This window comes from Lepidochelys kempii, chromosome 11, assembly GCF_965140285.1.
Source record: "Lepidochelys kempii isolate rLepKem1 chromosome 11, rLepKem1.hap1, whole genome shotgun sequence".
Taxonomy (NCBI): domain Eukaryota; kingdom Metazoa; phylum Chordata; order Testudines; family Cheloniidae; genus Lepidochelys; species Lepidochelys kempii.
Window position 1 is genome coordinate 13,378,012 of NC_136390.1, and position 108,159 is coordinate 13,486,170.

Sequence of the window (108,159 nt, forward strand, 5' to 3'; positions counted from 1 at the left end):
CTAGATTAAATTTACCAGTCACTGAGTGAATTCAGCTGCCTCAGTCACGACCCCCTCCTTCCTTCCTAAAAGCTTTTCATGCCTTGCTGCCCTCCTACACACTTTTGCAGAGTGGTTCCTATGGCAATGTTGGTATCTATTGTGACGGGGCAAGGCCAGATGGCTATAGAAAAGTAGTGGGAGATAGATATATTAGCTCCAGGCTAAACAAATCCCTGGTACCAGGATAAGTGAAATGGCAGCTGCTCCAGGTCAATTAAGACACCTGGGGCCAATTAAGAACTTTCCAGAAGGCAGGGAGAAGGCTAGGTTGATTGGGACACCTGAAGCCAATCAGGGGGCTGGCTGAAACTAGTTAAAAGTCTCCCAGTCAGTCAGGTGGGTGTGCATGTCAGGAGCTGTGGGAGGAAGTTGCACTGTTGGAGAGGCTGAGTAGTACACACTATATCAGGCACAAGGGAGGAGGCCCTGAGGTAAGGGTGAAGAGGAGCTTGAGGAAGTGAGGGCTGCTGTGGGGGAAGTAGCCCAGGGAATTGTACATGTAATGTTTCTAAAAGGTCAGCTACCATAGCTGATACTATTAGGGTCCCTGGGCTGGAGCCCGGAGTAGAGGGTGGGCCCGGGCTCCCCCCCACCTTTGCCCCCTGATTAATCACTGAGACTGGGAGACAACAGAGACTGTGCAAGGAAGGATAACTTCTCCTCACCTCCCTCGCTGGCTTATAATGAAAATGGCTCAGTAGACTGTGACCCTTGTCCCTAGAGAGAGAAGGGTTACGTGCAGGGTCACAGTGAGCCTCTGAGGCTAGCGAAATCCACCAGGAAACGTGGGATCCATGGAGGCAAGGACAGAGCTTTGTCACACTATCCATTTGCTGTACATCTCCCATTATCACGTTTACCTCCATGTAATCTGTGTTCAAGTGCAGTTTCTAGGTACATCACAACAACCAGGTCAGTTTGGAAAATCAGCCAAAACCCATTCGTACTTTTGGTAGGCAAACCTATGTTTCATGCTTGTTTGTGCTCGACTGATCTGTTGTTGTATCAGCCCCGTTTAAGGGAGCTTGCTGTTATGCTCTTTCTGTTGCCAGCTGCCTTATTTCTTCTCCTTACCCTGCTCAGCTGAAGTTGTACCTGCATCATAACTTCAAATAACTCCTCAGTCTCAACAGGACTGGTGCTGCCTACAAGCTGTTTGCGCTCAGATTCTGGGGAGTCTTTGCAGGTCTATTCTGATCAGATCAAATGTTTCTTCATCTTTTCATTCACAAGTGCTGAATGCCTTGCCCTCAGACGGGCCATTTTCCTTGAAACACCAAAATACTCCTTTTTCATTTGTTCAGAATTCTGTTTTGAATAGAGAGTTATCTTTGGTTACTTTCCCATCCTCAAGTCTGCTTTGGCTATTTTCTAAATATTTGTCTAGTTCTGCAACAGTGCAGTAATATTGACCAGGAACTTTACTTGCCCTGAAAATGTTCTCTGTTGCGTTAGAGCAAGTGCCAACCTTGCAAGTGGAACTCCAGTGTCCATTCTACTCTCATTTTTTGGATTGCAGACAATTTCAGAAATTTTCCATGCTTGGTCTTCTCTACAGATACATTTTTGGGGAACCCTGAGGAAAATCAGATAAACAGGTTTTGAACCATTCTGGTGTGAAAAACACTTTCTCCATATGTTTCAATCAGAAATCGAGCACCCAACTGACTAAAATGAGTGAAGCTAAAACCCTCAGACTTGGTTTTTTTTTAATAGATCCCCTTAGTCATTACTCCCATAACCGCCTTGGTCATTGGGGCACCATCACTGATGAGCAATTAACCAATTGTCTCCACTCCTGATGATTTTATGTCAGTGCTTGAGTCTCTGCAAAGTCCATTCCTGTCCACTCTTTTATGTTGTCAATCCATCTCTTCTTCTGTCTACCTCTTCTTCTCTTCCCCTGTACTGTCCCTTGGAGAATGATCTTGGATAGGCCAGATGATCTTGTTACATGGCCATACCACTTCAGCTTGCACTTCTTCACAGTCGTCAGGAGGTCTTCATATGACCCAGGGCATTGGGTAATGATGTTGCAGACCTCTTCATTAGTGATGTGGTCGAAGCAGGCGATGCCCCGGATTTTGCAGAAGTATCTCATCTCTACTACCTGTATTTTCTGTTCAAGTTCTGCTGTAAGGGTCCATGTCTTGCATGCATACAGAAAAATGGAGATGACCAATGCGTGCAGCAGTTTCAGTTTGGATTCCAGGGAGATGTTCTTATTCCTCCAAATTGCCGCCGCTGCTGTTGTTTGCTCAGTTCTTGCCCGAATTTCTGCCTTGGATCCTTCATCATTGATGATTGCCCCCAAATACCTGAACTGTTTCACTGTCTCTAGCTCTTGTCCACGGACAGTGATATGTGAGCTGATTCCATCATGTTTGTTTGTCATCAGCTTGGTTTACTCTGCACTGATTTCCATGCCATATTTTGCGGCAGTTTCATCCAATCAAATCGATCCCCTTAGTATGTGACAAAAATCAGTTCAGTAGTTTTAAAGTTACAAACATTTTAGATTGTAAGTTCCTTGGGAACAGGAGCTATCATTTACTCTATATTTGCAGTGTGCCAATCACAAAGGGGCCTCTAACTGACTGCAGCCTTTAGACACTACCACAATATAAATGTTTAATAATAATTTTAAATCAGGTCTAACTGTTAGAGCAGAATCAAGTTGTAGATCCTTCATGTACCTTCACCCTCTCCTATGGGAGCCTCTGGAGGAAGTGTGCATTTCAATTTTATTTAAAAGCACATTTCAAGTAGAGCTGGTCAAAATTTTTAGTGCAGACATTTACCTACCCAAAACATGATTTAATTAAAACTGAAAAATTTCTAGGGGAAATGTCAATTCTGATGGACAATTGTCAATCCCCCCACCCCCATGGAAGTATCGAAATGAAAATGTTCATTTTTAATGTAATTTGTTGTGGTTTCTTGATTTTAAAAAAAACCTATTGAAAATGCCAATTCAAAACAGTTTTTAATTTAAAATTTCTTGCAGGAAAAAAATTGGCTTTCTAACCAGCTCTAATTTCAAGTACACATTTGTTGAGGCTGTTACATTGTTGCTGAAGCAATCAGACTTGTAAGGTCTTAGGCTGAATAGGTCTCTATTCATCAAGGAACTTACTTAAGGTCAGTTAAGGATGCCTCCATGTGATCTGCTGCAGCTGGGAGCCTATAATTCTTATAAACTCAGAAGGAGAGAGAACCCCCAAGTAGAGAACTTTCAGCAAAAGCCTGCTTGTTAAAAGAACTTGAAAGCTCTGCAAAAGGAAAGCAGTAGGTCCTGATCAAGCAATTGACAAACATGGCTGATAAAGCCAGAGTAAGCTACCCAAGCCAAATAACTCTAGATTTCTCTTTCTCTCATTAGAATACACTTTAAAAAAAGAAAACAAAAATAAACTTTCTTCAATACAAAGTTTAGGTTGAAATTTGAGCACTCAGTCAGGACATTCCAAAAGTGAACCCCTTGCTCTAGCCTTATCACTGCATTAACACTGTTTGTTTAAAATTTGCATTTACCCCAGGTCCACACTGAACCAGTGTTTACTGTCTCATGTTTGCTGATATATTCCATTGAGTTTTAACCGCTTATGTTAAGTAAAGTGCATCCATCTGCTGATGACATCTTTGGGGCAAAATCCTGGTTTTACTAGTGTGGGGCATGTGCTGGGGGTGGAGTTGAGTGGTATTGCAGAGGGTCCCTGCTACATGTCTGTCCAGGGCTGGATGTCTCAAGGGGGCATGCTCTATAGCCAGCTGGTCCCCCCGCCCATATATGCTTACTGTTTCTCCAAAGAAGTATGTACTCATGCGGGGGCAGAGGGGCCATGTTCTGTAGCCAGCTGGTCCCCCCACCCTCATTCCAGGGAGAGCTAAATTCATATTCTACAATCTACATGACTGTACTGGCTGAATGGAAGAGGCTCCCTGTGCCTTCTTCCCCCACAGTGCACCAGTGCAAAACAAGGCAGAACTGTACCCTTAGCTGCAGTTATAACTCCATACAATGTGACATGTCATACCGATATTGTGGGATTCTCAGCTGGTGTAAATAAGTATCTCCCCACTAATTTCTATGGGATTACAATGATTTACACCAGCTGAGGGTCTGCTCTGTTTTAATCCATGTTGTTATTGTTCGGCCATCACCAGTAAGGGCAGGTCTACCCTACAGTGGGGATTGACGCTTTCAGATCGATCCACCGGTGGTCGATTTAGCGGGTCTAGTAAAGATCTGCCAGATCGACTGCAGATCGCTCTCCAGTCGACCCCTGCACTCTAGCCCCGACGAGAAAAGTAAGGTAAGTCAATGGGAGATTTTCTCCCATCGACCCCCCGTGGCATAGACCACGCAGTAATTTGACCTAAGGTATGTTGACTCCAGCCACATTATTCATGTAACTGGAGTTGCGTAGCGTAGGTCGACTTACCGCGGTACTGTAGACATAGCCTAAGTGGCAGCAGAGTCTAGCAACACATGACTCTTGCTATGCAGCTGTTTCTTCTCCTCCTACCCTTGCGGGAGTTTTCATCTAGTCTCCAGGTTGTATTAAGCATCTGTGAGCGTCAATGCTAACCTGCAGCCATCAATGTGGGCCAGTGGCAGCACAAAGGTTTCTCCTTAAACTGAGGGAAATTAAAATACATGTTGCACTTTTATCCCTCTATTTCCACTGGACATTCTGACCCAAATCATGACTGATGAGAGTAGTTCCTTTGAAGGCACCACAATTGTTTGGGTGAATCAGGAAAGTAGGGTCTAGCCTTCTGTATTCTTTGCCAATGTAATTGTCTTCTATCTGTTTTATCAGTAACCGATACTTACCGCAGTAGTGGTAGTGGGGCAAGGGGTAGAGAAAGATGATTTCCTTTCACTGAAGCACAGCACTGCATTCCTGTGCTTGAGGCACCAGAGAGTTCTGGGTGGCACATTTCAGGAAAGATGTGGACAAACTGAAGAAAGTCCAGAGAAGAGCAACAAAAACGATTAAATGTCTAGAAAACATGACCTGCGAGGGAAGATTGAAAAAATTGGGTTTGTTTAGTCTGGAAAAGAGAAGACTGAGGGGGGAACATGATAACAGTTTTCAAGTAGATAAAAAATTGTTACAAGGAGGAGGGAGAAGAATTGTTCTTCTTAAACTCTGATGATAGGACACGAAGCAACGGGCTTAAATTGCAGCAAGGGAGGGTTAGGTTGGACATTAGGGAAAACTTCCTAACTGCCAGAGTGGTTAAGCACTGGAATAAATTGCCTAGGGGGGTTGTGGAATCTCCATCACTGGAGATTTTTAAGAGCAGGTTAGACAAACACCTGTCAAGGATGATCTGGATAATACTTAGTCCTGCCATGAGTCAGGGGACTGGACTAGATGACCTCTCGAGGTCCCTTCCAGTCCTATGATCGTAGGATTGGAGGGGAATGAATATAGCAACACAGCTTTACTTTGAACTTACCTACACTATGTGACCTTGTCTGCCCTGGCATTTTTCTAAAAATCTCTCACTACTGCAGCTCTTCCTGCATCAGTGGCTGGAGCACTGATATAGAGAAGACACAGATATGGAGGTATTTCACGACTGCATTGTTTAACCCTGTTCAGAGTAGTGCTAAAGAGACCACAGAATAGTCTACACTAGCAGGGCTGTTTCCACTGATTCACAGATTTTAAGGTCAGAAGGGACCATTGTGATCATCCAGTCTGACCTCTTGCATAACATAGGCCATAGAACCTCACCCAATGATTCCTACATCAAGCCCATATCTTCTGGCTGAGCTAGAGCGTATCTTTTAGTATCAGAGGGGTAGCCATGTTAGTCTGTATCCACAAAAACAATGAGGAGTCCGGTGGCACCTTAAAGACAAATAAATCTGATAGTCTTTAAGGTGCCACCGGACTCCTCATATCTTGTAGAAACCACTGGTGGGGCTACACTGATGGTAGCATGACAGTGAGAGAATGTAGGAAAAGGCCTATGCTAGCTTCAGGGAGTCTCATCTGGGAGGTTTCAGAGTAACAGCCATGTTAGTCTGTATTTGCAAAAAGAAAAGCCACAAGTACTCCTTTTCTTTTCTCATCTGGGAGATTCCCCTTACCTCTCCAACTTCTCCTAGACATGTATCATGACAATTAAATAGGACCTGTTACTTTTGTAGCAGCTGTTAAGACCTCAGCTCCATATAAGATGCTGTTGCCTTTGTAAAGTATGGCTGTTTAGAAGATGCACAATTGATTTCCAGTGGGACTGGGTCTGATTGGAAGAGGTGCGGCAGAGGAGGCCTTGGGAGTTTAGTCTCTGTCTTCACTTTGTTAAACAGACTGAGCTTTTATCTACGTAATGGCCCAGTGACTTATGTTTGCGGTGTGTGCGCTTGTGTTAAAATAGCCTTTCTGGATTTGATATAATTCCATTCAATAAAAGAGCCTTCATCTTTCCTCATAAAATAACAACTACTATCTCTGTGGTCTGCAATTCCATGACTGTAGAATTTTCTACAGCACCCACCTCTTGCTGCAGTCTGGAATCTAAGCCTTCCATTAAGATAATCTTTCAAATGTGAACAAGGTGTAAACTGATGCAGTGCTGTCTGCAGACAGTCTGAAACAATAGTTCTGAACTGTAAATGGTCCTGATCACCTCGGTGGATTGGTGACATCACAGTCAAAAGATGACAATTCAAATGTCAAGACAGTGAAGTATTTCACAAGCTGATAACTTCAGCAGTAGCATGCAACTAATGTGCTTACCCCCCAATCCCAGACTGCCACCCCATGTCTTCCCAGGTGCTGGAGGATCCAGTTGTCCCCTATCTAGCCGCCAAAACCTCCAGGTTCCTCCCTGACAGTTCCCATGAATCTGCTGAATCCACAGCCTATTGCAAACTGAAATGTATGGCAGCATAAACATAGGGGTTACTGGACTGATTGAATTATTCATTTTTATAGTTAATTCAAAGCTGTTACCTTTTTAATTTAAATGAAGCTGTCACGGAATTTCCAGTTTGCTGCACCAGAGTGCCACATAAACTAGGGAATTTGTTATGTTGCAGGTTCAGATTTAATAAGTCATGATGTCAAATAAATAAAACTTCAACTGAGTTAGTTAAGACAGACCATCAATCAATACTTAATGCAGTACTATACAGAATATAGCAAAGGAAACATACATACTAAATCTAAGAGTAGAGAAGTGAGGCAGCCTACCTGAGTTCCCTTCAGACAAGCTCCCTGAAACTCACCTCTTGTAGACTGTTCAGAACAAAGAAAAGTCCTCTCATGTTTGATCTTATTTTGAATCAATAAGCCAATGATATTTGTAATTAATTTATCACTGCTAGGACCATGGTTAGCTCTTAATGCTTAGACATTAACCCATACCTTAATGTTTTGCTGAGACATTGATTATAGAACACATCTCCTAGCCTAGTTTGTCAATTACAAGTTTATCAATTACAGAGCACTTATGAGCATCCCTTTTCAATTACACCATTTTGTCCATTACAGCATACATCTAGAATAGCCATCTCTTTATATACTATGTATGTTCACAGAAAAGAGACCAAGAACATGAACTATTGACTGAGGACTTCTTTTCATGGTATCTGTTTTACATACTTGATAAGCTAAAGACATCAGTTCAACCAGCCACTATTTTATCAATTGCAAAAATATCTATAACCAAGTCACTAGGACAGAAACAATCGGGTAGAGTAGTTACTGATAAGCTAAAAGCATCCTTCAATAGATTATTATCTTACTGGTTACAGAAAGCACCTGCCCCATATCAGTTATAAGTAGTTCCTTTCTGGATATCTGGACATTTCCCCAAGAGTCAAGAGTTTACAGTACAAAAGACATGCAATCTATTATTTAATAACATACTATAGTCCAGCTAAAGTTATGCATATTCATAACACACTAGGGTTAGCTAAAGTTCAGAGTACAGAGTGGATAATAACAGACAGGCTTACTATGACAAAGACATTCATGTATCCAAAAGAAAACCCTCTTCAGAGTTTAGCCAGAACCTTTGGCTGACAGAAACGATTCTGGGGTTTTTGGTCAAGTAATCATGAGAGTTTCATATAAAAAGAATAATGAAAGATTAATGTTTGCTAACAGTTGCACACTTTAGATCCAGCTTGTTACAGAGAATGCTATTTTTTTTATCATCTTAGTGCCTGGGAAGCTCCCGAAATCAGGGCCCCGTTGTGCTAGCAACTTTACAAACACAGAGCAGTAGACAGTACCTGCCCTGAAGGCCTTTGAGTCTAATAGACATGATGGACACAGGGTGGGGAAAGGGATCACACAAGCAGAGTGAACAACGTGATGGCAGCAAATATTTAGGTCCACGGTGTATTGGGGTATGTGGGTTAGTTAGGAGGGGATAAACTAAATGGAAAGACAAGGGAAGGGAGAAGGATGAAGGGGACAGGGCAAGTGAGAAGAGGGAGGGGAGAATGATCTGAGCTGCAGGCATGGAGTAAAGCTGAAGTGAAGAGACGGAAAGGCAGGGAGCAGGAGGGAGTTGGAGCAAACACCCAGGGTATGTCTACACGCTAGTAGTGGAAGGGAGGTAGAATTCCTAGCGTGGGTAGCCATACGCACCCGACCTCTGCTCAAGCTAGTGCCTAAACATAGCCGTGTGGCTGGGACAGCGCAGGGAACAGCTTGGACCAGCTACCCAAGTACAATCCCACCCCACCTCCTGGGCACGCACTTGGGCGGCTGGGCTACTGTTAGGTGCTAGCTCACGCAGAGCTGGTGCAGGCATGGCTGCCTGCACTGGGAATTACACCTCCCAGGTGCTGCGTAGGTGTATTCCCAGTCAGCCCGGAACGGAGAACGTGCATGGGGCCTCGACAATACAGCAATAATAGTGTTACACACCTGTGTACAAGAAAGGGTGGCCAGGTGTCAGGGACACCTCCCTGGTCAGTTTTGCAAAGTCTAGAGTTTGTCCTGGTTTGTAACCCCAAACAGACGCAGGTCACCTGAAGGAGGCCACCAGCCATTTGAACTGGTGACACTGACAGGTGGGCTGGCTGAGCACATGGGTACCTCACAGACCACCCACAGGCCTGTCAGGTGTTGGCAGCCTGTCTTCCCTCTGTGAGTCATTGTGGCAGCCCTCCTCAGCACACAGAGCCAGAAATTCTCTGACTCAGGATCCTGCTGCAAAGGCAGCATATGCTGTCACACCGTGAGCAAGCCCGCAGTCCCCTGCACGACGGGGAAGCACAGGACTGTGGCAGAACACTGGGAAATATGAAAAGTCATGGAGATGACAGAGAGGGAGAGAGAGAGAGAGAGACAGGATGAAGCAGAGAGCTTGCAGGAGTTAGCGAATGACAAAGCACGTGAGGGAGAGACAGGTGGGTGCAGGAGGTTCGAGAGGTAACTGTGTGGCAATTTTAGGCAAGGTCACAGGTGGTCATGACATAAAGGCACTATTGGGTAGACTAGGGGACTTGTTCTGGATGCCTGGGCTCTGCCACTGCCTCCGCATGCCCAACCTTCAACAAGTCACCGAATCGTTCGGTGCCTCAGTTTCCCTACCTAGAAAATGAAGATGACGCTGACCCACTGTATAATGGGGGTTACAAGACTAAGGCGTTGTTTACATGGGAAAGTTTTCTGGCATAATTTAAGGTATGAATTTAAACAGCTATACCAGTGGGTGGTCTTAGTCTAATATAACAGTGGCTTTTCTTGGTTTCGCTTACCTTGCTTGGGAAAGGTTTTATGCTAACAGTAAAAAAGCCACTCTTATCCAGGAGTATGTCCCCACGGCGGGTTATAGGGATACAGCTCTCCATGTATAACTATAGTGGTAGACCCTTCCTGTTTAGACAAGGCCTGTCTTAAGGGATGGCTCTTCTAGAGGGCTTTGTGCCCCCTGCCTAAGAGAGGCTGTGGGCATGCAAAGAAAGGGTGTTATAAATACTTTGCAGCGGGGTTGCAGCCCCGTCGGTCCCAGGCTATCATAACACTATCTTCTGCCCTTCGCCTGGGCTTTACAGCGCCTCTTGTCCTGTCTCTGCCATTTCGGGTGATCGCTCCGGCGCCTGCCCATAACGGGGCTCGGGGAGGCGGAGTTAGGCGTGGACTTTAATCCTGGATTTTGCTGAACGTAACCCCGTGAGACCCGTGCTGTGGTGGCGCACTGTGGATGGGGTAGCGAAGATGTTCAGCCATGAAAGGGTTAAGCAGGGAGGGTCCCGTCCCCCCCGGGTGGGCGGCACACGGCACCTGCTTTGCACGGTGGCGTTTCGAACTTGTGACCTTTGCCTTCCTCCAGCCCCTGCCTTTCCCTCCCTTCCCGCCCAGCCCCGGGGACAAAGGTAGGCGCCGCCTCGGCAGCACGCCGCCCGGTCGCTCACTGGCCCCTGCTCTCTCCCATTGGTCTCCAGGGGCAGCATCCTTCGGCGGACACCTGGGGGAGCAGCCGGCGAGCGGGAGCTGAGGGCGCGGGCGGGACTTGCACGCTGGGAAGTGTTCAAAGCTCCCTCCCCCGGCCACACACACTGACAGGCGGAAGATTGGCCAACTTGGAGGCACCAAGCTGCTGCTGCGCAACTGGTTTTCTGGTCGGTGACATCGGAGACAAGCAGCAGCCCCTGCCCCAGGGCGCGTGAGCCACCATGCCTCCTCTGAAAGTCTGCATCGTGGGGTCTGGGAACTGGTGAGTGCCGCCTGGAGCCCGGGACCTGTGGTGGGGCCGCGCGGGGCTCTAGCTTTGCACCGGGATCTCGGTGCTGTCCGTAGCGCTCAGCTGGGCTCTGTCTCTTGGGGCTGGAAGGGAGAGGGGATTGCAGCGCAGGGGTAGCTGAGAGCGCCTCTCTCTTCCTTGGAGGGCGCGGGCCGAGGAGCAGAGACTTCAGTGCTTTGAGACTCTTTCAGCTGCAAGAGAGATTGTGTCTATTGGCTGGGGCCTGGTGGGGGGGGGGGGGCAGGGAGCTCAGTCCGTTACAGCCAGGCTGCAGCGAACTCAGCCCCTTCTCCCAGGCAATCCGCAGCCAGCTCCTGCCTCCCACTTCCGACTCCCCTTCTCAGGCAGCAGAAGCGAATGATTGTGTTTTTACACAAAACCGAGGAATTTTAGTCACCGCAAAAAAGTGGCACCCGAGATGGTTTTATTGGGGTGTAGGTACCGGCCGGCAGCATATTTAAGCAATTTCTACCTTTGCAAAACCACATACTGCCCCATGCTAATGTGAGTCCGGATTAACTCCACTGAAGTCAGTGCAGCTAGTCCTGAAGCAGAAGCCTGTAGCAGAGCAAAAATTTGGATGTATTTAAAAGTCTGTCACATGGCAGACAGGTGGCTGCTCCTGTAAAATGCATACTGAAACCTAAAGGTAGAAAGTGACTACTCTGACCCTTTGGTGGAGAGGCAAGAGGAGGAGGATTCCATGGAGGTCCAGGAGAGTCTGTAGTGTCTTACATGTGCCCCAGTCCCCAGACTGACTGTGAAATAACCTCATGCTCACCCATCTTCACATGTACTCTTCTTTTTGTAACTTTCAGGTAATGAACTGCCACTGAATGCAGATTAAATTTCTCCCGCTTTGATAGTTAGTATTGTTACCTCTGCCTGGAAATGGCAAGTACATGCAATTTGCTAGAGGGATAGCCAGCTTCTCTACTCTCCCTTTGGCTTTGGTAAACAGTTCTTTCTCTCCTCAGTTGAAGGATCGGTGTTTTTTTGGTTTTTTGGGCTATATTCCTCAGTAAACTATTGCAGGGATCCAGCTATATTCCTCAGTAAATTATTGCAGGGATCCTTATGTCTCCTACTGAAAGAGAACATGAGGGTCCTGATTCTACAGCTATTATACAACACAATACTTCCATTGACTTCAGAATCTGGATCAGCATATGTGCAGAATTGGGCCTCTGTAAGGAATTATTTTGCCTTCTGTTCCCAGTGAGGGAGTTCAGTCTCTCAAAATATGTGCTCAAAATAATGAACTGGTTCTTTACACAGATTTCAAGAAGTTCTACACTAAAAAGGGACATAAATTTGAGAGCACGGTTCACAGTGGGGAAAAATGGGGATACACTACTAAGACTCCAGAAATCCCAGAATTCCAAGCTGTTCCTGCTAAAAAGATCACAGAGAAATAATGTTTAAAATTTAAATTTAAATCATTAGGTTTCAGAGTAAACATCCTGAGATGAATGGAATTTCAGGGTAGTCCTTCAGAGTTGAGTATTATTATCTGCAGACTTAGTAAGACAGCATTGGATGAGAATTCTGGTCATTATCTTCACAACCATCTTTAAACTGAAAGCTTAAATTCTGCAAAAGCTGATGGTGTCCCCAGAGAAGAGTTGAAAGATGTAGCACCCTGTACTGGCACAGTTCAAACCCTGATGGCCAGGTCTGAAATCTGATACCTCTCACTAGCATGTACACTCGTTTTAAAATATTTCTCTGCCATCCCCACACCCTGCTGCTAGAGAACACAGAGTTTCTTCCATAAGGTCTTGTTTACACTGGGATTTGAAACCATGTTTTCTGAAGAACAGTGCATGTATATTCAAATGCAGATCTCTGAACTATTATCTTAATAGTTTATATTAGATAGTATCTAATATCCAGTTTGGGCATTAGGGAAAGGAATGTCTCTCCAAGATACACATTATGTAACATCTCTATTTTAAAGGAACTCTGTCTCACCCTAGAGATGACAAGTCAGATTTTGAAAAGCGCCTGAGTAACTGAGAAGCTCAAATCCCATTTTCAGTCGATAGGATTTGGGCTCCTAAACACCTAATTCACCTTTGAAAAGGGAACAAGGTGATTTTGAAAATTTAACCCCCTGCAGCAAAACAAATTACATTGTGCATTTTAATATCGATATACGTCCCTATCCTTGTACCCCAAGGGAATAACATTGTTGCAGCTCTAACTATTGAGGGCTGCCCAGTGTTAAATTTCCAGCTCCTGGCCTAAGCAACCCAAACCACTATCTGGACACTGAGTTTGCTGCAATTGCATACAATAGGTTTATGTGTGTCACCCTGCCCCTTTATTCACTCTAAATTCTTGTTAACTGTGGTCTATTGCACCAGACCAGACTGGAAGGCAGGAGGCCTCCGTTGCACTCACAGCACTGCCAGGAATTTAGTGGCTTGAGGCAAATCACTTTGTCACTCTGTGCCTCCAATTCTCCACCTTGGGGTTATTGATATTTACTCACCTTTGTAGCACGCTCGAATATTTATAGAGGAAAATCCCAACGTGCTAAGTATTATCAAAGCATTTTAGGGCTTGGTCCTCAGAGAAGCTGAGCACCACTTGCCTTCAATGGGAGCTGAAGGTTCTCAGCAACTTGCACGATCAGGCCATCTCATTTCATCCCCCGTCTGGTTCAGAAGGAGAGCAAAAGGTCAGTACGCCTTGTATGTGCTCCTTACATGAAGGGGCTAGGACTAACACCAGGGCAGCCTTCGTTTAACACCATACCCACACAGAGATTTAATACAGTATTTGCATTTTCCTTTGAAGTATTTTAGCACCTTTCCCAGGAATCCACTGTTCTCCAGAAAGGTGCTGATACGGTTTCATATTTCTGTGAGAATTCAGCCTTAAATGGGTCCTGGGTTTGCTACCATCATATGAGTGAATATTGTGCTACCATTCTGCTCTCCCCATTGTTGTGAATCAGGAGGATGTTGAAATGGGCAAGAACATTGCTCTGGAAAGCAGTGTGGGTGTTTCTACTTAGAGGAGTAGATTTCAGTAGGTCTCTTTCCTCTAAGTTCAGTGAACTTTGGAGTTTGCTTTCCTTCTGGACTATAAGAGCAGAGTATGACTGAACAGCATGGCATGCACACTTCTGTGTGTGTGCGATACAGATCTCCCAGTGGTTCTTTGGATTGTTTAAGCCAGGAGCTGGGTGGCTTAGGGAAGTTGCAGCTGGTGGAAACACATTTTAAAGTAGAAAAAAATCATTTTTATTTGGGGGAAAGGGTTATTTTTGAGCTTGTCAAAGTTGGAACAGTGTTTCTTTAAAAAGCAGACATAACAGTGGAATGTTTACTTCTAGCTGACTCATCTTTCCTTCAGTTGCCCTCAAACTAGATATTTAGGTAACAGTTCAGGGATCATTTCTGAGTCTCAGCAAGACAGTTGACACATGACACAAATGTTTCAACGGCTTCTCCCAGCTGCCCAGTGAGTCACAGTGATCCTTATTATGCCAACAGTATCGGAAGCCTTACAGCTGATTTGATTATATAAATTACGTGCCAAACCAGAGGAGCAATAGGTTTTGTTAGTTAGTAATGGTTCTGCTATTTGTTTAAAAAATATAGATTAATTTCTAAATTACAGTATCTGGGGGCCTGATCCTCCAAGATGCTGAATGCCTTCCACTCCCATTGACTTCAGTAGGAGTTGGGGGTGCTCACTATTTTACAAGACTGAGCATTTATTATTAGAGGAGCAAGTGTCTATTTAATGTAGAGGGGACACACACTGTCTCTCTCTGTGCATGTGTGTGTGTGAAATGTTACTTGTCTCTCCTGTAGAAAACCTGGGTAGATTGTTCCAGTTATACCAGTATAATTAAACCTCTATAATTCCACCAGTACAACCCCATATCTGGACACATTTATTCTGGAATGAGAGTGTTTTCTTCAAGTTTAGCATAAACCACTTTCAGAGTGACATAGGCTAAACTTGAAAAAAAACACTCTTATTCCAGAACAAGTGTGTCCACCCCCATGGGGCGTTATACCCATATACCTATAAATTATAGTAGTTCAAAGCCTAGCTCCAACTGGTATAACTTCCCCAGGTAGCCAAACCCTATAGATTATAAATTGCTCAGGGCAGGGGCTGTCTTTTTGTTCTGTGTTTATACAAAGCCTCACACAATGGGGCTTTCATACATGACTCGAATTCCTGGATCCTACTGCAATACAAATTAAAGAGAAAGACACTACTCTAATATTAATGAGTCATCTGGCTCCTCTGGGGATTGACCCTGCTTCTATTGAAGTTACTGGTAGAGTTGTCACTGACTTCAGCCAGAACACTGCCACCAAAAGTTCTATGGTCCATTAATACTGAGAGCCAGCACTTGAAGCATATTACTACTATTATTCATCTATCCTGGAGGAAATTGTTTTAAGAATTAGCAGGAAAAACTATTTGTTGTTGTTGTTTTTTTTATAAATTGGGTTTCTGTCGACGCTTTAATCGGTATCTAATTAAAAAGGACAGCCTTCTATTATCCTTAATAAATTGACCTTTGGAGAATAAATGAGGTAAAATGTTGTTTATGGGGGAGTGTCCCTTGGCTTTGTTTGCATATGTGAACCTTCCCTGCCATGCTCCTATAGTCTACTAAACACTGGCTTCACAGATAAAGCAATTCTTTCCAAAGGCTGGTTAGTGCTGAACTATGAATTTCAAATAGGTTAGGTAACATAGAGCACCAGTTTTTGAACTCTTTGTTCATGTGCGAGTCTCCCATTAATTCATAGTGAGAATCTTTTCCTGCTGACTGCTGAACACTGCCTCAGATTTTTCTAAAATTGCTTAGTTAGTAACCTAGATTCCTTTGTGTTCCAGTCTTGTCAGTTTCAAAACTGTGTCCCAGCAGCACCTGGGCACATGAGCTATGAAGGCTCTGCTGGAAAAGCAGTCTGGTTCTCTGAGAGCTGCCAGTCCATCGTAAGCTATTAAACATTTTAAAGGGAGGTTATAGTGTGTGGGTGCCTATCTTTCAATTTTAAAAAATGAGCTTGGATTGCTTAAAGGCCAGAACAAGCAGTTTCTCTTAACATTTGGCACTCCTTAGCTGGTAGCCGAAATAATCAGCATCATGTTTTTATACTTCAGTAATTTTAGATTTGCATTTGTTGGCCTGATTTGCAAAGATGCCAACCATCTCTAGTTCCCATTGAAATCAACAGAAGCTGTGGATGCTCAGTAGCTTTGAAAATCAGGCCAACTTTTTATGTTACAGTAGCACCCAGAGAGGCTCCAGATGAGATCTGGGCCTCTGTATTGTACTTGATACTGAGTACGCATTTGGTAAGAGACAGTCCAGCTCCCAAGGGTTTATAAGACCGAGGAAGGATGGGAGGGAGGGGAAGAACGTTGTTATCCTCATTTTAGAGATTGGGAACAGAGAGATTAAATCATTGATCCAGGGTCCCAGAGAAAGTGCGTGGCAGAACCAGGAACCCCTGATCTCCAGAGTCCCAGGCCAGTGCCTTTACCACAAAAGCAACCTTTCTCCCCAATGCATAGTCACTGTGTTCTTCCACAAACCATCGCCCTCCTTCGTATCCCATTCTAATGGGAGGAGCCAAGAACTGAACTATAAATTAGGTATAAATGTAGTATTAAATATGGTAGGCCCCATCTCTTTCACAAAGAGAATTCTTATGCCCCTTTAATGAAGATTTCCCCCTGAAATTTTTACCTATATACTTTACATTTGTGAATGGCTTACAAAAATAAACAATTGCCTTCATTATACAAGGCCTCACAACACCCCCATGGTCTTTGGGTAGCCTGGTACCACTGCGTACCTTGGCACCTGCCCTGCGCCCAGGACTCAGGCAAAATGCCCATTGACTTCAGTGGGACTTTTGAATGAATAAAGACAGTAAGATAGGGGCCCCTATTCTGTTGTTGCTTATTGAGCAAGCTGATTTAAGTCACTACTGTATTTGAGTGAAGGGAGGCAGTTACAACATGGTTTCCCTTTGTCCCAGTTGCAAAGCAGTTATGACTTGTTGTTTGGACACCATCTAATTGGACTTAACCGTGGATAAACCCAAGGTTTTATCAGTTACAGATAACTGTCTAACACACAAATTATGGTCTGTTCATGCTTCTAATTGTAGCTGTGTTGTAACTGGGTCAGGGGACAAGAGTATTGTAACCAGATCCTCTGACTCAAAAGTTGTATTTGTAGTGTGGACAGGTCCTTAAAAGTCAAAGTAGCCTCAAAATTTTAAGTTCTTTCTTAAAATTTAAAGACCACTAACCAGTATTTTCATGGTTGTCTTCTACAGTTAAATCAAGTTTTTTGTTTAATTTAAATATTTTTCCTGCGGTGTTCATAACTCAGACATGGCAGTATTGTGCTGGTGCATGAGAAAATGAAATCAGGGAAAATGACTAGTCTAATTTCACTGTCTCTGCCAGTGGTTCTGAACCTATTTACCATTGTGGGCCACATATGTGTTATGTGGGACGCATCCACACTGTCTGTATGGCCACGAGGAGGTCACATGGGCTGCAGCTGTGTGCTGATTGGGCTGCTAGCGGGCCTACTGGCTGCAGGTTGACAACCAATGGTCTAAGCTGACAGAAAAGCAAGTAAATGCACAGCATGAATGATGCAAAGTAAACTAGATGACTTCAGTTGTTTCAGGTTTTAACCATTTAAGGTCTTGTTTGTCACACTGTTAGACTTTAAGAGTGATTTTTAACCTAATAATGTCCATTGAGCTAAGTTAGACCATCACTCAGGCAGGCCCCTCCTGGAATGCAGCTATTGATAGGAAAGCTTGATACATTTCAGGTAAGATGCACAGACTTCAGTGCATCCAGATTGCTCAGCAGCATCTTCTCGCTTGAGTTACTCTACTTTTTTTTTTTTTTAAAGAAGTTAAGAAAAGTATCTGAGAAACAAAAAATATTATTCGAAGTTCTAAATTAAAAACAAGATGTAACATGCTACATCATGCTTATATTTACCCTGGATTTCTGGCCACAACTGTATTTTACTTGGTATCCATTTTCTGTATATCTCTAGTGAGTATTTTCTTGACGGAGGGAAGAGCCTTGTGTTGGGCTCAGTGAGCATATAAACATGGCCATAGTTTCTGTAATGCAGGCCTTTCAATGAGGTAGGAGTATTTTGCTCAGTGCAGTTTGTGCTTCCAGTTGGAACTAAGGTTACTCAACTTTCCTAAGGAGATTGTTTCAAAATGAAAATACAGAATCCTGTCTCTAAGTATTTTACTTTGTTATACAGGGGATCTGCTATTGCAAAAATTATTGGCAAAAATATCCAGAAATCTAACAGGTTTGATCCTGTTATGAAGATGTGGGTGTTTGAAGAAATCATAAATGGGAGGAAACTCACAGAGATCATAAACAAAGATCATGAAAATGTGAAGTATCTTCCAGGACATACATTACCTAAAAATGTGGTAAGTTGGCTAAACAACGGAAATGTTCTTTCAAAGCTTTAGGATTGATGGTGGGCCAGACTGAGAATTTCACAATCCCTGGTTTGCTTTTAAAAAATACCTTAAAGTGGATTTAACACTAGAAAGAGGTAATAGGTTGACTCAGGGGAAGCTAAAGTTATTTGTTTAGACCTTAATTCTTCAAATGGAATCCCTGTTGTTTGGATCATTTACAGTTAGTCATTAAAGTATGAATTAGAGGGACTTTAATCCTGCTTTAACTGCAGACCTTATCTGTGGATTTATTATCTCATCCTACATACACATGCCAAGTATTAAGATTACTTACATCTCTTTTCTGCCCAACTTACTCTAACATTTGCATTACTTCTGAATTTGACCCACTGTTTGCATTGCTTACAAACGTTTTATCTAAAGGACAAACAACTTCAAAACAAACCAGCTATATTTGTGTTTTTGCAAAAAGAAAAGGAGTACTTGTGGCACCTTAGAGACTAACCAATTTATTTGAGCATAAGCTTTCGTGAGCTACAGCTCACTTGCATCCGATGAAGTGAGCTGTAGCTCACGAAAGCTTATGCTCAAATAAATTGGTTAGTCTCTAAGGTGCCACAAGTACTCCTTTTCTTTTTGCGAATACAGACTAACATAGCTGTTACTCTGAAATTTGTGTTTTTGTACACAAAGCCCCAGATCCTGCCCAGCTGTAAGTCAGCATATCTCCATAGCATTTATAGAGAGATGCTGATTTACACCAGCAGAGTATGTGGCCCATAGCGTCCACCCTAAACAAAATTAAGGTTGTTTTAACTCCCCCTCCCTTTCTAACTAAAAGTTCAATAGAAAAACTAACAGCTCTGGAATATAACAGCATGAATAGCATTGCTGTGATTACGTGTGTGATTTCAGAATAGAAAAACTGAGGCACTTTAATTGGTAAGGCAATAAAACCTACCAAAAGCAAAAAACTATAACTTTTACAGCCATTCAAAATGTGTGATCATACTAGATAATTTATAGCTTCATAAACTTAAAGAAACATGATCATTCTATTTATAGCTACTTAATTTAAAGCAAGGAGGGTGACATTTTGTTTGTTCAGGAGCTTGCCATATGGTCCTGTTTTGGAAAGTAAAGAAACTAGCATAGCCTTTATAGAGTAGCTTTTAATTTGTGCAAACAGAAATTAACACGCTGCAGATGAGTGGCCTCCTTGCTTAGAGTAGTTAATTTTTCTAAATTTTGTATTGTAATAGCATGTTTGCACTCCCATGACTTGAAATTGACATAGGTGGATTTGATCTCCTTGGTCCAACACCAAGCAAGACATGAACAATCTTGCTTATTTTTACAACAATGTAACAGGAGAAAAAGCCAGTTTTTTATTCCTATGCCTGTAGCAGACTCACCTTAAAACCTGACCTACACTAGAAAGTTGCACCAGCTAAACCAGCCTTTTTCCAGCACAGCTTGGCAGGTGTCCATGCTTAATTTAGTCTTTTATTGACAAAACTTTCCACTTTTTCCAGCATAGTTATTCTCCTTTTTGGAGGAACATAAGCCCTTGCTGGTATAGTTCTATCAGCACAGTGGCAGTGTTGATGCACAACCTGTACCGTATAAGCAGTCCTCCGCTTGCATTCCCATAATGCAACATACATTCCCTTCATACACACAACATACATTCTCCGGCAACACTTTTGAACTCCACTGCCCAGGGGTCACAGTGACTGGAAGTCACCCTTGCTTCTAAATGCCTTGGACTGCCTTCGCAGCCACATCTCTTCCTGTTATCTGCTAACTTTTTGCTGAAATCACAGCTCCTTGCTTTTGGTCTCATGCTGCCTGCCGGTCCAGGCTGGAGGTGCTAGATTTCCTTGCCCTGTGGGGAGAGGAGTGTGTGCAGGCTACTTTGCTCCTGCAGGAAGAATAGTTACAGTGATGTGGTGAAGCTCAGATATTTACCCCAAAGAAGAGTCCCAGAGCTGCACAAAGTGTAAGGCGCAGAGGTAATTATACCAGAAGGTGAAGAACACCACTAGGAGTTCTGGACCCACCTGCGTATCTTGTGCCTTTTATAACATGCTGGATGCTATAATCAGCAGGGACCCTGTCACCTCCACTGGAGACTCTTCACATGCTGGGGTTTGTATCACACTCATCACTGTAGAATTTAAACAATGAGTAGCTCTTCACTGCTTGGATCATAAGTATCCCAGTTCATCCTAGCTGGATAATGCTGTTGGAGAAGTGTGCATGAACAATTTGCTAGAAGGGTGTGTTTTAATTAGTTAAAAATCAGTCCTGTTTTTGATGGCTCACTTCACTCCAATATGCTCGATGACAGAGTGGAATTCCCCATTCACATTGGTCTAACTGAGTTAGGCCAGTTATTTTAAAAGAATGTGACACCTTGGCTTTGAAGGAGCTGATGTGGAGAGCTGCAGTTTGTTTAGCTATGGACCTGAAAGTGCTGTTTGATTTATGCTCAGCTTATACTATGGCACAGATGAAGGGCCCCCATCTTAGGGGAATATGTTCTCTTATTATTATCATCAATAAAGCTACTGGCAGCTGTGGCAGACTGAAATTCAGCTGCTAGCTTCCTTATAAGCCCTGGTTTTGTTGTTAATTCCAACTGGAATGGTTTACGCTTGGGACAGGGTAGGGCTTGCCAGCTCCTTGGAGTGTTTGTGTTAATTTTTTGCAAATACTAGGCCAAAATCATTATCTCCTCCAGTAAATCCTGCTTGGGCAGGATAACTATAAGAATCCCCTGGCAAAGTTTCTCCTTGATCATTCCATCAAGATGAGAGGAGTAACCCAAACATGGTAAGCCATGGGGTCTGCCCACAAACCCTGCAGATCCCCATAGATCTTGAGGCATTCACAGGTGACCAGAGTCATCTGCGGAGAGACCCTATGCCTCCACACCCTGGCAGCATGGCTCCCATGTAACTGTATTACCAGGGTTACTTGGCTGCCTTTAAGAACCACATTAAAAGGCGTGAAGGGCCTTCCCTGCTCTGAGAAGGTAATGCAGCTGTAGGGTATATTATACTTCCCCGCTCATCTCCACAGGGCTAGTATAGGACACTGGTTTAAGAAGTTAGGATATGCTGCCTTCATGGACATTTTGATCTGGAATACAATAACTGATTGCATTAAAGGTGAACGCTTTGTCATAGTATTAATTAGTTTAAGGATTCCTTTATTTTTAGTTTATGGATTCCTATTTTAATGTCGTTCTGTGACAGATTAGGTGTACAATTATTTTGTAAGTATGTTAACTCATGGTACGAGGGATGGTTAATTTTTTTCCTCACTTTCATCTTTAGGTGGCTGTAGCAGATGTCGTTGAAGCATCGGCTGGGGCAGATATTTTCATCTTTGTTATACCCCATCAATTCATTACACAAATTTGTGACCAGATTGTTGGTCACATAAAACCTGGAGCATTTGGCATTTCACTGATCAAGGTAATTTGTGATCTCCACAATCAATCTGTATGCAGTGAAGGAATAAGTATGCATTAAGGAAAACTTGGGGCTAGAAAGGCCAAAGAGCTACAGCTTTAAAGCCTTAATGCTCTATTCCATGTACTCTCCCCTTCCAGGGCTGATTCTGAAAACACAAAAACATGGACAACAACATTTATAGCTGGTTTTACAGAGAGTTAAAATGATTTGCAATTGGAATCAGGGCGGCTAAAAAGCTAAAGAAGCTGGAGACATTGTAATCTGAAAAGGAAAAAAAAAAAAATTAGGAGGTTTTTAAAACTTGCAGTTTGCCTCCAGCTTTGATTCTACTGCTTTTTCTTTCCAATTGTTATAGAAAATGTCTCATTTAAAACATGAATTGAAGGAAATACAATTAAAATTTCAGACCTACAATTCTACAGCTGTTGCCTTTTCCCTCCCTTTTAAGATTCTCTTGCAAACAGCAACATAAGAGGAGGGAAAGCATAATGCACCTTGCCTTATTTCCTTATATGAAACAGAACCGGGGCTGGGCTGTTTCCGCTTTCCTAGAATAGGTGTTACGTTTAAATCTTGCCTAGGACATTTAAAAACATATTATATGAAAACTTAATGATTTTACAACTATGGGAAATTTAACATGTAAAGAAAAAGCAGCTTCACCATAAAGTAAAACCTTGTGACGCACTGTGGCACTGGGTCTAAGGCCTTTCATTGAAAGGTTTCCCACTAACATCGTAGGGAGAACTGCCTGCAGAGGGCTTACTGCATGAGGCCTATGTTTCACACACTGATGCTCTGTCACCCTCATTTCTTTTCTAATTACTTGACTTTGAACGTTATCGTTTAACCAGGGGGTTGACGAGGGTGCTGAAGGCTTGAAGCTCATATCAGACATCATTCGAGAGAAACTGAAGATAGAAGTCAGTGTGCTCATGGGGGCCAATATAGCCAGTGAAGTGGCTGATGAGAAGTTCTGTGAAACCACCATTGGTAATTATCATTCAGGGAGAGTTACAGTCAAGAGCTCTGATTGGTTCTACCACAAATATTCATTTCTACTTTTAGCAATCCCTAGCATAGGAATAGGACAGCATCTAAAGATAACAACGGAGTATAATGTGTAACTGAAACATGGAAGCCTTTGAAGGGTTTCTGAACAGTTTTATATATACACCACATGTTAAGCTCTGAACCCCCTTCCCTTAAAGGAATGGCCACATTTCCAACAATTCCAATGGAAACAGGATCAAACTCAAACTACTGCACGTGCTAGTAGATGCAGCTATTAGCTAATCTCGTCCATTAAAAAATTAGACTCAATTCTCCTCCTCCAAGAGTTAATGGGAGACTCCTAGTAATGTCAAAGAGATTATGTCAAGTCCTTCAGCAGCTGACATATTGCTAGGAAAGTGCAACCAGCCCCACAAACCCTCCCTCACCCCTAGTTTAAATTTCTTAACCCTCCCACCTCTTTGTAACTGAAATTGTATCACTTATTCTCTCTCTCTCACACACACTCACGCTTCTTACCGAAGCACAAACTGTTTCAGTGGCCTCCCTAACCTTTACCTTTTTACTCTAGCTTAAAATCTATTGTGAAAATTAAAAATGCAACTTTAATTTATTGCAGCTTGATTGGCTGTTTCAGATTGTATGTGCAAATTTCAAACTGCCCATTCCTGTGTAATGTTAATAGTGAAAACTATACCATGTTGGCAACTTTTAGACATCAGTATGAACATTAGCTGAACAGTAGTGTTGCAGTAGATCTTTCTGAAGGCTTGGAGGTGAGTTCAGCACCTTTGCTTAAGTTTTAATGATGGTTTTGAGGTTCAGAGGAGTTTGCCTCTTCGTTCTCATGCCCTTCCTCAAAGTGTTTCTGCCACTTCTGTTTGGGAGAGAACATCTAGAAGAGCTACCTTTGCTGCTAGACAGGCCAGAGAGCGGCACTTCAGAGAAACAACGTATTTCCACATGCCAACTTGCCAAGAGAGTGAGGGATCCAAATCAGGCTTTAGAGCTAGTGCTGAGCTAGAGCACTAATACCAGGGCTGCAGGATGGAAGCAGCTCAGGCTTGCTCTGATATTTAACAGCATAGGGCCTAATTGTCAGAGGGGCCGAGCACCCAGAAGTCCCGAGCACCCAGAAGTCCTACGGGAATGGGAACTGCTGTTGCTCAGCCCACTGAATATCAGGGCCACATCGCTCTTATGAAAACAAAGGCCAACACAACTTTCCAAAAGCCAAATAAAGCCTCATTCAAAGATCCCCACACAGCTTTCCCAGTAGAACTGCCATGTCCCCTTCTCCAGATGAAAGGATAGTGTTTTAATAGTCTGATACGTGACCTCAGTATGGCTGTAACACCACTTTTCTCACAGCGCCAATACTGAACATCTCTGTCTATGGATCCTCCTGGAAGTGGGAATGCATTTGGTGTTATGAGACATTTGTCCCAGTGGGTGAGCAATACTTCGCAGTGATGCTGTTTTACATTTTCAAAGCAATGTGCAAACATGAATTGATCCTGACACCACCCTGCTAATAGGTTAAGTGACTTGGCCCTAACCAAACCGTGAGTCAACAGGTGAGCCAGGATTAGAGCTAAGGAGTTTAACTCAACCCAGTGCTCAGGCTGCCGTAGCCCTTGGGCAGGGCTGTGTGAGCTGATAGCATGTGTGTGTCAATCAGTGCTTTCACTGTAAGGGACTATAAACGTACACTAGAAAACAGCACTTGGAAAGGTTTGGAATTATACAGACTAACCATGCCTGTTGGGCAGAGATGGGTGTTGGAGGCTACGTCCCTGTAACAACCTGACACGTTATTGGACGCATGTTTTGCTAATGCATTTTGATTTGTGTGGTTATACTGGCTGTCAGCTGCAAGAACTGGTATTGGTTCACAAATCCCCCTTTAATAATGTCTAGTTATACAGATTACAAAACCTAACCCCTCCCTCAGTCATCCCCCTACTTCAGTATCTTATAAACATACACGTTTTGACCACCCTATAACTTGTGTAACAAAGAATGTGTAATTCCCATCCTTCCTTCCACAGGATGCAAAAATGAAAAGCATGGGCAGATCTTTAAAGAATTAATGCAGACTCCAAATTTCAGGATTACCGTGGTGGATGACTGTGATACAGTGGAGATCTGCGGAGCCTTAAAAGTTAGTGATTCCAAACCAAATAATCTACCCTCACATGTCTAGTTTCAAGATTCCCTGGTCTACTGCTGGCTCTGCCACAAAGCTGTTAGATAGCCTTGAGCAAATCATATGGAAATATTTATGTGCCTCATAAGTGTGTTGAGGAATGATTGTTTGTAAAGCATTTCAGAACAAATTATACAAATGCTTTCCTTGTTGTAGGTATACATGCTTCTGAAAGCAGAATTTGGTCCTCAATACTTCCTTGTCTAGGTAGATTGTAAGCTCTTAGTGGTATGAATTCCTAGCATGAGTATTTGCAGAACCTAACACAATGTTACCCTGATCTTATTTGGTGCCTCAGGGCACTCCTGTAATATAAATAATCATTCAAACTACAATTAGATATACAACTTAAGTTAGATTTCTTTAACAAAGAGCTTGTTTTTTTTAAAAGAGGTGGCAAAAGGATTGATAGTCCTCTTTAAGCAAATGTTTTCTTTCCAAAGTTCAAGTAATAACTTACAAGAAAGTAACAGACTGTAAGCTCTGTGGGGCAGGAACCATGTCTCCCAGTGGTTTTGTAACACATTCAGGATTAGTCACACTCCAATCCTGATTGGGACCTCTGCATTAAACTGCAATGTAAATGAGAAATGATACTGAAATTGAAGCCTGTTCCAAGCAGCACTTGAGTTTGCTTAGAAACACATTGAAAATGCACTCCAGCATACAGCGCAGTCATGTATATTCTTATCATTCAGCTTATTCTGACAAAAAGCATTGTTGGCTTGAACTGAATTGGTGTGTGGTTTACCTACAAATAAATTAGTTATTTATACACAGAAACATGTATCCCAGGCAGTTTTCAGCCACAGTGGAGTGTTTTTTGTATAGAAATAGTCCAGTCCTGGCTCCTACTGAAATGAGAATTTCAGTAGTAATGGTGTAGAGAGAAAAACTGAGGCATGAGCATTTCTGGGACTTCAAACTTAAAGGTAGCCACACTAACACCTACTACTACAATCTATAGTGAACTACACTGTCTGAATACAAAGTGTGGGATATTTTTGATTAAGTATTTGATTACGATGCCCGATGAACCTCTTTTAAACTTTTGTAAGGAGAGCAAAATGTTCCTGTAGGCATGGGCTAAGTTTGATCTAAAGAAGCATGAGCTCCTGCAACCAAGGGTGGTAGAAACTGAGGCTAGGCAAAGATTCAATTAAAGGTAAGAACAGAAGGGTCACTGGATCCTGACACCAACCTGGCATCAAGGGGAAAAAAAAAGTATTTCCATATGCATTATATGGGCCAAATTTTTTAACACATTGCCCTTCATTTTGCACCCAGAAATAATTATGGGAACATTTTTTTAGGCCTTAGAAGTCCAACTAGTTGACATTTGGGAGCAATTAGACATTTAAGTGATATGAAATATGCTCACAATTATTTGGAATTGGAATACCTGAGAGCACTCACGTAAAAACAAGTTTACTTATTGTGTTCACTTACAGTTAGCATATGCTACTAAAGAACTACACGTCTTATCTAACTTGGTTTCCTTCTCTCTTTTGCACCTTTTCCATAAAACTGGTTTTAGAACATAGTAGCAGTGGGAGCTGGATTCTGCGATGGACTGGACTTTGGTGATAATACTAAAGCAGCAGTCATTCGTTTGGGCCTCATGGAGATGGTAGCCTTTGCAAAGCTGTTCTGCAGGGGTCCGGTATCAATAGCTACTTTTCTGGAGAGCTGCGGTGTTGCTGATCTAATCACTACATGCTACGGAGGACGCAACAGGAAAGTAGCAGAAGCCTTTGTGCGGACAGGAAAAGTAAGAAGCATTTTTGAGGCATCATAAGCCCATGTGTTAATAAATTGTGTTTTACACACACATCAACAGTCATCTTCCTGATGAAAGGATAACACTGGCTCTACGATCTAAGAGAGGAGGATTCAGAAGTGACTCTTAGTCTTTGCAGTTGGCAAGGAGAGTGTTTCAGGGAATGGTGTAGCACATATTATTCCAAGCACTTCCCAAGAGTTGAAAGCTTTAGGCTGAACAAAGATGGACTAAAATAAATTGGAAGGAGAGAGAATAGTATCCCACAATTCTAGAATAAGTGAAAATTCTCTTCCTGCTTGGAACAGCACATCCAGTGCTGCTTCCTTCTGCTTTTAAAAACAACGGTTATATAATATGGACTGTATGCCTCAGCCATGGCTTAGGGACCCGAGAAAGAATCTGTTCAAGCCTCCCACTACCTTCTGTTCGTTAATCATTTGGCCTATAACAAAAGTACAAGGCAGGCGTAGGCTGCAGTTTAATCACTGGATTCTTTTGTCTAACATTTCAGAAGCTTTCTACTTGAAACGCTCTGTTCTGTTATGCACCTTCCTTTTATTCTGTTTGTGAGATTGCTGTCATTTCTTCTAGTCAATTGAGGAGCTGGAAAAAGAGATGCTGAATGGACAAAAGCTACAAGGTCCTCAGACTTCAGCTGAGGTCTATAAGATGCTGAAACAGAAAAACATGGTTGATAAGTAAGTAGTTTGATTTTTTGAATATCAAGCTGACAGACTTGTTATGAGCAAAAATTATTAGTTCACAACTGTTTAAAAGGTCTTTATGAAACTAGTATATAGTCTGTCCATGTCCATAAGGACAAGTGTCCACATCAAGGCACCATCACTGTTCACATTAGCCTGCATGCTTATTGGCAGTATCAACAGAACAGACCAAAGGCTGAATGGTATGCAGAACGAACTACTTCACCTAACAATGGTCCTTTCTAAAAAAAGGAAAGTTTGCGATGCAGTGATGGAGGCAGCCTGGGTACCTGGTCTGTAGATAAATAAGGATTTCATGCTCTGCTATCACTGTTACACCTTTCACTGATACTAGCTACAATATGAACTTTAACTAGTGCCTTCTCTTAGTATGCTATACAGGATAATCTTTTTAAGCAAAGATTGTGTGCTGAAAAATTTCTATGCACTAGGAGCATTTTAGTGGCACACAGGGATGTTATTGGAGTACAGAGCCATTTAAAGTTTCCTTAATGACCTGAAAAATCAAAAAGGAATCCTACAGAAAGTGGAAACATGGATAAATTGCTAAGGAGTACAAAAGAACAGTAAGTGTGTATGGACAATGAGAAAGGATAAGGCATAAAATGAGTTATCTAGCAAGGGGCATAAAAGGCAAGAAGTTCTTTAAATACACTAGGATCAAGAGAAAGATGAAGGAAAGTGTATGCCCTCTATTTAGATGGGAAGAAGAGCTAATAACTGATGACATCAAGAAGGCTGAGGTGTTTAATGCCTATTGGACTACAGTCTTCACTAAAAAGGTTAATGACCAGATACTCACAGTATTAACAAGGGGAAGGAAAACAGTCCAAAATAGGGAAAACAGGTTAGATTAGAGAATATTTAAATAAGAGGTATTCAAGTCAGCAAGGATTGATGAAATTCATCCTAGGGTACTTAACGAACCAGCTGAAGCAATCTTGGAACCAATAGCAATTATCTTTGAGTACTCCTGGAGGACTGGTGGGGTCTCAGAGGACTGGAGCAGGACAAACATAGTATCTATCTTTAAAAAGGGGAACAAAGACGACCTGGGAAATTATAGATCAGTCAGATTAACATTGATACCAAAATACTAGAACAAATTATTAGACAATCAGTTTGTAAACACTTAGAGGATAATAGGTTTATAAGGAATAGCCAGCATAGATTTGTCAAGAACAAATAAACTCACCTCATCTCCTTCTTTGACAGGGATACTGGCCTAGTGGATGGGGAAGGAAGCAGTAGATGTGATATCTTGATTTTAGGAAGGCTTTTGATATCATCTCACATGACATTCTTAAACAAATGGGGGGAAAATTGTCTAGATGAAATTACTGTGAGGTGGGTGCACAGTGTGTTGAAAGACCATGCTCAGAGAGGAGTGATCAAGTATTCGTTGTCAGTCTGGAAGGGCATATCTAGTGGGGTCCCACAGTGCTCAGTCCTGAGCCTGGAATTATTCAATGTTTTAGTTGGGTGGAGTTGCAAATGCTTCGGAGGACAGGATTAGGATTCAAAATAACTGACCAATTAGAGAACCGGTCTGAAATCAACAAGATAAAATTCAATAAAGACAAATGCAGAATAATTCACATATGAAGGGAAAATGCAGATGTGCAACTACACCATGGGGACTAAATGGCCAGGTATAGTACTGTTGAAAAAGATCTGGGGGTTATCATAGAATATCAGGGTTGGAAGGGACCTTAGGAGGTCATCTAGTCCAACCCCCTGCTCAAAGCAGGACCAATCCCCAATTTTTGCCCCAGATCCCTAAACGGCCCCCTCAAGGATTGAACTCACAACCCTGGGTTTAGCAAGCCAATGCTCAAACCACTGAGCTATCCCTCCTCATCACAAATTGAGTATGAGTCAACAATGTGATGCAGTTTCAAAAAAGGCTAATATTCTGGGGTATATTATCAGGAGTGTCATATATAAGACATGGGAGGTAACTGTCCTTCTATACTGGGCACTGGTGAGGCCTCAGCTGGAGTAGTGGGTCCAGTTCTGGGTGCCACACTTTAAGAAACGTGGACAATTTGGAGACAGAGTCTATAGGAGAGCAACAAATATGATAAAGGGTTTAGAAAACCTGATTTTGGAGGACAGGTTAAAAAAATGGGCATGTTTAGTTTTGAGAAGACTTAAGTCTTCAAATATGTTAAGGGCTGTCATAAAGAGCACTGATCAGTTGTTCTACGTGTCCTTGCAGGTAGGACAAGAAGTAATGGGCTTAGTCTGCAGCCAGGGAGCTTTAGGTTAGATATTAGGAAAAACTTTTTAGCTATAAAGATAGTTAAGCTCTGGAATAGGCATCCAAGGGAGGCTGTGGAATCCCCATCATAGAAAGTGTTTAAGAACAGGTGGACAAACACCTGTCGGATGGTCTAGGTTTACTTGGTCCTGCCTCAGCCCAAGAGGCTGGACTTGCTGACACCTCAAAGTCCATTCAAGCCCCACATTTTTATGATTCTATATATGCCCTTGAGATTACAAATGAAAAATTTGAATTAAAATTAGCCTTTGCCTCTGTTTCAACTTGCATGGTGAAAGTAGATGAGTCTTTCAGGTTCTCTTACACTATCACACAGCTGCAGTATTTAGGGTGGAAGCACTAAGGATGCATTTAAAAAACCTCATCCATTGGAATTGTAATAATTATGGAAAAATTTCTGTTGGGTTTAGATTTCATAAAAGCTTGTTTTGACAGAACCTATAATTGACCAGACAGTGCCCCTTGAATGATATTCTAAATTATACAATTATTTTCAAATCAATTCCATTCTCTCATTCTTGACTGTACAATTATCTAACTTAAAAGGCAATCAGTAAAAGGAAAAAAAAATTTTTTTATGCTATGTAAGGAAAAACCATGTGAGGTTCAGTTCTGCATGCTTTTACCTTAGAAATATCAGGAATATCACTTCTTGTCTTTCCTGGAAGACTCCTTGGGAGGAGTAGGGAGCAAAAAAAAAAGAGCTTTTCAAGTCCTTAATTGAAAGCATGGGTTGTTGAGTTTTTTCCATACAGCTTTCTCCCACCTGTTTGTCAGGCATTAATGTTAAATAGGCATACACCTTCCCTACCTCAAGATAAACAGTAACATCCTTTCCTCAATTTCATTCTCCTTGTACTCGATGTCTTAATCATACAACTAGCTCTCTAGTTATCCAGACAATTTCTGGAAAAAACACAAGATAGGCTTAAAATTTTGAGAGAAGAGGAAATTGTGAAAGGAGGAGAAAAAAGCAGAATGAAAACCCTTCAAACTTTGTTTTACATCCTAAAGCAGAAAAAGGCGGCACTTTTCCCACAGCCCCCATTTTCATAGGTGTCAAGAATATTGGAGCTGTTTGCATAAAGTAAACTTTCAAAACCACTTTAATTTCATCCTTCTTTTAGGTTTCCATTGTTCTCCACTGTCTACCAAATCTGCTATGAGGGTAGGTTGGTCCAGGAATTCATCTCTTGTCTACAGAATCATCCACAACACACATAAGAATTTCATGTGGCTCATCCGGATGTGGATTCATCTCTTCTGGGCTTCTCTACTTGGTAGTAAACAAAAGCAGCCAAATAAGTCACGTGGCACATAACTCTTCTTGTAAAGACAATGTAGAATTTTTTTTTGTACCGTCAGCCTGAATATTTCAGTATCTCCAAGGAAGTAGGATGGATACAGGATTTAATAGCCTTAATATGGGTTTGACTTTGGTTGGTCTTTTCAGAATCAGCCCTAGGAGAATTCTTTTCTTTCCTGTTGCTTGTAAGTAAGGCTAAGATTTTTGTCATGAATATTTTTAGTAAAAGTCAGACAGGTCATGGGCAAAACAGAGAAATTCATGGAAGCCATGACCTGTCCATGACTTTTACTAAAAATATCCCTGACAAAATGGGGATCTTCAGATCCCCATACTGTGGGGCAGTGGTGCAGACGCTAGGAGCTGCCTGCAGCAGTTGGTGGCTGTAGGGTACCCCTGCTGCCTGCAGCTCCTGGTGTACCCCAGGTGCCAGCAGCTTGAGTTTCCCACTGAAGCCCAGAGCTGCCCACCACCCACAGTGTTTGAGAGCTTGAGGGTTCCCCTTGGCCTGCAACGGCAGGGAGCTCGGGGGTTCCCCCCCAGCCCTGGCCTGAAGCGGGGGGGCTCCCCTCACATACACCCCAGCACCTGGAAGCTGCAGGGTTTACCCCACCAGCTGGGGTGGCAGGGAGCTCAGGGCTCCTCTGCCACAGCACATCAAGAGCTCTGGTTCCCCCATTGCAATGTCTGCGGAGGCTGGGAGCTTGGGGGTTTTCCTGCCACTGCCAGCAGGGAGCTTGTTCCCCAGCCCGCAGTGGCAGGGAGTTCCGGCAGGGTACTGGCTGCCTGCAGTGGCTTGGTGCTCCAAGGGCCTCCAGAGGTAGCGGAGGTATCCTGCAACTCCCTGTGCCAGCAGGCGGTGGGGACTCTGCAGCTCCCAATCACCGCAGGCTGAAGTCACAGATTCCATGACCTCCATGACTAAATCGGAGCCTTAATTATAAGCAGTCCCCAAACACATTTGCCCCGCACCCGCGTCAAATCTAATTCTTGTGCAACTTATCACTTTGCCCACTAATATTTCTCATACAGAAACAGTGCAAAGATGCATGTAATTTGGATAAAAACACTTGGAAAATAAAATCAAAATTAGTTAACTTTTCCTTAAGAAAAGACTACTTCACTGTTGTTAAGTCGACAAACATGGGCTTATACGGTTCCCCTAAAATACAGTTGCGTTTCAAAAGCAAGGTGTCAATACAATTTCTTGCTCAATTTGACAGGTTTCAGAGCGGTAGCCATGTTAGTCTATATCAGCAAAAAAGAACGAGGAGTACTTGTGGCACCTTAGACTAAAATTTATTTGAGCATAAGCTTTTGTGGGCTAAACCCCACTTCATCAGATGTATTCAGTGGAAAATACAGTAGGAAGATAGACACACACAAAATGAAAAAATGGGTGTTGCCATACCCACTATTATCTCCTGCTGCTAATAGCTCACCTTAACTGATCACTCTCATTACAGTGGGTATGGCAACACACATTTTTTTCATGTTCTCTACCGTATTTTCCACTGCATGCATCCAATGAAGTGGGTTTTAGCCCACGAAAGCTTATGCTCAAATACATTTGTTAGTCTCTAAGGTGCCATAAGTACTCCTCATTCTTTTTATTCAATTTGATTTCCTAATAGAAAACTCTTGTGGAAAAGGGTAATTGTTACTCTATTCAAATATGACTGACTGTTCAGTAGACACAAACAAAGCAGTTTATTATAATGAAAATCTTACCTCTGAAGCTCCCAAGTGTCCTGCTGAGGGATTTTCATTAATTTCTTTTTTTAAAGTACAAGGATTTTGGAGGGACTAAATAACACTGCAAAATGCATCTGTTTAGCATCAGTATTTCTCAACAATTGATGCCTAGTAATTACCATTAGTCAAGATAGTAAAATATATCTCAAAAAGAAAAGGAGTACTTGTGGCACCTTAGAGACTAACCAATTTATTTGAGCATGAGCTTTCGTGAGCTACAGCTCACTTCATCAGATGTTTACCGTGGAAACTGCAGCAGACTTTATATACACACAGAAATCATGAAACAATACCTCCTCCCACCCCACTGTCCTGCTGGTAATAGCTTATCTAAAGTGATCAACAGGTGGGCCATTTCCAGCACAAATCCAGGTTTTCTCACCCTCCACCCCCCCACACAAATTCACTCTCCTGCTGGTGCTAGCCCATCCAAAGTGACAACTCTTTACATAATCAAGTCGGGCTATTTCCTGCATAGATCAAGGTTTTCTCACATCCCCCCCACCCCCATACACACACAAACTCACTCTCCTGCTGGTAATAGCTCATCTAAACTGACCATTCTCCAGGTTTAAATCCAAGTTAAACCAGAACATCTGGGGGGGGGGGTAGGAAAAAACAAGAGGAAACAGGCTACCTTGCATAATGACTTAGCCACTCCCAGTCTCTATTTAAGCCTAAATTAATAGTATCCAATTTGCAAATGAATTCCAATTCAGCAGTTTCTCGCTGGAGTCTGGATTTGAAGTTTTTTTGTTTTAAGATAGCGACCTTCATGTCTGTGATTGCGTGACCAGAGAGATTGAAGTGTTCTCCGACTGGTTTATGAATGTTATAATTCTTGACATCTGATTTGTGTCCATTTATTCTTTTACGTAGAGACTGTCCAGTTTGACCAATGTACATGGCAGAGGGGCATTGCTGGCACATGATGGCATAGATCACATTGGTGGATGTGCAGGTGAACGAGCCTCTGATAGTGTGGCTGATGTTATTAGGCCCTGTGATGGTGTCCCCTGAATAGATATGTGGGCACAATTGGCAACGGGCTTTGTTGCAAGGATAAGTTCCTGGGTTAGTGGTTCTGTTGTGTGGTATGTGGTTGTTGGTGAGTATTTGCTTCAGGTTGCGGGGCTGTCTGTAGGCAAGGACTGGCCTGTCTCCCAAGACTTGTGAGAGTGTTGGGTCATCCTTTAGGATAGGTTGTAGATCCTTAATAATGCGTTGGAGGGGTTTTAGTTGGGGGCTGAAGGTGACGGCTAGTGGCGTTCTGTTATTTTCTTTGTTAGGCCTGTCCTGTAGTAGGTAACTTCTGGGAACTCTTCTGGCTCTATCAATCTGTTTCTTTACTTCTGCAGGTGGGTATTGTAGTTGTAAGAAAGCTTGACAGAGATCTTGTAGGTGTTTGTCTCTGTCTGAGGGGTTGGAGCAAATGCGGTTGTATCGCAGAGCTTGGCTGTAGACGATGGATCGTGTGGTGTGGTCAGGGTGAAAGCTGGAGGCATGCAGGTAGGAATAGCGGTCAGTAGGTTTACGGTATAGGGTGGTGTTTATGTGGCCATTGTTTATTAGCACTGTAGTGTCCAGGAAGTGGATCTCTTGTGTGGACTGGACCAGGCTGAGGTTGGTGGTGGGATGGAAATTGTTGAAATCATGGTGGAATTCCTCAAGGGCTTCTTTTCCATGGGTCCAGATGATGAAGATGTCATCAATATAGCGCAAGTAGAGTAGGGGCTTTAGGGGACGAGAGCTGAGGAAGCGTTGTTCTAAATCAGCCATAAAAATGTTGGCATACTGTGGGGCCATGCGGGTACCCATAGCAGTGCCGCTGATCTGAAGGTATACATTGTCCCCAAATGTGAAATAGTTATGGGTAAGGACAAAGTCACAAAGTTCAGCCACCAGGTTAGCCGTGACATTATCGGGGATAGTGTTCTTGACGGCTTGTAGTCCATCTTTGTGTGGAATGTTGGTGTAGAGGGCTTCTACATCCATAGTAGCCAGGATGGTGTTATCAGGAAGATCACCGATGGATTGAAGTTTCCTCAGGAAGTCAGTGGTGTCTCGAAGGTAGCTGGGAGTGCTGGTAGCGTAGGGCCTGAGGAGGGAGTCTACATAGCCAGACAATCCTGCTGTCAGGGTGCCAATGCCTGAGATGATGGGGCGCCCAGGATTTCCAGGTTTATGGATCTTGGGTAGTAGATAGAATATCCCAGGTCGGGGTTCCAGGCGTGTGTCTGCTATGGGTACCCGCATGGCCCCACAGTATGCCAACATTTTTATGGCTGATTTAGAACAACGCTTCCTCAGCTCTCGTCCCCTAAAGCCCCTACTCTACTTGCGCTATATTGATGACATCTTCATCATCTGGACCCATGGAAAAGAAGCCCTTGAGGAATTCCACCATGATTTCAACAATTTCCATCCCACCACCAACCTCAGCCTGGTCCAGTCCACACAAGAGATCCACTTCCTGGACACTACAGTGCTAATAAACAATGGCCACATAAACACCACCCTATACCGTAAACCTACTGACCGCTATTCCTACCTGCATGCCTCCAGCTTTCACCCTGACCACACCACACGATCCATCGTCTACAGCCAAGCTCTGCGATACAACCGCATTTGCTCCAACCCCTCAGACAGAGACAAACACCTACAAGATCTCTGTCAAGCTTTCTTACAACTACAATACCCACCTGCAGAAGTAAAGAAACAGATTGATAGAGCCAGAAGAGTTCCCAGAAGTTACCTACTACAGGACAGGCCTAACAAAGAAAATAACAGAACGCCACTAGCCGTCACCTTCAGCCCCCAACTAAAACCCCTCCAACGCATTATTAAGGATCTACAACCTATCCTAAAGGATGACCCAACACTCTCACAAGTCTTGGGAGACAGGCCAGTCCTTGCCTACAGACAGCCCCGCAACCTGAAGCAAATACTCACCAACAACCACATACCACACAACAGAACCACTAACCCAGGAACTTATCCTTGCAACAAAGCCCGTTGCCAATTGTGCCCACATATCTATTCAGGGGACACCATCACAGGGCCTAATAACATCAGCCACACTATCAGAGGCTCGTTCACCTGCACATCCACCAATGTGATCTATGCCATCATGTGCCAGCAATGCCCCTCTGCCATGTACATTGGTCAAACTGGACAGTCTCTACGTAAAAGAATAAATGGACACAAATCAGATGTCAAGAATTATAACATTCATAAACCAGTCGGAGAACACTTCAATCTCTCTGGTCACGCAATCACAGACATGAAGGTCGCTATCTTAAAACAAAAAAACTTCAAATCCAGACTCCAGCGAGAAACTGCTGAATTGGAATTCATTTGCAAATTGGATACTATTAATTTAGGCTTAAATAGAGACTGGGAGTGGCTAAGTCATTATGCAAGGTAGCCTGTTTCCTCTTGTTTTTTCCTACCCCCCCCCCCCCCAGATGTTCTGGTTTAACTTGGATTTAAACCTGGAGAATGGTCAGTTTAGATGAGCTATTACCAGCAGGAGAGTGAGTTTGTGTGTGTATGGGGGTGGGGGGGATGTGAGAAAACCTTGATCTATGCAGGAAATAGCCCGACTTGATTATGTAAAGAGTTGTCACTTTGGATGGGCTAGCACCAGCAGGAGAGTGAATTTGTGTGGGGGGGTGGAGGGTGAGAAAACCTGGATTTGTGCTGGAAATGGCCCACCTGTTGATCACTTTAGATAAGCTATTACCAGCAGGACAGTGGGGTGGGAGGAGGTATTGTTTCATGATTTCTGTGTGTATATATAGTCTGCTGCAGTTTCCACGGTAAACATCTGATGAAGTGAGCTGTAGCTCACGAAAGCTCATGCTCAAATAAATTGGTTAGTCTCTAAGGTGCCACAAGTACTCCTTTTCTTTTTGCGAATACAGACTAACACGGCTGTTCCTCTGAAACCTAAAATATATCTAAGATTGATAATTAGGGTCCAAGCTTCACCCTGATGTATACCATGTGCAATGTTGTTGATTTCAATGGGTTACAAGCGTGCAAAGAGGGGTAGAATTTGGACAGTGAAGTTAAAGCCCTTGATGCTTCATTGCTACACATGCACCAAATAATTGCTATAAACGCAGACTTCCTATGTAAGCACATTGGTGAATGAGTATGCTGCATTTTAACTCCAGGCAGGAGGTTCCATTAGAGGCCAGTGCAACTTCATGCATCATCCAGTAGACAGCAAGCATTGCAGCTACACCCCTACTGCTTTTAGAGATTAAGCTAGCCATTTCCATCATGCAGTCTACACTCAAAAACATCTACATCACTTCTGAATCTCAAATGACACGCATGCTGACTCACAAACCAATATTTTAATTTTGCTACAGTTGGCAGCCAGATAAGGCTGTAATTTAACTTTTTGAACACCGTTTTATAACTGTTTGGGTAACTTTGCATACTTGGCTTTTAACCCTGGAAAACATCTATGAATGAATTGTGGTACTTTTTGTATTCCTATCCTTCTGAAAAGATACGTACATTAAGAAAGGATGTAACCTACTCTTTGCACAAAATTGCCTCTATTTCGCAGTCATGCTAGGGCATAAGTTACTGTTTTATAAATTCTCTGTACAAAGACTGAAGTAAAAGATTTTTACATTAGAAAGATTTTTCTTCCACATTTTACAAGAACCCTGTTACATCCTTGACACTGATTTGTTCAGATTAAAAATATAGAAACATGGGAAAAAAACCAAAAATCTCAGCCTTAAAAATGACCAGGAAACAGCCACACTACTCCCATCCACTTCAATGGAAACTGCATGCCTAAATCCCCTACACAGCTTTGAAAACTTCAACTTATGTCTTTTTGGGGTTGAATGTAAATGTGTTGCATGATTTTTAAATGGAAATTACAATCATGGGTTTGAAGTTTTGGGCCCTTTCTTTGCTCCCCTTAGTCAAGCCAAACTCCATTTGAAGTCATTTTAATATTATGTAGCATTTTCAGGTTTAGCCAATGTTTATCAAGTATGAGTTCATATAAGTATAAAGGAATTTAACTCTGCTAAATTTATAAATATTTGCTGTAATTTCATTCTTCAAAGGCACTGTTAAAATAATGGACAATTCTAATACATAAATTACTTTTTGATTGTGTTTAGTGTTTGAATTTAGAACGTGTGTCATTCTCAGAGAAGGGCAAGACTGAGATACAATTTTCTAGACAGGTGTTTATTGACATACAAGGATTTGTTTCATTTTAAGATGGCAGTACCTAACACTTTGAAACAAAAACTTCCACTCGCAACAGCACAAACAAAAGTTAGCCCTTAATCCTCAATTCCAATCACAAAAAAACAATGTAAAACGTACTGTATATTTATATTCTGTACTAAAATAGGAAACACATACTCAAGGTCACAGTCAGTTCTCATCCAAAATAATTCTTTTTTCAGAATAAGCTTTATTTTTCAAAAAGGTGACATTTTTACACATAGGCCCAATGCTATATACACCACACAAACATACCACTCAGTGTATGCACACGAACCCTAACCTTGCAAAGCGATATATACATACAGACTCTTGCACCCACAACATCCCATCCATCTCATTTTGCAGAGTCAGGGCCTTATCCTGCTCAGCCACAGTTCACCAACTTGACATAAATATGAACTGGAAAAGAACGACATATACCTCTCCAGCTGCACTGAGATACATTAGTGTAGAAAAACTTTCAGGACAAAAAATATTTGAAAATAGGCACTGTCCCTCCTAAATAAGGACAGTTGACACATGATTTTAGATTAGATATTTGTTCCTAGTTTACTAGTGCACATCAAAAAGATAAACTACATTGTACCAGCCGCCAAGTAAGACACTGGAGCTAAATTCTCCTTAGATACCTGCAATGGATCCAGACTCCGAAGTCCCAGGAGTCAGCTCATTTAGGAGAGCAGAACACTGAAGTAACAGAACTGCCTGGTTGTTTGGAGCATTTTGCTCATTGCATACAATTTGTCTGACCAAGAACTATCCTCTCTCCCTGTAATTCTTTGAGACCACTGCCACTATTGTGTTCCTCAAATCTAGGTCACCTGAACTTTCCGTTACCATTTTAGATTAAAACTAGGGGAAAAATTGTGAAACACCTTTGAGAAATGAGAGTTTTTTTCCCTATAAGCAAACACGTAGTGTTTTACAAAATAAATATTCTATATATTATATAAATCAAGAAAATACAGCTATAGCAAGTCAAGTAACTTATTTGCTAGTCCAGGAAGAAAGCTGGAAATAATACACACACGATGCAATAATAAGTACATCACAGAATAAGTGCAACTAGGAAACTAGAGTAGCTTCCTACAGGTTATTTTAGAAAAATAACACTGACAATTTCGTTAGGTAGACAACACTTAAGGCTGCCTAAATGATTGTTTAAACTAGGACTTTCAGCTGCATATTCTGAAATGGCTTATGCTTCCTATTCTAATTCTGCTCTTAAAAACCTGAGATGTTTTTACTTATTCAGCTTGAGATTTGGAAGTTAACAGTATGTTGAATATTTAAATTTAAGGCAGTATAGAAAACTGAGGTAGGCAGTTTTATTCAATTACTTCTTCTGAGATGGAAAGGGATATTTCCATTTTATTGACAGCCTTCACTCTCACCTTAAAGGTTACCTCATTACATCTATCAGCCATCACATTGCTACGACAATGGGGCTACCTGTCATTAGCTTACTAATATAAAAATATCAAGTGTTTGATTTAACCTGTTCAAATACATTTTTTCTACAAAAATCAGGAAGTCACTTCCAATTCTACCATTCACAGCTGGATTCTTCACTGCTTGCATGTGCTCACAGAAATCATGACTGAAATCTCAGATTATTAAGGCAATTATATTTTTACTTCACCGGATACATTAAAACAACTACTCAGCGAGTACTGTTAAGTCTGCCTTGAAGTTCTGACAGGTAGGTGAGTTCTCCCTCTACAATGCACGATGGCCACTTTCACTTACTATATAGTACACAATTCAGATGTAAGGTGACTTGAAAAGTCAGTGCTTTCTTACATGTTTCACTAAAATTCTCAGAGGAAAGACTAAGCAATTGGGATAGATAACTGTTCTGTTGAAGACAAGGTTATTCATTCAAAGATAGCAAGTTTCACATTTGTACAGACAGGAGATCAGGATATCAAATGTCAAATGCAATAAATTAACACTGGTAAAAATGCTTAACAGCTATAAAGTTAATCAGAAAGTTGAGACAGTGCAAATATTTTACATTATTAAGAAAAAATAACCAAGAAAAATGTTCAAGTATAAAAAGCATCATTGTTGAGTGATGCTACTTAAATTCTATTATTGCACGACAGACAAAAGATACAATATCAACCTCTGGGGCCTAAGAAATCTTCTCAAAGTATTATGCGTTTTCAAGGAACCATTTCACACCATCATTGCATTGTGTATATATTAAAATGTATCAGTCTGTTCATTATTTGTAGTGTCTTAATCCAAATTTGTATGTGTTTAAAACATTTTATCCCTAATTCTTATAGTTTTTTAAAACACATATTTAAAGCTAATTTAGGCCTCATATAATTTAAAGCAGCGTGTATAACTTGGAACTAGCCCAATGCAAAGGATTCTCAGTTGTGATTCCTTAAGGCAGTTTTAACTTGTGTAGCAAACTGAGGGTTCAGGGACATTGGCCACATTACAAAAATCCTATTTTTACAAGGATAATGTTAAAAAAAAATGCAGCAGCCATATAAAGAGATTTTTCTTTAACATGCATATAACCATAATGAAAACTCTCCCTATTAAAGAACAAGTTCATCTGTGACCAAAGGGTTTTATTCCCTATCTCCACCGTTTTTTCCTTGCAAAGAGGGAGCAAGTCCCTGACAAATCCATTGCCTTATAGCAACTTAAAGGGAGGTTAAAAGATATTTATCCTCCTCGTCTTGGTATATGCTGGAAATGCTGGGCACTCCTGCCCCCTCACATCTGTAATGGAAACAGTTTTCTGAGAATCAGAACTATCACCATGAACAAACTGAATAGGGCAAGCAAGACTTATTTGTAAGTCCAAAGGGCTCAAATATGGGCAAGTTTGCATCTTTAAGTGCCCCCAGGAGCAGACATCCTGTAGACACAGAAGTTCTACACATTTCCCTAAATCTAGTAGATTTTGTCCACCGCTAACCTGTGCTTCTTTATAGCACAGTATGCCCTGGTTTTAAATAACAGCTGTTTTCATAGCAATACTTTAAATCTTCACATATCCAGTATCATTTTAGAGATCAGCCGCATGTCCATCAGAAGAGCCAGTCTATAGTTTTCTTAGTGTGTTAGTCTTGTTTTGGCCTAAAAATAGTCAACATTGTCTTTGTTTACTACAGTTGCCATCACTATTATTTTTCCCCTCAAAGGAAAGTCAAATTAGAGTACAGATGTTGTGTGTTCACATTATCTATGCAGAATAGAACTCTTCATTACTTCACTGCTGAACACCCATGAAGTGTCTAAAAACAACCACCACCACCCACCTCACCCCGATCCTGCAATCTGAACACTGGTATTGAAGGTAAAGGACAAAAACTACTGTAGTAAAGGGAAATATTTTGACCATCCCATCAAAAGTGCATCAGTGTTCCCCCTTCTTAAAGTTACCCTGGCAAGTTTCAAATATTTAGTGCATCAATTTTCATATAACTGACACACATTAAACGAGAATGGGCTTCAAAAAGCTGAAGTGGGATTCCTAAAATATTTCAATAAATGTAAAGAAACCAATTTCATGAAAAATATACCATCAATTCATCATAAGTTTCAAAGTATGGAACAGTATTTTGGAAGCAATGCCAGAATATCAATTGGGTGTGTTTGTGCGTGTCTCTCTCTCTGCATGTGGCTGAAACGGCAAGAGTTAGTAAAAGCCCATTTCAGTCTACGTTCCTAGCAGCAATGGCAACTGATTTTTTACATGGCTTTTGACTACGGAAACGTTGAGGTATATCTCCAGTTTGAGGATGCTAAAACAAAAAAAACAACCAAACACCCTGCTACCACTTACACACAGGATTTAGCAAAACAAAATCCAAGAAGCATTCTTACGGTTTCACATATATATCACTAATGATTGCGTTGCCAGTTGCCTAATGCAGCTAGCACATTTGATATTCAAAAGTTGTTACTATTAAAATTAAAGGTCTGAATTCACAAAATACTGGCACTTATTGAGAAAATATAGTAAACTTTGTCTCCTCTTAAAAGCTAGCTGCTGTTGTCAGCACCTTCTTGGCTACAAGCCATAGTGAGATAGACCAAAAGGCAGTCATTCAGCGTGAGACTGCTGCCTGCAAAGATGTTGCACTATGGTAGCGCTCTTGACCCGACGAATGCAGCATGGTGGTGAAGTCTTGTAGTAAGTACCTTTTTTACCCACACTTAACTCCATACACACAGAAGAAATCCTGCCAGCAAGGGGATCAAGTTAGCCATCAACAGCCAGAGAGTTACAACCAGGCTGGAGGAACAGGAGCACAAATCTAAAGTCAAATATAAAGATAATACAGTTTACAAAATGCACACACCTGAGACACAGAATAGCGAACAATTTAACAAGCATGAATTTCAGTTAAAAAAAAGGCATGAAAACATACAAACTTCATTTGAAATACTGTTTATGTTAATGCATATTAGCTTTCCATGGCTAGGAACTCTGCAGTAACAACATGATTAGCCCCTAGGACAGGACATGCTTTGTATTGCTTCTACAGTTGATTAAGGATTAGCAGTTAGGAAAATGGTCAGAAAATAGCTGAACACAGCAAGAAAAGGAGCAGGAGGGGTAAAAGTGGGAGTGGGTAGAATCAACATTTTAACAGTGCCTCAGGCTTTCACAAGTGTTTGTTTTCTGAATAATTCTGATTTAGGTTGCCATAAAAGCAGAACATTGAAAACCAAACCACAGAACTGAGGTAAATAAAAGAACAGGAAGAAAAATAGGGGGAACTGAAAGCGGGAGCTTGCAAAAATACCTGTCCCTCTAAGTTCCTACTGCATGTTTTTTTACTGATTTATAAGACGGTGGGTGATACTAACATAACCAGCAGTTTCAGAGATCTGTTCTCAATAATCTCTATACACAAAGAATACAGGATACACTGGGTTAAACCTAAAGAAGATACTAGAACTCAAGTTAATTTACCTTATATTAATTTATATAATTCTTTTCATCCTAGAAAATTTTTTACAAACTATACACTAGTTCCTTCACTAATCACTGAAATGTCGTCACTTCCAGGATGGAACAAAAACAGCTGTTTTAACAGTTTGCAACAGAATTATATCGAAATTTAAGGACAGGAGTTGAAGAGAAATAGCATATTCAACTGAGACTAGACGGCAGGTTCACAGAGACAATGTAGTTACCCAAGCTGGAATATGGGCAGCATATCTAAGGACTAAAGAACATTTTAGGAGTTATGGGAAAGTAATATACCATTAGTGTGAATAAGATAAATTATGTGATTTTCTGTTAATAACTTTCATTTTAGAAAGCAGCCAGGCAAAACAAATTATTATAAAATGAAAGCTCCAAGTCAGTAAAGGAAGACCACCAGTTATTAACATATGATGCTCATGCAGCCACCTCTCTAAACAGTGGTTATACGTGTTCTGTGTTATCTTATCCCCATAAGGTCAAGTTTACAGGAGAAATTACAAAAGTGTTAAACATCCCACTAGGGACTACAAGCAGGAGTCCAGGCCCGTAGAGGTTCCAAGAGAGAGTCATAACCTTCCAAACACACAAGTGCCTCGTGGTCTACTGGAAGTTCCATAGGCTACCGAGACATCTCTGGGAGGACTGCCAGAGATTATACCATATGAAGTGGCTGTTCCTCAGCCATATTTCTTCCAAGCAACCATCCCCCAGACCAGCAGAAACATGACCATACAGTATTAATATACCACCACTCTGGCTCTGCTCCCTTCCTTCTCAAAGTTTTTAGGACTTTGAAATAGAGAGGAAGGGAGGGTTTGCCCCTCCATTTTGATTTACTTGGCAGTCAATACAGTTTTTCCACAAAGACATCTACATTTCAATTTTCAATCTAATTAATCAAAGTACAAACCATTCAAGCTATTTAAGAAGAGTTATAATGCTGAAATCCTGTAGCACTTAATATTTTCCAACAACTGACAAAATCCTCTGAAGTTTTAAGATGTTTTACTTATCTTTATTTCACATAAGCAAATCATAAGGCAACCTACCAATTGATAGTGCCCTTGTTATGTTAGAAGCTGGAGGATCCCGTTCAGGAGGACAGGAATCACAAAAGTCCCAACAAGCTGGACAAATTAGATTTCCAGCATGTACCCATCCATTCATCTGAATGCTAACAGTTAACACTTGACCGGAGCGGCTGCACAAGTATGCTGTGTCCTTGACCCAAACATTCAGCCCTTTGGGAGAACAAGAAACCTTAAAATAAAGAAACCAAGTTAGGTCTGTTATGTTTAAACATAAGTCACTGTTTATTATCCAAACTTGTTTATAGATTCTTCTAATAAGTAAATAATTTTGTTCACAAACTGGCTTGGAGACGCACAGATGAACTGGAAACCCACATTGCTAATTTTAGAACAATTAACTATTTTAATCTGCTATTTGTTTCAAGGATTTGGTCATATTCTTCTATGCAATTATACTGACTGAACCACTGAATTAAGAATTACTATCATCATCATCTACATACTGCCAATGATTTTATACAAGTGCATCTTCAGTTGTGCCAAGAATATTTTTGAACCCATTCTTTAATTAGTACAGCTGAGAAAATGATTATGAAAAATAACTTTCATAGATCCAGTGCCTTCCACCTAAACTAAATGGGACTCACAAAACAAATTAAGCTAGACATCCTGTGAGGATGCCATCCCAATATAAATTACAAAACAAAAAAATAAGTATTCCTATTTTACAGCTAGGGAAACTGAGGCACAAAGACGACCTTGGACAAGTCATTCATAGGAAGTCTGTGGTAGAGATAACTAACACCTAGGTCTGTCCTCTAGCCATGTTCTTAACATCAATCTTTTTTTATTTATTTTTATTAAACTTCCAGTGGATGGTTTAAATTACATGCTCCTGTTAGGAAGCTATTTTTAAAGCACGCATACAATTATTGGGTTATTTAACAAAAACAGCTTGTCATATTAAGTAATCTTAACCTATTTTTTAAACAAATTCTGAGTTTTTATAAAAGGTGTGATTTTTTTTTTTTTAACGGTTTCTAAATTTATTTAAAATGTCATCCTTACCTGATAACATCCACTGCCCCAGTCAGGGTAAAAGAGTTTTTTTCTGCACTGTGCCATGACAAATGCTGATTTCTGAATGAGACACACAGAGTTTGGTCCATATTTCTCTGCACCATAGTTTTTGAAAGGATCTGAAGGAAAGAGGAACACATTTTTGAAGAGTTAACTCAGCTTTGTTAAAAGATCAGCAAGCCCCTACTGTAAATTAGTAAAGAAAATGAACTTCAAGTAGTAAATGATCCATAGGGCAATTTCAAAAAACACCAAAAAGAAAACCTAACTCTTCAGACTGCTCATAGGATGTTAGACTAAAATGCCAGGACACCATTTCCATGATTTGTGAACATTATACTACCTGAAACAGCTTAATATCCATTGGAATAAATCAACTTCTGTTAACATTAAACTAAATAAGTCTTCCACCTGACTGCACATGTATGCCTGCCAGCTAAACTGTACACTAGTAGTACTAATTTACCATCCCAGTAAGGCCACTGAGTCACTGGCAGTGTAAAAAGAAAGGAGTACTTGTGGCACCTTAGAGACTAACCAATTTATTTGAGCATAACCTTTCGTGAGCTACAGCTCACCTCATCGGATGCATTCAGTGGAAAATACAGTGGGGAGATTTATATACATAGAGAACATGAAACAATGGGTGCTACCATACACACTGTAACCAGAGTGATCACTTAAGGTGAGCTATTACCAGCAGGAGAGCGCGGGGGTGTGTGTGTGTGGGGGGGTGGGGGATAAACATGGGGAAATATTTTTACTTTGTGTAATGACCCATCCACTCCCAGTCTCTATTCAAGCCTAAGTTAATTGTATCCAGTTTGCAAATTAATTCCCATTCAGCAGTCTCTTGTTGGAGTCTGTTTTTGAAGTTTCTTTGTTGAAGTATTGCCACTTTTAGGTCTGTAATCGAGTGACCAGAGAGATTGAAGTGTTCTCCGACTGGTTTTTGAATGTTATAATTCTTGACATCTGATTTGTGTCCATTTATTCTTTTGTGTAGAGACTGTCCAGTTTGACCAATGTACATGGCAGAGGGGCATTGCTGGCACATGATGGTATATCTCACATTGGTAGATGTGCAGGTGAACGAGCCTCTGATATTGTGGCTGATGTGATTAGGCCCTATGATGGTATCCCCTGAATAGATATGTGGACACAGTTGGCAACGGGCTTTGTTGCAAGGATAGGTTCCTGGGTTAGTGGTTGCTGGTGAGTATTTGCTTCAGGTTGGGGGGCTGTCTGTAAGCAAGGACTGGCCTGTCTCCCAAGATCTGAGAGAGTGATGGGTCGTCCTTCAGGATAGGTTGTAGATCCTTGATGATGCGTTGGAGACATTTTAGTTAAGGGCTGAAGATGATGGCTAGTGGCGTTCTGTTATTTTCTTTGTTGGGCCTGTCCCGTAGTAGGTGACTTCTGGGTAATCTTCTGGCTCTGTCAATCTGTTTCTTCAATTCAGCAGTGTAAAAATTCAGACTATCAAATGAGGCAGGAGTGCATCAGGAGAATCAGATGGCAACTGTTCAATATAATTTACCCTGCCCCATCTGTACATGAAAAAAAATGAAGACTAAAAGGAAAGTGTCGGGAGTGGAGAAAGGAAGGGAAAAAATGGTCTGTTGAACAAACAACACAATGGAAAGTGGACTGAAAACAGCAAAGAAGCTTGTTTTCTAAAGAATGTTCTTAACTGGAAATGTGTGGGTATCCAGATAAGACCATCCTTGTGAATTCTGCTATAAGAACAACACTTCGAAAATATACTTCACTGGAAACTGACCTGGCTGATTTTCCATTATTCTACAATCTGAGCTGCGTTGAAATTCACCACTTAAATGCCAACTAAATTCTTGACTAAAGGGGCAATAGTCAGCAATTTCTACTGAGCCGCCATAATAAGGCAAATCTTCTGATGGTACTCCATTAAGACTGTCAAAGTACTGGGGGGAAAAAAAAAGGAGGCAGTGAAATAGTTTGTTCAACAAGGACAAGTGTATATTTAGCTTTTATCGAATCTATCATAATTACAAATTTCCAACATCAGTGGTGCTGCACATAGGCACTGCTAACAGGAGTCTATTTTAAGTAACTCTGCAGATATATACACATATGTGCACACAGGAGATAAATCACTTTTCCTACCAAATCATAGCCACCTCCGGAGTGAAACCACACTATTTTAGCAATGCACAGCAATATCAGGCAGCAGTTTAGGTAAGGAATTGAGGAAATATCATATATAGAAAATCTTCCAGGGAAATTCATGTAGGAGCATGCAACGACTTAACGATGGAATTTGGTCAGAGTGCCAGATTAACATTGTTCTTTCGAAAGAGACCAACATGAGATTTCTAATGACCATAAATAGTCATGATGTCATTTGTACTTCTCTGAAATAGGGCACTTTCAGCAACACACATCCCCTTCACATATTAGTTCAGTACCAACTCAGAGGGAAAGAATGCTACACCCTAAGTCATCACTACCTCTTGCACCACTTAAGTCATCGGTTCTCAAACTGTGGGTTGTGACCCCAAAGTGGGTTGCTACCCCATTTTAATGGGGTTGCCAGGGCGGGCATTAGACTTGCTGGGGCCTGGGGCCAAAGCCCGAGCCCACCACCATGGACGGTGGGGCTCAGGCTTCGGCTTCAGCGGTGGATGGCAGAGGTCAGGTTATATGGCCCCAGCCTGAGGCTGAAGCCCTTAGGCTTCAGCTTTAGTCCCCCCACCCAGGGCAAAGGGCCTCAGGCGTCAGCTTTGGCCCCTCTACCCAGAGCAGCAGGGCTCAGGCTTCAGTCCCCCCTCATGGGGTCGTGTAGTAACTTTTGCTGTCAGAAGGGGGTACCGGTGCAATGAAATTTGAGAACCCCTGACCAAAGTAACAAAAATAATTGAGCTGTTCCGTGGAGTAAGATGCATCATACCTGATACTCCTGAGGTAACTGCTTTGGGAATTTCTGTAAATTGCACACTGCTACTGCCTTTTGGTCCTGTCTACAAGTTAACTGCAGTGGATTACTCCTCAGAGTGTCACAGTATGGGCTCACCGATTGCCTCCTTCAAAAGAGGAAAGAATATCTTAGTTGAATGAGATCATATTTACATCAATTGCTTTTGCTAGGCAATTCTATAAGGCCGGGTGTCTCTTTTCCACCCCTCATATGGTCCATCATGTGTTGGGCACTGGTCTCTTGGTTGGCTGCCAAGCTCATTATTGCCATTTGATTGGTCTTGAATGTCATGGGAAACACATCCATATGTTTACCAACACAATATTCTCTAAATAAAAAAGTCTTTCATCTAGGATGCACTTACTCATCTAGAAGATCTAATTATTTGCTATCGTCTTCAAATTTTTAAGCATGTGAAATTTGCTATTGTCTTTATAAATTTTTAAGCGGGTGAAAAGATTAAAAATTTGAGAAGGCCTGCTAATACAAAGTGTAGCGAGATATGCCCCCATGGGTCAGAGCAATGAGCTCCAAGGAGTATCTAAAATACTATTAGAACTAAACCCAAAGTAGGCCTGATTTTGAAAAGGACTTTAGCCCACTTTTCATTGTTGCAGATGCATCAGATATTTAGACTTCTAAGAGTACTATAATTTGTACTTCCAATTCAATGGAGGCAAAGTAATAGCATGGCCACTTTTCAAGATTAGATGTAAAAAAATTAAAGACAGTAAAAGCAAGGATATTAGTGCTGGAAGCCAAACTATTAATCTTGCATAACCTAATAAAAGTGGGTTCATGGTCTACACAACAGAAGAGAAAGATGTAGATGAACACTGAAAAAGCACCCTGCAATAACTGCAAATTCAACAGGTTCCAAAGCATCATATTGAGATACATGCTAAAGGGAAGCAGGGAACATCTACAGAGAATACTTATTGTCAAGGCCATCTGTCCTCTGTTGCAAGTCAAATGATTTTGTAGCACTCTGGTGAGACAGACTGGAAATTTTGTTGCAGCTAAAATTGAACTCTTCTGATTTAAAAAAGCTACCACGCATTGCAATGAGTGGGATAGTTCATCGGACTTTTGGCTCACGCCACTAAACAGCCACATATTTCAAAAAGTTTATAATATGAGTGAAGACAAACATACAGATGAACATGAACACTGCGTTTAAAAAATAGTATGTTCTTACTTCTCTTTCTTTTGGTCAATCCAAAATTTACAGCTTTTCATCACAAAGTCACAGCCTTTATCACGTCCCCAGTCTAATTTCTCTGCCATGCTGTAATTGGCTTTATACCAGCTGTAAAGATATTGTGAAATGGAAATACAACTGAGAAACTGGTCTTCTGACCAATCAGCAGAAGACCATTCAAAAAACTTTAACCTACATTAAAATTTTCAGTGAATGAACAAGGAAATTATGTCCCCTTGTGTATATTTCTATAAATGATATGAATATTTCCTTCTGACTTTACAGATTGCTCTTCTGAATTAAAGCAAAAACTTGTCTTATTTATTAATGTAGTCACCATTTATTCAGCAGGAGATGCACATCTGGTATTGTACAATGGATAAAACATGCCAAAAAAATTTAATTGCCCAAACGGCTTACATATATGAAGGGGAAATTCTGCTCTCATATCTACAGGTTAAATCTTGATGGATTCTGCCCTCCTTCCAGGCATGGAAATTCTGTACCTGTAAGAAGAGCTGAATGACAGTGAAGATCTCCTATACGGCTTTTCAAGGAGAATTTTACACTAAAGGCATAATTTGATTATACAAACCAGATACACATGGGGGTGTAGTCTTTATGGACAGAGTAATGATAGATAGCATTCAAGAGACATCTGAAGAAAAATGAAGATAACAATATAGTGCTATTCCAAATATCTTGGATAACTTTTTACATAAAGCAAGTTGTATTCATTCAACTGCAACATCTCTAAGTGCATGAACTCCACAGTACTTTCACTGTTTATAACTTGAAAACACACAGGTCTGAAATTGAAGACTAACAACATTTGGTCTTTTCACTCTTACCCTGTATCCTCCATTAATGCTAAGGTAATCCGGGAGAAGACCCTGTTCTGTGTGTGGGATCCAGTCATCGCCTCATTCTGAAAATTACCAGTAACTGTTAGGAAGCTTCTGAAAAGTGATTCATAGTGTTTTCAGAGCACATTTTCCCTGACAAGTAGTTAAAGTTATTTTTCCATAAAGATAAAATTTCACTGCAAGTTAAGAGACACTAAAGTATTTTCCAAAAACGTTTAATTTTTTCTTACCAACTTCCCTAGGAAATCTTGAAATCGAAATGTGTTCCCTTATTGCTTACCTCCACAACACACAACACTGATTTGATATTGTGGCTTTACCCATGACTACGAGGTCACTAACATTTGTACTATAAAAGGAACAATCCAATAGTCTAAATGACCACTGTCTTAGCGAGGGAAAAGTCAATTGCCTTGTTCAGAGGAATTTCTGCACAGTGGAGATGGCAAAAGCCAGACTGGAGGGGATCATGGAAATACAGATGAGCACTGAAACAGGTTACTTGGGGAAGATGTGGATCCCCCTGTTAGGTTTTTAGAAACAAGTTAGACCAGTGGTCCCCAAACTTTTCAGGGTCATGCCTGGCCTGTGGCTCCTGTGGGGGTGAGGACATGTGGACAGGGGTAAGGGGGCTGAGACTGGGGCCACAGCTGGGGGGCGGGTCTGGAGCTGGAGCCAGGGATGGAGCCAGGGCCAGGCCGCCGTGGGGGCTGGCAGCTGGGGTAACAGCTGGGCTGCGGTAAGGGGCTGACGCTGGGGCTGAGTGCGGGGCCACAGCTGAAGTAGAGCTGGGGGCAAAACAGGACTGAGCAGCGCTCCCTCCCCACCTCCTGTGGGGGCTGGCCCAGGCCCCGCTGTGCCCCCCAGAATGTTCCTCTGCACCCCCTTAAGGGGGGCATGTCCCATAGTTTGGAGACCACTGGGTTAGATAAACACCTGTCAAGGATGTCTAGATATATTTAATCCTACCCTAACGTAGGGGAAAGGGCTAGATGACCTCACAAGGTGCCTTCCAGCCCTACATTTCTATGATTTTATGAAGTCAAGGTAGTGATTAAACTGCACGCTCCAGGATTTGAGACAAAAAGGTAGAAGGAGAGGGGATGACAAAAAGATAAGTTGGCTAAAAGGAAGTTCCACTCCCCTCTCCCCCAGATACAATCACTTAGGAAACAAAGATCAATTTCAAGAGTGCCCTTATAAATGTAGTTTTCTTATGAAGAGACTAGTTGGTACCGAAGTACATAAAACAAATTAAACTAGGATCACTGCATAGCTGTATTACACTAATAAAGGGCAAATTGTGTAAGATACAGGGCAAATTGTGGAAGATAGGTAAACAACTATAGAAAAGTGAACCTCCAATTGTTTATCATTTGATACTGTCTTTCTAGGAACTGGTGAACCTTCAGAATTAAGGGTTTGGAGAATGGTATGAGAGTTGTTTAGGAATGAATAGAGGTTTAATGTGCACAGTTTACTTATTTGCAATGTATTTCAGTTAAGTTTAACGCTGGTGGGTTTCCAATAGATCTATGGATACACTTGAAAAATTGAAAATCTACCTTTTTATCCCCTTTAGTGATAAGATAGGTATATTTAGAATTATTTACCAGCACTAACCTCCAACAATCGCTTTTCCCAGTGATTGAGCTTTGTACCCATGCCACCTTGGTTTTCAAGCTCCATTCCCTCTAGAATTGGACAGTCAAAATGTTTCCGAGCTTCTTCCTACAAAACAGAACTGTTGTTACAACCCCATTCTAAAAATACTGAGAAACAAACTCAGGTATGCACTTCTTGATTAAAGTTTTTTTTTTTTTTTTTTTTAAAAAAGAACCATTTTAATGTCCTCCTTTTACCACAGTCTGCTATTTTCCTTTGACTGCAGAAGGACTTCTCCTTATTGAAGCTCTAACAAGCTAGTGAGTCTCCTAGTACCGAATCCAGCAATCTGGCTGTTAGCCACTAATAAGTAACATACCATACTACTTACTTATTCCAAGTTTATATCAGGATCATCTGAAAACAATGTTTCACAGAAAATAAGCTTTCATCAAATAGCCCCCCTTCACAATTAGGTATGCTCAAGAAATTCCGAACAAAACATTTTCACATCAGAAAATGAGGTTCTCTCAAAATCAAAATTTTCCATGAGAAGAGAGATTCTGGTGGAATTTTCGATGAGAAAAATCAAAACATACTGCTATTAGCCAACAGGCATCACAATGTTGTCTAAGATTTGTGGCCTGCCCTCCCAGCTCCCACCACACAATATGACAGTAACCAGGATGAGCAGAAGCCCCTTATTATAGTTAGTAGTACAGCTTTAAATATAGCTTTAAGAGTTGGGCTACAAATAGTTAGTTCAATTTCCTGAAAGTAAAGGTTAGACTAGAATTTCTGCAAATAGCCTAGAATACTAAAATTAATGTTTGGGTGAAAGTACTGTAGTTCTGTTTCACTTATTGATTGGTTTCTGTCCTCAAATTCCTTAAAATTAAAAGTTAAAATTTGAGAGGAAAGACAGAGAGAGTGGGGTGGAGGGAGCATTGAGTAGAAAGGGTCTCAAATGTTTTTGAATACTTTCTAAAACAAGAGGAAAGGTATGATTAAATTTTTCAACTCTGACACTTCATTAAAGGCAGAATTAGGAATACATGGAAACAAGTAGTATTTAAATGGGAAAGGAAAAGGTATACAGGTCATACGAAAAAAGATGAATATTGAACAGAGAAAGGATTAAGGGCCTTATCACTTAAGTCAATAGCAATTGAGTGATCAAAGCCTCAGGATCAGACTTTATGGAAACAAGATGTGAGTAGGATGGGATGGTCCATTTAATCACTAAAAATCAGCTTTAATTTTCTGCTCTATCCTTCATAGTATCTCTACTCAAGCCCTAAATTTTCTCTTTGCATTTCAATTATTTCTCCCCTTACACCTCAAGGCCAATTAACTGTTTTCCATTTTATTTAAATATCCCTCAATTAACTAGGAGTATGATTTTCTTTAAAGTTTGACCCAAACCAGGTTATGTGGTCAAGAATTCTTTTCTTTTTAGTTTCCGGTAAATTAACATTTTTGTTATCAACAAGATAGTAATGACCGAAGTTCAAGTATCTGATGGTAATCAGGGCAGATACAGTGTGAAAGAAGAAAAGGAGTACTTGTGGCACCTTAGAGACTAACCAATTTATTTGAGCATGAGCTTTCGTGAGCTACAGCTCACTTCATCAGATGTTTACCGTGGAAACTGCAGCAGACTTTATATACACACAGAAATCATGAAACAATACCTCCTCCATCCCACCACCATGGAAACAATTTCCATCCCACCACCAACCTCAGCCTGGTCCAGTCCACACAAGAGATCCACTTCCTGGACACTACAGTGCTAATAAACAATGGCCACATAAACACCACCCTATACCGTAAACCTACTGACCGCTATTCCTACCTGCATGCCTCCAGCTTTCACCCTGACCACACCACACGATCCATCGTCTACAGCCAAGCTCTGCGATACAACCGCATTTGCTCCAACCCCTCAGACAGAGACAAACACCTACAAGATCTCTGTCAAGCTTTCTTACAACTACAATACCCACCTGCAGAAGTAAAGAAACAGATTGATAGAGCCAGAAGAGTTCCCAGAAGTTACCTACTACAGGACAGGCCTAACAAAGAAAATAACAGAACGCCACTAGCCGTCACCTTCAGCCCCCAACTAAAACCCCTCCAACGCATTATTAAGGATCTACAACCTATCCTAAAGGATGACCCAACACTCTCACAAGTCTTGGGAGACAGGCCAGTCCTTGCCTACAGACAGCCCCGCAACCTGAAGCAAATACTCACCAACAACCACATACCACACAACAGAACCACTAACCCAGGAACTTATCCTTGCAACAAAGCCCGTTGCCAATTGTGCCCACATATCTATTCAGGGGACACCATCACAGGGCCTAATAACATCAGCCACACTATCAGAGGCTCGTTCACCTGCACATCCACCAATGTGATCTATGCCATCATGTGCCAGCAATGCCCCTCTGCCATGTACATTGGTCAAACTGGACAGTCTCTACGTAAAAGAATAAATGGACACAAATCAGATGTCAAGAATTATAACATTCATAAACCAGTCGGAGAACACTTCAATCTCTCTGGTCACGCAATCACAGACATGAAGGTCGCTATCTTAAAACAAAAAAACTTCAAATCCAGACTCCAGCGAGAAACTGCTGAATTGGAATTCATTTGCAAATTGGATACTATTAATTTAGGCTTAAATAGAGACTGGGAGTGGCTAAGTCATTATGCAAGGTAGCCTGTTTCCTCTTGTTTTTTCCTACCCCCCCCCCCCCCCCCGATGTTCTGGTTTAACTTGGATTTAAACCTGGAGAATGGTCAGTTTAGATGAGCTATTACCAGCAGGAGAGTGAGTTTGTGTGTGTATGGGGGTGGGGGGGATGTGAGAAAACCTTGATCTATGCAGGAAATAGCCCGACTTGATTATGTAAAGAGTTGTCACTTTGGATGGGCTAGCACCAGCAGGAGAGTGAATTTGTGTGGGGGGGTGGAGGGTGAGAAAACCTGGATTTGTGCTGGAAATGGCCCACCTGTTGATCACTTTAGATAAGCTATTACCAGCAGGACAGTGGGGTGGGAGGAGGTATTGTTTCATGATTTCTGTGTGTATATAAAGTCTGCTGCAGTTTCCACGGTAAACATCTGATGAAGTGAGCTGTAGCTCACGAAAGCTCATGCTCAAATAAATTGGTTAGTCTCTAAGGTGCCACAAGTACTCCTTTTCTTTTTGCGAATACAGACTAACACGGCTGTTCCTCTGAAACCTGTCAGTGTGAAAGAAGTTTAAGATAATCAGTACTTACAACTACTCGAGGTGTTACCAGAAGAAATACGTCATGGCGCAGCATCTTATTACCTCGTATATCCCATAACCTAACTGCTTTATCAACAACCTTGTTGCTCCACTGATACAAACCTAGACTGTAAGGAGAGTGTTTTAATTAGAGATGTTTTACCAGAATCTAGGCAATAAACCTAGGCTGCACTCCAAAACTGAACATTACCTTCCATAAAGGAACAGTGCTCAGTATCCTTTTAATACGTACTCTAATTCCTTATTGAAAATGAAGTAGTTTAACTCGGCAACTTTCCTCCTGAGTAATATTTTCCAAGTTGTAAGTCTAATTCACATTTTGTAATAAGCCAAACTGAAGAAGTTTACTAAAGAGATATTTTCAGAATTATTATGCACTAATAAAAATATATTGTACGTATCAGGAAAGAATATAAAAAGCTAAGAACTTTCACTTGCAGAAATTGCATGAAGGAATGAGTTTACACTACTAAAAGGGAAAACACTTGCAAAATTGTTTAGTTATACTGAAAATATCTAAATTAACTGAAAGACAGGAAAGTGTATTGTGATTTTTTTAAATTAGTAAATGAGATTTATAGGCATGCAGAAATCATCCTCCACAGTGCCATTACATATTGCACACATACAAAATGGGAAATGACTGCCTAGGAAGGAATACTGAGGAAAGGGATCTGGGGGTCATAGTGGATCACAAGCTAAATATGAGTCAGTGATACACTGTTGCAAAAAAAGCAAACATAATTCTGGGATGTATTAACAGGAGTATTGTAAGCAAGACACGAGAAGTAATTCTTCCGCTCTACTCCGTGCTGATTAGGCCTCAACTGTAGTACTGTGTCCAGTTCTGGGCACCACGTTTGAGGAAAGATGTGGACAAATTGGAGAAAGTCCAGAGAAGAGCAACAAAAATGATTAAAGGTCTAGAAAATCTTTGCGGGAAGATTGAAAAAATTGGGTTTGTTTAGTCTGGAAAAGAGGAGACTGAGAGGGGACATGGTGACAGTTTTCAAGTACGTAAAAGGTTGTTACAAGGAGGAGGGAGGAAAAAAATGTTGTTCTTAACCTCCGAGGATAGGACAAGAAGCAATGGGCTTAAAATGCAGCAAGTGCAGTTTAGGTTGTACATTAGGAAAAACTTCCAAACTGTCAGAGTGGTTAAGCACTGGAATAAATTGCCTGGGGAAGTTGTGGAATCGCCATCATTGGGGATTTTTAGGAGCAGGTTGGACAAACACCTGTCAGGGATGGTCTAGATAACACTTAGTCCTGCCATGAGTGCAGGGGACTGGACTAGATGACCTCTTGAGGTCCCTTCCAGTTCTGTGATTCTATATTTAAAAACCTTGGAAGATGGACATCTTATACTGAGTAAATTAAATTACAATGACATTTGACATATGATACATCATTGTGATTGAGTTTACTCAATATAAGATATATATGAAGAATAAACCCTGATTCAGAAAGGTAATTAAGCATATGCCTAAATTTAATCATGAATATAGTACCACTGATTTCAGTAAGATTACTTACGTGCTTAAAGTTAGGTGTATGTTTAAATACACCACTGAACTGATCCACAGTGACGGATCATGCAGACCTCAGAGGCAAGACCTGAGAGGACTGCAGTATTATACAATAGTTGTCCATTACTGAACACACAGAATAATAATATTGAAGAGTTATGAACAACTGCTGTATTCTACCGTAGTATTTCAATGACAGGAAGGCCCTTAGTTAACTAACTATTGGTGGTACCAGTTAAGGAACAGACATGAAAACTGACCAAATTACTGCAGATTAACGTTTAGGTCAAATTTGAGATCTTCTTGAAAAATGAAGACAAAGTCCCATTTCAATATGACAGGACCTCCAACTCTTTGCAGTCTAGGAAGATTTCATATATTCAGAATCCCCAAGTTTGAACAGATTGCCCTAGAATCGCTAGCAGGTGAAGTGGTCAGTTTAAGAAAAATTGATAGGATTCTGTCAATGTTTAATCAGCACAGTTTAATTGTAGGCATTACAGCTACTTAGCATTACGTATAGTGTAGAGGAATGGGGGAAATAAAGCTGAAGTTATGCTGCCAGATTCAATAGACCCTATATGACTAATTTGGAGTTGCTCTTTCATAGTTTATGAATACTGTATATTGACCTGGTTACTGGGCTGTTTATAGTATGAATATTTTGGTTTAATGGGAGGCTGTGGGGAAACACAAGCCGAAGAGAAAGAATGGCTCAAGGTAAGCAACTTCTCAGCAAACCCTTGAGAGTTAAGAGACAATCCCAGGACAGGAAAAGGCTGGGAACACAGCAGATCAAAAGAACTCTGGCTGGTTTAAAAAGGAATGCTCTCAGAAAAGGGAATAGTTCCGGGGAACCAGACAAACACACAGACATCCCACTGCTTATAGATTATTTATTGTTTTACAATCCTTTTTCTCTATATCAGTGGTCCCCAAACTTTTCACTGTCTGTCCCACCTTACCCCTGCCTGCCCGCCCCCCAACCAAGCCAAGAGTGGGGCCCCAGCTTGGGGCGGGGGCACAGACTGGGGAAAAGGAACCGAGGCTGGGACTGGGACCGAGAGCGGAGCCACAGCCAGGGGCCAAGGCTGGGGATGGGAGCGAAGCCACAGCTGAGAGCCACAGCTATGGCAGAGGTGAGTGGCAAGCCTTCCCCATGCCCCGTGAGGGCTGACCCAGGCCCCACCCCCCGAACGTTCCTCTGCGCCCCCCTCTGGAGGACATGCCCCACAGTTTAAGGACCACTGTTCTAAATTCTTTGTTCCTACTGCTAAAGCAATACTTTGATTTAAGGAGGCTGCCCAATCACTGTGTACACTAGTCAGACTCCCAAAGGGAAGAATGGCACAACAGATACCCCTGCAGGTTTGCTGAATTCGGATAAGAATGGTTAATACACAGTGTACTGTAGCCCAACGCCCAATCTAAGAGTTGGAGAACTGTAAAACTCTACTCTGAAATAGGTGAAGGCATGAGGCCTGACACCTGAGGGAGTGCACCCATACAGACCACCAATGGAGGCAAAGGTGCAGGTAGCCCTGTAATTAACATCCTAAATCTGACCTTTTTTCCCCCCACGTTTGGTGGGTGGGTTTGTATTTGTGCATGTATATAAAATTATATTTAAACACAAAAAAGCATAATGCCACAAATGAAACAACTCTACAAAAAATGAAACTAATGTTTGAGTGTGAAGAGAAAGAACATTTCTGCAAAGGAAACAACTCTGATTTTCAAGAAGCTGACAGCCAGAATATATTCTTGCAAAAATGAAAGGACACTGTCAAGTTAAACCAAGAGGATTCAAGGATTTAAAAATATACCTGTCATTAAAAGATGGAAGCCCATCTGCATATCTTGCTGTCAAAGGATTTCCATCGTCATCATGATAAAATGCAAACAGCCCAGCAGAGAAACCCTTCAAAAAGGTAAATAAAAAGCATATTTAGACAATACTAATTCATCTAGAATACTAAAAGCCATTAAAAGACCAATATACAACCCCCAAAATATATGTTGAGAATATAATACCTGAAGGCAATTAACACAGATGTTGAAAGATGCAAACTAAGTGCATTCCTTTTTATATAAACTAGCTGGGAGAATGTAAGGAAATGACACATTAAAATATCAAGTCTTACCAGTGCATGAATAATTTCATGTTTCACTGTAGACAGCATGCCAATAAATTCCTGAGCTTGAGTAGAAATCATATTTGGACACAAATTAGCATATCCTGCTACTGGCCTGGAAGACAAACATTGCTTTGTTTTATAAATTGGATTTTGATTAAATACTGGGCAACTTAAAAAATAATCACATTAAATATGAAGGTAACAAATTAAACTTAGAAACACTTATCTGATTTAATGCAAATAACTTTTCACCCTCTTTTGGAGATAAGTCCTTCCATGTAATGTTTTTCCTGAATAGATTACCAGCAATAGCACGTGTGCACGCACACACACACTAAAACACAGCAGGCAAAAAGTGTGTAATTATTGGAGGTCAATAAGTTAACCCAATGGTTTTCAACCTTTATTTCATCTGTGGACCCTTACAAGATTTCGAATGAAGGTGTGGACACCTTTGGAAATCAGACAGTCTGTGGGCCCACAGGTGTCCGTGGATCACAGGTTGAAAGCCACCGAGTTAACTCATCGAATAAAAGCATTCCAATCTAGCAGCAGACACTGCACAACTGAAGCTCAGGGTCAGTCAGTCCATTTCCATTACAAACCTTCTGTTTTATAGCCATAATAAGAGAGAGAAAACAAAGACAACCAGCTATCTCTTAAAACCTCAAATGGAGGGTAAGGAGTATTATTTCAGCTCCCTTACTTGACCACCCAAAATAAATTCCCCCCTCCCACACACTATTTAAAAATAAAATTAAAAATTAGGTCAAGCTACTGCTTTACTGCAGAACTATGTCCCACAAGGCCAGTATTTGTTCTTAAAAACTGACTTGTTGCAGCAGAAACATAGACCTCTTTTCTACCCACACCGAGGAGCTCTAGGGCATTGGTTTTCAAACTTTATGTATTGGTAACCTCTTTCACACATCAAGCCCCAGAGTGTGACCCCCTTTATAAAATAAAAATGGGTGGGGGGTAATTTAATTTAATGGGGGCTCTGGGCTGTCAGCCCCATGGAGCTGACAGCTCATGACCCCCTGTAACCACCTTATGACCCCCAGTTTGAAAACCCCTGATCTATTTTAAAATAAAGAGATTTTTGCTCTGCTTAAGCTTGTAAAACTTCAGGCAGAAGCAGACGAGTGGGAGCTAGTTGTCTGCATGGAGATTTAAGACAAAGTGCATCACTCAGATCAACTTCCATGAGGCTCCACATAGGTGATAATGGATACAATTGCAAGATCAAGGTGCATGTATTCTGCAGATAAGGGGCCCAATCCTTCTCCCATTTAAATTAGTAGAAGTTTTGCCATTTACTTCAATGGAAGCTTTATACAGTATGCGTATTAAGGACGGAGGTTTAGCTTTGACTCAGTTATGTCCCAGCTTCTCTGGGGTTAGTGTAGTTTGGTGTGTGTGTGTGCATTAATAAAGTTTAGTTTAATAAATACTGAAAATATTCCTGTTAGCATAATTTGTACTTGAAAAATAATATTTAAAGCAAAATATTGTTTTGCAAAATCTCAAAGTACACTGTGTCAAGGAGAGACATGAGAATTAATGTTTTAGTTCTTAACATGTAACCTGTCTGAACTACCATGTTCCACTGTAGTGGAAACCTAGAGTTTAAAGCCAGAAGAGATCACTGGGTCTAGTCCAGTGGTTCTCAACCAAGGGTACAAGTACCCCTGGGGGTACACAGAGGTCTTCCAGGGGGTACATCGACTCATCTATATATTTACTTAGTTTTACAACAGGCTACATAAAAAGCATCAGCGGAGTCCGTACAAACTAAAATTTCATACAATGACTTATTTATACTGCTCTATATACTATACACTGAAATGTAAATCCAATATTTATATTCCAATTGATTTATTTTACAATTATGTGGTAAAAATTAGAAAGTTCAGTAATAGTGTGCTGTGACACTTATGTTTTTATGTCTGATTTTGTAAGCAAGTAGATTTTAAGTGAGTTGTAAATCAGACTCCTGAAAGGGGTACAGTAGTCTGGAAAAGTTGAGAGCCACCGACCTAGTCTGAACTTCTGTATAATACAGGCCACCAACATCATCCAGCACTCACACGCTAAACCCAACAACCAAAATTAGACCTAAGTATTACAAGTACAGGAGACTGGACTGTTGTGCCATAGGCTGATAATAAGAGGGACTCAGGTGAACCAATGCCTGAGGTCCCTGCAATGGCAGGGAACTGATTAAATGATATACACTCAGATAATCCCACAAGTGACCCGCACCCCTGCTGCAAAGGAAATTGCTAACCCCACAAGGTCACTGACAATCTGACCTGAGGGAAAATTCCTTCCCAAACCTACATATGGTGATCAGTTAGACCATAAGCACATGAGCAAGAATCAGCCAGTTGAACAGCTGAGAGAGAGAATGCTCAGAGCTACATTGGGGCACCAGCCCACCACATCCAGTGTCCCACCTCCAGCTGTGACCATCTTTGATGCTTCAGTGCAAAAACCCAGAATACACTGGGGAAGTCCCTTCTGGGCCCGTGCAGGTGACCAGCTAAAGCCATGAAGCATGAGATTTTAGGAACATAAGACGTAAACCAACAACCCATTACACTCAGCAGAACAGATAAATCTAGTGATTTCAGCAGTGAATGCAAAGACCTGAAAAAATTATTACTCCGTAAAAATTAGCCTGGAATGAATTTTTACCTGTCCATTTCTGCTTCCAGTTGGCAGTAGGCTGCATACGCAATAATATTTTCCTGACCACATCTTTCAGTAGTAAGAGCACTAACATAAAGTACAAAATCGGCATCTCGAACTCCTTCTTGGTCTGGTAAACCAGCAGGTCCACAATGCCATTCATTTTCACTACATTCCCTACATTGCTATGATAATGCAATTAAAATGGGAAAGATATGAAATAATTAGCCTAAATAACTTAAATCCTTAGAAATGTAATATGCCAATCTTAAAGCCATTCACAAATATTTGTTCTTTTAAGCCAAGTAAAGATTAGAATCCCTGTTGTGGACTGGGTGAATACACTAGGGTCAAAGTTTTAAAAAGTGATTAGTGATTTTGATTCCTCAGTTTGAGTGGTGCCCAATACGAAGTGTACTAAAAAGGTGGTGATCAGCACTTTCAGAGTCAGACCTTTTTATGGTGTCTCCAACTTGGACATCCAAAAATTGAGGCACACTTATCACTAGAGGTTCTGACTGCATTTCATTAAGTGTGTCCCTCAATTCATTTTAATGAAATTTCAACTAATTTAAAAATAAACTAAATAAAAGTGCTACACAAAACATTTGAAAAATGTTATCAAGGTTGTAAAGCTACAATGATCAGAGCAAGTAAGAGAAGTGCTAATCATGTGTTTTAGTATGAATCGAAAATGAGTCAACATGACTTCAACAGAAGATTTGAATGAGTAAAAACTTCACAACTGGACCCTATGATGGCAAATTAATTCTAGAAAATTGGACACGCTGAATAAGTGGTATTATGAAATGGCTTTAGAACTCTGGTAATATCTGGGGCTTAATATTCAACAATGTCCTTTCTGAATCTATTTTCCTTAGTATTTGTAATATTTATATTGCATAATTTTGATACACGCTCCACACCAACGCACTGTAATGCAATTACAGCTATTTTTGTAAGGATTGCTTCACTTGACTTTTGGCTCTATAATATAATCAGAGAAACTCTGCTATTGCCTCAGATTGTATTGTGTCTTATTGCTCAAATCTGATCACCTCCCACAAGTAAAAGCTACATAGAAAAGGTCAAACATATTAATATTAACTTTATTAGTAATCTTCACAAACCATAAAATTTAGAATGCTAAGTAAATGTCACTTGGTTTGAACTACCTGTAAGTGTTCCTCAGGAACTATAACTGGGCCACATCTTGTGTGTTCTGCACAGGCTCCTCGGCAATATCTATGAGGGTCATCTTTCTTCCTTAAATACTGGTTTGTTGCACATTGCCTTCAATTAATTTAGATTAAAGTCAAAATTATTTTATAAGTGAAAAGGCAAGCTGTAAAATAATTCATGGCAGCTAAAGATACTGAAATAGATGCTACAATATTACTGTGTAAGGTTTTGGTATGAGAAATATTACTTGCAAGAGGCTCCTGTTACACTGTAGCGGAAAAAAAAGACATTGTTCCACATTTATATTAAAGTTCACTCAAACTATTTTAAATATCAACATAGCAAACAGTAAACAAACCTTCACTCACCTGCTTAGTGAAATAGTACCTGCTGGTTTGCGGACTTGAAAAGTCTTCTCCAAATAAGAAATAGCTTGGGGGAAAAGTTTGTTCTAAATTTAACGAAAACAAAAATACAAACAATGGGCTCCTTGTTGCAATACAAGTACAAACGTATCCTAGGAGCACTAACTCTCCCATTACAGGACATTTGCTAAACATGAAGGCACAGCAGAAGAACAGATGGCATGACATGAAGACTTGCTGAAGTCTTAAGTACAGCTAAGCCACTGTATGGCACTGCAGTCTCAGCAATAATATTGACAGTAATATATAGTTACTCTGAAGGATCCCAAAGTTCTTTATAAACTATACACAAAGTGCCACTAGAAACCAGACATTTTTGGAGTAAAGAATAGCAGATAACTGATGTACAGCACATTGTGGAATAGCTTTTGGGACAGCGGAATGCCATACATAACATTCCCAAATAGAAAGGGGAAACAAGTGTAACATACCTTTATAAGGTGTCGTTTCTCAAGGAGCAAACTACAAAAAAAAAAAAAAAAAAAAGGAAACCTTTTGATGTAAAAATATATTATCTATATTTCAAAACTACAGAAAAATACCACTATACTTACTCTTCAACACTTCTGTCATATATAGTCTTAATTCTCAGTTTTTGATCAACATTTCTCTTGAGAACATGATTTTCCTTAAGATAAACTTTGTAGACAACCTGGTAAAAACAGGAGCAGAGAACTTGATTTGACAAATTATATTTACAATTTTTTTTAAACTGACAGGTATTTACAAATTCTGAATTACAAAATTTATTTTAAATCAAGAGCTTTTCATATTGAAAGGCTCTTGATTTAAAATAAAATGAAAATAATAATACTACTCACCTTCCTAATCAGAGATCACTCAGTACTCTGGACAGCATCCCAAAAGTCAACGTATTTACTTCCACATAGACATACACACAACCCTTATCTCCTCTTACTTGGGTTAGTTATATATTGACTAAACTTGTCTGAATTTTTAAAAGACAGTTTCAGAAGTGGCTAAACGTATAATTTTGACTGCAGCAGAAGCCCTGACTGTCTATTTACATTTACTCTCTCGAATTTCTGATTTAAGTTCCAGGTAGCTGCCTCAAATGTCTTCAGCAAGGATCAGGCCTAGAAGTAACAGGATTATGACCAAAGCATTTAAACCTGGAATGCCATATCAAATAAGCAGTTTTCTTTCCAACTGATTGTTCCGGAATGATCTCATTATCTGCCATCTGTTTGCTTTAGTTTGAGTTTACTCCGCAGAGCTTCAGCAGAGCCATTTTTCAAAGCAGATGGCATTACTGAGATCTCTCACTGGAGCACCATTACATTCCAACATCCTTCCACCACCTGACTCCTAACACAGATCTCTATAAAACCCACCCAGATACCATGGTAGCCTGGTCCCCACTTCTCCCACCCTTCGACCAATCCTCCTCACCCCATGCCACCCATGCTCCCTTTATCCAGGCTGCTCCGATACCCCCCCCCCCCGATCCCATCCCTTACCCCTTCCTCAACCATTACAGAGAGGGCACCCCCTACCCCTTCCCACTCCTCACCCTTCTGCTCCCCATTACAGAGAGGGCACCACCCCATACCCACTCCCTGCCCCGTCCCTACCCTGTACGCAGAGAGCGCCCCAAGCCCCGCTGGCACTCCATACCCCTCCCAACCCAGGGCACCCCCAGCCCCTATGCAGAGCGCACCCCATACCCCGCCCATTACGCACAGGACACTCCACGCCCCGCTGGCGCCCCCGCCCATGACACAGAGGGCACCCGCACTACCCCGCCCCGCCTGGGGCCCCACGCGTCACGCAATCACCTCAAACCCCGTGCCCCACTCAGAGCCCCCCCCCCAGGGCCGCCCGCCGAGCCCCGGCCCCGGAGACCCGCTCACCTCTCCGCCGCTGGGAACGCCATGGTGACAGCTGGAGGCGGCGGCGGGGGCCGGGCTGCAGCCCAGCAGGAGCAGCGCAGCGGCGAGGGCGGAGAGCGGCGGCCGAGCGTACGGCACCCGGTCCCGGCTGGGGGGCTCGGCCGCCATCTTCCGCTGTGTCTTTATGGAGCGAGTGAGTGGCAGCACGTTCCGCCCCAAGCAGCCAACCGAGGGGAGGAGGAGGCGGGTTCCGGCCGAGAGAAGCGTCTGATTGGCTTTTAGGGGTGACACCCAACGGGCGGGCTAGAAGCAGGAGCAAATCGCTGTCCTTGGGGGCTGGGCTGAGGTGAGGTGAGGAGTCCAGGCTGGGCTGGGCGGGGCTGGGCTCAGGTGAGGTGGATAGTCTGGGCTGGGCGGGGCGGGGCTGGGCTCAGGGGAGGTGGGTAGTCCGGGCGGGGCGGGGCTGGGCTCAGGGGAGGTGGGTAGTCCGGGCGGGGCGGGGCTGGGCTCAGGGGAGGTGGGTAGTCCGGGCGGGGCGGGGCTGGGCTCAGGGGAGGTGAGGTGGGTAGTCCGGGCGGGGCGGGGCTGGGCTCAGGGGAGGTGAGGTGGGTAGTCCGGGCGGGGCGGGGCTGGGCTCAGGGGAGGTGAGGTGGGTAGTCCGGGCGGGGCGGGGCTGGGCTCAGGGGAGGTGAGGTGGGTAGTCTGGGCGGGGCGGGGCTGGGCTCAGGGGAGGTGGGTAGTCCGGGCGGGGCGGGGCTGGGCTCAGGGGAGGTGAGGTGGGTAGTCCGGGCGGGGCGGGGCTGGGCTCAGGGGAGGTGGGTAGTCCGGGCGGGGCGGGGCTGGGCTCAGGGGAGGTGGGTAGTCCGGGCGGGGCGGGGCTCAGGTGAGGTGAGGTGGGTAGTCCGGGCGGGGCGGGGCTGGGCTCAGGGGAGGTGAGGTGGGTAGTCCGGGCGGGGCGGGGCTGGGCTCAGGGGAGGTGGGTAGTCTGGGCTGGGCGGGGCGGGGCTGGGCTCAGGGGAGGTGGGTAGTCTGGGCTGGGCGGGGCGGGGCTGGGCTCAGGGGAGGTGGGTAGTCTGGGCTGGGCGGGGCGGGGCTGGGCTCAGGGGAGGTGGGTAGTCCGGGCGGGGCGGGGCTCAGGGGAGGTGGGTAGTCCGGGCGGGGCGGGGCTGGGCTCAGGGGAGGTGGGTAGTCCGGGCGGGGCGGGGCTGGGCTCAGGGGAGGTGGGTAGTCCGGGCGGGGCGGGGCGGGGCTGGGCTCAGGGGAGGTGGGTAGTCCGGGCGGGGCGGGGCTGGGCTCAGGGGAGGTGGGTAGTCCGGGCGGGGCGGGGCTGGGCTCAGGGGAGGTGGGTAGTCCGGGCGGGGCGGGGCGGGGCTGGGCTCAGGGGAGGTGGGTAGTCCGGGCGGGGCGGGGCGGGGCTGGGCTCAGGGGAGGTGGGTAGTCCGGGCGGGGCGGGGCTGGGCTCAGGGGAGGTGGGTAGTCCGGGCGGGGCGGGGCTGGGCTCAGGGGAGGTGGGTAGTCCGGGCTAGGGTTGTGAAATCTCTAATTACACAAACCCAAACGCTCTGGCCCCGCCCCTTCACCAAGGGGGGCCCCCCCTCACTTCACCCCCGCTCTCCATCCTTGGCTCTCCCTGACTCTCACTCACTTTCACCAGGCTGGGGCAGGGGGTTGGGGTCAGAGGTTGGCAACGAGTCTGTGGTAAAAAAAAAAAAAAAATGTTGAGGTCGGTGGGGGCGCTCACTTCAGGCTGCTCCCCGCAAGCAGCTCCCTGCCCCTGCTGTTGCTGGTGGAGGTGCAGCCAGGCGACTCTGCAGGCACACTTCCTCCATCTCCCCTCCCCCAGTGCTGACTCTGTGGCTCCCAGCCTATTAGCCAGGAACCATGGCCAATGGGAGCTGTGGGGGCGGCACCTGCAGGTGGGGCAGAGCCACCTGGCCACGCCTCTGTGTAAGAGCCGGAAGCAGGTCATGCGGCAGCTTCTGGGAACTGTTTGAGGTAAGCACTGCCCAGAGCGTGCACCTCTGACCCCTTCCCATGCTCCAACCCCCTGCCCCAGCCCTGATCCCTCTCCCAACTTCCGAACCCCTTGGTCCCAGCCCGGAGCACCCTCCTCTATCCCCAAGCCCTCATCCCCAGCTGAACCCCAGACCTTGCACTCCCAGCGGAGACCTCACACTCCCACAGCCCCCTGCTCCATCCCGGAGCGGCCTCATGCACCCTGAACCCCTCATTTCTGCCCCACCCTGAAATCCACACCCCCAGCTCAGAGCCTGTACCCCCTCCCACACCCCAACCCTCTACCTCAGCCCAGAGCCCCCTTTCGCTCCCCGCTAAGTCCAGTAATCAAGTGTCCATCGTGCAACATGGTAGTGCTGACCGCTGATTGGGGTGCAGGCTCTTGGCTGGGGCTGAGGGGTTCAGAGTGTGGGAGGGGGCTCCTGGCTGAGCCTGGGGCAGGGGGTTGGGGTGTGGGAGAGGTCTTGGGGTGCATGCTCTGGGAGGGAGTTTGGATGTGGGAGCGGCTCAGGACTGGGGCAAAGGGTTGGGGTGCAGATGGGGGTGCGGACTCCAGAAAGAAGTTTGGGTGCGGGAGGGGAGACCAGGGCTGGGGCAGAGGGTTGGGGTGCAGAAGGGGATGTGGACTCCAGGAGGGAGTTTGGGTGCAGGAAGGGGTTCAGGCTGGTTAGGGGGTTGGGGTGAGGGAGGGCAGTTGGGGTGCGGGCTCTGGGAGGGGGGTTGGGCTACGTCTGGGCGGTGCTTACGTCGGGCAGCTCCTGGAAGTGACCGGCATGTCCAGCACCTAGGCTCAGGGCGGCCAGGCAGCTCTGCACGCTGGCCCTGCCTGCATGCACTACCCCCGCAGCTCCCACTGGCCGTGGTTCCCAGCCAATGGGAGCTCTGGAGTTGGCACTCATGGTGGGGACAGCACACGGAGACCCCCTGTCCGCCCCTGTGCCTACGAGCTAGAGGGATGTGCCAGCTGCCACGGAACCAGGGTAGGTAGCCTGGGCTGGGCTGGACTGGACTGGGCTGAGGTGCACCACCCACTGGACTTTTAGGGGCCTAAAATCTCCCGGATTGGTTTCAGTAGCCTTTGGGAGATCAAGACCCATTCTGGGAGACACCTGGCAAAATCCGTAAGAATTGGCAACCCTAGTCGAGGCTGAGATGGGCTGGGCTGGGCTGAGATCGGGTAGTCTAGGCTGAGATAGGGTAGGCTGGGCTGGGCTGGACTAGGGCGGGCTGGGCTGGACTTGGTAGTCCAGGCAGAGATGGGCTCTGCTAGGCAGTGCTGGGCTCTGCTAGGCAGTGCTGGGCTGAGGTGTGTAGTCCAGGCAGAGATGCAGTGGGCTGGGCTGACCTCTTTGGAGCAATGCTGGGGAATGAGGAAAGTGGGAAAGGCTGCTTGGGATTGGGTTGGCAAGGCCCCTGGTAAGCGAGCTGGGCATCTCCACCAACAGTTCTGTGGTCTGTGAGGTGGTGGAAATCAGGCCTTTTGTGCGTTGTCTGGTATAGTTATCCCCTGCACAACTGTGACCATCCCTTATTTTGACACTTGCTTTGTGCAGCACGGCATGGTCATCAGTTAACTCTCGACCTATGCTTCAGAAGCACAGGCTTTTGTCTAAGTGAACTGAGAAGTAGCTTTACTAGTGCCGCACGCAGAGGAAAGGTAAACATGCAGGGTGAATAGATTTAAATCAACTGTTTAAATCATTATTTAAATCAGCAGGCAGGACACCTTGATTTAAATAATCAATTTTAATCATATTTTGGTTATTTTCCAAAAGATAGATTGATTCTCTTTGTTTGTTAAGCATTAAAACATGTTGATTTGCAACTAAATAGAGCCTTTACACTAAATTTGTTAACCAGGAGGATTCATTACATCTATAAAAATTTATTAAAGCCATTTTTTAGCTTAACTTATATGTATTCCAGTTCTAGCGTAGGCCTTGCTGCAGGCCTAGGCATAACTAATAGTGTGAACCAAAGGCTGTGAACCAGAATAGGCTTGGCCTAGGCAAAATAACAACATACTAGTTATTAGCTAACACCAAGTAAGCACATTCCTCACTTGTGAGGATGGTACAGGAACATCTAGAGGTCTCAAATAACTGCATAAACACATTTCTAGGCGAAGGAACAGGCACACACTGGCCCCAAGTAAGATAAAGATGGGACAACAGGATAATGGAAGAGGATTTTCTGTTCAGACTAGCAGATACAAGGATAAGGGTGGTAACTAACCACGTCAGAAGTGTAATATGCAATTTGTTTCTACCAATGTATAAAAGGGGAAGTCATAGGAGGAGCACTTTTGTCCAGCCTAGGAGACAGCAGAGACTCCCATGGCTGACTGAGCTGGTCCATTCTCACAGGCGTACATGTGTTGGTGTACGCGTAGCGCCTTTGGGGCACGAGGAACTGGGCTTCATCGACAGTAAACCTGGCTGAGCACCTTCGCCACTGAACCAAACCTGTGATCTTTCTTATGAGTAACATCGATGTCTGCAGAATTAACATGCTGCACCGTCTGCTAGTCTAACGCAGCTGACATCGGAGCTCCAAGAACAGTAACATTCTTCAGCACTTAACAGTTAGAAAATGGTGAATGATGCAATTCTTATTTACTAGATGATTAATTTTTTTACTTAAGATTTGTGCCAAGTTCTATTTGGGTGGAAATTCAACTCAAATGCGCAAAAAACAGCATTTTATTTCTGTAAATTAAATAAATACCTTAAATATGCTGGATTGGATACATAAGAAAAAAGTTTATCAAAACATAGTTTTCATTTAAAGCTGATTGATTTATTAAGCAAAGAAATTAGTATTCGTAGTGAATTGAACTGATTGTTTCTGGTCATCATGGCCCAGGGTTAGGGGGGGAAGCCGTCCCAAAAGTCAGGGAGTGGGGCCCCTGCCCCCCCATTGGCTCCACCCCTGCCCTACCTCTTCCCCCAAGGCCCTGCCCCCAGTTAAGCTGGAAGCCAGAGCCGGGTGGGGAGCCTGGGCCTCTTAGGGTTGCCAGGTGTCCAGTTTTCAACTGGAACACCTCGTTGAAAAGAGACCCTGGCAGCTCCAGTCAGTGCAGCTGACCAGGCCATTAAAAGTCTGGTCGGGGGTGCAGCAGGGCTAAGATAGGCTCCCTGCCTGCCCTGGCTCCGCGTGGCTCACAGAAATGACCGCCATGTCCCTGCAGCCCCTAGGCACAGGGGCAGCCAGGGAGGCTCCACGTGCTGCCCCTGCCCCAAGCGCTGGCTTCGCAGCTCCCATTGGCTGGGAACTGCAGCCAATGGGAGCTGTGGGGGCGCTGCCTGCAGGCTGGGCCAGTGCATGGGGTTGCCTTGCTGTGCCTCCGCCTAGGAGCAGGAGGGGGATGCTGGCCACTTCCGGGAGCCGCCTGAGGTAAGTGCTGCCTGGAACCTGCACCCCCTGCCCCAGCCCTGAGCCACCTCCTGTACCCTGAACCAGTTATTTGTAGCCCCCCCCCCCCCCGCACTCCAACCTTCTGCCCCAGCCCAGAGCCTCCTCCCACACTCCAAACCCCTCAGCCCAACCCCTCAGCTCAGAGCCCCCTTCTGCACCCCATACCCCTCATCCCCAGCCCAGAGCCCACAGCTGGAGCCCTCACCCCCCCTCCCACACCCAAACTCCTTTCCCCAGCCCTCAGCCACACTCCAAACTCTCATCCCTGGCCCCACCTCAGAGCCAGCACCCCGAGCTGGACCCCCACCTCCACCCCCTCCCACATCCCAACCCCCTGCCCCCGCCTGTTGAAAATGAGCGAGTGAGCGAGGGTGAGCAAAGGAGGATGGAGTGAGCGGGGCGGTGCCTCAGAGAAGGGACGGGGCAGACCTTGGGGAAGGGACAGGGCAGTGGCTGGGACAAGAGTGTTAGGTTTTCTGAAATCAGAAAGTTGGCAATGCTAGGGCCCCTCCACCTGCTGGGGGTGGGGGACCCCCAAGAGCAGCCTCTGTCCCTGCCCCCTGGACACTTGCCCAGGGCAGGTGAGGAGTCCACGGCTCCCCACAGCTGCTTGTGCAACTCTTACCCCAGCCTGGCTCTGGCCAGTGGACGGGGCCTTGGAGCAGCAGCTCAGCCCTGGTAAGAGCCTCCTGGGCAGCTGTAGGGAGCCATGGACCCAGAGCCCTGCGTCCCCGTTCCAGCACCCCTGCTTCCACTTCCGTGAAGGGGCAGCAGCCTGAGGGTCTGTGCACAAGAAATGTGTCTGAGAGGCCAAGGGAGGAAACGGGGCTGCAGCCTGTTGAGACCCAGGGAAGCGTAAAACACCTGGGATCCAGAGACTGGGATTCCCCCATAGCAATCTGGAGGGCAGCCACTACTGGTCCTTTCCTTTTTGGAAAAGTGCCGGATACACATTGCTCTATAAATAATAAAAAATATTTTACTGTGTTAGAAAAGAGGGAGACTCTGAACCAGATGCTCCCCTCATGTTGCTCCTTCTTACCACTGTGGGGTGGGGTTGTTCTTGTGGCTGTGCTGCAATTAACTCATCACTAGAGTAAATCTCTGGTGTATGTGCAGTGGTTCTCTAGCAATCTTAAGGTGCAATGCGGTATTTTAACTGTTTCTCAAAGGTCCAATAAATAGGGCATCATAAAATCTCCAATGTACTGCCATAGAAACATTTACCATGGTTGGTGGGAAGCATTATTCACTTTGATGGAGAGTTTCTGCAACAGAGCAGAAGGGAACACCAAGTGGCAAAGAAGAGAGCCTGTGGTTTAAACTGTCCGAATCACTTCAAAAATTAAACAGTCGATGGCCCACCGCATCAGTCAATCTCTGTTCAGCAAAACCTTTAAGCTTGTACTAAGTGAAATGCTGAATTAGGGCCTACACACATAGTGCTGTCAAATACACATAATGTACAAACTGAATAAAGAGACTAATTTTTCTCTAAACCCTTTCAGTAATAGTGAGCCTATGTATCACTTGTATCATAGCAGACAAAAATGTTCAGACAAAGGTTCATTTTAATTGATTGTGTCTCTAATAGCGGTATAACTAATAACCCTATAATACACCATTCACTATTCAGAATAATTAACAGCTTTACTGAAGACACCAGAAATATGACCCTGTGGTATAAGTGGCAGCATAAGAAGTTAATATCACTGTTATGAATGTACCTAATTTTCAGAAGTACAAATATTTTAAAACTGGCTTTATGAAGCTTATCAATAGATGGCTTTTCAATCGTTTTCTAGAATTCAGTAATTTTAACACATCCCCAGAGGTTACCAGCTATACAAGGTTATAATTTTACAGAAAAAGGGCTTATTATGCCTCAAGATTGTGCAGAAAGAATGCCAGCCTTCTCAATATGATGATTATCTTGAATAGTCCAGAAGGATTGATTTTGTACTTGAATGTATTGATTCTGCAGGATGCTGAATGAAGTGCAAAAGCACCAGCAGTCAGCTAGGCACCTGGGAAGAAAGGCATCTGGATAATACAGAGAAATGTGCAGAATACCCATATAGACATGAGCCCTAGTAAGTAGGAGATTAATAGGATGGGGCAAAGGTGATTTACTGAATGTAACTTATGTGCTTTGTGGCTATGTTTTTGGGTTTTCCTTGAACCCTAAGCTAACCAGGAGCAGTAATTTGCTGAGAGTGATTAATATGTATACTTGGAAAAAGTTGAGATCAAGGGCCCCCACGCTTGTGGCATACACGTCTGAGGGTTTGAAAGACACTCTCTTTCAGCTATTCAGTGCCTTATGATGTGTTCTGTGAACAGCATCCTTACTGATGCACCAGCCTGCTACACTCAGTTTACTTTAGGTTGTGGGTAACAAAAAATTGCATCCAACAGCCCTTCCTGCTAAGAGCCCTATCTACCTAGCCTGAATGTGCTATTCTCACAACCACTGTTGCCTCTAAGCTGTGTGCGTGTGCACGTGCACACAGATCCTAAACACCATGTGCACAAAAATTTGCACAGAAGCACAACAATTTGTACAGAAGAAATTTTTTGCGCACACGGCCTGTCAAAAATTAGAGGGAACATTGCTCCTCATCGACACCAAAATTATGAGCACTGTTAGGGTGCATGTTAAAATCTACTTAACCTGGTCTCCTTAATATTATTTATATATATTTAGGCAATTGGCTATATAAATGGTCATTTGAGTCAATAAACCAAAATATAAAGAGCTATAAGAAAGCCAGTACTTTTCTCATTCTTCAAATTTCTGGTTACAAAATTATCCTTGCGATATTATTCAAAAAATAAAGGCACCAAAAAACCTCTTCCACTGTTTTTAAAAAATAAATCTTATCTTCTAAAAGTAATAAGGTATTCTGGATAAGCTTGAATGTCATTAAATATGACAAACATTGATGGATGAACCATGTTATCAGTCACACTATCATACAGGTCAGTAGGATCTGCCAAGTTTTTTGCTGGTGGAGTGATTAATCCTGCTTTTCCAGTGCAATATTCTCCAGTGAGAACTCGAGCAAGGTACATGTATTTTCTGCCACTCCCATCGGGTCTAGAGTATCCATCGTGAGCAGAATAACTGGCATCAACAGCAAAATAGGTTCCATTTCCAATTGCTGCACCTGTGATCAGAAAGACAAAGTTTTGAAAACTTTTAAAGAACAACAAGACTTTCATTTTTATGTAACCCCTAAAACACGCAACCTTCTCTTCTATCAGTGAAAAAGGATCATTTGAAATTAAAATTAAGAGTCTGACAGCATCGTTCCAGCCTCACTTGGAATAGGCCCTTGTACCAAAATATCAATCATAAGTTTACTGAGATGACACTTTATCACTGAGCTAATAGTCATGCAGACTTACTTTGCCTTATGGTGAAGGAGGTTAAACTTTCTCCCTCTATTTGTCATTGTGTAGTTTTCTATCTATCCTATCCATCTATCCACTATCCCACATGGCAAACATTTAGAATTTTTTAATTATAAGATTATATAATTGTAATTATAATATTCTAATTATACTTCACAGAGGCGGAGGAATCATGGTTCTTCATCTGGGACCTGTTTCTCTTTTCTGAAAGTGGGAGAAAGCTTCTAATGCAAATAGTCAAAAATATATGCAGGGAATTGAATCATATTGCTAAAGGCTTCATCCTTCTTTGCCCCGTCTGCTCTTTGCTGTGCATCACATCTGTTCATTGTGTCATGTAGAATACTATCCCTGCTCCTGCAAAGTATGTATTCTGAGTAATCCAACTGAGTTCAGTGCTTAAAGCTAAGTACAGGCGCAAGTCTTTGCAGAATCAGGGCCTCAGATAGTCTCGGCGCCAAATACAATGTTTTGGTTTGTAGCACCCAAAGACAACTGTATGATCAGTGCAGAACATCTCAGATTTATATGTAACAGAGTTGTCCATAACGCTAGTTAAAGAGGAAGAATGTATATATTAAATTTAACTCCTGTGAAAAGTGCCCGATTGAGTGGTGTCATCTAATTATCCCCAAGAACAGATACAGCACAAGCAGCCGCGGAAGCTTTCCTCACACTGTTCAGCCAATTTGTCTCATATCTGATAAGGTGGCACCATTTTCTAGGCAGAAAAGATAATTGGTTGTATCTCTATGTCCATTCACTTTGTAATATCGCAGCTGAGCATGAACAAGGAAGCCAGGCAGTGACTGTTCTGATTAACAGTTTTTGTGAGGTAGGTAATACATTTCATAATATAATCAACTTTCACAAAGGCCACCAAAGTTTTAAATGATTTTAGATTTGCAAAGTACGATGATCTCTCTCTGCTTGTCTGCAGCTGATATTGTGCACGGGCCAAGGGATTAACCACTTGACATTGATAAACTCCTCAGATCTTATTCACAATTTACGATTTTTAGACAATAAACCAGGCGTGGGCAAACTACAGCCCAGGGGCCACATCTGGCCCTTCACACTCCCGCGAGGGAGTGAGGTCCAGGGCTTACCCTGCTCCATGTATGCTGTGGCTCCACGCGGCTCCTGGAAGCAGAAGCATGTGCCGTCCCTCAGGCTACTACACATAGGGGCAGCCAGGGGGCTCCGCATGCTGCCCCTCCCAGCACCGCCCCCGCAGCTCCCATTGGCCGGGAACCGTGGCCAATGGGAGCTGCAGAGGCGGTGCCTGCGGATGGGGCAGCATGCAGAGCTGCCTGGCCACACCTCCACATAGGGAACGGGGGGACATGCCGCTGCTTCCAGGAGCTGCTTGAGGTAAGCACTGCCTGGAGCCTGCACCCCTGACCCTCTCCTGCACCCGAACCCCCTGCCCTAGCCCTGATCCCCCTCCTGCCCTCTGAGCTCCTCGGTCCCAGCCCAGAGCACCCTCCTGCACCTCCAACCCCTCATCCCCAGCCCCACCCCAGAGCCCACACTCCCAGCTGGAGCCCTCAGTCCCCCCCTGCACCCCAACCTCCGGCCCCAGTCCGGAGCCACCTCCCACACCCTGAACTCCTCATTTCTGGCCCCACCCCAGAGCCCTCACCCCTTCCCGCATCCTAACCCCCAATTTTGTGAGCATTCATGGCCCGCTATACAATTTCAATACCCAGATATGGCCCTCGGGCCAAAAAGTTTGCCCACCCCTCCAATAAACAGTACAAATAAACTGAAAATAAAAGCCTTCAAATTAACCAATAATGAAAGCATGTTATCTGGCTAGACTTATAAACCCTCCAAAACATAAGAAAACCCTTTAGCTTAAGGAATGATCTGTCTGTCTGATAAGAATAAACAGCTGCGTAATTAAGATATCAGCACAGGTATATCGGAACTCATTAGCTAGGCATTTCATAACTACTGAATACAATAGCGCACTTCAGAGCCTGGACGGATGGTGACATATGAACAATTCTCATATAAGAACATAAGAATGGCAATACTGGGTCAGACCAAAGGTCCATCCAGCCCAGTATCCTGTCTTGTGACAGTGGCCAAAGCCAGGTGCCCCAGAGGGAGTGATCCTAACAAGTAATGATCAAGTGATCTCTCTCCTGCCATCCATCTCCACCCTCTGACAAACAGAGGCTAGGGACACCATTCCTTACCCATCCTGGCTAATAGCCATTAATGAACTTAACCTCCATGAATTTATCCAGTTCTCTTTTAAACCCTGTTATAGTCCTAGCCTTCGCAACCTTCTCAGGCAAGGAGTTCCACAGGTTGACTGTGTGCTGTGTGAAGAAGAACTTCCTTTTATTTGTTTTAAACCTGCTACCCATTCATTTAATTTGGTGGCCCCTAGTTCTTATATATGGGAACAAGTAAATAACTTTTTCTTGTTCACTTTCTCCACACCACTCATGATTTTATATACCTCTACCATATCCCCCCTTAGTCTCCTCTTTTCCAAGCTGAAAAGTCCTAGCCTCTTTAATCTCTCCTCATATGGGACCCGTTCCAAACCCCTAATCATGTTAGTTGCCCTTTTCTGAACCTTTTCTAATGCCAGTATATCTTTTTTGAGATGAGGGGACCACATCTGTACGCAGTATTCAAGACGTGGGCATACCATGGATTTATATAAGGGCAATAAGATATTCTCAGTCTTATTCTCTATCCCTTTTTTAATGATTCCTAACATCCCTTTAGGATATGCTCAAGGCATGCACAGAAGAGTCTACTAGGTCATCTAATACTTCCTTCCCTCCATACAGAATTATTCCCCATATTTACTAATTCTTTGCCTCTTTCCTCACCATGCACTGTGCATATGACACCATTATCACACATCATGTCTCACTCATCCATTCCCTGTTTAGGAAATTAACTTGCTTTGAATAACAATTTACCATTCTTTCCAGCAAAACCACGATTAAACCCATTGTAATTAATTGTGCTCAGTGAGGAACTAGGTGTTCCATGGAATAGGAGATTCTCATTATTTGTGTTGCTATTCTTTTTGTCCAGCGACTGTTTTTTGATTTGGTAGGTCTGCCACAGGTAAGGATTTTGTATCCTTTCAATCTGCAAAGTTAGAAAATAAAACACATTATTGATAATGCCCAATATCTAGGATGACAGCAAAGCATTAAAAAAAATAACAAATATAAATTAATTGGTTTTCAGATCACTCTGCCCGTGTGGTGTCTATTTAGAGTTGGGACGCTGGAAATCCAAACATTACAGAATGTGAACCAATAAATAACCAGAATATGATAACCTAGAAAAAGTCTTTAGTTTGACTATTTTCTTTTAATCACTTGAGCTTTGCCTCATGTGCCAAGTATGTGGAGCAAACACTGGCATGTTCTCAGCAAAACGATAACGTTTTTAGAGGTATGCTGTTGTATTCTGCTATTGTGGTATTGCCAGCAGCAAAAGGGGCTTTTGAGTAAGACATCTGAACATCTGAACTTTTTGCTGACAGTTCTCCCATTAAAGGGGAGAATTGTAGAGCTACCATTATGCTTTTACAAGAACAAGCTTCTTTTCTAGATCCCAACTTGGGAGTTAAAACTATGTCCTCAATTGTATAACTTAGCCCGCTGAAAACTGCCATTTAAGAATACACTTCCAGGGAGCAAATTTTGCTGGCCTACTCAGGAAAGCAATCTATTTGTAAGGAAATGGTTCCAGGGATCAACCTGGTATATCGGCATCAAAGCCCTGATCCAACTCCCACTGAAGTCAATAGGAAATGTTCCTGTTGGAGCTGGCCCAGAGAGCACTGGTATAAAAGCTTCCAACTGGCAAATTAATGTTAATAGAATCTAGAGCTGGAGAAGCTTGCTTAGGTCATGCCATTGCATAACTGTTCCCACTGTATGCTAATTAGCATTTTGCTCCATATATTTTTTTAAATGTGCCAAGTGCTATGGCATTCCTCTATTCTCTCAGAACATTATTCCTCAAGGATAGAGGATCTCACCACTGGCAAGTGTCCTGGGATATTCACAATACTTCCTCATTCTTAATTTCATCTGATTTCTCCTAGTTATATTCCCTTTTCATGTTAACTAATTCCGCTTTGTCCTTGATGCTGACACCTTTGTAAAGTGTTTTACAATTTATATTCAGGCAAAACTTACTGAAGTCAGGGGCCTGTATCCTGGAACCAGCACATAGCTTGAAGGGGATCTCCCTATGGGGCTCACAGGGAAGGAATCTGTCCCCCAAGCTGTGGATTAATCTCTGCGGATTAAAGGAATTGCTCTATGACTGCTACTGTAGCCTCAGGGCTGCAGAAGTGTGTGTGGCCAACCAGCTCTCCACCTGCAGAAGGATCTGTGTAGAGTAGGTGCCATTCTCCTGGACCCAATGTTCCCCTTGCCTGCCTCCCACCATGTACAATGGGCTGTTGGTTCTTCGCTTCCTACAGGACAGAGTCGCACAATGCAGAGATATGTGCAGATCTCCTGCACAGGATTCCTTAATCCTGATTCCTTTCAGCAATAAAAATGCACTGTAGACGAAGAAGCAGGATTTGGCTCAATGAGAGGTTTGCATAAGTAAGGACTTCAAGAGTCAATCATTTACTTGGTGGAGATTAATCTGATTGTTTCTTAGAGATGGTTTACTGTAACATTCACAGCAGACAGATTTTCAGTTGATTTCCGACTATGTATGTGTGTAAGCCTATATTTCATAAATAAATTACCTTCAATATCTCATAATTTGGGGATACTGAACACAGACTGCTTGAATGCCCAATCACCCTAGGATAGGGGTCCACAAACTTTTTCTGTCGTGCCCCCCCATAACCATAATGGACTCTGTCCGCGCCCCCCCGGAGCCACGGTTGGGGGCTGGGAGTGGGGCGGGAACTGAAATCGTGGTTGGGAGCCAGTGTTGGTGTCAGGACCTGGTGCCGGTGGCCGGAGCAGGAGCCATGGTTGGGAGCCAAGGCCGTGGCCAGGAGTGGAGCCAGCGGTGGAGATGCAGCTGGGGCCATGGCCAGGAGCGGAGTCGGGGCCGGAGCCACAGTTGGGAGCCGAGGTCGTGACTAGGAGCAGAGCCCAGTTGGGATTGGGGGCTGGGGCCGCTACCAGGAGTGGAGCCATGGCTGGGGCTGGGACTGTGGCCCAGGTCGGAACCCAGGGCCAGGAGTGGAGCCATGGCAGGGTCCAGATCCACAGCTGTGGCTGGGAGCGGGGCCAGGAGCTGCAAACCAAAGCTGGGGTCAGAGCTGGGGCAGAGCAGGGCTGGGTGATGCTCCCTCCCTGCGAGGCTGGCCCAGGCCTCACCACACCTCCCCAAATGTTCCTCCATGCCCTCTAGGAGCCCCACAGTTTGGGGACCACTGATCTAAGCGTTGACAGCCACTATCATATGATATTAGAACGGAAAATTTCCTTAGATTTGCAATGAAGTTTTGGATTTTATCAATAACCTCAGTGTGTAGTGTTGGGGAAATACAGAACTGGAAGGGGTGACTACAAATAAATACTTAATAAAAAATAAAAGATGAAAGTTTCTGTTTAAAAAACAAACAAAAAACTTCACTCTCATGTTACTTCACCTTCTCTATTTTGAATGTGGAGCAGGTTTTTAGAAACTTCTTCTGAACATCTTGATATTCTTGCTGTGCTGTATTTATCATAACCACTTTGACACGTTCTTGTTTCATATCACACCACTCTTTAGGGAACGCTACTAACTGTTTACCTGCAAAGTAAACATTTTGTTAATAAATACAGCAAGAACTGACTCTGCTTATACGGGCTTGTGCCTTATTAAAAACTGAAAAAAGAGCACCTATTATCGATTCTTTTCTTCCACAGATTCTTTGGCAAGACTATTCTTTGCCATGAATACACCATGGCTTCTGTAGCACAGATTAGATTTTCTGTTTTGCTACCAATCTGAGCTCTCACTTACCAAACAAAAACAATTAACTAAAGTAAAGTTTAGAAATGTTGGGAAATTTTACTCATTACTTCTGGACCACTCAACATTTTGGGCCTCAGGGTACAAACTATGGTAAACGGGACAACTCGCATGACTAAGGACAATTCATGTGAGTAAAGAGTGGCAAGACTGGATCTTTTTTATATGGAATGGTATTTGCTTCTTGCTTATAAAATTATATCGGTAAATCAAATGATTTATTAGCAAAGTGATTAAGCTGAGAAAGAATATGGCTACAGCTAATTCACTCTTCTGTCAGTAAGAGATATTTGTTTATGGAGGTCCTGATCCAGTACATAAACATGTACTTTTGCTGTGTCAGGGGTCTGAATACGGTTCTACTGGCATTACTGTAAAAGGTTTTGGAAAACATAATCCACAATGAAATATGGAAAAGAACAGAGGCACATTTACAGTTTAGTATATTCGGGGCAGGTGGAGAGCAGTGGCTGCTGGCTGGCCACCCAGCTCTGAAGGCAGCGCCACGGCCAGCAGCAGCGCCATACCATGGCGCCCTTATTTTCGCACTACTGCTGGCCGTGGTGCTGCCTTCAGAGCTGGGCTCCCGGCCGACAGCTGCAGAGCTTCCTGCAGTCGGGGAAGATTCCTGGAGCTGGGTCTGACCCGGCCCTGGGAGAAGCCCCTGCAGGGGAAGAGGCAGCCCAGCCAGGACCAGCAGCTGGAGTCTGGCATACTGAAGGAGCCCTTGGCCAGGGCTCCCCCAGCCCTGCCCCTCCCTGGCTACAGGCCCAGCGCCCCAGCATTCTGGGGTTAAACGGGCCTTGGGCTGGCTGTGTGTGTATGGTAGGGTGACCACGGGAAACCCCCGCCAACCACGGTGCCCTGCTAGCAGTAGTATTGCCTTCCGAGCTGGGCATCTGGCCAGCGGTTGCTGCTCTTCAGCTGCCCAGCTCTAAAGGCACCGCGGCCACCAGAAACAGCACAGAAGTAAGGGTGGCAATACCGCGACCCCTGTACAACAGCCTTGCAACTCCCCTCCCATGACTCCCTTTGGGGTTGGGACCCCACAAATTTAGTATCTGAAACCGTGAAATTTATTATTTTTAAAATCCTATGACCATGAAATAGACAAAAATCGACCCTGATTTTGGTAGGGCCTTACCTTTGAGGAAAGATTGAAACAATTGGATTTGTTTAGTCCGGACAAGAGGACAGAGAGGGGACACGATAACAGTTTTCAAGTACATAAAAGGTTGTTACAAAGAGGAGGGAGAAAAATTGTTCTTCTTAACCTCTGAGGATAGGACAAGAAGCAATGGGCTTAAATTGCAGCAAGGGCGGTTTAGGTAGGACATTAGAAAAAACTTTCTGTCAGAGTGGTTAAGCACTGGAATAAATTGTCTGGGGAGGTTGTGGAATCTCCATCACTGGAGATTTTTAAGAGCAGGTTAGACGAACACCTGTCAGGGATGGTCTAGATAATACTTAGTCCTGCCATGAGTGCAGGGGACTGAACAAGATTACCTCTCGAGGTCACTTCCAGTCCTATGATTCTATGAAACTCAGTTTAAAATTATGTGCTGGCTTTCTGACACAGCTGCTGTTACATTTCAAACTAAAATTGCTAAGTGGAATCACTGACAGTGGTAGGTAATGCCTAGCAACTGAAAATGTATGGCAAGAGATAGGTTTACTTCTGGGCATAAGTCTTCATCTAGACTAGAAGCATTGCTGTTGGATGACTGAGAAATCTGAATTCTTTTTACCCCTTCACACTGGTATAAGGGGTAACTTTACTGAAGTCCATGTTGTTACACTAGTTTTACACTAGTGTAAGTGAGAAGAGACTCAAGCTCAATATGTTTAAATATATGTTCAGAATCATTAATAGTTTCTAAGCAAACAGACTAGCATTATTTAGAATTTTACATATGAATGAAAGTGTGTGTATTTTGTCAGACCCTTCATGCAATAACAAAATAATAATAATTAATAATAAAGCTATGAAGAACAGCTCAACAAAGCTTTAATTTACCTTCATCCTTTGGCTCACGCTGAATGATTATAACTGTTCCTTGTTCATCTGTAGCACATAGATTTTTCATGTCTACCTTGTAGTCCTTCCTGAGGAGTTTGATATTAATTTGAGTTTTTTTAGCTACTTTAGCATCCTCTAAGTGCATATTTATCAGAGGGTCAAAGTCTGTGAAATGCACCTTGTTTATGGAATACTTCCACTGTACTAAATTGCTGACAAGTTTTGCCTTTGATTGTTCTTCTTGGTTATCTTTAGTTCTTTTGATCATGTTTTGAATTTTCATGGAAGCTTCATAGACATCTCTAGTTATACCAGAAACTCTAACAAAAGGAGGAGTTTCCTTGGTTTCCACATGAATGGTAATATGTAGGCTTTTCTGGAGTTCACTTAGTTTCTTAGCTTCTGCTTCACCAAAACTGTCAATTAATTCATCTGAAATAATGTTGTCATACTGTTCTTTTAAAATCAGACTTTTTATCCAAGATTCAGTGGCTGCCACATTTTTTTGGCTTTCACCACAAATCTGAAATATGGCTAACTCAATTTTCTTCTCCAGCACGAATCCACGTTTCTTTCCAGTAGGACGTTTTTTGCCCATTAAAAGTGCTGCAATGAAGTATAAGGTCTGTAATTACGTAACTTTTATTTTAGAAAATATTTAATTTTATGTACCCATTTAAAAAACACTCACTACTCACAAGTTAACTTAGAAAGCCATGATTCTGATGTTGGTGAAATTGTATCTCCTTCTCTTTTCTGCATACTTGCATAAAATACATTTTGCATCTGTGGCTGGAAGATGACTATTTTAATTTTTTTCACATGCTGGACTGCTTTTGTACTTGCAAACTCAACTATAGCATCCATCATGTCCTCAGCTACCTCAGCTGGATTCCGCCCTGCCTGACCTGTAACAAATAAATAAAAAATACATATTTGCTGGTGAACAGTATGTGAACTGAGATGCTCTCTATATCAAAGAGCCTCTCTGCTCCCTACTTGTACTATCTGAAGACGTTGTGAACAGTCCGAGCAAAAAGATCAAAAAATGTCTATTTTCTAAACTGCAAGCCGTCAGGGTAGAAACTCTTTTTGTATAGGGCCAAACACACTGTTGACACTTAACACAGTAAAGTAATATAATAAAATAATAATAATAATAAAGGTAATACCTCCAAGTCAAAATTGAGGTATATTGCACAGCTGCTATATCTGTGCTGTACTTGTTCTGTGGCTAAACACAGGACTTCATTCTTCATAATTACAACAGATAAATATGACTACGATGATTTATTGAAACATCCTTTTAAAAGGCAATATAGTCTCATTCTTATAATGAGGTCAGCATAACCAGATATGAAACACAGTTTGAGGAAATAATATATTGTGAAAAGAAAGTTACTTTGTAAGCTCAAAGAGAAACCTGGCTCCAATGTTTTTCTGGTTGCAATCATTAGCTGACAGGTGGCAGACTGTGAAGATGTCATTCTCTGTCTCTCCCCCCAAAAAGATCCATATTACCAACATCCCTGCTAAAGTGCAGATCTTTTGATGCCATAACTGAAGCAAGAGCTATTAGTCTGCCATTTTCATAAAGTATAATTTCACTGACAAATGGATATAACACATTTCTATAACAATACTAACAGCTTTTAACTGGATGAGAGAACAATAGACAAGATAAGCCCGAAACTTAAGATGAGGTAAAGGGTAAGACGTGCATGGACTGTGAACACTGTACAGGGATTGGTTCCTACAAAGTGTCCAAGCCAATCCAAAAACATGTGATGCAATGTAAAGTAAATGCAATGTAATGTATAAATGTACATAACAGAAGGGGGTTTCTGCATTACTTCGGATGTGTGGTATATCCTGTACCTACCTGCTACATTTGAGTGTGAACAACTCAGTATAGCTTTGCTGTATGCCAGATAAAGGAACCTGAGTGACAAGAACTGAGTTCTTGGGGAGCCGTGTGGAAGTGGTCTTAGAGGCTACCCTAACAGTTCTGAATGTCTCGCTTTTTTACTAACATGTGGCCCAATCCTGCCACTCTTACACAGATAATCCTGCTCATGCTAACAGTTCTGTTGAAGACAACAGAATTACTCATTTAAGTAAATGTTACAGGTTTTTTTTAAAATGACACCAGAGTGTTCACTGACATTTGAAGTTATCATATAAATATATATCTTGACTAAAACATGTCTACGGTCTTGGAGAAATAGTTTGCAAAGCAGAAATATTGTAATGCAACATGTTTTTCCTAGGTAATGTCACATTAGTGCAGAGGTGAAAGTAAGCCGGTGTGCTGTACCGGGACTGGCTTTCCCAGACAGCAATTTAAAGCCCTGGGGTAGTGGCGGCAGGGCTCCAGAGTGGATTTAAATGGCTGGAGCGGTAGCGGCGGCTGGAGCCCCGGGGCCCTTTAAATCCCCGATGGAGCCCGGCCGCCGCTATCCCAGGGGTCGGGCAGCAGGGCTCAGGTGGGGATTTAAAGGGCTCGGGGCTCCAGCAGCTGCTACCACAGCAGAGCCCCATGCCCTTTAAAGCTCTGCCAGAGCCCAGAGCCCCGGGGTAGCGGAGGCAGCCAGGAGCCCCCAGGGCTCCTCAGTGATTTAAAGGGCCCGGGGCTCTGCTGCGGTAGCGGCAGCTGGAGCCCTGGGCCCTTTAAATCGCCCCTGAGCCCCAGGGTTCCCAGCCGCCTCTGTAGCTGGTAGCTCGGGGGTGATTTAAATGGCCCGGGGCTCCAGCTGCGGTAGTGGTGGCTGGGAGCCAGGGGCCCTTTAAATCTTGATCAATCAGATGAAGATTAAACGGAGATTTAACAGATTTAACAGAGATTTAAGGCCCTGCCTCTTCCGGTTGAGGCCATGCCCCCTGTTCAGGACTCCAGCGTACTGGTAAGTCCTCTAACTTACTTTCACCCCTGCATTAGTGTCAATGTATATTTTAGACAAAAATTTTCATTTTTCAGGGCTCTGAAACTACTTGCGAATTTGGTGACCAGTTTTTGAGGGTTTTTTCCCCCAAAGAAGTTGAAACAGATTGTTTCAGCCATTTAGAAACAAAACATTTTGACTTTTCCTTTCTAAATGGCGTGATGTTTCAGGATATAGCTAACTGAAAAAAACGGGAGAAGAACAACACAAAATGAAATAACCAAAAAAATGATTTGGGGCTAAACTAAATGCTTTATTTGATGCAAATCAAAAAAAAATTTTTTTTAATTTTTATTTTGGCAAGAAAAAAAATATATCAGTTTTGATTAGAACCAAACTGAATTTTTTTTTTCAGAATTTAAAGTTCTGCCCCTGAAAAAGTCAGCTATTCACTCAGCTCTGGTATCATTAAGTGGCACCTCCCTTAGCCAGGTGACTGTACATTACTGCATGCTTTTTCAATATCTCTCCACTGAATGAAGCCCCTCAGCCATAGAGTTACCTGCCAATGTTGTGATACGCACTTTGTCTATAGCAAGCCAGCTGAACCAAGTAGTTAGGCTACTTTCGGACCAGAATATGCTTCGGCTGAAATCAGTAAGAGTAGCATCAGGCCTTTAGAAGCTAATACCATATGGATACTTGCTATGCAAATCTGTAATTTTAACATTACACTGCTGGTATGAGTTTGTGTGTAAACTTACTACAGTGATCTTGATTTTGCTTTTCCTTTCAAAATCTACTAAGAAAAAACAAACCTGTTCCAATTGCTGGGAAGGCAACAGATGTGTACTTCCTCAGTTCACACTCCTGGAGCACTTTAGAGACCAGAGCTTTAACATCTTTCTGATGAACGAGGTGAATAATTTTACCACACATCAGCTTTCCACCTTGTGTGGTTATAAAGCCACTGTGAGGCTGCAAGGCTAGAAGATAGAAGAAAAAAATATGACACACAAAATAAAGAGATCAACACTTTATAATAACAAAGGACAAGAGCCTCAAGTGGTGCACAATGGAGCAGTTCCAATGTCTTTAATGGAGCCATGCTGATCTACACCAGATGAGAATATAGCTTCTGGTTAGAAACATGCCTGGTATTTGCAAACAGGAAAGTGGAAAGCAAATCCATCTTGAATGTTTTACCCATACAGGGTCTTGACATTCCACCAGCTTCATCTGATTAACGTTTTCACTGCTAACATTCTGCTTTTAAATTTTCTTTACGCTGATATCTTAAATTGGGGATGAACTTCGTACGTGCTCCGAATTTCCTGTTTTACTTATGACTGAAATCTGGGTGCTCATCAAATAATAGTTTACAATTTAACACAACCGACCTTTTAAGTATATGAAATTTAAATAATTTTATTTGTATTATCAACATTTCCTAAAATGTGAATCAATGGAATGTGCACAATACCTCTGCATGAGAAACTCCTCAAAATCACTTGGGCTCTTGCAAGGAAGCTAAGGCACACGTAATAAAATCCTTTAAAAGTGCTAGGTCATTTAAAATGAGTTATAAACACAACAAAAAGAGCTTATACGGCAAAAAACTGATGGACTCATGAGCGCAACGGTACAAATAGCACTACTATGCAGAAAGGCAAGAAACTGATTGTGAGATTATGCGCTCATCCTGCTAATTGCAGAACACATTCAACTCCCATTGGCTTGGGAGTTGAGGGCAAGGATCAGACTAATAAAGGGGGAGAATCCACAGATTTGCCAAAAGTGAAAAATTTTGAAGCAAAAGGTGCAATATTGGAACTGAACTGCCAGAATCATGGGGGCGCTATTTCATTTTGTGATTCAGGATGCGCACTAAGGGTTTTTCTTGCCCTAATGGGTGCCAGCCATAGCTGGCAATGGTTTAATTTCGGCACCGGTTTGGCAGAATCCAAATACTGTAAAAGAGCTCACAGACAGTACCTATTGGGTTACATCATTTCAATTAACAACAACTGTGCACTTTTGAATACAAAAGGAGAGACACTGATAATCTAAGAGCCTGATGCTGCACCCACTTAAGTCCATGGCAAAGCTCCCATTGTCTTATCCAGTGGGATCAGTCTCAAAATGGCTATTGCCTCAATTCAAGAAGGTACATCAAGCATGTGCCTAACTTTAATTAGGCGAGTTTAAATCATGAGCTTAAAGTGACTCTGAAGCCAATGGGCCTCTTCAAATTCTGAAAGTTAAGCATGTGCTAAAGTACCTTCATAAATAGGAGCCTATGGTTGCACTACTTCCCATGAGTACTACTTCCCATGTACTCATTAGGATCAAATAGCCTCTCTTCCAAATTATCTTCCTTTTGCAAAAATAATGTGGGTGCCGTGAGAGCAGCGTTTTCAAAAATCAAAAAAGCCAGCACAATTTTATTTAATGTAATGTAATTTCCTATTATAATTATATGGTCCAACTGGGGGATTGTAACATCATGACTAAGCATAAGCAGCCATTTAAATTTTGGAAAGAGCAGGTATACTAATAATTTATTTGAGCATAAGCTTTCGTGAGCTACAGCTCATTCTAAACTGGTTAGTCTCTAAGGTGCCACAAGTACTCCTTTTCTTTTTGCGAATACAGACTAACACGGCTGTTACTCTGAAACCTATACTAATGGAATCAAATGGAATATATGTTGCATCATACCAAGCATAGCACATTCTAGTTCAACCTGGGGTCCGGCAGCTTCCATCACTGCTTTGAAGACACCTTAAATAAATGAGAAAACATGTCAGTTTGCTCAGTCAGTTTAACTGTTGTTACCCAAAAATCACCTCACACATGTATGAAAACTCTCATAAACTTTTCCCTGCCACATTTTCATGCACTAACAGCCACATTCTGTATTCCTTGAATAGCCAAAACTCCCATGGGGACAGATCTGACAAGATGCTGAGCCCCACCAATCCACACTGTATTCAGTAATCTGCATAACATCTCATATTGCCTGCAAAGAATATACTCCATTTACAAATTAACTTTATTTCATAGCTCTCTTGGTTAACAGTACGCCAGTCACCATGGTATGTTACCTGACAGATTGCCTCTTTCTCTGTGTCATGCTGCTACTGCTGGAATCAGCAGAGATGTTCAAGTTGAAGCCCCCTTGACACAAATGAGGGCTGCTGGCAGGGTGTTTTTGTGTGGGGTCCTCGACTTTGGAACTGACTCACCTCCACAGAATGCCAGAGCCTAAGTTTGTTAACCTTCTAGGCAAGACCCATCTTATTTCTTGGGCTCCTGAGGAGCGGGGTGGACTGAGGGTTGGCAGGGCATGGTGAATGTTAATTTACTTATGGGCAGTCCTTTACATGACCTCATATTGCATATATTAGCTAATGGGTCAGGCCCCCAGGAAGCAGAATAGGCACCTACCAATATATTTAGAATTTTTTTGCGGGGAGAAATCAACATTACAGCATAGGCTAGAGAGTGAGAGAACAAGGGTATTGTCTCTTCAGGCGGCTCTGACCTATGCCTGGGTACCCTGATATTATTTTGTGTCATGAGGTTGTATTGCTATGTGTTGGCTTTGTGTTTCTATCTTGAAACATCCCAACTCAATGTCAGGAGAGGACTCAGCCATTATTTATTAGCTCTCTGCAATTCTGTTAGACGAAGAGGCTCTCAAATGCTGCAAAGCTGGGTTCTACTGGTCTAAGTGATACATTTCACAATGGAAAATTCCCACTGGGAATAGCACTAACGTTGGAGAACCACAGCCCAGAAATGAAAGGAAAAGACTGATGGCCTTTAATGTAACAAACTAACACAAAGCACAGACATTTGCCATCCCACTTTTCCAGCGTGAAAAAAAGGCTCCCTCCATTTCCAAAAAGTGGCAGTGAATTTATCATTAAATTAATAGATATTCAATAAGTACCTGATTTGGCATTAAATGATGAATTTGATATGTTTACAATCACATCTGTATTTTCCTTGGTGATATCGCCAGTTGCTACCTGGAATATAATGGAACCAAGCTGCATTTCATGAACTCCCAATATTGGGGTTGAAACACGCCCAGAAGAAACTGCAAGGAAAATAAAAATACATTAAGAGTGGTCCGTCCTAGTAAAAGTGCTATTCCCTTGAGCTTATGTATGCTTTGTACATTCAGTACAGAGTTCACAGATTGGGATCTCCAGATATAAAGTATCCTCTTTGACTCCAATATTCTCTAACCCAGATTTTTTATTTCTGCTTTCCATTATTCAGGCCATAGGACCTGGGAGACATAGAACTCTTTCAGTTTAAATACTGTGGACCCATTGCTACTCCCATTGACGTTGATGCAATTTTGCTATGAACTTCAACGGAAGAGGGAATAGGTTCTACATTATCCTGAACAAATCTCTGGTGTTGCGTGCTGTTCACTCACATACTGTGCTGTCAGCATTTCTCTCCTGCAAATTAATAAATGGAAAGGAACTACATCTGCTGGATACCTTCATGTGGACCATTCAGGTTACAGAAGGAAGGGGGTAATCTTCACAGATGGCCTAAAAGGGCACGAAGAAGGGAAATGATGCTGTTGGGAGCCCACCCATTCTAGTGGTTGCTCTTGTAGCATGTTATCTGTAGTTCGCTTGGCATGGTGATTGCATCTTTAAATCCCAGCAACCACTGCAATCTATCGGTATAGTACCAGTGGATTCTCCTCCATGTAGTAAGCCTGGCAGCATCCCTGAAGAGCAAGAATGTCACCATAACAAAAGATTTTCTCCCCTGAGTTTTTCACCTCCCGGGTTTAGGAATGTCAGTTCATTAGACTATTTTACGTCCTCGTGACATTCTCCTGTCAACTGTGTATTTATAAAACCCAATCCAAATAAACAACCTTACTTGGACTCGATGATACAGTCTGGAGATTCCCATTGGTCCTAGATTCTAGTTCATCTGTAAATGCCTAGAAATAGAATCAAAAGGTACTGCAGACAAGGTTTCAGAGATTTGCCCAACAGAGACAGATGCAAACCTTGCTAGTCTCACAAGTAAAATTAACAGCTATGTATCTGTACTGGAGATATCTCATGCACATAATGTCCACCTTACAGCAGAGTCTAGGTGTCAGTGGTGGGAGTAACAGGAACTTTTGTGGAAAAAAGGTGCTGGTGGCTGCAGGTACTTTAATACTGTAAAACTACTCTGAGCAGGGTTAGAAAATACAGCATTTAAAATGCCTACAACCCTGGGAATCTCGTCTACATTAATACAACATTTCTACCAGTCATGGAGCTGAGCCAGTAATAGCAAAGGTGAGAAACATTTTGGGAGCCTAATGCAGACTGAACCTTAAAATCCTGAGCCTACTGAAACTTTACACTGCTAAGCAGTTACTTTGTTCTGAATTGGTTAGCTGATTTTTGGCACTGTCTAATGCCATCTAGTGCAGCACCTGTCACTTGTATGCAGAAGCACTGGTGCTTAAAAAGCATGAGTGGGGAATGAGGTCTGAAAATCAGGACCTCAGTTCGGAAACAATGTTGAATATATGCACATTATATTCATGCATATACAGAATAAAGATACACACGTACAGGTTTTCTGAATTCCTCTTCCCCAGAGTTTTATTACTGGCTACATATGAAAGAAAACAGGATTATATTTTATTTTAATTTATTTATTTATTTGGTTTAGGGGTCATCTGCTTATGGAGGTTTTCCACACTTTAAGTAAAAAATCATCTGTTTGTGACATCACAAGTGATTTCTATGGAAACAATTATACTGTCACATGCAGAAGATAATGACTGACTATCTGATTAAACAAATAATCTGCCATCATGCAAATCTCTCTATTAATAATGAGCTAAGGAAAACAACCAACAAAAACAAAAGACTAGTGTTTCTCAAGAGAGTGAAATGCTGGTCCCAATGAAGTAAATGGGTAAACCTCCTTTGACTTCAGTGGCACCATGATTTCACACAGCATGTTTTCAGATTTCTATGAGGAAGCAGCTGATCTTTCAGAGCCCAATTCTGTAATCCTCACTTAGTGGGCCAAATCTTGAGGTCCTCACTCACTTTTCACTAAGTCTTCACTAGGGCAAACTCCCATTGAACTAAACAGGAGTTTGCCCGAGTAACGATTTCAGAATCCAAAATATTGAGATCAATGGCACCTCTCTCATGAACATGGATGTCCCATGTAAGGGTCAGAGGATCAGGCCCACTGAGACATCAGTTTTAACCCGTCACTAAAATAATTTATAATGAATATAATAAATTGGGCCTTTAAAAACATGATAACTAAATCATATTGATAATAAATAACTAAAACAGTGTGTAATACGAAAAACATTAACATGAAAGAAATTACCTGAATATTATCTGTATCTCTTGGATGCAACAGAAAATGAACTTCCTGAAGAGACTTCAAATTGTGGTTACTACTGAATTTGAACACTTCATCAAACAATAATTTAGCAACAACGGGTTTAGGAAACCTAAACCCACCAGTCCCAATTGCTGGGAACGTGATTGACTGTAGAGACAGCTCTTCGGTTTTCTTTAGACATTCTTTGACTATGTCTTTTAGGGTCTGCATAAAAAAAAAAAAAAACAGCAGCATTTGTTTTTGTCGACACCGTCTTTATTCTTTAATCCCAAACAGTGTCTGTTGGTCCTAAAAAACCCACCCCTCATTATTAAACACGCATCACACATCTTGAGGTCATTCAAACTGAAATAAATGGAGCTGATACTCCCTGCTCACTACTATGTAACTTCAATACAGGATCCACATTAAATTCATTTTCATGTTAAATATGGAGTAACTTCAAACAAAATTAATGCTCTGAAGAAAATGTATAAAGACTGTTACCGTCATGGCAGCGCCTCTTCCTTGATCCCACACAGGAACAATGGCATGGAACAGAAAGCTGCATGCCAGATTACATCCACTTGTTTGGAACACAGACCCTTGAGTAGGTACTTGTCTTTGGCTTTCTTCATTGAACTCAAGCTGGAGTGTTGGTCCAGCCTTCTGCAGCAAACTTTGAGAAAGTGGACCTACACCAAGCCGAAGATCTGTGCCAACACTGCTTACAATCACATCCGTCTGAAAGAAAAACAAAACAAAAATATTTCAAATAGGATCTTAAATAGAAGTGTCTACCAGCACCAATAGCCTGTGTAAGTAACACGCTGCAAGAGGTAATGTGTTGACACAGACATGAGGTTCTCAGCAAGAGCTCTGCATACTAGGTATATAGAGGTGTTAATCCATCATGGGAGTACAGGAACCCTGCATTTTGCTGCTTGACATTCCCTGCAGCATTTTCTAAATTCCTGTGGGAAGAATTTCTGTTGTGTAGCTTCTCCTTCCCAGGGCAGTTTCCCAGCAACACCAACAGAAGAAACAGCTACACCAAAACGAAACTGAAGCAAATTTAAGCCAAAACACTTATGGCCTTGAGTAACTAAACACTCATGAGTAAGGCTACGATTTTGTCATGGACATTTTTAGTAAAAGTCATGCAGAGGTCACGGGCAATAAACAAAAATTCACACAAGCCATGACCTGTCCCTGACTTTTACTACAAATGTCCATGACAAAATGGAGAGGGAAGAAGGTCCAGCACCCTCCCCTACTGTGGCTGGAAGCTGAGGCCCCTGCCCAGTGGCTGGGAGGTGGGAGGGACCCCTGCCTGTGTCAGCTGGGGAGCTGCAGGGGATCCCCCTGCCTGGGGACCGGGGAGCTCTGGGGGATTCCCCACTCCAGGCAGAGGAGCTACTGCATCTGCGGTGGCTGGGAAGCTCCAGGGGTCCCCTGCACCAGCGGGGACCCACTCACGGCAGTTGAGGAGCTACGGGGGACCTTCTCCCGCCCGTGGCGACTGGGGAGCTCTGGGAGATTCCCCTGGCGGTGGCAGCTGGGGAGCTGCGGGGGTCCCCTGCTACCTGCGGGGACTGGGGTGCTCTGGTGGATCCCCCCTGCGGAGGCTGGGGAGCTGCAGGGGATTTCCTCCCCCCCTCCCACCCCACGGAGGCTGGGGAGCTCCGAGGGATTCCCCGCACCCGCAGGGACTGGGGACCTGTGGGGGACCCCCCCCACCTGCAGCGGCAGGTGTACCCCACAGCTCCCAGCCACCACAGGAGGTGGAGGTACCCTGCAGCTCGCAGCTGCTGCGGGCTGAAGTCCCAGAGGTCTGCAGAAGTCACGGATTCCATGACTTCCGTGACCTCTGTGACCAAATCATAGCCTTACCCATGAGTTATGTCTCTGATGTCACATACAGCTGTAACCTAGGGGCTCTTCTCCCTCCCCACAACTGAGATGGGACAGGATGCTACTTCTCAGAAAAGCAATATCCCAGATATAAAACTGGGGTGGTAGAAACCGAGGCAGTCTGTTTGCATCATAAAGACACAGTAAAGAGCAAAACCCACAATTTTTGGTTTTGTAGTTCCCCTTTAACATTGAATACGGGGTATTTTTAATGGGTTATTGGGTTAGATTGGGCTGTTACTGCAATAGAACTCTCAAATATAAAGCTTTCAAAGACAGCAGCCAATAGCCAGTGCAATAAGATCACACTTTATGAGGGAGCACCACAACTGGCTGTGGTGAGTCAGAGAGGGGAAGTTTCTAATTAAAAAGAAAAATCGGGCTGTTGAGATGTACAGACTACTGAGATGCACTTGGACCCACTAATATAAAACAAACAAACACACACTAAGGGACTACACAAAGACACTCCAGATAAGCCAGTCTGAAATGCATCAGCTGAGCTCTGGATAAGCAGAGAGTGTGAAAACCAATGTGCAATTGGTTCAGGTTTCCAGCCTACTGATCCAGCCCTCAGCAAAAGCAAATTAAGCAGCCGCTCCTGGTCTTGCTCTTTCAAGACTCCTGCAAGCTGTACAACTCAGACTCAGCACCATGGCCTTCCCCAGTGGAGGTAGAAGGGAAGGAAACTCACAGGACACCCCTTGTACAGTAGCAAGACCAGAGAAAATGGCACCTCATGGCCTGGATTCCCTTCTATCAGCTTGGAGCACTATGAATAAGTGTTAACCCTTCTAACTTCAATACAGTGTGTTGAAAAAGCCAATTATTTTGTATGTTGACTCTAGAGGTGGACCCAACATCACACTCAACTAAGATTGAAACATCCTGGATTTGTGGTAGTTGGAGGAAAACTGGGGTTTGGAACCCGCAAACAGGGGGCAGTTTGCAAATGGTTGTTATCTTTATAGTGAGCTGAACCAAAACCACAGAGCCAAAAACCCTGGAACTTCTGAATGTTTGAAATTCAGACCTAGATGTAAACTTTTTGGCTTGGGTCCCTCTCCCATTTATTGATTTAATTAACACACTATGTGTGTTTCATTACAGAATACTCATTTTAGAAATGAAGTTAACCTAGTATCTTCTCATTTCCCATTTAACTTTGAGAAAAAGCTTTACATGAAACTGGGTTATATCTGACAATTAAAACACCTACTGTGGCATCCTGAATGTCTCTCTTCTCTAGTATGACACTCAGACCTTCATCCGTTGTTACCACCTGGAGACCCTTTCTGTTCTGAGCACCTCTACTTTCTCTGGGCTGGTGGCCTGTTTTGGACTGAGGCAATAAACTGTGTTGGGGTGATTTCTCTGTAAACACTTCTTTCAAGGCATCAGTGAGAACCTGAACTGTTTTTTCTGTAAAGTCCACAAGATGAATCTCCTTCAGGCAGCTTTCCCCTGGAGAATCTTCCAAGGTTTCCTTGATGGATTTTGCAATTGACTGTGCACACAGTTTTAACGGGAATCCAAATATCCCAGAGCTGATAGCCGGGATGGCTATGGAATGATGATTGTACGTTTCAGCCAGGTGGAGGCTTTCCTTTACTGCTCTTTTTAACAAGCGCACACACTTTTCTGCCTCATGATCCCTCCACCTGGGCCCAACAGCATGAATCACCTGTTTACATGGGAGGTTCCCAGCATCTGTAATAACAGCACGGCCGGGCTGCAAAGGGCCTCGTTTCCGCACAATACGGTCACATTCTGTTTGTAGTTCTGGCCCTGCAGCTTTTAAAAGGGCCTCAGCAAGGCCACCAATATGCTTTAAGTCCTCATTTGATGCATTCACCACAACGTCAGCTGGATGACTGCACAAGTCCCCTTTATAAACTGCTACTGCAACTCCATCTTGCAGTATCATTTTACAGCGGAGCTGTTTTGTCGTATCATTACCATCTTCTCGTTGTTCTTCTCCATCTTCTTGCAGCCTGATCAGACAGTTAAATTGATGCTTTACCTCACTAACATACAAGTGTTCTTTGTCTCTGAAAAATGCTTTGGCTCCTGGTTTATCAATTAACACATCTGTAGAATATAGCGAAGATTGAACAAATTCTATCAGGCGGATGCCCTTCAATACTTCTACCTTTGGTCCTCTCAGGGAAATACTTTTACGTGAAGTCCGTGTGCCAAAATTAATCGTCACATCTTTCTTTCTCAATTCATGACAAATGTGGGATTTTTCCTTCTCTATGAACTGTACAACTGCCACAGACTGAACTGGGATTAATTTTTGCACCTGTGTGTTTCTATCTACAAACTCAGAAAGCTTTCGATAAGCTTCTGCTACAGCTTTAGAATAACCAGCAATAACTACTTTCTGATCTCCTTCCAGAGAGCGCAGGTCATCCATTATTAGAGTTTCCTGGAATGCATTATATGTCTTGTACAAGGTGCTAGTGAGTTCCCTCCATTCTCTCTTTTTGATGACTTCTCGGTCTTCCAGAGGAATGCATTTATAGTCTAACTCTGTCTTCATTCGTTCTTCTGCTTCTAAGAGAACTTTAGGAGAGTCTCCTACCAGCAGTACAGTATCATTCTCAAGCTGATAAAAGGCATTAACTTGATTTGTCACAAATAAGCTCTGTGACAGAGTTTCATTATCGATGTGCTGTAGGAACTGGAAAATCTGAGGATCAACAGTAATTGACTTCTGTGCCATGTTTTGCACCTTTTCCAGTATGTCACTTTTGACTTTATAAACTTCTGCAGCTATTCCACATAGGCCAACTGACTTCTTTGCAGCATCATAAGAGATCTTCAAGCATGGGTACTCCTTGTAAATATTCTTCTCTAGCCCAGCATTGTGTAAAATTGCATACTTTCCTGGGGGAACTGACACAGTTATTTCTATATTTTGCTTTTCCCTTTCTGTTTCTCTCACAGCCTTTTCCATGTGTTCTTTCAGTTCTTTCTCCACATCCTCCACAGCCAACATGTCACCTGCTATGATAACCATCTCCTTAGAAATGTCAGGTATAGTCAAAACACCATCCTTCGCCAATCTATTTTTTATGGCTTCCCAAACCACTGCATTTACTTTGCACTTAATAGCCTTGTACTTTGACATGACACAAGAGAACTCAGTGCAAACATCTTCTTTCCAAGTCCCAATCAATTTAATCATTGACCTTCTCTGTTTAGACAAAGTTGCTGAAGGACACAATGTAATTTCTGGGTGTGTACATTTGGTTTGGGGCCATTTTAGCTCACATTGGCAATTTTCCATTTCCTGGTTTATTTCTTGTATTAATCTATCATGGCTCTGTAAAAACTGCAAGATGTAAGGATCCACTGGGATTCTGATTGGTTCTGGCATCTTTGTTAGTGGTCTCTTCTTTCCATAAAGAGCTGTACCCAAAGAACTGTAGTACGGATGTACAGAAATTGGTGTTTGATCAAGGGAATGCTGCTTTCCCAAGACAGTATTCAGATCTAAAAATTAAAATATACAAAGAATTTCAATAAAAATTAAAAACATCAGCCTGAAACACTATTAAATAGAATAATAATTTGTCTTTTGTGTGTCTATTTCTGTGGTTTTTGGCTTCCAAAACACTATTTTCAGAGGGGTGGAGGAATCTGTTTTCTATCTGTTTCATTAAGTACACCTGGGCATCATTTAATTCACAGTTATGCTTTACAATGAGGCCTTATTGAGAGATGGGCAGGGAAGGGTGCCATATCAAAAGGAGGAGCAAATATTTCTTATTCTAAACTTTATCAAAAGAACTCTTGGTCCACTGCTCATCCAGAAAGTTATGTCAATTTGGGGGCATTTTCCTGCCATTTTAAATGGGATATAGACAATGCGATTGATGAGAGTACAAAAAGTGTCATTACCATGAGCCAGGTTATGCATCAAAGTCTAACATACTGAAACTTCTAAAGCAATCATTTAGCATGTTAGACAAAAATAAGTCACTTACCAGAGGTCTTCAATTAAAAGTCAAACAAAATTATTCTGGAAACCGGGACTCTGAATACAGGGAGTTATTTATTGGAGGTGACCCTAACACTAGGATGGGGCATTGGTTTCATGCTGATTCAAAGGAAACATTGCAACCGACTGAATCATCACCACTTAATATCCCTTCCAGATGCAGAAGAAATTTGACCCTGCTTACCTTATGAAATCCAAACAGATCACAGCTCAAAGTGGTTTAAAGAACCTGATTTCCCTATCGTCACATATAATTAAACTATGATGAAAAACCATGGATGTGTTTATATTAGAAAACAACATCAGAGAGTCATCAATCCACTCATAACAGAGATATTAAAGGTTATATAAAGATCTCCTGTACACAGGATGGAATGGTTCTGAAATCCTGAACAGGCAACAAATACATGTGGGTATTTCTAGTGAACCAACCCATGGATTCTACTTAATTCTTATTTAGATATAAACTTTCATTGGGTCAAGTTCTGAGATGCTGAGAACCTGCAAGTCACATTGAGGCCAATGTTGAGTAAAGGTTGCACAACACCTCCTGGAAAGAACTCAGCACCTTGGAACAGGGCCTAAGCACTTTGCTTTTATGACACCAAACCTGACGTGGGTCTCTTATTAGTAGTGTAGCCATTTACTTTCAGACGCCAAGATGGTTAACCATTTTCTAAGAATATCATGTTCATTTTCTAATTAAAAGAAGTACTGAAAGTGAGATGGTCGTACCTTTGTGATCACAAAAAGTAATGATAGCTGAATTCTCCTCACAGAAATATTTAACATCTAATACTGGGCCACCTCCATTCTTTGGACTTTCAAAGTAGATCGTTATATAATCTTTAGGAACATTAGATGGTATGTTTTCAGCCTTGATGCTCTGTGTCAATTCAAGAAGCCTGGCAGTAATTTTTAAGTTTTTCATTCTGTTGTTTTGGGCACATACGTCCAAAAATTTCACGGTATCTGAAATCAGAAAATAGGCATTCATGAAACATTTTTTACTGTAGCAGTCTTAGGGCTCAGCTATGATTTCTGGAATGGTACTGAGTGTGGTTTGGTTCTCTTTACACATGGAATGAAACCATTTTCAACACTGGGCAAGTTTCCTAGTGTAAATACCACTGTGTTTGTGACAATGAATTCCACAGGCCAATTGTGTAATAAGGTATTTATTTATTTTGTAATACATTATTTCCAGTAATTAGTTTTAAATTAATTGTCTTTCAATTTTATTGGCTGTCCTTTTGTTCTTGTATTATCATAAAGGTAAAATAGGAGCACTCAATTTACTTTCTCAATACTATTCATTATTGTATTTATCCGACATGTCTCCTCCTATTAATCTCTTCTGCAAGATAAGTAGTTCTTATCTTTTTAATCTCTTGTCATAGGGAAGCGTTTCCATACTGCTAATATTTTCAACCCATCTCTGCACTCCGTCCCCTCCTATTTCTGTTATATCTTTTCGGAGATGGAATGACCAGAATGGAACACAGCACTCCAAGTGTTCGTTGCACCATCAATTTATGAAGTTGGCATGATAATATTTTCAATATTATTTTCTCTCAAAATTTTTCTACAGCCTCACATTTTGGTTGCCTTTTTGATAGTAGCTGTGCACTGAGCAGATGTTTTCTCGGATCTGTCCACAATGGTACTCAGGTCTTTTTCATGAGTGATTGTAGTCAATCTAGATCCCAATTTACTATTCATTCAGATTTCTTTTATGGCAATTCTTAATGCATTAGGTGACAGCTACCTTTTAAAACTACACATAAAAATTACTGGCGGTGTACACTCTGTCTTACCTATACTTTTTAAAAAGGTAACTACGGCAGCATTTATTTCAGGTATAATTTCCATACTGAAGTCCTTGTCTCCTGATAAGCCACTGATAGTCTCCAACAGCATAATTAACATGCATTCTGTGACAGACTCTTCTATATTTTCAAGCACAAGTAGAGATGAAGTCGTTTGGGGGTGTTCTTGAACATTCTCCACATGGAGTACACTATTCAGCGCTGAACGTTCCTTTCTTTGCAAGACTTCCTGCACATCTAGTTTGACAAAAGTACAAATAAAAGAATGTCACTGGGTTACACAGCTGTACACACTCAATACATTTCATGGGGTAAATATATTAGGGCAAACTCAGTATTATTTTATTTTCTAATGTTTGTAATTTTTTTTAAACTTTCATCCTGTCTCTTTCTCTCAAAAAGACTCTTGCTTTCTCTTCTGGAAAAAGTAAAATGATTATGGGGACAAAAGCTTCGCTTAAGTTACTGTATACCGTAAAACATCAAAGGGTTGTCATACCTATCTACAGGAAAATCACCCAGAGGAATAGAGCCTCATCCATCACATCTGATAAAACATCAAAAGAACATTACTTCTGAGGGCATTCTGTGCCAAAAATTTTAATAGTCTGTGTACAGTATATTAAAATTCTGCAAAATTCTGCAAATTTTGTCAAATAAACGTGGAACATGGCATTGGGGAGCACAGGCCACTGGCTGCACACAGGTGGGAGATCAGTGTGCAGCTTTCCCCCCCACCCCCCCGGACACGGGCTCAGTGGTGAGGCTTCACCCAACCCTGACACACCACAAGGACCAGGCTTGACCCAGAAACACCCCAGGACCCTGCCCCTCTGTGTGGGCAGGCAGACTCGGCAAGGCGGGATCCAAGTGTGGAGGGGCTTAATGTGAAGGGATCCAGGCGTGGGCTGATAGGATTCTGTGTGGGGCAATCTGGGCGTGGGGGGCTCAGTGGGGGATCCAGATGCACAGGGGCTTGTTGAGGGTTCTGGGTGCAACAGTAAAGGGACTCTGCAGAGCGGTCCAGGTGAAGGTGGTTGTGGCTCAGTGGGGCGTGTGTGTCTGGGTTGGGGGAATAGAGCTCAGTGGGGGATCCGGATGCTGGGGAGCTCAGTGGGGGATCCAGATGCTGGGGAGCTCAGTGGGGGATCCAGATGCGGGTGGCTCATCGAGGTGGTCCAGGTGCAGGGGGAATGGAGCTCATCAGGGGGGTTCTGAATGCGGGGGGGGTGAGGCTCGGCGGGAGGGTCTGGGTACGAGGGGGTCTGGATGCATGGGGCTTGGGCGGATGGGGGAGCAGCTCCCTGTACAGGGACCCCTCTCGCTGCAGCTGAGGAGCAATGGGGAAGTGTGGGGCGTGGGGATGCCGTGCAGGGGAAGAGGAAGTCCTGTCCTCCCCAGCCCAGCTGTGACTAGCAACTGAGGCTGGCACAGGGTAGGAGTCACCAGCTGGGTCTTCCCCAGTCCTGCCTCCTGCTCCACCGTGATTTACCTCTCTGCTGGCTGCCCTGGGTATCTGAAACATACTGCTGGAAAGGGTCACATGACCACTCTTGTGGCTTCCCTGTCAGAAAGTCATTTTTCTGCAGGGAAGCAAAGACATATGCAGAGGACATAAATTCTGCACATGCGCAGTGGTGCAGAATTCCCCCAGGAGTAAGCACACAAGCATAAACTGAAGATGGGCTTAAGATACAAAACATGGCTGCACATCCAAAGTCTGGAGGTTTTTAATATTTGGGGGCCCATCTCTAACATGAACTAATATAACATAGATGCTAAATTTAAGTACCCATTGTTAGAAGCAGGGAAGAGCTAAGAAAAGAAGCACTGAATAAACATTAAGATAGAGACAGCTATTTACTGCTATAGTTTATTGTAATGTCTAAAATAGGATTGATATTAAATTTTGAGAAATCAAAAATGTCTATAAAAGTAATTGTAACAACAGAAGAATTTCCTGGTTAACCTAACTTCCTTAACCTGAAGACTGAACTTTACTTTTTCACTGGTGATGATTAGTTTTGCTGTCCGAGATACTATTCTCTAGATCACACTTTGAATGAGAAAGTTTACCAGAGTACTGCTGGGAAGGGGGGTCTAAGTAAGCTCATTAACGTATTAATGAGATGTCTAATTTTTCATAACAACATTTGAAGTTATCCCTTTGTAGTTCTGCATTCTGCCGGCAATAGGATCTTCCACTGTGTCTTTTCAAGTTAGTATCGCAATATGTGACTGCACAGCCTGACCCAAATACATGGGCACCAATGTAACTATGTCATAGAACCAGGAAATACTTGCAAGCATCATATTTCTGTAGAAGAATCTTGAAACTAGACGTACACAAAGATCCCTCACCTATGCTTAACTCTTTCAGTGCCTGTCCTCCACAGCTATTGTTCTTCCATTGGCATCCCATTGAAACCAATGGAATACGAAAGATAGTTTTGGATGTACCTGATAATCTGGTACACTGACCAGACAGGTGGTGTGTTTTACGTAGTCATGCCTAGAATTTTCAGTGACAGCCAAGGTATTTAAGGGACACACCATGGCTATTTAAACCTTGAATGAGACAGGTGCATAAAAAGGAACGGAAAATTATTAGTTTCAAGAGCATATTTAGCTGACTGAAGTTGTCTTTTCTGCACAGGGAAGAGAAAAGTGTCATAAAAGTCTCAGAGTTTGAGCACTTTCAGTAGAATTGCGGAATAGGCACTTGCTGATCATGTCCCAGATATTCCTGTTTCTCAGCCGCCTATCTTTCTGACCAGCTTTTGAAGCCAAACACAGAGAGACATCGTTCTGAACAACTCCCTAGAGAAGTACAGCTCAGTGATGAAAGAGAAGTTTTACTTCTAGCACCAACATTTTCATTCGATGAAGAACCACACTGTTCTTCTATGTGCTATATGATGAAGAACACTTTACCTTGCTCCTGGGCTTTGCCTGCTGTCTTTAAAGTCTAAAAAGAAAATGACAGTAGAATATTAACGAATGACCTGATGCTCCTGTTATTGCTTCAAAGCTCTGGATGCTGCAGGTTCGGTTTGTATTTATTTACCTGTTTGGGATCCAACTCTTCCTGAAACACGGCCTCTTCGATTGCACCTGTTGTTTCAGGCCATGTGACAACAAGTTTTAATCCTCCTGTCTCTGGCAAATCGAGCTCATGGGTCCTTTTCTCAAGAACTCGTTGCCTCACTAAAATATAAACAAAGAAAACTTATAACCTTGGTAGAAAGGATGGTCTGTATGTAGGTCTATGTGGCACTCTTATATCCTAATACTAGGTGACATCCTCCTCCACACTGAACAAGGTAAAATATAACCAACATCCAATAATCACATGAACATATTTTTAGACTCATGGCATGAATGCAACACATACTGAAATTTGCTCAGTCAGACCATAGCATCCCTTGTTTGGCCCAACGGGAGCACAAGCTCATTTCAAGGCTCTCTCAATCTCACGAAATCTTTCTCTGGTAAATTTACCTTTCCAGTTCTGCAATTTTGATCAGCATCCCTTGATCTTAAGAGCTGTAGAAAGTCACAGGTGGGGCAGCATACAGAGAATATTAGCTTTACATAAATACTAGCTTTGTTCATTTGTAGAAGAGTCATGAGAAGAGCAAAAATATATAAACACATTATTATTTATTAGGTATATTACCCTCGTCACTCTTTGTATTTGGTAGTGCTCAGCAAAACCAGTCAGATTGGGGTCCTAATGCACTGGGTGCTGTAAAAACACATAGTAAGAGACAGTCCCTGCACTAAAGAACATTGATCATAGGCCCCAGTTACGCAAACACTTATCTAAGTTCTCAACTAGATGTATGTGAGTAGTCCTATTGGCTACCTCATTAAGTGAGTGCCTAAATGTTTGCAGGAATGGGGCCTAAAACTTTAAGCTCTTCAGTGTAGCGACTGTCTCTTATCACACATCTGCAGAGAACCCAACACAATAGGGCCTCAATCTCACTGGTGTGTCAGGGCACTACCCTAATACTAATGGGATTACTTGCACAGGTGCTGGAACTAGAGGTGCTGGGGGTGCTGGTCTGAAGTGGTTTCCATCAAATACAGGGTTTACAGTTTGGTTCAATGGCTCTCACCACCCCCACTACACAAATTGTTCCAGCACCCCTGACTACTTGTGTGCAGGAAGTTAGCATGAGTATAAATGTTTGCAGGATTAGGGTATCAGGTGGATCTAGTCTCTGCATTATGACGGGGAACCTGTCACAGAGACTTTCCATTGTGCATACCAACATAAATGTCATGATGTCAATCCAGACATACCAGAGGATTAATCTATCCTCTATACCAGATACTGATTGCACCATGAAACCTGAATATGTTTACTTTCTTGTACACCGTTTTTGAACCAGTGGCTCCATCTAGTGGATATTTTGTTTTTTGTTGGTTTTTGTTTTTAAGGCTTGCTCAGAGTCAAAGATATATATTTGGCAGATTTGTGGTAGGGACAAATGAACGGCCTTAATCAACTTAAAAATTACAAAAAGAAAAAAGGAATTGCTTGTATCGGGAGGTCTGAGATCTACTGAATCTAACATGTGTGGGATGGGGAACATGGACATATAGACGACACCCACTTTTCCATTCAGGAGCTATGAGTCGATCGTTTACAGGAATATGTTCTAAAGAGAAGAAGCTTGTAATAAATAATAAGATATTACATCAATATAGCACTTTCACCCCCAGTGCTTTACAGAACTTGGGGCAGGCTGTCAGTGCCCCTAACGTGGCCACGCAGGGGAGTAAGGTTTATTTCCACACCTCTGTGCAGCCTGGCCGGATCATCGCGAGATCGATGCTGTGAGAGCTGGCTCTGTGGGACCAATACTCCCTGCCCCAGCCCTCAAACAGGAGCATGTGCATAGGGAATGGTAGAGAAAGGCAGGGGGTGGGGACTGAACCAGCTCCAAGGCCCCACCCCCTAATATAATGACCAACAGAGCTGGGCTGACACAAGCAGGAAGTAACCTGCACCCTGTAAAAGGCTGCAATAATTTAATTACTCCATTCACCAAGTCACAATTCCTTCCCAAGGTTCCTTCTGGGGCAAAGCACTTGCACACTGCCCCTTACTCAGAGCAGGAGCAAAGGCTCCATCTAGCCCTTGGTAAACTGTTGTATATATGGAAGAAACATTTCACCCAGCCCTGAAATGCAGCCACTTCTGGGTGGCATGCAGGAACTGTTTAACAGCACAGAGCAACACTAAATAACAGTTTCCTGACTTCAAAATAATACCTCCATCTGAACTTATTTTTACCTATTGATACAACACTTAGGATTACAAAAAGAAAAAAGAGTTCTCTTTTTATAAGTTTGCTTAAATTGTGTACTTGGCAGCACCTTGTATATAGTAATTTTCTCTAAGTATTTCAGCAATAGAAGAAAATATTTTTTAAATGTAAAAATTTGCAAAAGCCAAAAATTGGCATGGGGACTCAAAAGTACGTGTAATATCCGAAACTACTTGTAACCTGTTTTTATCATTTGTTTTTTTAAAATCACTAGATTTCAATCTGATCATATCCCTTTAGGAACAGAGGAGGAGACTATCCTATTTAATGAATCAACAAGGCAAATTTAAGTTAAAGAGAAGGCAATTACACTGAGGCATTTGCCCGGGACCACAGGGCTGCAACATTCTCCTAACTCTAGCAAAAATGCCAAGGAATCTTTAATGGTCTCAAGAAGTCATTACCTCATTTTTATATCCCATCTGAAGGACAGCAGGGCTGGTTCCCTACTGTCTTTCATTCTGCGTGCTACTGTGCAAAGTCAGTACAAAGTGGTAAAGTTATACACCCATTTTGCACAGGCATATGTAACTACACAGAGTGTAAGGCCATACCCAGCATCTCTAACAGCACTGGACCCCTAGCTACTATGCAGAAATACCGGCATATAACAACCTCTGAATGCCACTTATCGAGGAAGAACATCCAACACTGCTTCCCAAGTCACACAGCTTTCCCAGATGGAGCTCTTTCATCCAAATACTGATAAAGCCCAGTGCTGTCCAGCTTGTGAGTTCTAACACAACCATATGTGATGTGAACAGCATAGAGGACTAAGTGGCACAGATTCCCGTCTCTCAGTGAAACGGCAAGATGAGATTAATGTGACGCAGACAGGCTGGTTACCAGAGCCAGAGCCTGGATCTTTAATTTTTGCCCTGCAACCTAAGCCCCACAAACCTGAGTCAGCTGACACAGGCCAGCCAAGCATATTTAACTGCAGTATAGACATCACCTGACTCACAGTTCGAAAGAAAATGTACAGGCATGGAGATTATTTGCCCATTTCGGATGGGAGCTTAAGCATGTTCTTAAACCCCAATGAAGTCAACAGGCCTCAAGCACATGCTTAAAAGTTGAAGATTTTCCTGAATCAAGGCCTCCATGAACTGATGAGATTATGTCCATGAGGGGCTGGCAGATATAAACTACAATTGTCAGGACGGTTATATGGGGCCATTACATAGGACAGGAGCTTTCTGTGCATTGGTAAAGTTCACCAGAGAAGTTGACAAAGTACAGAGCTAGAACGAGAAACATTTCCAGTACTAGAAAGTTGTGACAGGTTTTCCTGAAGAAGCCTATGTAAATTGTTATTAAAAAATACAGGAAATCCGCACAACATATGCTCAAAAAATAGGCAGATTTTCACATTGTATCCTTCAAAAACAAAACAAAACTCCAAGAGCTTGCAGGGGCCTAAGTGGGCCTGAGACCCCCGCGGAAAGCTGCCCCCCACTGAAATGGTGCCCCTGCCCACCTAGAGCACAGTTCGGTCAGATCAAACCTGGACGGGGCCAAATTGGAGAGAGATTCCCTGGGGCGAGGGAGAGGACCCGACCCACCCACACAGCCTTGCCCTGCGGCCCGTGGGCCCCTCACTCACCCGGACTCCTGCAGGGAGCGGACACACACTCCGAGCAGACATTTGTTGCCCACATTACATACAAAGCAAAGCGAGCCGTGCCCCCCCCCGACGCCCCCGACGCCTTACCTTCCTCCTGGGCGAAGCAAACCAGGACCTGGCCGGGCCGCTCCTGGATCTCGCACTCCCCCCCTCCGGATTTCTTCCCGCTCTGGAAGTAGCAGAGGAGTTTTTTCTTTAGGTTCTTGGGGAGCCCCGAGCCCCCCCAGGCCCCCTCCACCAGCAGCGGGAAGGGGCACGTCGCCTCCCCGGCCATGACCAGCTCCTGCTGTGTGGCCTGGGCGAGTCCCCGTCTTGCAGGGCCAGTTTCACTTTCATTTCTCCGCAAGGCGTCCGCTCCCCCGCCTCTCTTTCTCTCTGGCTGGGGTGGGGCGGAAGGCAGAGCCGGTGACCAGACCCGCTTCCCGCAGGCACAGCAGTCGCCCCCACCCCGGAGAAGCCAAACCTCCCGCTGCTCCTGCCCTCCCCCGCGCCACCCAAAGCTCCTGCCCCGGCAACACATATTCCCTGGACCCCCACCTGGCCTTATCCCTTCCCTTGCACCCCTCATTCCCTTCCCCCCCCACCAGACATAACCCCCCCACACACACACACCCCCACAGCCAGGTGTCCTCGTAAAACGTGTTATTTAGCAGAGAAGGTCTGCCTGGATTGTGCCATGTCAGCAACGAAATGACCTGCAGAGTATGGTGAAGCCAAAAGAGAGTGAGGTGCTGGTGTGTATAACTTTACTGTGGCAAAGAAATACAGCTTCTCACCGTGCACAGGGAAAGCCGTCTCCCCCATGCCCTGACCCTTTGCCAGTGCAGCCCTGCCTGCCACTGGTTTTGTAGTCTTATTTCCACAAAATAGCCCAATCAGGGAGGAATGCTGTACAGCGCAGAGTGAATACGTATACAAGGCACACAGCTGGTTACTCTACAATCTGCAGTGATATATATCATTATGTCCATCTTTTATATTTGTAACCCTTCTGCCCATCACAGTTGGCAGCAACAAGGGCCGGGTTCAGTATCTAGGGGTTCCATTCCAATAACACAATGCAAAACCGGCTCGAGCCCCCACCCAGTGACCTGGGACAAATATATACCACCAACGCTGAGCGCCTCTATGAGGCAATACTTCCCCTCTCGCAAGCACATAGTCTGAGTGTGACAAAACCCTTTTAATAACAGAGAGAAACAATGTGGCATTATGTTGGGGAAACACCACCAACAGGATTCATAACAATCCATGAGCCAAAACCCACCCCAAGCAAATTGGGCCGTGTCCTTTCCCTTTAGTTCTTGAGTCCAGCAACCCAAAAGTCACCCAAAATCCCAAAAGTCCAACAACCCAAAAGCCTCTGTCCCTGGTCATGGCAGCCCCAGAATTCAAAAGTTTATCTGCAGAGTTTTACCTCCCAACCTGGGTGGAAATGGGGGGGGGGGTTACCTCTCTGTGGGGCTCCGCTCCACCAGCCACAAATTGCTCTGCTCATCATCCCGTGAGCTACTCCCACCGTCCCACAAAGTGCTCCATGATATATCTTCAGCCCCCACCCACTACTTAACACAACTCAGTGATTTCAGCTCTTCGTAATTTTAGCTTGTAGGAGGGGAGCCTCAGTGATCGTACACCATCGGCCCAAAGTCAATTCAGCTCAGCAGCCTATAACTAGACTCCTAATGGAATCAAAACTGGCTCTGATATTCACCTGTAGAGAGAGGAGACAGTACAATTAGCATGTACAGCCCACACCACCAGATATTAATACCAACCCCCAGGCTCTCTCATTTCACTAGGTTTTGGAACCCATGACCTTTGCCTAGCGAGTACTGCTTAGTTGGTGAGTCCCTCCATCATAACAAAAGGCCAAGTACAGTTCCACTATTCACATAATCAGGATAATAACAGTTTATTCTTCCTGCCCCAATAACAGAGAAACTGGGGCTCCTGCAGCTGCCAAAGTGACAATCTGGGGGGTGGGTGTGCCTATGCAAATGAGATCAGCCCCTGAAGTTCTTTTCCATAACCCTCCACGACTCACCACCAGATGTCAGGGTAGAGCTCATCACTCTGCTTACACATTCTTCCGCAGTGCAAGGCCTGATCCTTGGGCAGGGGAATTTCCAATACACACCCTAGAAAGCTCCATTACTACCTTCTCACTATGACAGAAAAGAGATGTTTGTCTTTGTGATGCTGTTATTTACAGTTTGCACTTCTAGGCTTCTTGCTGGAAGCAGCCCACTGGTGGAAAATGCATGTGAGGTAGGGTGACCAGATGTCCCGATTTTATAGGGATAGTCCCAATATTTAGTGCTTTTTCATATATAGGCACCTATTACCCCCAACACACTGTCCCGATTTTTCACACTTGCTATCT

The 108,159-nt window shown here is 43.0% G+C and overlaps 3 protein-coding genes across 6 annotated transcripts; 1 reads left to right on the top strand and 2 right to left on the bottom strand.

The window, feature by feature from the left end:
- The first annotated feature begins 10,361 nt into the window (after positions 1 to 10,361).
- On the top strand, positions 10,362 to 33,038 carry LOC140895467 (glycerol-3-phosphate dehydrogenase 1-like protein). Of its 2 annotated transcripts, XM_073305194.2 has the most exons (9): positions 10,362 to 10,746; positions 18,077 to 18,254; positions 21,593 to 21,733; positions 22,588 to 22,726; positions 24,119 to 24,199; positions 24,799 to 24,911; positions 26,494 to 26,727; positions 27,331 to 27,437; positions 30,876 to 33,038. In XM_073305194.2, the coding sequence occupies exons 1-9, from the start codon at positions 10,706 to 10,708 to the stop codon at positions 30,970 to 30,972; spliced, it is 1,131 nt and encodes a 376-aa protein (XP_073161295.1). In that variant the 5' UTR covers positions 10,362 to 10,705; the 3' UTR covers positions 30,973 to 33,038. The 2 variants fall into 2 exon arrangements, with proteins under 2 accessions (XP_073161295.1, XP_073161296.1); XM_073305195.2 differs by lacking the exon at positions 24,119 to 24,199 and having other exon boundaries at positions 10,367 to 10,746.
- A 5,568-nt stretch (positions 33,039 to 38,606) lies between these two features.
- Positions 38,607 to 65,134, bottom strand: LMLN (leishmanolysin like peptidase). 2 transcript variants are annotated; one of them, XM_073305191.2, is made up of 17 exons: positions 64,941 to 65,134; positions 63,621 to 63,718; positions 63,498 to 63,528; positions 63,010 to 63,092; positions 62,635 to 62,752; positions 61,466 to 61,644; positions 58,772 to 58,877; positions 58,454 to 58,548; positions 55,088 to 55,205; positions 51,810 to 51,917; positions 50,172 to 50,248; positions 49,318 to 49,428; positions 48,093 to 48,225; positions 46,947 to 47,106; positions 45,152 to 45,282; positions 44,102 to 44,312; positions 38,607 to 42,372 (listed from the first exon to the last, which is right to left on the bottom strand). In XM_073305191.2, the coding sequence occupies exons 1-17, from the start codon at positions 65,085 to 65,087 to the stop codon at positions 42,272 to 42,274; spliced, it is 2,007 nt and encodes a 668-aa protein (XP_073161292.1). In that variant the 5' UTR covers positions 65,088 to 65,134; the 3' UTR covers positions 38,607 to 42,271. The 2 variants fall into 2 exon arrangements, with proteins under 2 accessions (XP_073161292.1, XP_073161294.1); XM_073305193.1 differs by lacking the exon at positions 38,607 to 42,372 and having other exon boundaries at positions 44,206 to 44,293.
- A 6,771-nt stretch (positions 65,135 to 71,905) lies between these two features.
- LOC140895469 (protein mono-ADP-ribosyltransferase PARP14) lies at positions 71,906 to 107,913 on the bottom strand. 2 transcript variants are annotated; one of them, XM_073305200.1, is made up of 18 exons: positions 107,821 to 107,913; positions 107,226 to 107,487; positions 101,872 to 102,011; positions 101,739 to 101,772; positions 98,793 to 99,041; positions 97,711 to 97,947; positions 94,186 to 96,467; positions 91,560 to 91,796; positions 91,056 to 91,277; positions 89,580 to 89,643; positions 88,618 to 88,767; positions 87,381 to 87,443; positions 85,478 to 85,645; positions 82,476 to 82,685; positions 81,775 to 82,383; positions 79,390 to 79,535; positions 76,721 to 76,895; positions 71,906 to 73,522 (listed from the first exon to the last, which is right to left on the bottom strand). In XM_073305200.1, exons 2-18 carry the CDS (start codon positions 107,272 to 107,274, stop codon positions 73,233 to 73,235), a joined length of 5,325 nt encoding a protein of 1,774 aa, XP_073161301.1. In that variant the 5' UTR covers positions 107,275 to 107,487; positions 107,821 to 107,913; the 3' UTR covers positions 71,906 to 73,232. The 2 variants fall into 2 exon arrangements, with proteins under 2 accessions (XP_073161301.1, XP_073161300.1); XM_073305199.1 differs by lacking the exons at positions 107,226 to 107,487; positions 107,821 to 107,913 and adding an exon at positions 105,861 to 106,142.
- Positions 107,914 to 108,159: the final 246 nt, after the last annotated feature.

Coding starts and splice junctions, on each gene's coding strand:
- LOC140895467 (XM_073305194.2), top strand. CDS start 10,706: ATGCCTCCTCTGAAAGTCTGCATCGTGGGGTCTGGGAACTG. Junction 21,734..22,587: donor TTGGCATTTCACTGATCAAG/GTAATTTGTGAT, acceptor TCGTTTAACCAG/GGGGTTGACGAGGGTGCTGA. Junction 24,200..24,798: donor TGAGACATTTGTCCCAGTGG/GTGAGCAATACT, acceptor TTCCTTCCACAG/GATGCAAAAATGAAAAGCAT.
- LMLN (XM_073305191.2), bottom strand. CDS start 65,087: ATGGCGGCCGAGCCCCCCAGCCGGGACCGGGTGCCGTACGCTCGGCCG. Junction 55,206..58,453: donor CTTCCATCTTTTAATGACAG/GTATATTTTTAA, acceptor CTCTCCTTACAG/TCTAGGTTTGTATCAGTGGA. Junction 45,283..46,946: donor AATAATGGAAAATCAGCCAG/GTCAGTTTCCAG, acceptor TCTTTCCTTCAG/ATCCTTTCAAAAACTATGGT.
- LOC140895469 (XM_073305199.1), bottom strand. CDS start 106,047: ATGGCCGGGGAGGCGACGTGCCCCTTCCCGCTGCTGGTGGAGGGGGCC. Junction 101,773..101,871: donor AAGAGTTGGATCCCAAACAG/GTAAATAAATAC, acceptor TTTTCTTTTTAG/ACTTTAAAGACAGCAGGCAA. Junction 91,797..94,185: donor GAGACATTCAGGATGCCACA/GTAGGTGTTTTA, acceptor TTTTTCTTTCAG/ACGGATGTGATTGTAAGCAG.